General features: G+C 37.0%; 1 protein-coding gene, 2 long non-coding RNA genes, 1 other non-coding gene and 1 pseudogene across 10 annotated transcripts; 4 read left to right on the forward strand and 1 right to left on the reverse strand.

The window, feature by feature from the left end:
* Positions 1-3723: 3723 nt before the first annotated feature.
* On the forward strand, positions 3724-6259 carry LOC132641707 (uncharacterized). The gene is made up of 2 exons (XR_009582942.1): positions 3724-4083; positions 4222-6259. It is a non-coding gene; the product is annotated as an uncharacterized LOC132641707 (long non-coding RNA).
* A 6291-nt stretch (positions 6260-12550) lies between these two features.
* On the forward strand, positions 12551-80941 carry LOC132639861 (LEAF RUST 10 DISEASE-RESISTANCE LOCUS RECEPTOR-LIKE PROTEIN KINASE-like 1.1; annotated as a pseudogene).
* LOC132643099 (small nucleolar RNA R71) lies at positions 47695-47801 on the forward strand. Its single transcript, XR_009583544.1, has one exon. It is a non-coding gene; the product is annotated as a small nucleolar RNA R71 (small nucleolar RNA).
* Positions 73493-77874, reverse strand: LOC132641704 (uncharacterized). 7 transcript variants are annotated; one of them, XR_009582940.1, is made up of 4 exons: positions 77451-77874; positions 76409-76573; positions 74450-75351; positions 73493-74337 (listed from the first exon to the last, which is right to left on the reverse strand). It is a non-coding gene; the product is annotated as an uncharacterized LOC132641704 (long non-coding RNA). The 7 variants fall into 7 exon arrangements; XR_009582939.1 differs by having other exon boundaries at positions 74444-75351; XR_009582935.1 differs by having other exon boundaries at positions 73493-74056; positions 74163-75351.
* Positions 80942-84998: 4057 nt separating the features above from the next.
* LOC132641708 (LEAF RUST 10 DISEASE-RESISTANCE LOCUS RECEPTOR-LIKE PROTEIN KINASE-like 1.1) lies at positions 84999-87903 on the forward strand. The gene is made up of 4 exons (XM_060358782.1): positions 84999-86045; positions 86136-86180; positions 86417-86668; positions 86747-87903. Exons 1-4 carry the CDS (start codon positions 85265-85267, stop codon positions 87712-87714), a joined length of 2046 nt encoding a protein of 681 aa, XP_060214765.1. The 5' UTR covers positions 84999-85264; the 3' UTR covers positions 87715-87903.
* Positions 87904-121622: the final 33719 nt, after the last annotated feature.

The following is a 121622-nucleotide window of genomic DNA, read 5'->3' on the forward strand; positions in this document are numbered from 1 at the left end:
AATACAAATCGACCATACCAAATCAGAAATAAAGAGACGTATGATGATGCATAATAATATGTAATGATGTGTAATGCAATGCAATGCACTAGCCAAATACCTTAAACTTGTACACACATGCTAATGGTATTGGTTGCCCAATAGTCATGACCTGTAGGGGACCCATGGTGTCCATGCACCACTCGTTCCGGAACTAACCTCGGATCACGAGCCCATAACTAGGCCATATTCTCACCCCTCTCAAATGTGCCTATATATATATATATTGCAGTTTTCTTCTGTTCTTAATAACCGCATTCTCTTTCTCTTAACTTCTGTTCTTAATAATCCTCTTCTTTAACCACACCCCGGCCATGGCCAACAATTTGTCCTTTATCATTTTTGGACATTTTAATGGCTCCTCAACACCTAAGAATTTACAGGTTAATCCATCAAGTTTATTAAGAAATTAAGAGAATAACCATATACTAAGAGTAATAGATTCATAATAATAAAACATAGATTTATATAGCATAATAAACATTATAATAATGTTTTTTATTCCGTGGAGTTTCTGTAATACTACTTTTATCTTTAATTATTTTATCTAATTTCGAGTTAACTTCTAATAATAACCTTATTATAGCAATATTCTGTTTTACAATTAATTGATCCGATTTAAAGCTAGGAATATAGTTTTATAGTCTTGTGGAAAAGGAATAGATTTTTCTGTTAATTGTAAGGCTTCTATATGTATTAAACTTGATTCACTCATGAAAGAGAATTTTCTTTTAATTCTTCTATTGCCTTTGTTAGTTCAGTAATATCACTGGTTAAAACTTCTAGTTGTTGGGTTATTTGAGTTACTAATTGAGTTGTCTTTATTTCTAATTCCTTTGGTTTTTCTGCAATAGTTCTTACTAATCTCTCTATTTCGTTTCTTGTAGGTATTTTTTCTAAATTAAACTTATTATTTTAAAAAAAAATCTATCTATTTCTAATTCTTGTGATTTTAGGAAATCAAAATTTTGTTCTAATTTTTCTAAAACTTTCTTGTGTCTATTCTGTGAAGCTTCTATTACGTCTAGTATTCGACTTGTATTTTTATTGTTTTCTTGAGATTTTTCACTAAACTTTATGACTAAATCTATTAAAGTATTAAATTGCTTATCTTCATTATGTAATATATGTTCTCCGTTACTGAAATTACACTTGATAATAGTATGTTCTTTTAATACTCTATATTTCTTTTCTGGATATACTCTTAAGTCTAAATACTCTAAATTTTTTAATGTATCTATTATGACTGATTTATCTATTATCCTAGTGGAATCCACACTTTACGTTCTTTCTGAATTTTAATTCTTGTTGTAAATCTTTCTATATCGTCTCTTATATATACCTTGTAGTTCCCAACTTATAGCGGATATGGTATCTTCGTGTATAATACTTTGTAAGAATCTATTTTCTATTAATGATGATAATACTTCTGTATTTATTACTTCTAAAAATGCCTTCAGAGCTTTTTCTACTTTTCTTAGCTCTTGTCTTCGTTCTATATCTCTATATAAATTCCAGTAATTAATAGCTATCTGTCTTGCAAAAAATTGTGTTTTCATATAAAGATAATTAATATGGCTTAAAACGCCTTAATTCTTGTTTCTGAGATGATTTTCTAGATCTTATATATCCTAATAGTCTATATTCTAACTTTGATATTATATCTATTATCTCTTGTAGCTTTTGTTGATTGTCTTTAGAGTTACTTAATCTAATATATTATGGGTAGAATCTATTTAGTTCTTCTTTAACTTCTAGATAGTGATCTTGCATGTATTATCCTAATGGAATAAAATGCACCTTCCGTTCTATATATCTAATATATTCTTCTGCTCTAAATATTTCGTCGTTGGTAAAATGTATTTCCCAAAGAAGATTATTTTTAAGACTTAAAACGTTTGTATTAGTTTCTAAGGTTTCACGATGAACTGTTTCTAAATAATTAACATATTCAGTAAGAAATTTTCTAGTTTTTCTAACATTTATAAGTCATTGACGGGTTAGGTATATCATACGATAGTGGAAACTTATGTATTTAGTAAAGATATGTTGTCTCATATAAATGTGTCTTCTAGAAAATGATCATCTTTGTCTAGCAGAAAATGGTCTTCGCATAAAATATAGCTATAAGGTCCAAAAATCTTAAGGCTCTGATACCAAAAAGGGATTGGGGGGGGGGGGGGGGGGGGGGGGTTATAGGTTATTGAAATTGTTTCAAGATTTTAAATGCTTAAAGATAAGAGTAGTGTTGCAGTTTGTGGTTATCAAATTTTTAAACAATCCTACTCGGTACTTTCTCACTCCTTAATGTTTTCTTATCATGTAGTTATATCTCTAAGTTCCTGTTTATCTCCCTTTTTTTTTTAGTTAATCTGGACTCTGTCCAATCATGAATCTTGTTACACTGTTCATCTCTTTCTCTTAACTTCTGTTCTTAATAATCTTCTTTTTTAACCACACCCCGGCCATGGCCAACAATTCGTCCTTTATCATTTTTGGACATTTTAATGACTCCTCAACACCTAGGAATTTACAGGTTAATCCATTGAGTTTATTAAGAAATTAAGAGAAAAACTATATACTAAGAGTAACAGATTCATAATAACAAAATATAGATTTATAAAGCATAATAAACATTATAATAATGTACATAACTGGGAGAGTAACACAAAAACATAGTTATAAAACTTACATGACTTAAAGACGGAGAGAGGTTTTGCCGTTGGGGGAACCCTAAAAACTACTTCTCACACTAGGAGGATTATTGAAAAACTAGTACTATTTTACAGTAGAAGTTTATAATACAAAGGTTAAAGAGAGAGGGGAAGGGATTTGAGGCATTTGATAAAGAGAAGGGGAATATAGATTTCTTGGTGTTTTGTGCTTGTATGTGTTGTTGATGATGCTTCCCCTCTTCACTGATGGTCTCTATTTATAGGCATCTGGCGGGCTTAAACTTCGGATTTCAAAATATTAAAGAATCTTTTGAGTTTAGCCGGGTGCTCTTTGGGTCCCATCATCACGTAAAACTTTCAGAAGACTCTTTCTATTATTGTCCTTTGCTGATCATGTAGCTACTTTATTAACGCTACTTTAAAAATTGTCTCCATCCGTCTTTATTGCTTTCTTCAATCGAATCTGCTTTTTCTTTGTCTTAGTTGTAGTGATTATATCTGTTGACACCCAATTTTGTCCCTCCTTTATTCCAATTTATTTCCTTGGGCTTTTAAATTTATTAACGAGCTAAATACTTTGTTTTCACTATTATTTTTTATTTTCTACTACTATTAATATTCTCACTATTCTACTATAAACATTACTAGTATTACTTTATCACAAATTTCAAAAAGGTTTGTCATCCCTTTATTTTCGTTAAATTAATTATAACTTTATAAAGTCCTTTATTTTCTATATATTAATCATTAATTATCATGGTATATATTGTATTAGTTATTAAATTAGAAGCCCAAAAAATAATTAAATTGAAAGAGGAAAAGGGCCAAAGTTCGGATCCCCCACCAGCCCACACTTTAATTCATTACCAAATCAGCCCACAAATATTCCCCATTATCCATTTTACCCGACCAGCCCACATATTATTCAGCCCACTACCATTTTAATGCCTAGCCCAAAAACGATTAGCCCAAATCATCCAACCCGCCTTACCCGACCCGGCCCAACCTCTTCATTTTCATCTCCCAACCCTAAACAAAAAGAAAACGCCGCCTATCTCTTTCTCTTCAGCCTCCCTATTCTCTCTCTTCACGCCTCATCCCCCATTTTAGCAAAAACTTGACCATCTTTAGCCATGGCAGTTCTGTATACACCACTTCCATACAAAAAAAAACGGCAGCTTGTCTACGCGCCCTGTCGTGGACAGAGGAAAGCTTTCCCCTTTTTGCTTCAAGACGCGATAATCTCCGAAATCAAAGAAAGTTTAACCATTTTGAGTGAAGTCCGAATCAAAACACGTGAAAGGATTTCAACGGATCTATTTGACTCATTTCAAACAGCTATTCACTGAAAATCCCGCCCAAAAAACAGGTGAAAAAACCCTATCTTGATGCTATAAATAGAAACGGGCAAGACCAGTTTATGGAGGCCATTTTTTATTTTTACTGAGCATTTTGAGAGAGATCCAACTGTTTTTCAAAATTCATTTTCTTTTCCGATGAACTTTAGCCGCGACAAAGAGACAAGAATTTTTGGTTGGTTTCAATCCGAGATTCGGAATTGTTCGTGAGTAAGAGAGTAGATTCGACGCCGACGCCCTAGTTCATTGCACCCACAAGAGGTGAAATCCTCATTCATATTTCTATTTTTTTTGGTTGTTGTTCGTTACTGTTAAGACAAGTTCCCATGTAGTATAAAATGTGTTGTTTGCAGTTTTTGTCTCTTTCCTTTGCTTAACATGATTCTGTGAATATGAATGCATATGTTAAGTACAATGCACATTCGTCGAAGCTGATCTCCTTTTCCGAATTTGAAATGTTTGGATGAAACTTGATTTTAGAGTTTAGCGTTATCTTTTTGAATTCTATCCGAAACGATAGATGATAAGCTGAATAAAACAAGATGTCCTGTTAGTAGCTATTATAATATGGTAGATATCATTTTACAGCTTAATTGTCAACTGAATCTTAGCTGAATATGGTGTTTGAATGTGAAGGTATGTTGATGTCGTATTAATAAATATTGATACGAGTCTGGTCTTTTCTTTCGTTTTCATCTGATAAGAATTCTATTTTTAAGGAGTTGCAATGAACCTGTAATACTAACTTTTACCATTCCAAATAGAGATGAAATTATGTGTTCATTAAATACTAGAAATCCAGTTTCCATATTCGTTTAGATACAAGTTGAGTATGTCTTGTTCTTCCTTAAATACATGTCCCTGTTTAGTAGAATAAATGGCTCCATGAGTAAGATTATCCTACTCTAAAAAATCATGTTTGCGATGTTTGTTATGCGCACACAACACACTACGTGTTTGCTGCTTTAGTTTGCCTCTTGTGCTAAAATTGTTCAGCTCATTGTAGAAATATAAAGCCCCTTTAGTTGTTTTTTTTTCGATGAGTTCTGGAATGTTTGGCAGCATGTAAGTTTAAATTTTAAAAGTCATGTTTAGGTGTCAAAATGCTTCTTCTACGATTAAAAATTATTGAATAAGAAATGTATTCTCTCTTTGTGAAATATGACACTAACTACTCGTTGGAAATTTCATCTCACATATTCCAGATGTAATCCCTGAATTTAAGTGTAATGTAATAAACTAGAAAAGTGTTCTTGCTCATAAAAGTCTATAGGTATTTAAATAACTTCAAACATGTTGGCATTAGTATCAGGTTTAAAACATGTAATGGCTCTCTGCATCTCATGTAGATGCTCGTTTACAAGTTCCATAGGAGTCTTTTTTTTTGCACCCAGAAATCAGGCCATCAATTTTAAATTCTGGTTTGTAGTGTAAATGATGAGCCTGTGAAGCTAAAGCTGAAAATGCGCGTCTTGTGTTGAGGATATTATGATCTAGTTTCTTTTCGTTTGTGATATTAGAAGCGTGAACATATAATACGAAGCTCACTTTATTTTGGCTTATATATTCAAGAATGATAGCATAATTTATTTGAGTGTCGATACATATTTTTAATTCTTCATTCTTCAATACAAGACTTCTAATTTCTTTTCTTTTCCTTTGCATGAACACCGGAGCCGAAGAGTTTCATTTTGAGACTCAACGACACCTCTTACGGAGTCAGCGCGACACCAACGTCAACTCCCTCTTACATCGCCTAAGCGGCATCTTGCATAGCATTACACCCAAAACTCGTAGCTTGTCCTTCTGGATCATCGTATCCTCAAAGAGAACCAATGTTGACACGAAGTCATATGGCTTTACTTCTTCATAAATTTATTATCTGTGCAGTTCCTTTTTACATCTATGGACTTATTGAAAGCATGCATTTTTATTTTAGTTAGTGGAAATTTATAGGAAGTTGTGAGTATTACATCCCTTAGGGCATACAAGCTAACTGAGTAGCTGGTTGTGTTCCTTTCTACATTAAAAGTTGTTGGGTAGTTATGACTTAGGACCACCCAGTATTGCATCAGTGGCATTTGAGCCTTCGAGCGGAATGAATGGTCAATTTTTTCTACGTTTAAAAAGTTGTGTAGTGAGGGATATGTGGGTGCTTTCAACTGAATTTATTTTGGGTTTAAAACATATTACCAATTGCCTCTATGAATAATACTTATAAGAAAGAAAAACGAACCAGTTTTCATAAACAACCGTTCACTTTAGTTTTCTCCTAACATTTGAAACACATATTCCTTAAAACAACTTTTGTACAGTTTATATTGAACTAATAGTCTTTCTATGAAATTTTTTAAATTTTATTAATATTAATCTTATAATAACTCTTTTAATTATAGGTCGGTATAACTTATTTTTTTACAAATATTTATGAAATGTTGCACACTTTCTTCAGTTCGTAACTAAATTTTTTTATACAAATTATTATTTTTTACAAGTCTTATTTTTAATAACATTACTACATTTTCCTTTAAAACTTTAGTAATATTTATAAGTTATTTCCCAAACATTTAGAACACTATATTTACACTTAGCCTAATTAACTCTAAGTCCGGTCGGTTAATCATTATTAATGGAACTTAGAGGATGCATAATACCTTCCCTCTAAGTTAGTTGAATCCTTATCTAGAATTTTGGTTTCGTAGATTTAAAACGGAGTTAACTTTAGAAAATGATTTTAATAAACTTTAGGTGTCCTAATTCATCGTAAATAATTAGGTGGTGAGTCCCGTACTTTAAATAATCCCGAAATTATCGGGATGTTGTAAACTATTTTGATCCCGGTTAAAATAGAGTATAACAATATGTCTATCAGTTTTTTTTAATGTGTCTAAAATTATGTAGTGCAATAGAATCAAAACTCATCCCTGAGTTGACGTTGTTTGGATCTTGTGAATCTTGAAATGCACTATTCTGAAAATCTACCATATCTCTTTCAAGGTCTAAATATGTATTGGAGACATTTCTGGACTTGAAGATAGTTCTGGACTGGAATTTTTAATTATGTGCTTGTCTTGATCTTCTTTTTCTTGAAAAAACTTTTCTAATGTCTGTTTTATTATATCCTCTATTTTCTCACTTTTTTTCTTTTTTTGACAATAAATTTTTCTTTTTTGAATTTTCTCCTAGTGTTAATGTTTTGGGAGTCTTCGCCTTGTCTGAAGTGATGAACAACTTTCATCTTCACTTTTTGGCAAAGTGACAGCCATTAACGGATTTGATAAGTCTTTACCAGCTACCGTTTGAACCGGACTAGCGGTATCTTTATCCGATACAGTGAATTTTACTGCATTCATTGGGGAATGCACACCCGTCTCATCCATTTTGTCTTGAGATGGAAAACTTTGTGATTGAACCAATTTGAATTTGACCACTTGGAGTCTATGTTCTAGCATTCTCACTTGCTCCATGAGTCTTTCTTTTTCTTGGATCAATGTCTCATTTTTCTGGTTTAGTCTTTTGAATGCCTCAATCATAGAAGAATAATGTTCACAAAAAATCACTTTGTCTGTGTCATTTTGGATATTGTATTGAGGAACTTTGTCTAAGTGCTGGAGAAATATAATAATTTGGACCCAATATCCCTCTTGCATAGTCTAAAGTTTCAGTAAAATAATTAAATCCTTTGTTTGTTCTCGATGTCTTTAATTGAATCTATAACTTCTGGCCAAGTTTGAAAAATGTTGTTTGTCTTGCCGTGTATTACAACATAAAATTTAAACTTTTTGTCTTGATTTTTGTCTGTAAAATATTGGCAAAGAGCATTTAAAGTTGCTATAAAATGTTTTGTGTCTTTTTTATTGTATGATATCCATAGATTGTCTACCAAACATGTCTGTTGTTTATCTATTACACATTCTGGTAATTTTCTAAATGTCATGTTTGAGGTGGAAAAAATATTAAATTATGTTTTGGCCGGAACTGTATTCTTTCTAAAACATTACTTCCTAATGAAGCTTGTGGTCTGAAATGAAGATTACCTAATACTGTCTGTCTGTAAATATCTTGGGTGAGGCTTGAATGCCTTTTTCCTTGTCTGCAGTCTTTGGGATTGTTGGTCTCATGCTGTCAATAATGAAATAAAGTTATTAGTTGACAATAATTTTTAACCTACTTAATTGGTCTACTAAATTATTATCTTTTCCCTTAATATGTTCGAAAATTAAATTATATATTGAAATGGTATCTATAAAATTTAACCATCTTCTCCGACTACTATTTTTATCATTTATCTTTTGGTGAAATTTAACTATGACTTCACAATCTGTTCTAATTAATATTTCTGGTTTATTTAAAATATATAACCTGAAACTATTTAGTCTGTATATTATAGCTAAAATTTCTGCATCAATACTACTCATGTTGCCTTTTTCTTTGTACTTACCGCTTTGATAAGCACATATTTTTTCTTCGCTTTTATTATTATACTAGTTTCTGAACACGTGCGTTGCACGTGTATCCCATGCTAATAGTACAAACATTATAGAACTATACAATAAAATTAGAATATGTTTGTGATGAGTTACACTACATATGAAAGGAGAAAATACAAGCTACCGACTCATTAGTTATTGAACGAAAGATGATTATTAGATATTTGGATGCTTAAATTATTTTCATACCGAATATTCAACTTAACAACGTTCTTGCTTTTTTTAATTTTTGCAACGACGTCATATAATTTACAAATGAAATATGAGCAATGTCCGCTATGATTACAAATATTTTGTGTAGAAGTTTTTTCTTTGTCTTTAAGAAATTGTAGTCTTCTTCATTTTACGCGGCGAAAGTAATGTTTGGTCTAAGAAATTTCCAAGCATTTGACCTTCTCTCTCAAATATTTATTTGGACAATGGTGAACTCGGCATGCTCTTTCTTGGCGAGAGAAATCTTCTTGTGCATTGCTAAAATAGTGTTAAAACCTTATATCCTGCTATTGAAGTGCTTAATTACGAGGAGCCTTTTGCCCTTTCTCCTTAGCCGGTATTGTATATTTCTCTGCTACATTGATTATATGTTTATTATTGGAAAGAACTCCAAAATATTAATTAGGCATTTTAAAGGTTGAGTATTATTATTAGAATTTGAAAGCAATTTAGTACATTAAATACGCTGTAGTAAGTAGAACGCATGCGGGCAAGTATTGGTCTGTTTATCTTATTTCATTTTAATGGAACATTATTAATAATTGAAATGTCAATTTACTTTTTACTATAAAAAAATAAAACTTTTGATGGATGACATACATAATATTAGAATAATAATATTTCATGCTAATCAACACTATTAATATATATATTTTTTAAAGCGATATACACATAATATGAGAATAAGTGGATCACAAGACTTTGAAAGAGAAAAATGCAAGCCCAAAGTAATGAATATAATGAGCCTATATGATCAATATTTATGGTCATTGCAGTCAGAGGCAGATCAGGCGGATCCAGGATTTGAAGCTTATAGGTTCCCAACTAGGATTGCTTACTGGTCGGTTCGACTCGATTTTGTATGTTATCGGTTCGATTTATCCGTGTATAAACACGCTAAACCGATAACCGAACCAATATGATATTTGTTATCGGCTGTCATTTAATCGGTTATCGGCACTTAACATTTTAGTTATCAGTTTAACTGATAAGAAAATGTCTTCTAGGAGCTAACTGTTCGGTTTAACTGATAAATCAATACCGATATATCAATAACATTTTTCACGGTTCAATTCATTGATTAAACTAAAATTTGCACACTCCTATTTCCAACTATCTCAAATTAATACTACATTATAACCGGATAAAGAAATATTATTGATATTCTATATTTATTTAAAAAGTATCAAACCACTTAAATACAACATATATATCATGATAATAGTTAGAAAAATTAAGAGAAATTGTAGTCCAACATAAGAGGAAAACAAAAAACAAGAACGAGGAAGAAGAATGAACCGGGAAAAAAGAAAAAAAAAAGAAGAAGAAGAATAAACGACCTTATAGTGGCTAGCGGAACCGACAACATTTTTGAGAACCCTAAGCTTTTCTCTTTTTATTTATATTTGGTTTTAAAATTTATCTGAAATATTGAGATTTGCGGAAAAAAAAAAATACCTTCAGCAAGTTTAAATTGTTATGGTTTCATTTTTAGTTTGACTTTTTTGGATTTTAGAAAGAAAAAGAGACAAAAAAATAAGGCCTCCGTGTAGGCGTGCCTGGTGTTTTGTTGAAAACAAAAAATAGAGTGAAGTGAAGTTAATAAAAGGTGACCAGAGGGTATCGATCCCTGGTCCAAGATGTGAAATAAGAATACCTGGGACCCTTTTCACAATTGAACCAATGATGTTTTTTGATACTGGTTCCAGATCAAATATTCTTATATATTTAATGAATTTCACATTATAAATACAAGGTTCGGGAGAAAGTTATGGATTCTCGGGAACCCCCACCCTATACTGTGGGTCCGCCCCTGATTGCAGTGCATAGTCTAATCAAAAATTGCTACCTAATGAAGTTGAAAGGATATTTTTTATTTTCAAGGGAGAAATAATTTTTTTTTCTAGCACAATTGTTTTCTATTACTTCGGTCAGTATTATAATTTGTAGTTATACGCAATCTATGAATTGGTGTAATATTTTCTTATGCATTTTTTGACATTTCAACGATACATTGTTTAATTATGAACATGTGCAATGGTGGCTATGGTTACAAATGCTTCACGTTTTAAAGTTTTTGCCTTGTCGTTAAGAAACTATAATGTCCGCCTCTTTACAGCCACATACATATCAAGAAGTTGTTATCAGGTGAAAGTAGTATTTTTTTAGAAATTGTTCAGAAATTCGATTAATATATATATCTTCATTAGGATAACTACGGTATCACTGTCAATTTTAAGACATACACCTGCAAAAAAAGTAGTAGTTATTTGTTAAGAGATACTTAATAATTAGTGATCTAAAAATTCAATTGATGTTATAAATCTTAATAGCACGTACAAATATCCTTTGGCTTAATTAATCAAACTTATGAGTCCTATATCTGTGAAATTGACATTAGAATATCGATCAGGAAAAAAGGTAAAACCGGTAAAATGACTTGGATATGTCCCTGATCCCTTACACAAATTACCTAAAATAAACCACATATAGGAAACAGACACTCACGACTTCCGGTGTGAAGCACAGCCTACATGAGTCTCAAGCTGTGAAGGGCTGACCTGTAACTTGTAAGAACACGAGTACTTTAGCATAAGACAACTGATTTTAATAGTTAATTACGGAACACAGAAATTACGTACCTCAGTATTGTAAGAGTAGCAATAAATTCCATAACCTTTTCTTATAACCGTCGGGCAATTTATGCCAGGAGACAGCAAGCTGCAAACTAAAATTCCAAAGAATATAAGTAAGAAAAAACCTAGTGAACAATTATTTGACAAGTAATTAATTTTTATTCCACTAAAAGAGTACAAAGTGAATGACCTTTTGTTGCAGAATGTAGTGCCCAGAAATGGGAAAACATATTAGTCTTTTGGGAAATGAAATATGATATCGTGCTTTGATAATTGGTGTGCACTTTTATAGGGTAAACTAATGCATGTAAAAGGTTGTAAGGATATGATCTGTAACTGAAAACCATTATGTCTAATAATTAACAAATTCATAGCTGACTATTACTACATGGAAGATGTAAGGAAGAAAAACTGAAATGTAAATTAAAAGGCAAAATAATATCCCATTATTAGGATGTGGGAGATGGGGGAAAATAACTGCAATGTAAATTAAATCTAAAAAGTAATTCTTTTAACTATTAAGGATAAAATAGTCACTCAGTTTTTGAAGGATATTTTCGTAATCTAACTTTTAACTATGGGGTTTCCACTTTTAGTATAATAGTATAATATGATGATTCATTCATATGTAAAGGAATAAGTTGCTGAGACCTTTCTTGTTTATCTTCATTAGTTTTTACTTTTGTTCTTTGTTCACCGTTTTCTGAACACATTTTCTGATTTATAGTGTGTAATTATTGAATATGGACATGCTTTCTGTACTAAAAAGCATCATATTTTTCATGATATCCTTTATCTTAAATGAGTATCAGTCACTTTACTAGGGCATTTTTCTTTCTTTTGTATCAGAAAAGTCACTTATCTTTTGCAATTTCACTCAAAAGCTCATTTTTCTTTCTTCTATACCAGAAAATTCACTTTTCTTTTGCTATTTCACTCACAAGGTCACTCAAGCCGGAAGGTGATATATCCCACTACTTTTTAAGGTGGCTTTGTTCACGTATTTCCAAAAGAAAATTACCCATAACCAAAATACTTCTTGTTCTTACCACTTCCCTTTCTCTCCTGGAAATAAGATGTAAGCCAGAATACTTGCCTTTTGCTTAGGAAAGAAGGCACATGCTTATTAAGATTATGCATGAGATTTTGCTTAAAACAGATAAAAAAGGAGTAGAAATATCGTACCTTAAGAGGCAATGAGTCAAGTCTTTACATAGTACTTAGTCAATGAGGAAGGAGAGAGGAAAAGTCTTCCATCTTGGCCCTCTATTGAATCTTTTTCCCTTTCCTCAAAGTCTGTAACAAAATTCCAAGTCCACAGGTAGAATATTAAACCAGATAACAAGATTAATATTGCAGAAGAACTCACTTTTCCAATTTTCTTGATATGGCTTCTACTTTCTTGTTTTTGTGTTGTTTAATGATCTTTAACCTACTTCAAGTACAAGGTAACTTCGAATCCAACTGCACCGAGGAATTCGAGTGTCGAATACTCGGAGTTATGAAGTTTTCTTTCACAGATTCCAGCAACCCTGATCGCGGATTGTGCAATTTTAATTGTCAGGCTAAACCATATCCAAAGATTGACCTTGGTGGACACAAATATGATGCTTTAGTCAAGAAGCGTGATTTTTTCCTGATTTCAGATCCTAAGCTTCACAAGCACTTAGAAAACAAAAGTTGCAAGTCTTTTTATAAAAATTCTCATTTCCAAACTCCCCTTTGATTTCTTTCCAAATTGTTCCTAATTTAACCTTGTACAGATGCAAACATAGTCATGACAACAATATCCAAAAGACAACTGATTCCTTTTTCCAAGATTTTGATAGATACAATAAGTGTAAAGATTTTGATGTTTACTATCACCATCCCAAAAAAGCATTGGGAAATACTAGTGCTAAGATTAAGTGACAAACTTCCAAAGCTCTGTTCACTGGTACAATTGCCAATTCCATTGCCTACACCATCTAAATCATATTCCAGTGACTTGTTTGAACTGTTAACTTCTAGTATTCTTCTAGACTGGGAGTTGTCTAAAGATTGTCATGACTGTCTTGACAAAGGAAGGAAATGTCTGATCGGCGACGAACACAACTTTCACTGCTCCAAAGGTATAAGCAACTTAAATTTTGGTGAAAAAAAAAACTCTTGCTCTGCTTGTTCTATTCAGGTCAATCTAAAAAGCTTTATTTTTCTTTTACAGCAGGACAAAAAGGACAAGGTAAGTTGAGAATGATTATTCTGGCCTCAGGTAATTGTTTGTTATTACCAATATTTGTTGCCAGTAGCAACATTTTTACTTAAAAGTAGTTAGTGGCGGAGTCAGGATTTTCAATATGGATCATCTAAATATAAAAAAATAAACACAAGAAGCCAAGGGAATTCAATATATACTAAATATACATAAAAAATAATTTTGACCTTGTATATACAATGTATCGCTTAGCATACTGTTTTGTTGTGAGTATTGTTCTGTTTTCCTATTTGACCTGCTTTTTTGTTATTGCTTTATTCTGAGCCGAGGATCTATTGGAAACAACCTCTACCTACCTCCCAAGGTAGGGGCAAGGTCTGCATGCACTCTACCCTCCCCAGATCCACTTGTGGGATTACACTGGATATGTTGTTGTATATACAATGTAATTTATTCGGCGAACCCCCTGGCTCCGCCCCTTAGTAGTACACTTTCAAAGATTCAAACTTTGATTAATGTATCTTGTGTTTTTCTAGTTTTAAGTGGAGTCAGTTTGATCCTAGTATCTTCCATTGTGTCACACCCCTTTTTGGGCCCCTGCGATGAACGCACACAGGTTTTTATTGTTTAATGGTTTTTCCATTTGAAGTGACGGTTTTGAATAGGGATTATTTATTTACAGAGTCGTCACTTGGAATTGAGTTATGGTGTTCCAAGTCACCTTATTGAACCCTAATCAAAAGGAAATGACTCTTTATTTTTTGTCCACGAAAACAAAAGACTGGATAAGGAATTTTGTTTACCAGGGAGAAGGTGTTAGGCATTCCCCGAGTCCCGTGGTTCTAGCACGATCGCTTTTATCGGCTTATACTTAGTTATAATTAATTCTTGGATAAAACATGTTTTAATTGTTTAAGCTTAGGGGCGTGTATGCACACAAAGTCTTTCATTAATTATATTATTAGAGTGTCAAGGAGTGGGGTTGCCCACATGACTTTTATTTGATTATATGCATTTAACCAAGGAACGGGTCTGTCCACATGATCAACACAATTTAAAACGCGCCTAAAGAGTCTACCGTTAAAGCCAATTATTTGTTTCTAAAATGCGAGACTTATTATTGTTTTAGTCATTTTTCACTCTTTGACAACGGATTTTGAATAAATTCGCAACCCATCTCGCTCCCTTACAATTGATTTTTTCGTTCTTTTCTTTTATACTTGACAACGGGGTTCGAAATAATTCGCACCCCATCTCGCTCATCTCACAACCAATTATTTAATTAAATAGGCCTTTAAGGTTGATATAGGCCTCGAATTATACTTTTGAGATTGACGCATATGATTAAATAAATGAAAAGACCATATCATGGCAAATAACGCCTCACACTATTCTAAACAAACTTTTCAGAAGATAATGTATCACTGACGAATGAACATATCCACAGAACAAATGTCTCCTTATTTTCTATAAAAATTATTAATAGTGCAACATTTCAAATGAGTAAGCCAATCATTTCTCAAGAAAGCATTAAATTATTTCAAGTATACGTAGAATAAGATAAAGAGGAAAAGCAAAAGAATGGACCATTTAATAATAAAGACGCATTACATACGTAAAGCAATAATAGCAAAATAATTTGGAACCCATAATATAGAATTAATTCTTGAAGCCCTTTTGTTTTTATTACCCAAACTACAACTCAAATCATTTCATTAGTAATCAATATTCTAACATTAGTGAATCTTCAGATTTTAAGAAAAATGGAACCTACACTGAAACATAAAGAGAGCTTGATAAAAAATAAAAAAATAAAAAGGAAGAAAGCAATCAAAAACAAACAAAAACGTACATGATTTTCTTGAGACCCCAAACTTATCAATTTTATATCATTTCTTCCTAGCTCCTTTGACCCAAATAAAGCCTATTTTTCAATTTATTAAACATACTAACCGAAACACACTAACACGTAGATCTGTCTAAAACAATATGCTAAACAGTGATAATATAAGGAAATAATCTTATGTAATCATATTCTTATATAGAAAAAAAAAACTCTAACAAAAATAGAGACACTAATCAGTTACGAAACAAACGAGAATATGAACAAAAGATAAATATAAAAGAAAATAAAATAAGCACGCACGAACAAAGTCCACATGTATTAGGCTATGGATCAAAAATAACATCTAAAATAGCAAGAAAAACCCAAAAAAATGCATGAAAAGTAAAGAACCTCAAGCTAGTGGGAACTTTCTTCTTTGATTTATGTTATTTCTTAACTTGAACTGGAACCGCAAACGGACAAAGCAACCTCGACAACACCCAACTCTCGAAACCCCCAACCAAGCGTTGTTCTCTTGATTTCGAATGATCTCAAAGGTATTTTAATGGAGTAAAGAAAGTTGTTTTTGCTAGGATATTAAAGAAACTCGGAAGAATTAGCTATTGGTGACATTTTAGTTTTGAAATTACCATAGGTGACTCGTGAGGATCACTTAGAAGCAAAATCCAATTAAATTTGGGATTAAGAAGATTGAGGTCCAAAATGTATTTTTTCAAAAAAAATATTTTTTTTAAAAAGTTTTGATATTTTTATTTGCTTTTTCACCAGCCCCCCCCCCCCCCCCCCCCCAATTTTTTTTTTTTAAAAAAAGTTTTGATATTTTTTATTTGCTTTTTCACCAACCCCTCCTCTCCTCCTCCCACCCCTACCCCTGCCCCACACACCCCCACCCCAAAATTTTCTTTTTTAAAAAAAAAAAAATTTGATATTTTTTATTTGCTTTTTCACCCTCCTCTTCCTCCCCATCGCCCCCCCCCCCCCCCCTCCAAAAAAAGCCCCCAAACCCAATATTTTTTTATTAAAAAAAAAGTTTTAATTTTTTATTTGCTTTTTCATCAGCCAACCCCCTCCTCCTCCTCCCACCCCTCTCCCCAACTGTTTTTTTAAAAGTTTATGATTTTCTTTATTTAATTTTAGGGAAAATACATAAATACCCCCCTAACGTATACTCGGATTAATTATGACACACCCAACCTTTGCGGGCAACCTATTACCCCCCCTGGTCTTTTTTTTTAGTATTTTTGTGGCCTTTTAGGCTGACATGGCACCAAAAAAAATTATAATTTAAAAATGGCTAGTGAGGGCAGTAAAAATAGTTTTTATATTTTAATAAAAATTAATTTTTAAAAATTTATTTATATTTTATCCTCTCACCCACCCCCCACCCTCCCTTTCTTCCACATTTCAATTGTTAAAGCTACTAATTGCAATTTTTCAAACCCTAATTCTTTATGCCCAATTGTTAAAGATTCAATCTTTATTGATTTTGGAGAAGATTTAGCTTAGTTGGAGACCAACCCAAATGCTAAATGTGAGTCCTTTATCTCAGCAAAATGTGAGTCCTTTATCACCACCATTATCACCACCGCCACATCAGCACTACCGCCATCCACCACCACCTCTAAAATCTATGCATTTTGCTCCAAAAACGACAACCTTGGAGAGTAAAACTCTAACCACGATAAAAACAACGATAAAAAGCACGATAAATCTCATGGGAAATCGAAAAAAAAGGCAAATTGGGGGAAGAAACTAGAATGTTTGTTGGTGTTGCTGGGTCTTGCAGGTGTGTGTGTTGGGATTCTTGTTGATCAAGAGAAGATAATTAACTTTGAATATTTGGTTTTGTTTATTTGCTATATCCGTACAATCTCGATTTTTTTAGGGGGGGGGGGTGGCAGCCTGAAATGATGAAGAAGAAGAAGGGGGGTTTATGATAAAATTGAATGTGTGTGTTAATGGAGGAAGAAAATGGGTTGAATGTTTCTTAAAAATAAGCTCTTTATGATTGATGATTAAATTGAATGTGTGTGTTAATGTAGGAAGAAAATGAGTTGAATGTGTGTGTGTTAATGGAGTAAGAAAATGGGTTGAATGTGTGTGCATTAATGGAGGAAGAAAATGAGTTGAATGTGTGTGTTAATGGAGAAAGAAAATTGGTTGGTTAATTTCTTGAAAAAATATTTATGATTGATGAAAGGAATTGAATGTGTGTGTGTGGATGGAGGAAGAAAATGGGTTGATTGTGTGTGTGTGTGTTAATGGAGGAAGAAAATAGGTTGAATGTGTGTGTTAATGGAGGAAGAATATGGGTTGATTGATTTCTTGAAATGAAGAAGAAGAAGATGAAGAAGAAGGGTTTAGTGATGAAGAAGATAAAATTAGTGGAGGGTTTAATGGTTAATTAGAGGTTAATTAGTGTAAATATAATTAATAAAAGAAAAATAAAATTAAAAAAAGAAAGGAAAAGTAGCACCAATGTGGCATTGATGTGGCGCCGATGTGATGGAGAGTGTGCAACACTCTCCACTGTGCAACTGGGCGTTAAAATTTTTTGGTGCAACGTTAGCCTAAAAGGCCACAAAAATACTGAAAAAATAAGGCCGGGGGGGGGGGGGGGGGTAATAGGTCGCCCGCAAAGATTGGGAGCGTCATAATTAATCCGAGTATACGTTGGGGGGTATTTATGCATCAACCCCCCCTCCCCCAAAAAGAATTAAAAAGAATTAATTTTTTTAACTAGTCCCCACTCCTCCACCTCCCACCCCTCACCCCCTCTCCCCGCCCCCAAAAAATTTTTTAATTTTTTTTAATCACTCCCCACTCCTCCTCCTCCCACCCCCCTCCATCCCCCAAAAAAAAAATTTGAAAAGTTTTTCTTTTTGTATTTTTGCACCCCCCACCCTTCCAAAAAAAAATTGTTTAAAAAAAGAAGTTTTGAAAAGTTTTTATTTCTGTGCACCACCTCCCCCCCCCCCCCCCCCCCCCACACACACACACAAAAAAAAAAGTTTTTTCTTGAAAAGAAATTTTGAATTTTTTTTTTTGGTTTCTCACTTCCCCCCCCCCCCCCCCCCCAAAAAAAAATCTTGAAGGGAAGGTTTGAATTTTTTCTTTTTGGGTTTAGGAAAAGTTTTGATAAAATCCAGGTTGTTGTTGTTGTGTGTTTGTAGTGAAATAGATGATTTTTCTGCTGCTATCCTGGTATGGTTCAGGGTTTAGAAAAATATATCCAACAGATAGTTTTTTTGTTCTTGTCCTGGTATTTATCTGGTTCTGGTTGTAGAAGATAACCAACAGATTTGTAGTTATTGCAAAAAGTTCTACACTTTTTGCAATAAGTAGATAATCTGTTGCAGCGACTCACTAATCTGTTGGACATAGCTTCAGTTATTTGGTTCTGTTTATAGAAGATATCTAACAGATTTATAGTTGTTGTAACAAGTAGACAATCTGTTGCAACAACTACAAATCTGTTAGACATAGCTTCAGTTATTTGATTCTGTTTGTAGAAGGTATCCTACAGATTTGTAATTATTGCAACAAGTTCTACATTTGTTGCAACAAGTAGACAATCTGTTGCAACAACTACAAATCTGTTGGACATAGCGTCAGTTATTTGGTTCTGTTTGTAAAAGATAACCAACAGATTTGTAGTTATTGCAATAAGTTCTACACTTTTTGCAACAAGTAGATAATCTGTTGCAACGACTCACTAATCTGTTGGACATAGCTTCAGTTATTTGTTTCCTTTTGTAGAAGATATCTAACAGATTTGTAGTTGTTGCAACAAGTTCTACACTTGTTGTACCAAGTAGGCAATCTGTTGCAACAACTACAAATCTGTTGGACATAACTTCAGTTATTTGGTTTTATTTGTAGAAGGTATCCTACAGATTTGTAATTGTTGCAACAAGTAGACAATCTGTTGCAACAACTATAAATATGTTGGCTGTCCAATAGATTTGTAGTTGTTGCAACAAGATCTACACTTGTTGCAACAAGTAGACAAACTGTTGTAACAACTACAAATCTGTTGGACATAGCTTCAGTTATTTGGTTCTGTTTGTAGAAGATATCCAGCAGATTTGTAGTTGTTGCAACAAGATCTACACTTGTTGCAACAAGTAGACAATCTGTTGCAACAACTACAAATTTGTTGGACATAGATTCAGTTATTTGGTTCTGTTCGTAGAAGATATCTGATAGATTTGTAGTTGTTGCAATAAGTTCTACACTTGTTACAATAAGTAGACAATCTATTTATGAATCAGCAAATGTTGAGAAAAGATATAGCTAAATTGACAGCCAAACTGACAATCAATCATTAGAAAGAGATGAAGAACAGAGCCGAGAAGTAGTAGATACAAATGAAGAAAGTGAAGAAGAACTAGAAGATGAAGAAACTGATGATGGAGATGGATGAATAAAATAGTTCACATCAATTCACTCTAATGATCATTGAATTTAGTGCATACTGACTTAGTCGATCATCTTTCCTGACATAAAATACCATTAAATTGATTAAGATTTCCTTTGTTTATCACTAAATATCGTTGATTCCCTTTGTTGATCACTAAATATGAGCGGATCAAGTAGTATCTGCTGCAACAACTGTAATATCTGTTGCAACAAGTGTACTATCTGTTGCAACAACTGTAGTATCTGTTGCAGTAAATGACATAGTTGTTGAACAGGTCCTTACTCTTGTTGGATAAAACACAACAAGTTACCCAGTTTCTGCAACAAGTCACTCCACTTGTTGGAAAAACTCCAACATGTAACTTAGTTACTGCAACAAGGCCTGTCAGTTGTTGCAACAGATTGCTTACTTATTGAAAATCTTTTAGAAGTTGGATAAAACACAAGTTACTAGTTGTTGCAACAAGTCCTATTATTGGTTAGATAAAACCCAACAAGTTACAGAGCTGTTGCAACAGATTCACTACTTGTTGGAAATTGTTCAACAATTTATTAACAACAATACACACATTTATGATTGGACACGATCAACATATCATATAAACTAAGTTCACAAACACCAAGAACATAAATTACCATTCTAAAAAAGAACAACATTTAAATGCCATAAAGTTCCAACATATAACTATTATTACAACACGGTGCAATTAACAACTATGGAGCATTTTGGCTTGGACAACAACTACAAATCTGTTGGATATCTTCTACAAACAGAACCAAATAATTGAAACTATGTTCCACAGATGAATGAGTTGTTGCAATAGATGTCCAACAGATTTATAGTTGTTGCAACAAGTTATACATTTGTCGCAACGAGTATACAATATGTTGCAACAACTATAAATCTGTTGGACATTGCTTCAGTTATTTGGTTGTGTTTGTAGAAGATATCCAGCATCTTAATCACTTATTCAACAACTGAAGAATCTGTTGCAGCAACCTATTCACTTGTTGCAACAGTTACATCATTTGTTGCAACAAATTCTTCAGTTGTTGGGGAATTCTGTTACTTCTTGTATTTTGTTTGATCAAATGCTGCACTTCTTATTATATGTTTACTTTGAATGATGCACTAATCAGTTAAAGCTTTTTTTTCTCCTGTGTGTAGATAAAATGTCTCCAGCCAAAAGAAAAGTTGAGAAATCAACTGAGGGTCATAGAGATAATAAAAAAGCCAGAGTGCAATCATCATTAGAAAATCTTGTTGATTTAGCAAAATCTATTGTTGAATCAGCAAATATAGAGGAAAGAGACAACCAAACTGACAATCAATCCTCAGAAAGAGATGAAGTACAGAGCCAAGAAGTAGTAGATACAAATGAACAAAGTGAAGATGAATTAGAAGCTGAAGAAACTGCTGATGGAGTAGATGAAGGAGATGGATTGGATAAAGATGATGAAAAGGACAGTGCTTCCGAAAATACGGTTTACTTGTCGACGTTCATAGCTGAATTAAGAACAAAGAAGAGAAACAGTGTGAATGCCAATTTAATTACAGAATATTCTAGTAGATTGGACATAGATCATAACAGACCTTCCATTGACGGGGTCTTCAAGGTTTTCAGTATTGACAAGTATGTCGTTGAATGAAAATAATGATTTGACCGTTGATCTTACAGTCAAATCAGGCATGGGCAAGAACTTTGATATGTTTAGAATAATTCTTAAAAAGCAGGGGTTGGAGGATTTTTTAAGGAAAAGCTGTTTTGGGGTGTATTTGGATCTGTCTGAAGAGACCGGTGCATAGTTTCAAATGAAAATGGTATATGTGCTTATGAACCGTAGAATTCTTTCGGATGCAAAGGATGAGCTTTGGATTAATTACTGTGGCATGCCGGTGTGCTTTGTCTTGAAAGATTTTGCCATAGTTACTGGTCTTAGATGTCATCCTTGTGAACTTCCTACTGTTGTATTGAATAAGCCAGCCCGGACTAGCAAGACAGCCAAAGAAACCAAGAAAGTAGGAAAGGGTGGAAAAGATAAGAGTGAAACTAGTTTGGTGGAGTTAGTTGGAAAAAGCTACAAAGGAGATAAGCTGCTTGTAGATTTGCAGTCCAAAACCATGTTAAAAAAGCATAAGCAGTCCTTGTGTTTAGTTTGGTTTGTGCACTGTGTTCTTATGGCAAAAGATACAAGTATGAACATACCACTTGGTTTGCTTAAACTTGCGGAGGACTATGAGGCATTCAACAACCATGGATGGGGCCGGGAAAGCTTGAAGTTGACTGTTGGCTATTTATCGAAAGAACAGTGAAGACAGTCAATCTATATGGCTTCCCTTGGGCTTTCCTGGTAAAGCATTTGCAATGTCAATTTCTTGTACTTTTTGTATTTCTATCATCATTCTGATTTTACTGGTATCTTGTTTTCTAGGCTTGGGCATTTGAAGCCATTCCTCACCTTCGACAACAAGTGAAGGACTACCCTTCAGAAATGTCTTTTCCAAGAATGCTTGTATGGCTGATTGCAAAGAGCAACAAAAGATTGAGTGTTGATCTTTTTAACCCTCCTTTGGAAGAGGTAAGCCTTAAGATATGTATATAGAATAAACTTGGTCATCTGTTGGATAATGTCCAACAAGTATGACATCTGTTGCACCAAATTACTAATCCGTTGGACAATGTCCAACAAGTATGACACCTGTTGCAACAAGTTACTAATCTGTTGGACAATGTCCAACAAGTATGACACCTGTTGCAACAACCTAGTATCTGTTGCATTTCATGATTTAGGACCATTTTAATATATCTACTTTTTTATTGTAGGTTGTGTACCCGTGGCTTGTCCCGACAGTACGGGAGTTGGAGATGCCATTCCTTGTTTCCTTTGAGCCATTACAATCTGTTCCTGATAAAATGATTGAGGGGGTGAAATTAGAATTGGCTGGAGTGACAGCCATCAAAAGGGAATCAGTTGTGGTCGATGTTGGTGGTGGTAGTGTTATTGCTGGTGGTCAACCTGCTGTTGATGATGTTGCGGCAGAAATTTTCGGTGAAAAAATAATAGATGATAATGTTGATTTTGGTATACAAAATCCAATTGGTGGTGTTGTTAGTGGATAAACTCTAATTGGTGGTGATGTCGGTGGACAAACTCCAATTGATGGAGATGTTAGTTGTGGCGGATTTGGTGGTAGATTTTCCTTTGTTGGTGCCGACACATCGAAATGTGCTTGTGAATGCACCTATTGCAAGCGGCGAATGGATGATTTGATAAAAAACGTTAAGAAGTTGGTGAAGGCACAAAAAGACACAAATTTTTCTTTACAGATTTTGTTATCCAAGAGGGGTGTCAATCCATCCAAGAAGCTGACCTCACCCTATACTTCTATTCGTATTCGCAAGAAGGGAAATGCAATTTCCAAGGCACTTGTCGAGGTTAGGTCCAGGAAATCTTCTACACCCCACAAAGTAGCTGCTGTTGTTTATCTTAAAAAGGTAAATGTGTATAAGCTTGCAGATGCTCAAAAAATGAAAAAGCTTGAAAAATTCGTCAAAGCCAAGAAAAACAAGGGTACGATGTATTCATTGCATGAATTTAAGGCCGATGACTTCAGGATAATGACAAGCATGGAAGATTGGTGGCTGGCCAGTGTAAGTTTGAAAACAACAATTATTTTTGTTGAAACAAGTCTTATTTTGGTTGTATTAGTTGCAACAGGTTATATATTTTTTGCAACGAGTGGAACACTTGTTGCAACAAGTATTGGTCTTGTTTCAACAACTCACTTAGTTGTTGGAGATTGCTTTCAGCAGTTGGGTGAAATAGACCCAACTGATGTAAGCAATCTCCAACAACTACGAGAGTTGTTTGAACAAGTGGAATACTTGTTGCAACAGGTGATTGCAACAACTCACTTAGTTGTTCAGGTTACTGATCATTCCTTATACCTTTAATGCAGTATGTTGATGAAATTATGCTCTTAATGCGTGTGAGGCAAAGCACTTTCACTGAGCACTATGCTTCCACATATATAATCATGGATCTCAACTTCTACAATATCATGCTCAAGCGATACACAGAGTTGTCGGATGAAAGCACACAGCCGGAAGCTATTCCATTCAATCAAATGCTTGATGATTTTATATGGGATGATGATGTTATCACTTACTGTAGAGGTACTGTACTAGCCAAAGGTGGTCGGAGTGGGTTGGTGCCAAAAGGGTGCTTACTATCATGAACATAAATTTCAGACAGTTTGCCACTCTCGAATTCATAATTGAGGAGGGGGTGATAAATGTTTATGACTGCAACGTCCCAAAAATCCAAGAGAATGAGTTCTTCATCCACATCCAGCCAGTAATTGAATTATGGCCGAAACTACTGAAGCAGAGTGGAATGTTTGAACGCTTGCCTGAAAAGCTGCTCAACGAAGCTTGGAAATTTGTGCTAAAGGAGAATCTCCCCCGCAATGAAACTACAATGGCATGCGGATCGTATTCACTTGCTTTTATTGAGCATTTGCTTACCGGTACTAACATGACGAAGCCCGAGACTCTATTGTGCGACAACTCAGTGGCGAGGATGCAGTGGCGGTGGGCAGTGGGTGTGATAGTGTTACATCACGTATTTTCATGTGTTGGAAAGGGTCCGAGTTAAATGATATTAGTAACGAAAATGAGGTTATCCTCCCAAGTTTGTGGGTGGTTGTAGTAATGATACAGATGTGTTATAAATATTTGAAGTTAAACAAATCTAAGAAAATAAGTTTTGTCGAGGTTCGAAATTTATTTGATGAAATACGGTCCAAGCTATAATATCCCGTATTATTGGACTAAAAATTTAATCGTCCAATATTAGCAAAAATTACCCGAGCCCGTAAAATTCGATCATATTCAAGGATGGGAATCGAGAGCTCGGTGTACAAAGAGTTTGAGGTACCGAAATAATTTAGGACTTAACAAGTGTGACCACGGTGATTGAGAATAATATTTTATGTGTACCAAAAGGGACTATGGACTAGTGCTATGTCACATAATCATGACAATGAGTATATAAAATGTATTAAAAATAATTGTTATTTAAGTGAATTGAGATTAAGGAATTAATTATGGTATAATTTTTTTTACGTGGGTTAATTCTTTAATTAGCAAGGTCAACGTGAGTGGGGGATGAAGTGGCATCAATGGATATTGAATAAGTGTCATATATGTGGTCCAAGTAAACCTTACGTGTAAAACACAAGGGGCAAGCATGGAATGATCATTTGAAAATTGTGTAGTTCAAGAACAATTATACCACAAAGGTGATATGTCATCTGTTGAAAAAAAGTGATTACTAAATCATGGAATGGAAATCCACGTGGCTGGTCAAAAGAAGGAAGGGGTGACTCATGCACTGTGCTTTTATGCATGTGTTTCCGTTGAGGTGGAATGAAAGGTTATTAGTAAGTGGACCCCATAGTCCACTACAAGGGAGGATAAGTCATACTATTATATGTTTACATATTAGCATTCTTTCATATATATGGAACATATCATTGCACGTTTCCAGTAGGTAAGGATTTCATATGTTCATCTTTGTTCTTATATGGGAAAATTTCCCAAAAATAAAAATGGCAGCAACGTATAAGATATAGAGAAGTATCTATCTTTATATATTCCCTTCTCAACGTGAAGGAAGGGGAAGCAATGAGAATGGATGAGAATGGAGGCAACAAAAAAAAAAAAAAAAACAGCAACGTTGTTGTGTTTATTTTGAAGGTGATATCCGTAGCTGTAGCAGCAATGTAATACTCCCTATATACAACAACCTGTAGAGTTCAAGAAGATCAAAGTCTCATTATATTCGGGTTTTATTCACCATTTCGATCTCGTTATTCCGTTTTATCGCGTTGTTGAATTCGGGCTTTCTTCGAAGTGAAGTAAGATTGAAGAAGAGTATTTCTTGGAATATAAGGTAAGAATTCTCCTCTATTAGATATATTTAAATTCGTTCAGGTCATAGTTAAATTGTGAGACGGGAACTACGAAATTAATTGCGAGAAATCGGATAAATTGTTATTGTTATCATATGGATTGGTTAGTAAGGGATGTGGATAATCTAACTGTGGCCTATGTTATCTTAATTTTAGACCTGTAAGCTCGAGAAGTAGACGTTGGACATTAAATAGAGTTCAAGGTATGTGAGGCTAGTCCTTTCTTTCTATGGCATGAATCTTATAGCTTGACTCTCTTTTATCCATGAGTTTCCTTAAGTTCCGGAAAATATGAGTCTATGTCCATAATTAGCCACAAAAGGTAATGAGTAAAATATAGAAATCCCAATACTCATGTTGTGATGATCCTATGATGTTAATGATGCTATTTATTTCTTACACTCATCTTATGTATTAATTCCTTCAAGGTGAGGCAGAATGTAAATAATTGCTCCATAATGAAATCGGGGGATCACGACCTTACGCCACCCCGATAGAGTATAGTTGATCTTGAGTATTATGCATGTACTATGATAAGCATAATATTACAAGTATTTTTGATGAGCATGTCATGATCATATTACACCGTGCCTAGTTGGCCGGGCAGTCACCGCCAAGGCGGGCAGCTATACGGATACACCATGACCTTTTGGCATGGGCAGACACCACTAGTGGGCGGCATGAGATGGTACCCCGGACGCGGGAGGCCTGGACGCGGGCTAATGTTATTGATTATCACACCGTTCTGATATGGACGGGCAGCTTGCATATTATGCATATATGAGATTATGATGAGTATGAGTAAGACGGCATGCATTACTTCTTTTATGATTGTCATTCAGATTCAGATGTTTCATATTGATGTTCACATTATATTATCATTGTCTTTCTTCATTGTTTATGCCTCTCATACTCAGTACAATGTTCGTACTGACGTCCGTTTTGTTTGGACGCTGTGTTCATGCCCAAAGGTAGACAGGGAGGTGAGCTTGGTCCAGACCCTTAGTAGCTGTCAGCTGATTGAGAGCACTCCATTGTCCGGAGGTGCTTATGATTCTTCTTTTAGTATATATGCATATTTTTGGGCATGACGGAGTCTTGTTCCGTCTATATGTTTAGTATGTCAGTAGAGGCTCGTAGATACGCAGTGTGGGTCAGATGATCTCACAAGATGTTATTATTATGTATATATTATTTTGATGGCCGAGAGGCAAATGCATATAAGTATTTATGTTTCTATATAAAATATGATTTTCCTACAATTCGTGTATAAAATTAGTAAAAGAGCATTAAATGAGTAAGATGAGTATTAGAGCGAGTGTTGCTCGATGGATAGCCCCGGGTACCCGTCACGGTCCCTAGCTGGGTCGTGACAGATAGATAAAGTTTTGGAGCTCTGAGCTGGTTGTTTAACAAATTACTACTTGAATAATTTTTTTTTGTCCTTGTTATTATTTATGAATGTTGTTGCAACAAATGCAACAGATAGTACAGTTGTTGAAAAAGTTGCGAAAAATTACTAATCTACTAATCTGTTTAGAAAAGTTGCCTAGATGATTGCAACAGGTCATACAGTTGTTGAAGAAGTTACTAATCCGTTCCAAACAAGTAACTAATCTGTTTAAACAAGTTACTAATCTGTTGCATTAGATAATACATTTGTGAAAGAAGTTGCAATAAATTACTAATCTGTTTCAACAAGTTACTAATCTGTTCCAACAAGTAACTAATCTGCTGTAACAAGTTACTAATCTGTTGCAACAGATCATACAGTTGTGGAAAGAAGTTGCAACAAATTACTAGTCTGTTTGAAGAAGTTACTAATCCGTTCCAACAAGTAACTAATCTACTGAAACAAGTTACTAATCTGTTGCAACAGATCATACAGTTGTGGAAAGAAAATAAATTACTAATGATTGTAGTAGATATATATATTGATCAATAAATATGATTGATTTCCATTGTTTATCACTAAATGTGGGTGAATCAGGAAATTCACATCAATTCACTCCAATGATTACTCTATTTAGTGCGTATTGGACCTAGTTGATCATCTATCCTAATCCAAAACACCATAAATTGCTTAAATATATATATATATATATATATTGATCAATAAATATGATTGATTTCCATTGTTTATCCCTAAATGTGGGTGAATCAAGAAGTTCATTTACTCCAATGATTACTCCATTTAGTGCGTATTGGACCTAGTTGATCATCTATCTTGACTCAAAACACCATAAATTGCTTAAGTATATATATTAATTAGTAAATATGATTGATTTTCATTGTTTATCACTGAATGTGGGTGAATCAAGAAGTTCACATCAATTCACTCCAATAATCACTCCATTTAGTGTGTATTAAACTTAGTTGATCATCTATCCTGACCCAAAACACCATCAATTGCTTAAGTATATATATTGATCAATAAATATGATTGATTTTCATTATTTATCACTAAATGTGGGTGAATCAAGAAGTTCACATCAATTCACTCCAATGATCACTCCATTTAGTGCGTATTGGACTTAGTTGATCATCTATCTTGACTCAAAACACCATTAAATTGTTTAAGTATATATATTGATCAATAAAGATGATTGATTTCCACTGTTTATCACTAAATGTGGCTGATATCCATTGTTTATCACTAAATATGGCTGATTTCCTTTATTGATCACTAAATATGGGTGAATCAAATAGTATCTGTTGCAACAGATGTAGTATCTGTTGGAGCAAGTGTAGTATCTGTTGCAACAAGTGTAGTACCTGTTGCAGTAAACTGAGTAAGTTGTTGAACAAGTCCTGTTACTTGTTGGATAAAACACAATAAGTTACCCATTTTCTGCAACAAGTTAGTCCACTTGTTTGATTTTCATTGTTTATCACTAAATGTGGTTGATATCCATTTTTATCACTAAATATGGTTGATTCCCTTTATTGATCACTAAATATGAGTGAACCAAGTAGTATCTGTTGCAACAGCTGTAGTATCTGTTGCAGCAAGTGTAGTATCTGTTGCAGTAAACTGAGTAAGTTGTTGAGCAAGTCCTGTTACTTGTTGGATAAAACACAACAAGTTACCTATTTTCTGTAACAAATCACTCCACTTGTTTAATTTCCATTGTTTATCACTAAATATGGCTGATTCCCTTTATTGATCACTAAATATGGGTGAACCAAGTAGTATCTGTTGCAACAGATGTAGTATATGTTGCAGCATTTAGTATCTGTTGCAGCAAGTGTAGTATCTGTTGTAGCAAACTGAGCAAGTTGTTGAACAAATCTTTACTCTTGTTGGATAAAACACAACAAGTTACCCATTTTCTGTAACAAGTCACTCCACTTGTTTGATTTCCATTGTTTATCACTAAATGTGGCTAATTCCCTCTACTCAATAATTAAAACTTGAGTCACTCCACTTGTTAGAAAAAATCGAACATATAACTTAGTCGCATCTGCTTAAAAACTCCGATTTTTTGTAATATGTTCAACGACTTACTAGTTGCCACAACAAGTCCTGTTACTTGTTCCATAAAACCCAACTAGTTACCAATTTTCTATAACAAGTCACTCCACTTGTTTGATTTCCATTGTTTATCAGTAAATATGATTGATTTCTGATACGCTCAAATTACACCTATTAATGGCGTAAAGCGGACGTTATCAAATATAGTAACCCAACAAGGTTGGGGTCAAATCCCACAGGAAATATGGAGAGAAAAGAATACTAATCGTCTGCGATACTAGCCTTTAAAGGCTTTAATCCTATTCCTGATAGTTTGAAATAGTTGTTGAATAATGTAATTAAGTATTTTGACTGAAATTGTATTTAATGCGAAATAAAGACTAAGGTTGTGTTCCCCAATTTGATTAGATATTATGCTTCAGGTTTCAATGTGATATACTTCTAATAGTTGTTCTATGAATATGCACTTGATCTCTTAAGGACTTCCTAATGTTTCCCAACAATTAAGTCGCATTACCTCTTTATGATTCTTCCGAATATAAAAGAGTTGCAATCGAAGAATGACCAATAATGCCAATTTAGACTTGTTCTTTTCCCTAAGTTAGTCTAATGCTTGCAATCATCACCCAACACTAAATCACAAAGACAGAATAAATACCAACAACCATTATGCATATATCAATAATAGAAACCCATTCACATAATATCCATCATGGGACTCACAACCTTAGCTTTAAAATTAGCTACTCATAATTTTGGCTAACAAAGAAAGCTTAAAAGTTGACATAATGTACTTACAATGCGATTACAATGTGGAATGGAAGTGAAGTTGTTGCCTTAAATGCTTCAACCACTTCTAATATGAAAAACCTAGAATTAATGCTCTCAAAAGAAATCTGACTGCTGAATTAAAAACCCTACATTAAGTATTTATAGAGCCAAAAATCGCGCCAAGTTTCTGGACAAAAACACCCTTACGCGGCATCGTTACGGACCGTAATCCAGGTTAGGGTCCGTCCTTCAGTTCGTCATTTGTCAGCTTGTTGTTACGGCCACCATGCGAAGGACCGTAACCTGTGTTACGGACCGTCCTTCTGAGGCGTAACTTGTGACATTACTTGGAAACTCTCTGGAAATTTGGCTGATGTTACGGTAAGATGTTACGGACCGTAACACCACATCGTAACACCGATGGTTTCCAAGAAACTCTCTGGAAATTTAGGTCCTGTTACGGTTCAATATTACGGACCGTAACATGCGTTACAGACCGTAATTCATAGCGGCACGTATCATTTCTGGTACGGATCACGTTACGGTCCCTAACATGAGTTACGGATCCCGTTACGGACCGTCATTTAGCTCCATTTTGTCCGTTTTTCAGCATTTCTTCTCATTTCCGATCCTTAGTCAACCAATCCTATAAAACACAAAAATAAAATAAGAAACAATGTAAAAACACTTTAAAACAAGCAATACTTCTAGTTACAAAGACATAAAATGTGCCGAAATTCACGGCACATCAACACCCCCAACTTAAGCTTTTGCTTGTCCTCAAGCAACTACAATAAGACTCATTACTAACACACGACATCTTAGCAAAATAAGAATGACTACGGTGGTTTTGGCATATGTTTCTAGCACGGACTCTTCAATCCAAGAAAAATATTTAGGCTCTTATCCATCTCCTATTTGTGACACAAGACGCACATTTCAGAAAAATTGTAATTTACTATGCAACCTCAATTAATGACAAAATCATAGTACGAGAGTCTCTATGCACATAAATTTAAACTTCCGGAAGCCAGTTACTTTGCAATCTACCAACCCTATGCCCTTACATAGACCAAAGAATGTCCCAACACACATTTATAAAATAAATGGGACAGAGAACTAAAGAGACAGAAGGACACTCACACTCACAAAGAAATTTGCATACCATGCGTGCACATACCATTGGCTTGCCTTTATTTTCCATGCCTTCAACTTTGAACAGTTTGATTGTGATCACATTAGGACTTTTTAGGCTTGTAACATTGGCTTAGGGACGGGTAGGATGAATATTTGGATAGTGGTGACTCACCCTCCTTGACGCTTCTTTTTTACTTCATTTACCTCTCTTCCTCTTATTTCTGACCCTACAGCTTCAGCGTGGATTTATTCATAACTTATATATATATATATCCACAATGAATCATGCCCATCAATACTCACGATCACCCCCAACAGGCCTTTGGCCTTACTTTCAACATTTTTCACTTATCACCCCCATCTTAGGCTTTTAGCCTCATTTTCCGCATTTCTCACTTATCACCCCCAACTTAGGCTTTTAGCCTCATTTGTCATTCTTCAGTGTCAAGGAGGGACTTGGTACTAAATGGGTTCATTCACAGAAGGGAAGGTTAGTTCATGGCTAATCAAAGAAAAAGTCTATAGGCTCAAAATGGGAGACTAGGGATCATTTTCTGTACGAGCTAGGCTCATTTAAGATAAACAGGCTTTGGAGTCAATACAAAGAAAGCCTAGGATCACTTCACAATCAAACTCTCCTTAGAATTCACACACGACCAACCGGGCAAGTTCTAGATTACACGCATCATACACAAATGGAAACTAAGAACTCACAACACAATGGCATGAGGATTGTTTAAATATTCTGACTTCACTTCCATTTGAATATTTCACATACATGGACACCCTTTATTTGTAATGTCATTAAAAGAACCATGCATGTCAATATCAACAACTCATTATTGATGTATATCACAAATTATTTTTTTTGGAGGGATATCATTGACTTGTAAAAACCACTTTTATATATGCTAGGAACATGGACCACCACCACTTAAGTCATCATTACTTTACTCTTAATTAACCATCCTAAACATGCCAGGTTCAACATACACATAACATTCTTCGGGAATATAAAACATAGAAAAGAACAGCTGAAGAAGGTCCTAACACATACCTAATAATAAAAACAATACCAACAAAACAAAAACAATAACAATTGTCCTAAACACATGGTTACTTTCACAATTTGGGCTAAAATACCCACAAAAACAAAACCATAATAAATAATATCAAATATATCAAAGCAATACCAACAATACCAATAAAAACAGCAATTACCCACACCCCAACTTAGAAACATGCATTGCCCTCAATGCATCAATATAAAGCATCAAAAGAATGGAGGGCCTCCCTGGAGCGCACTAGGTACTCGGATTTGCAGCAGCATCATGAGGTGGAGCAATGGTGGTGTCAGGCTGGCCAACACGAGAAATCCCAGTCGCAGAGGGTGGGGGAGAAGGATGGTGAGCTGGCTCAATGGGATGGGCTGAGCTAGAAGTAGCACCAGTAGTGTCTGTACTCAGCCGAGACTCATGTCAGAGCTTCTTCAAGGTGCGCCTCTCCTCTTCCTCATTCAGTAGGCGCAAATCAACAAATGGATCAAGACTCTGGAGGATGGGCTCTAGGTTTTCATCATCTGACGTGGTTCTCCTGCGCTTCCCTTTGGCCAAAGAGTGGGTATCCTCTTCTAATTCCTCGTCGTGCTCCTCCTCAACCGTGTCCTCGATCTCATCATCCCCAAGTAGACTCTGAACCGGCTGGTATAAGCTCTGTACCAACTCTGTGTGTACTTTCGGAAGCTGGTTCGTCACAACAGCCACGTCTTGGGCCTTCAATTTCTGCACATCATCCTTGACAGACCGTAACTCACTCCGAATAGTGCTCAACTCCATAGCAGGATGTGTCCTAGTCAGCTCAGTCATTCTGTTCTCAATACCATCTATCTGAGAGTGGATCTGTAGGTGGTCATCAGCCATCTGTTCTTTTATTGGCCGCAACACTGCATCGATAGCTCTTTTCATGTACAATTTCAGCTCAGTCATGAGCTGCTTGACCTGCCTATCTGTTTGATCTGCTTGCAGGACCACTGCCCTAAAATTCTCTCGATTTAACATCATATTTCTCGCAAGCTCGGGTGGGACTCCCGGTATTGGCTGAGCTGGTGCTGGGCTTGCTCCAGTGGAAGAGGTAGGACCACCCGAAGTAGGTGCGGCTGGAGCTGGCATGGGCTGTGTAGTATAAGCAGCCGGTGGAGCCTCAGAATCTGTGGGCTGACCCATAGCAACTTCCTCATCACCCATGATAGCCAAGGGTATAACATCTGATCCCGTTGGCCCCTCCGACACATCAGAAGACGATGCATATGGCATTGAACCCTGTCTTAACACATCATCCTTCCCCTTTGTGATATTCATAAATACTCCTGGCGGTCACACTGTGATCGATAAGGGGTAGGGGTTCTGGTTCTTCACGCAATCATAATAACGTAAGCGGACATGGATGAATGAGGGAAGTGGCCGGCTGGGTGGCTCTCTCTAGGAGATCTACTGCTATCAGTCGTCCAAAGTTGATCTTATACCTCGACATAATGGCAGCCACAAGAACAGCCCTGTCCGGAGTCAAAACATTGTCTGACTGGGTAGGACGGATGCGGAACAGAACAATCTGCCACCAAAACTTTGCCTCTGGCGTGAGGGTGTTTTTCCAAATCCGTGTGGTGGCTGTCAACTTTGGCACTATGGCCCATTCAAATCTTCTGTTCGTGCAATAACTGAAGCCACCCATTTTCGGATGGAGATTGTATCCTTCTGTTCAATTTTGTATACAAACTCCCATTCTTCCACTACTGTAGGCTCTATATAATCCTCCCCGAATAGTATTCTATTGATGGCTATCGGAGAGATGTTTATCTTCTTTTTCCGCACTATTACCTCGGTCATGGCCGGCACTTGAGTTGCGCGCTGCCCCTTTTTTAGTGCTTTGAGTACAGCAACCCCGTAAGAAGCGTAGAATTCCCGAACAAGAATCATGATGTAGAACCCCACAGAGTTTTTCAGAAACTCTAACTTATGGAAGCGGATAGTGTCACGAATGCCTGAATAACCATCTAGACCGTCGAAACTAACGTTCCTCTCCTCGAAAATACTCCGCCTTGGGTCCTTCCCCTCATTATTTTCCATCTCACACCCCTTGTTGTACAAATATTCAGATCCCTCCATAGAAAAACTGGAGGTCCTGCTCATACATAGCCTGCATCCGAATGTCGATTTCTCTCCTTTCCTGCTCGCGCTCTTTTTTGCGTTCCTCCGCAGTGGGCTGTCTAATGGGTGGTTGAGGTCGGTGTGTTGGTGTGACAGCCCGCTGGGGTTCACTCTGGCTCAACGAACTAGACGAACTCTCCCCCTCAGCCAAGGAGGAACTTTCTGATGGCGGGTCTGGCCTACTAGGTGCGACTGGTGGGGCTGGCCTGCTAGGTGCGACTGGCCGCTTTGTAGCCCTGGCGTCTTTGATTAGATCGTCGTCGCGCAGCCGCGAGGTAACTTTGCTTGCAGCACGACCTTTTTCTTTTTCCGCAACCTTAGGTGAAACCTTCTTTGCTTGCCGTGGTTTACCCATACCTGTGGACGGTAAAGTTAGATATAATACACGAGAAGCTGTTCAATGCTACAGTTTATTGGTTCAAGTTATGACTTCAATTAGCTTCAGGCACCGTAACACAGTCGACGGACCGTCATTCGCGTTACGGTCCGTATCATTGAACCGTAACACAACCAAAATTTCCAGAAAGTTTACTGGAAATTTAAGAGGTGTTACGATATGATGTTACAGACTGTCACTCGTGTTACGGTCCGTAACACCTCACCGTAACGTCTCTCAAATTTCCAGAAATTTTTCATGGAAATCATTGGTGTTACGATGTGGTGTTACGGTCCGTAACATAGGTTACGGTCCGTAACACAGAACGACGGGCCACAAATTAACAAACAAATTGCTTGGCCAAATTTTATCGTTTTAAGCACGAGGCCAAGATTTTTGACTTTATGCTCCATGGGTATGGTGTAAAACAACATTTTATCCTCTCACATACCTCGGGTTACTCAGACTTCACCCGGTTTTGCCAAAGTTTTCATTGGGGACTTTTATCGAACAGTTGGTGGGCAAACCGATTTTGGAATTTCACGAATGAAACCTTCAATCGGGATACCCTCCGACTTAGTGGGAAATAATATGCTTGTGCCCACGAGTCTCTTAAACAACAAACATATCAATCCCAACCCCCAACCATTGTCAAATCCCGTGCAATTAATCAATGGGAATTTAAACTCATTCAACACAATCAACAAACTAATTTCAACGAATATCATACGAATTCACTCATGAAGATCATAGCAATCGTGTCAATAATAGAAGAAAGAGAGTTAAGACATGGTGATACCTAATCGTTGGTGATGATTTGACGAAACTTGAAATGTAAAGAAGGGATTTTGAACAATAATATAGCAACTATGTTGTAAGAAAGATAAGGGAGAGTGGGAGATGAAGAGAGAGGGATATGAAGAAGAGAAGAGGGAAAGTTTTGGGAGAGGGAGTTAAAAAGTTTGAAGGCACCGGTTATGTTTTTAAAATTTGTAACCGTCGATTCATGTATTTAAACATGCCCGATGGTTACGTTCCCTGTTATGGACCGTAACACGAGATACGCGACGTATCAAGTGTTACGGTCAACCAAACGAAACTATTTTCCTTTTTCATTAATGACCTGGCACCACAACCGACGGAACGTAACCCGTGTTACGATCCGTATTACCTGGCGTAACATGTGCAAAATTTCCAGTGAATGCCCAATTTTTTTGTCAATTTTACGATCATGCGTTACGGTCCGTAACCTGTACGAAGGTCCGTAACGCATACCGTAACACTCTTCCTCCATCCTTCAGTGATTTCTGATTTTCTTTTTCGCTTGTTACGCTCCATGATACGAACCATAACACGAGTTACGGGCCGTAACGTGGAGCGTCTCGTCTGGGAAAATCAGCAGTTATTTGGCCTCTTCAGTTCTCAAATCCTACCATATTAGCACATCAAAAACACAAAAGAAAATAAAAGAAAACAAAGGAAATACAAAATTTAGACTACTAACAAAGAGGTAAATGTGGGTTGCCTCCCACACAGCTCTTGGTTTAACGTCACAGCTCGACGGGATACCTCATTTTCGAGTTCAGGAATCGTATTTCAAACGATACCTATCAACGACCTTACCATCATCAACACACCAATGGTAATGCTTCACTCTTTGTGCATTCACCTTAAAAGTCCGAGTGCCATCCTCGGATTTCACCTCAATGACGCTTCCATTCGGGGAAACATTTGCGATTTCGAAAGGACCAGACCACCGAGACTTTAACTTGCCCGGAAATAACTTTAGGCGTGAATTGTACAACAAGACCAAGTCTTTTGGCTGAAAATCCCTTTTTAGGATTTTCGAGTCATGATAGTATTTCATCTTTTCCTTGTACAGTGTTGCACTTTCATAGGCATTGTGCCTAAATTCATCCATCTCGTTGATTTGAAACAACCTCAATTTTGTTGCTTCATGCCAGTCCATGTTCAGCTTTTTCAATGCCCAAAGGGCTTTATGCTTAAGCTCAATAGGCAAATGACATGCCTTCCCAAATACCAACTTATACGGTGAAGTCCTAATATGCGTTTTGAACGTCGTGCGATATGCCCATAAAGCATCATCCAACTTTTTGGACCAGTCAGTGCGATTCACATTGACCGTCTTCGCCAATATGCTTTTTATCTCTCTGTTTGAGACCTCAACCTGACCACTCGTCTGAGGATGATATGGAGTGGGAACCCTGTGGTGCACGCCATATTTTTCAAGAAGATCAGCAAATGGTTTGTTGCAGAAATGAGAGCCACCATCACTAATAATAGCTCTAGGAATGCCAAATCTAGTAAAGATGTTCTTTTTTAGAAAGGCATTAACTCTCCTACCATCATTGTTAGTCAAGGCCACCACCTCCACCCATTTAGAGACATAATCCACCGCAACAAGAATGTATTTCAGGACGTAGGAGCTCACAAAGGGCCCCATAAAATCAATTCCCCATACATCAAAGAGCTACACCTCAAGAACAAAATGCAGCGGAGTTTCATGCCTCCTACCTATCGTGCCCTGGCGTTGGAATTTATCACAAGAGCGTGCCAACATATTTGCGTCATGATAAATGGCTGGCAAGTAGTAGCCACATTCTAGCGCCTTGGCTGCGGTTCTGTCACACCCCGACATTTCGAGGGTGTGATGGGCACCCGACCCTTACTTAGGGCCGAGCGAACCCTCAGATTCCAGCTACACAGAAAATCACAACTAACTTTTTAAATCGGATAAGGTAAAATGCATAGTAATTTTTTTTTTCCAGAAATACTCTTCCAATCAAACAAATACGTATAATCATACAGAACCCATTACATAACTCAGACCTACATATCGGCTGATGGAGCCGCTTACATACGAACAACCAATACTCACGACACTGTCTGCAAAGTCTCTAACATAATCTAGAACCATAACATACGGACTCTGACTCGGCAGCACTCCAGAAGCAAATGGAGTTTGCTAAACCCACTGGATCATCTTCTGTAATAACTTTAGCTCATCTGGGAGTACCTGCGCGGCATGAAACGCAGCCCCCGAAGAACAGGGGGTCAGTACGAAAATGTACCGAGTATGTAAAGCGAAAATATCACAAGTATAATCATAGCCCGGACCAGAAGCACAGAAATATAACAGGCATAATCGAAACCAGATCCAAGGCAGACATACCGAGTTTGACTGACAGAATCATCGCACAACGCTGGGCACAGATGTAATTGATACCATCATAATCAGAGACAGAGGTACAGAATGGAACAGACTGAGTCGTGGTCCGGATCAGATTACCAGAAGTACAACATACAGAAACGTAATTTAGCCGGACAGACAGAAGGGTAGCGGACAAAACCATAATCTTATCAGACAGACCGAAATGTACGAATAGAATCATAATCATATCGGACAGATCGAGGCGTAACGGACAGAATCGAAATCCAGACGGACAGACAAAATCACACTCCAGACGGGCAGACAAAATCATATTGCAGACGAACAGATAGAATCAGATTCCTGACGGATAGACAGAATCACATTTCAGATGGACAGACAGAATCAGATTCCAGACGGATAGACAGAATCATAATTCAGAGTCATATAGAGTCATATGCCATATCAGAACGCTGTAGCGTATCGGATCAGATGTTGCCACCGGTAAATCATATGATGTTTACAAAGAGTGTGCCACCTCGAGCTCAGCCCAGTACAGTGGTCACACCATACACAAACATATCGTATCAGATCATAGCACATCATATCATATCAAAGTACGCGTCTACAAGGGGTATGCCTCCTCGAGCTCGGCCCAGTACAGTGGTCATCCCAGGCAGAGACTACCCATTTTTTCCCGCTCGAGCTCTGCCCAGTACACGGGTCACGGACCAGTCCCGGGAGCTTGAGCTCCGCGCAGTACACTTCCAACGCGTCTGCCTGGTATCAAATCACACAGCGCAGATACTATCCGCTTTGGGGATCGAGCTCAGCCCAGACCACCCCTCACGGTTTTATTTCAGAACATCATAGGCAACATAGGGAAATAGCGCACGACAGCATAGCTTGGTCCGGCCCAGTGAATGGACATACTAAGGCTTGCACGAATAGAGTAGTGGGAAACCAGATACACATATTTTCAGACTCGATAGATACAAATACTTATTGACATTTGAGGGTTATAGACGTATTCCAGAACGATCAGAATTGATGCGTGATATTTACGGATACTTTTACCACAAAATCGTTACGAACGTTTCAAAACGGATTTCGATCGACGGAGCAGTTCAAGGAATCAGACAGTAGTCATAAGGCACACACATAACTTTTTGGATGGCACGATGGAATGTATCAGCACAGAACGTCTGGAGTCATTTCACGTGTCCAAGCATTTTATAAGACTTGTGCAAGTGATTGAACATACTATCAAAATATTCGTAACGGATTACTCGAACGGATTACTCATATCCGAATACTTATCTCAAAATAATTCTAGCAGAGTACTTGTAGCGGAGCACCTATGCCCAGATACTTGTGTCAACGAAAGGGCATGCAATCGAATCGTAATAGTGCGCACGATCAATAACTCGGCCCGGAGGACCGGTGAACGATATCATAATAATGGGCACGAGCGGAGTCATGAACGACTGATGTAATTTACGAATCGGAATAGCCATAGGGCCCAATATAGTCATATGTCGGCCCGTTAATCCAACTAGTCTGAACAAGTGGTCAACACGGGGTTATTTCACAAAAGTTCTTCCAAAATTATGTTTATAGTTCAAAATGTAAGTTAGAATGTCGAAATACTTTTGTAAGCTTGATAAAATCATAAGTTGACCCAATGGTCAAAATAATTTGGATAATTAATCAAACGGGGTCCATTTCAAAAAAATTATTTCTAAAATGGTCGTTGTGGTTCAAATATAGTTAAAATGTCGTGGCGACCAAAACATTATTTTATAATGGTCAAATTCATAAACGAAAGTCCTTTACCGGCGTTATGCCAAAGTGAACCCTATAGGGCAAACAAAAAGGGTTTCGGACTTAGCGGGCCCACCTCGGGTCAAGTCGAGGTGACGGACATGATTTACGGACATTTGAGGTCTACGGCATCATACATAGAGGTTTCGAAGTGATATGACCATGTTTGCACAAGTTCCGAACGTTTGGTTACTTTCTAGCCAAGATAGGGTCCTTAAGCTTCAATTGAATTGAATGAATAGTAGTCATTTTCTAATTCGGATTTCGAGGAGCAGAATTGCTCCCGGGGTTCCGATATTAACCCGACATACTAAGACATGCCAAAAGAAGAAGTGGGGAGCCTTACATACCTTTCTTACTTCGTACGCTCGATCAAACTCGATTCCCGTTTCGTCCAAAATCTGCAATTGGTCATTGTTACCAATTAGAATTTTTAAGACTTACGAATGCACTTAACTTCATTTTGGCTACCGAAATTTCGGCAGCACCTCCCCTATAAATATGGCACCCCCGAGAATCATCTCGGCTCACATAATAGCAACAACAACCCAGCAACATCAACAAAGTCAACAATCATTACAATATAGCACAATATAAGGCCACTAACTCTATTTTCCGACATAATGCAATAACGTCCATTCCGACTTCACACTTCCAAACTAAGCTCAATATTTTCATATTCATCACTAATCAAGATCATCACCAAATAGTTTAGAAGCATTTCATATCGTTTTCACAGAATATTCATACGATATACAAAATATACAATTTTCCACCAAGGTCATAATTCATTCAAACTTCTAATCCTTAGCTTACTTATTCATAGCATGTTTCCATATCCCAAATTCATCAACGATCATCATAATTTGCACCTTAACGACTCCATTTCATAATGTCATAAAATCATCGTAAAACGATATAAACTTCTACTTTCCATTTCAATGCAAACTTATATCATTTCATCTTCATTTACATTACAAGCATCACATTAACACAATTAACATATTAAACAATCGTGATTCATTTCCATTCCAATTTCAACATCACACGGCCAACCTACACATTTCCAACTTCAACCAAATTCATTCCACTTTCATTCTCAATATGAATTCCATCCTATACACAACTAGAATACAACATAAATTTCCATTCATCACATGCACACATTAATACATACACGACCACACATGGGTATGCACTCCCACTTTGCAAACTTCTATATTTTCATGAATTCTACTCATTTCCATATACTACAACACAAACAAACCTTCATAACTTAATAATATGGAATGAATTCTTACCTTTTCTCTTCAACTTCTTCACTCAAATATGTTGTCCCATTGAAGAAACTAGTGCCCTTTCTTCCCAAATAATTGCACCATATTGTAGAGGGACCTTGAATTAGTGCAAATACCACAAGAAAAATATTTTGGAAGCAAGATTTCAAGGGGGTGAAAGTGAGAGCAAGGGGCCGAATGCCCCTCTCTCTTGCTCTTATCTTCTTTGCTTTGTTGTCTTATGATTTTGTCTTGAACCTTCTATAATGTAATGACATACTTATATCAATTAAGTCACATGGAAAATTTCATTAATTCTTTGGTGGATTTGGGCCTCATTGGCCGGCCACCCCCATCTTGTTGGGCCTAGTTTTCATCAATTTTGTTTTTAGCCCAATGTCTTATAAATCTCGTTTTTTGTAATTCCCGAAACTAATTTCCAAAATTCCAATTTTGCCCTTGGCCTTACTCCGTGTTTCTACACCAATATTTTTTGAACAACACACACATATACTAATTCAAATCAACATATGACCTTATTCCTTGCAAATCAAAATCATTTCGAATTTTCTCGAACATACGAAAGTACGGGATATAACATCCTCCCCCCTTTTAAAAACATTCGTCCTCGAATGTTAAATTAGCTTGGTGGGGTAGTACCGTGCTTCGGGGAGGCCTTCTTATTGCCTGTAACATCGATTCTGAAATTTGCAAAACATCCTTCCATCTTGTTCCTCATCCGATGCCCTGGTCACACTTCTCGGTTCCTTGCAACATTATCCTTATCCCACGTCATATCAAACAGATTCATAACTAGGGTCGGACACATAGGAGCATACCGGACAAACTCATAGTCGGAGTCAAATGTACGGGACTGTAGCAGACGGATTCGTAGTCAAAGTCAGACGCATGGGAGTATGTCAGACAGATTCGTGATCAAAGTCAGGCGTACAGAGGCGTATCAGACGGATTCGTAATCAGAGTCAGACATACAGAGGTGTGTCAGACAGATTCGTATCCAGAGTTAATCGTACAGAAGTATATCAGATAAGAACATAATCAGATTCAAAGGTACAGAGGCATAATAAATAGAGCCTCATCGGAATCAGAGGCGCGGAAGTACAACAGACAGAGTTTTGATTAGAACCAGACCACTTCTACTGAGGCTTCCGTGGTTTACGAAAATTTTCTTGTCAACATTTCATCACTCACCCTGATCATCGTACCATGAATTATTTCATCAAAACCTGTTCACTCATTCATAACTCGTTTGTCAAATTGCCACACAAATAGTTTTATGTGTCGTTTGTTGGCTCTTTCGAAGATCCTGCTCATTCACATTTTTTGTCCTTCATCTTTTCTGATACCTATACTCATTTTGTTTTCTAGATATCGTCACACTAGACTAACTCGTAATGTAATCAGGGTTTGTCTATTCTTTGACAGCATTCCTTGTCGTAGTCGCGATTCCCTTGGTCTCGCTTGTTTAAGTCAATTTTCAGACCTCACACACTTTTCCCTCGTTTCGTATAATCATACTTCATCCTTTTCCGGAGGTTCGACTCGGTCATATTTCCTACCTTTCGCTTCCTCCTAATGTTTGACCTTTCTGCTTTTGCTTCACTTACTCTCTTTCCTTTCCAATATCATTATACTGGAACCTTCCAAACTTAACAGATAGGGGGAATGACAACAGCCTACCTTATAACATACGTACCATTTACCTTTGTTATTGTTACTTGGGGCTCGGTACCCTCATTCAATTGGTGCCTTTCGCATTCTAGCACCGGTCGCGGGGGCATACGTATTCACTAGTACAATCACAGATAGGGCATCATACGCATTCATATGTACATGCATAATCATTTTCAACTAGGCCACACTTTACCCCCAAACATCAATCAAACCTATTCAAATTCCAAACTATAGCGCTCTTTCTGTTTCCTTTCTAATCTAACTGATTGCGCGTTGTGTGGCCTTTTTGGGATCTCCAACCATCTCGTATATTCTAGTCTCACTCAGGCCATTTTAGCTTTCCATTGTTCTCTTACATCAGAATACATAAAATTTTGGCATACTTCCCAGGGGGGTCACCCATCCTGAAATTGCTCCCACCTGAGCACGCTTAACCTCGAAACTGTGGTGAAATCCGGTGCCTTAAAGCAGATATAATCGCACCCGCTTTCTCATATGGCCCTTATTACATGATTTAGGGCTAGTCGAGGTCTCACCGCTTCCGAAACACTTTTCGTCACACGCCCTTCCTTTTACAATTACCGTTTTGCCCTTTTTATGACCCGTATCACCTTTACAATTTCTTATTATACGAAATCTGTACGCAACAGATACCCACAGTACTTTACAGAACATACGACTATATATCACATCCCAGTCGCTCAGAACTTCCGGTTTCAGGTAACAGAACGAATATTTCCAGACTTGCCCTTCTGGCTTTTCCATATCGTTATTTGCCTCTCACCGTCGTAGGTGAGGTTTACAGATAGAATCCCATTTTCCTATAACTTGGCTCTATCGCACGATCTGAGACAGAAAAAGGTCAACAATCCCTAAATGCCCCGTAGCCTCCTGTCTATAAGTGTGGCGCGCTACACACCCATAAACAAGACTCTACCGGACACGACTTTGCAGACAACCCCTAGGACAGACCTGCTCTGATACCACTCTGTCACACCCCGACATTTCCACTGTGATGCCCACCAATCGGAGAATCATGACACGCCTTCAAAATATCCGTCACCTCAGATTCAGCCACACATCTTCTGATCATATTGTCAGCACATGTCCTGAATAAGTAAGGCTCATCCCAATAATACTGTCGGCAATCTCTCAAGAACTTCTTCTTTTGATATGTCTTCAACTCTTCAGGAACGATGCCAGTTACCAAATAATTGACAATATCAACATACCATGGTGCCACATCATTGAAGATGACCAATACTCTTTCATCCGAAAAAGTGTCATTAATATCCAGCACATCAATCAGTTTCCCTGGTGCTTCAAGTCTGGAGAGATGGCCAGCTACTTGATTTTCTGACCCTTTTCGGTCTTTGACTTCAAAGTCAAATTCCTGTAGCAACAACACCCATCTTATCAACCGAGGCTTAGCATCCTTTTTAGCCATCAAGTAGCGTAAGGTAGCATGGTCAGTGTGAACCACTAGCTTAGCACCCAACAAATAAGCTCGAAACTTTTCAAAGGCATAAACAATAGCAAGTAGTTCTTGCTCCGTTACTGTATAGTTCAGTTGAGCTCCATTTAATATTTTGCTAGCATAATAAATTGGGTGCAGGATTTTGTTTAGCCGCTGACCAAGCACAGCGCCAATTGCAAGACCACTGGCGTCACACATTAATTCAAAGGGAAACGACCAATCTGGGGATACGACAATAGGTGCAGAGGTTAATTTCAGCTTCAACTCGTCGAAAGCCTTGATGCATTTCTCATCAAAATTGAATTTGGACTCTTTTTCTAAGAGTTTGCACATTGGGTTTGCAATTTTTGAGAAGTCTTTGATAAATCTCCTATAGAATCCAGCGTGCCCCAGGAAACTCCGAACTCCTTTTACTGAAATGGGTGGAGGGAGTTTTGAAATCACATCGATTTTGGCTTGATCAACCTCAATCCCTCTTTCGAAAATCTTATGGCCAAGGACAATTCCCTCATTTACCATAAAATGATATTTTTCCTAGTTGAGAACGAGGTTTGTCTCCTCACACCTTTGCAGTACCCGATCAAGATGGTCTAAACATTCATCGAATGAATCTCCCACCACAGAGAAGTCATCCATGAAGACTTTAAGAAAGTTTTCAACCATGTCAGAGAATATCGACATCATGCATCGTTGAAAAGTAGCAGGGGCATTGCAAAGACCAAATGGCATTCGGCTGAAAGCGAATGTCCCATAGGGACAAGTGAAAGCAGTCTTTTCTTGGTCTTCCAATGCAATGTTAATTTGGTTGTAACCTGAGTACCCATCCAAGAAACAATAATAAGACCTTCCAGCTAGCCGATCAAGCATTTGATCAATAAAAGGAATAGGGAAATGATCTTTGCAAGATGCCGTGTTCAGCTTCCGGTAGTCCATACACACTCTCCATCCGGTGACAGTTCTTGTCGGAATCAACTCATTTTTTGAGTTAGGGACAACTGTTATGCCCCCTTTCTTTGGCACACACTGGACTGGACTTACCCATGGACTGTTGGAAATCGGGTAAACCACCCCAGCATCTAGCCACTTAATTATCTCTTTCTTCACTACCTCTTGCATCGGTGGATTCAATCTTCGCTGATGCTCAATACTTGGTGAACTTTCCTCCTCCAACTGAATTCGGTGCTCACAAATTTCGGAGGGAATCCCCCGGATGTCTGCAATAGTCCAACCCAAAGCTCTTAAATGCTTCCTCAAGACTGCGATGAGTCTTTGAATTTGGCCCTCATTCAGAAGTGATGACACAATAACTGGAAAGGTAGCATTTGCTCTAAGAAACACATATTTAAGATGGGATGGAAGTTGCTTGAGTTCCAACTTCGGTGGCTCAATAATTGATGGTTTTGCTGGTGGAGTTGTTCGTTTCTCTAAATCAAGAGACAGTTTCTTAGGCTCATAAGAGTAAGACCCCAGACCGGTGAGTGAATTCACTGTCTCAATATATCCCTCCATTTGTTCGGCATCAAAATTCACCAAGATGGCCGATAATGCTTCACTCAAGCATTCTTCCTCCATTTTAAATTCCACCGCTTTATCCACCTCATCAACAGAATTGATGACTGAAATACTTTGATAAGGACTAGGTAATTTCATGCCTTTGCTTGCGTGAAAAGCCACCTCTTCATCGTTCACCCGGAACTTGATCTCGTGCTTCTCGGAATCCATAAGAGCCCTCCCTGTCGCAAGGAAAGGTCTTCCCAGAATAATAGAAATTTCTTGATCAATAGCACAATCAAGAATCACGAAATCTACCGGCAATAGAAATTCCCCGATTTGAACCAGGACATCATCAACTACCCCCACTGGTTTTTTTATTGATCTGTCAGCCATCTACAACCTCATGGTCGTTGGCCTTGGCATCGCTAGTCCCGATCTCTTGAAAATTTCCAGGGGCATAAGATTTATGCTAGCCCCGTTATCACACAAATCCCTGGCGAATCATGCTGCCCTATGGTGCATGAAATTGTGAACGCTCTAGGATCTTCCCTCTTTTGCACTGTGTTCTTGGAAAGAATAGCACTAACGTGTGAGTGATACCCATAGTGTCGTGTTTCAATGGCTTCTTCTTCTTTGTTAAGAGATCCTTCAAATACTTAGCAAAGCCAGGCATTTCTTGGACAACGTCCATGAAAGGAATATTCATCGTCAACTTCTTGGGTTGATCATAAAATTGCAAACACTTCTCATCTTCTGTTTTTCTCACTAGCCTTTGAGGAAAAGGCGGTGAAGATTTGAACAATTGGTTTAAAGGGCGAAGAGCGCCAGAAAGTTTTTCCTTCCTCTTTTCCTATTTTTCTCCTTGTTCCTTGAGATTATAAGGTTCTGCTCCTCTTCCGCTATAATAGGGACTTCCTCTTCTGCTTCTTCCTCTACAATATCATCAGATACATCAGGTTGCGCTTCTTCTTCAACAATTGGCTCAAGATCAATCACCTTTTTGTTAGCACTTTGAAGTGTTTTTCCACTTATAGTGCTAATAGCAGCTACATTCTCCACAGAGTTTACCCCACTACCTTTTGGATTTGGAACTGTATCACTTGGTAGTTGTCCTCGTTGAGGAGTATGCACTTATCGGAAAAGGTCTCTGAATTGTGCTTCAAGCTTCTGAATGGAAGCTGAATGAGATAGTTGGACTTGAGACATTCCCTTTGATTGTGCTCTCTGTTCTGTCTTGATTCATTAGCATTTTCTGCATCATACTTTTCAGTTCCGCAGAACCATTAGACGTGTTGCCAACAGAGTTTCTAGCTGAATTATCTCTCCACTGTTGGGAATAGGATGCTTTCCCCCTAGGTGGAATGTAGGGGTTCGAGCTCTTGTTGCCATAATTATTGTTGTTGTAATTCCCTTGATTTGGATTGCCCTGATCATTTCTGCCATAATTGTTCCCTTGAAATTGTTGTTGAGGCTTTTGCCATGGGTGATTACCGGGACCTTGATAATTTTGCCGTTGATAAACCTCTTGCGAGTTGTTGACATAATTCGCATCTTCATATTATGGCTGCCCCTCTAGATAAGCTTCTTCAGAGACTTGGTACATTCCGAGAGCATGAGGTGGCATCTCCTCGACAACATTCACACCTTTGGCTTCTTTCTCCGTAAGCCTCTTCGATAATAAATTCACGGTGGTTTGCAATTGAGCAAAAGCATGATCTCGCTCATGATTTTCTTTGGCCACCGCGGCAGCAGAGGTACTACCATATGACAGGATTTCACTATCACTAGAATGCCAAGCTTAGTTGTGGGTAGTAAGCTTGTCGAGCAACCTGGTGATGTTGACAAATGATTTGTCCATGAAGCATCCCCCAGCTGCAGTATTGACAACAATTTGATTCATGTTATCTAACCCCTTGTAGAACTTCTTGGTAAGGATAGCATCCGGAAATCCATAAGTCGGAGATTGAGCTAGATAGTATTTGAAACGCTCCCATGCTGCATATAATTGTTCCCCCAGAAGTTGTTTGAACTCAAAAATCTTGTCCCGAAGCTCAGCCTTTTTGCTTGGTGGGAACCACTTTTTCAAGAATATATTGGCTAACTCGTTCCAGGTATGAATAGTATTGCTGGGGAGCTTTTCATACCATTCCCTTGCTTGGCCAGCCAAGGAATATTTGAAGACCCGTAACCGCAGTGCATCAACAGGAACAACACCTTGGGATTGTTGAGAACATACAAGCAGGAAGTTCTTCAGGTGTCGGAGTGGACAATCCTCCGAAGAATTGCGGAAATAGCCTTCAAGTTTCAATAGCTGATAGATAGAACTATCAATTTTGAAATTAGCATTTCCCATTCTGGGAGGAACCACAACAGAAGCATAATAAGCTTCATTGATGAAATCTGCAAATACATTCTCATCCTCCTCCTCTTCTGGTACAGGTGGGTTCACTTGGAGTCCACCTTGGTTTCCCTGATTGTGATTCTGTCTCCCAGCCATGTTCACCTGGTTTACCACAACAGCAAACAAGGTGTGATGGAATAGAAATTTTTTTAAAGAAGAGTACACAACAATTAGTAATTTCTAAACCGTATTCCCCGGCAGCGGCGCCAAAATTTGATACACTCAAATTATACCTATTAATGGCGTAAAGTGGACATTGTCAAATATAGTAACCCAACAAGGTTGGGGTCAAATCCCACAGGGAATATGGAGAGAAAAGAATATTAATCGTCTGCGATACTAGTCTTTAAAGACTTTAATCCTATTCCTGATAGTTTGAAATAGTTATTGAATAATGTAATTAAGTATTTTGACTGAAATTGTATTTAATGAGAAATAGAGACTAAGGTTATGTTGCCCAATTTGATTAGATATTATGCTTCAGGTTTCAATGTGATATACTTCTAATGATTGTTCTATGAATATGCACTTGATCTCTTAAGGACTTCCTAATGTTTCCCAACAGTTAAGTCGCATTACCTCTTTATGATTCTTCCGAATATAAAAGAGTTGCAATCGAAGAATGACCAATAATGCCAATTTAGACTTGTTCTTATCCCTAAGTTAGTCTATTAAATAAGGGATAACGCCTCGAGTCATTGTTATTCAATCTTACCAATACTAACTCTCTTTCCCAAGAAAAGTCAATATAATAACTTAGGCTAATGCTTGCAATCATCATCCAATACTAAATCACAAAGACAGAATAAATACCAACAACCATTATGCATATATCAATAATAAAAACCCATTCACATAATATCCATCATGGGACTCACAACCTTAGCTTTAAAATTAGCTACTCATAATTTTGGCTAACAAAGAAAGCTTAAAAGTTGATATAATGTACTTACAATGCGATTACAATGTGGAATGGAAGTGAAGTTGTTGCCTTAAATGCTCCAACCACTTCTAATATGAAAAACCTAGAGTTAATGCTCTCAAAAGAAATCTGACTACTGAATTAAAAACCCTACATTAAGTATTTATAGAGCCAAAAATCGCGCCAAGTTTCTGGATAAAAACACCCTTACGCGGCATCGTTACGGACCGTAACCCAGGTTACGGTCCGTCCTTCAGTTCATCATTTGTCAGCTTGTTGTTATGGCCAGCATGCGACGGACCGTAACCTGTGTTACGGATCGTCCTTCTGAGGCGTAACTTGTGACATTACTTGGCAACTCTCTGAAAATTTGGCTGATGTTACGGTAAGATGTTACGGACTGTAACATGAGTTATAGACCGTAACACCACATCGTAACACCGATGGTTTCCAAGAAACTCTCTGGAAATTTAGGTCCTGTTACGGTTCAATGTTACGGACCGTAACATGCGTTACGGACCGTAACATGCGTTACGGACCGTAACATGCGTTACGGACCGTAATTCATAGCGGTATGTATCCTTTCTGGTACGGATCACGTTACGGATCCCGTTACGGTCCGTAACATGAGTTACGGACCATCATTTAGCTCCATTTTGTCCGTTTTTCAGCATTTCATCTCATTCCGATCCTTAGTCAACCAATCCTATAAAACACAAAAATAACATAAGAAACAATGTAAAAACACTTAAAAACAAGCAACACTTCTAGTTATACAGGCATAAAATGTGCCAAAATTCACGGCACATCAATTTCCATTGTTTATCACTGAATGTGGCTGATTCCCTCTACTCAATAATTAAAACTTGAGTCACTCCACTTATTAGAAAAAACCCAACATATAACATAGTTGCATCTACTTAAAAACTCTAATTTTTGGTAATATGTTCAACGACTTACTAGTTGCCGCAACAAGTCCTGTTACTTGTTCGATAAAACCCAATAAGTTACCCATTTTCTATAACAAGTCACTCCACTTGTTTGATTTCCATTGTTTATTACTAAATATGGTTGATTTTCATTGTTTATCACTAAATGTGGCTGAATCCCTCTACTCAATAATTAAAACTTGAGTCACTTCACTTGTTAAAAAAAACCCAACATATAACTTAGTTGCATCTGCTTAAAAATTCCGATTTTTTGTAATATGTTCAACGACTTACTAGTTGCTGCAACAAGTCTTGTTACTTGTTCGATAAAACCCAACAAGTTACAGAGCTGTTACAACAAATTCATTACTTGTTGGAAACTGTACAATAATTTATTAACAAGAATATACACATTAGTGATTTGAACACGAACAACATATCATATAAACCAAGTTTATAATCACCAAGAATATAAATTACCATGTTAAGAAAGAATAACATTAAAATGTCATAAAGATCTAACAAAAAACTATTATTACAACACAATGCAATCTACAACTATGGAGCATTTCGGCTTGGACATGTTATTTTTTTTGTGGCCAACTGTTCTGCATAAGGAGCATTTGTTTTTCCACATAGCCCTCTTTGTCCACCTTCTTCCGTGTTTGCTAGAACTTAAAAGCTTCACACCCCTTGGCCACCACTTGCACTTTAGATGTTCACATCTAAAGCAATACACACTTCGCGAATTGAATGACGTTCCTTTACAAAAACCTGTTTCATCATCTTGAACATGGCTGGACTGTGATGATTGTGCAACACACGGTGTATAACTCGCAAGTTCGGGTATAGGGATTGGCTCACCCCCACTTCCATGGAACTTCGCACTTCTATTATCTGGAATATCCATATCCACCCCTTCCAATTTATCATTTAACACATCTTGTTGGTATTGAGCTAAATTATGGTTCTCGACCGGGCTTTCAACCACGTATACCCTCAAAATGGGCCTAGCTACATCTTTCAAATAAGTACGCAAACGACTCTGATCGGTTATCTTAAAAGGCAAGACCTTCTGGTTTTCAAAAGAGCTATGCATGTAAGTGATGACGAGGTCTTTCGGTTCACAAGTTAATTCACAATAGTTAATGATTAAGTTCACAAAATCATCAAAATCAATATCTCTTGGGATAGTCATCGCTATCGTCTCTAAATTGTGACTACCCTTCCATCGCCAAATATATCGATTGTTCACCTCGATCCATTCGCCATGGCAATCAACACCGATTATTATTGAGTCCCCCATTAATGGTGCCTAAACATATTTTGTTTTAAGAAAATCAGTCATGACCAGCGCAAGTCAAAGGCCACTTAAATTTATGATTAAGTTAATTATTGAGTGGGCTTTTTCTGAAATTTTGGACCGAAAGTAGTTAACTTAATCACAATTTTGAGCGGCCTTTGAGCTTGGAAGTTCAAAGCTGTCATAACTAGTAATTACAATGCTTGAATGTCAAGTGTTGAAATTACTCTAGGTGACAGCTTTGACCACCCCATGCCCAAAGGCCACTTAAATTTATGATTAAGTTCATAATTGAGTGGGGTTTTCCTGTAATTTTGGACCCAAATTAGTTAACTTAATCACAACTTTAAATGACTTCTTGGAACAAATAACTCATTTGTTGCATCAAGTAGGTTACTAGTTGCAACAGTTCGCTTATTTGTTGGATACAACTTCATTTTTTGTCTCTGTCTCATATCAAAATGGAACAACTATCCAACTTGTTGGAACAACTAACGTACTTGTTGTAACAAGTATGTAACTTGTTCCAACTACTTGGTAACTTGTTGGAGACAACTTTAGTTTGTCTGTTTGATAACAAAATTCAACAACTAAGTGACTTGTTGGAACAAATAACTGACTTGTTGCAACAAGTAGGTTACTAGTTGCAACAACTCACTTATTTGTTAGAGACAGCTTTAGTCTCAGTCTCTGTTTCATAACAAAATGGAACAATTATATGAATTGTTGGAACAACTAACGTACTTGTTGCAACAAGTATGTAACCTGTTCCAACTACTTGATTACTTGTTCGAGACAGCTTCATTTTTTGTCTGTTTCATAACAAAATGCAACAACTAAGTGACTTATTGAAACAAATAACATACTTGTTGCAACAAGTAGGTTACTAGTTGCAACAACTCACTTATTTGTTGGAGCCAGCTTCAGTCTCTGTTTCATCCAACAACTATAAAATATGTCCAACAGTTACTGCACTTGATGCAGCAAGTATCATACTTGTTGCAACAAGTAACTCAGTTGTTGGAAAGAGTAGGAGCTCTCCAACAGATTTCACAGTTGTTGCATAAAGTACAATAGCTGTTGTAAATTATTTATTCACATTTTTTGTAATTGTTGCAACAGATTAGTAAATCTGTTGTAACAACTTCATAATTTATCAACAACTCTTGCAGAAACACTAGGACTAAAACAGCTGATGTAAAAAGTTCAGAAGCTTTTATAAAGCAGCTTTAGAACTTGTTGCAACAACTATACTGCTGTAACTACGAATTTGGGAAAATCAGCAAATAAGGCAACTATACCCAGATGAGCAATTGAAACAAACAATATTGTTTAACTTACCAATGGACCGGAAAACACTTATGAAGTAATGCCAGTGCTACACCAATGACATTCAATCAAAAAATTGTAAAATCGGATGATTTTTTTTCTTGAGCAATGGCGGATGAAGAAGAAGAAGAAGAAGAAGAAGAAGAAGAAGAAGAAGAAGAAGAAGAAGAAAGCAACACGAAGAAGAGATGGGAAGAACAAAAATGGAGAAAACGGTGCTGAAGAGGATTTTGTTTTTCCTGATTTTTGTATTTTAGGGTTTATAGTGGTTAGGTCAAAGTGTTAAAAATAAAACTTTGAGGAAAAATGTTAAAAGTAAAGTTTAGGGTCAAAGTGTTAAAAATAAAACTTGAGGGCAAAGTATTAAAAATAAAACAAAGGGCCAAAGTGTCAAAAATAAAACTATTGGGCAAGCTCAAAGCCCCTTAATCACTAATCAAATTTAGTCACCTCTACTCAATAATTAAAACTTGAATCACCTCCCTTCAATTTTAAAACTAAAAGATCACCTATAATTAAATGCCCCCAGAAGGGAGGATAAAGAGAGTGACGGACAGAGAGACAGAGACACACAGACCTAATGCCCTAAAAAAACCTAGCCGCAGCTAAGAAGAGAAATACTTCCATGGAGTTTCTTGGGGCTTTTAATTATAGTTGACTCCTAAATATTTTTTTTTAGTGGAAGTGACCCAAGTTTTAATTATTGAGTGGAGGTGATGATTTTTTATTAGTGATTAAGGGGTTTTGAACTTGTCTAAAAGTTTTCATTTTGACACTTTGACCCTCAACTTTATTTTTAACACTTTGGCCTCAAGTTTTATTTTTAACACTTTGACCCACTCCCACCCCCGTCCCCGCCCCCTCCCCCGCACCCCGACCCCCTGCCCCCCGCCCCCCTCCAAAAAAATTAAACTTTTTAATTTTCTTTACTTACCCCACCCCCCTGCAAAAAAAAAAAATTGATTGTTTTTTCACCCCACCTCTTCCTCCTCCCCCACCCCCGCAAAAAAAAATTTAAAAAAATTGATTTTTTTTTCACCTCACCTCTTACTCCTCCCCCAACTCCCCACCCCATGCCCACCCCTCCCCCCCTCCAAAAAAAATTAATTTTTTTTTTATTTTCTTTATTTATTTTTTCACCCCCTCCTCCTCCTCGCAGCCCTTCCCCCACAGCACCCCCACCCCACCCTCAACCAAAAAAAAATTGATTTTTTCTTACCAGCCTCTACTCCTCCCACCCCTCCCTGCCAAAAAAAATTTAAAACATTTTGATATATCCCCCTTACTTCCCCCCCCCCGACCAAAAAAAAAATTGAAAAGTTTTTCTTTTTGTTTTTTCGCACCTACCTACCCCCACTCTTCAAAAAAAAAATGTTTGAAAAAAAGTCTTGAAAAGTTTTTATTTTTGTATTTTTGCCCCCCCCCCCCCCCCCCACCTCCCCCCCACACTCCAAAAAAAATGTTGAAAAGAAGTTGGGGGTTTAGGAAAAGTTTGGATAAAATTCATGTTGTTGTTGTGTGTTTGTGTAGGGGTGGGCGTTCGGTTCTTCGGTTAGGTTTTTTCAAAGTTCGGTTCAGTTTTTTCAAAGTTCGGTTCAGTTTTTTGGTTTCGATTTTGTAACAACGCGTTTGGTCATTTAGCATTTTGAACTCGTTTCCGCTAAGATACCATTTTCGTAGTTTTAAAGGGTATTCTTGACTTGCGGGAATTAGTGGCACGGTGATTTAATTGGCGGATATTTTCTTTGAAATATATTTATTTAATATGTGTGAATAGTTTATTTATAGGAATATGAGTTTCACACATACAAGGTCTAAGTTGGTAAATAAAGTATTTGACGGGGTGACTATATTTTATACAAATGATTAAGTGAATAAGTAAATTGTAGAAACTATTGGGATAGGTCATTGGGCTTAGCCCACTTCTCATGACCCATATATCTTAGTGATATAGGGTATCAAATAATTCATTTACCTTTAGCAAGAAAAAGAAAAAGAAAAAAAAAGAAAGAGGCTTCTCACTTTGGAAGAATAGGTCGTGCGTTGAAACATCAATTTCTAAGCTTCAGCTTAGAGTGTTGAACTGCTTTCTTCATAGTATTATATCTATATTTATGTAGGACTGGGATGAAATTAAGGGTCAAGAAACCAACTTTTATGTTTGCTGTGTGCTGCTATGGTGTCTCTACATTGCATAATGTGCCATGTTGGCTCAATTCTGATGGGTGCTGCACCGAAAAACTCCTCCACTTTGTTTATGGGTTTTGCACGATTGTCGTTATTTTCTCACGTTTAAAAATATTAGTAACCCAAAGTCCCCTGAATTGTAAAGTGTTGAAAAAGGTGAGAAATTAATTTGTTAAACAAAATACCATATTCACGTGATGACTTGTGCATGCCAGGATTGGATATGATAAATGCTTAACTAGAATGAATCCTGGATATGATAAATGCTTAGCTAGAATGAAATGAAATTTAGTGGAAGCATAATGATAACTCAATGATTGAGGGTTAATAATAAAATAATGATAGAATTGTTGTTGGATAAAGGGTCCCTGTACGTTTTCTTGTTCAATTGGAAGCACTGTGTCCGTATTTTTCTTTTGGGTTTGTAATTCTCTTATGTTTATCATGTTCCACTTTAAGTCCAATATACAGGGTATATGTAATTGAATATTTTGGTATCAGATTATATGTACACCTTCAAATTCATGACAATTAAGATATTGGAGTAATTAAAGGTTTCGAGTCCTAGTCCTAAGAAAGGAGAATTAATGATTTGAGAGTCCATTTATGGATGAAATTGACCAATTTTAAAAATATATGATCCTTAGATAATGGGTGAAATTTTTTGTCAATAAAATTCCAATCTTGCCCTTATGGGCCCAAGGCCACTTTTTGGGATGCGTTTTTGAGTTTCGTATATAAATATAGCAATATGGGTGTCCGTAGATTCATATTCTAACGTAGATCGCATAATTTATAGATTTTGATCGTTCAGAGGCTCTACGCAAAGGGAAGACATTAGTTTGATTGTTCGTGGCACCCGTTCGGCATTGAGGTAGGTTACGGTCTACTTTAGTTAGACTCTGATTAGAGAATCGTATGTAGTTATAGAAAGTGACGACATAGCATGATAGGCCTTCGGGTATGAAGCGGAGGTGAATTTCAATTTGGCCGGTTCCATTAGTTGTTATGTGGGCTTGTCGCCAAATGTGTTATTTTATGTAATTGTCACCTATTGGTATCTCTATCATATACTAGTTCACTCATCACATGGAAGGGAAGTGTTATATTGATAATTGAACTGGGAACAATAACATGACTTGTATATTGGTGATATTTTTGAGACTGATATCATGCATGACGTGCTTTTCATATTATTCTTACGTTGTCTTGATGGTGAGGTAAGTGATTGAGAGACTCTGAGGTCTTTGCCGGAGATTGAGAGACTCTGAGGTCTGTTCCAGAGATTGAGAGTGATTGATAAACTCCGAGGTTTCTATCGGAGAGCACGAGTGGTACATGGACTTCGCGGGTCCCCCATAGGTCATGGCTTTGAGGCACTGCCCTTAGCATGTGTGTACGAGAGTGAAGTGAGAAAGGTGACTGTTGCATTGCATTGCATTCATCCACTCATATATTTTGACTGATCATTTGGTGTACTATATCCGTCTTAGTTGATTTCATGATTCTTTACACTTTACTTATATATGATACGTGAACGTGCATGTTTGCTCTATGTGCTACTTGTTAGTTTTCACTTCTTCATGCGTTATCTAATCATTGTCGGCCTATGATGCTTACCGGTACTAGTGTTGTACTGATACTACTCTTGCTGCACTTTTGTTGAGTGCAGAGTACGATCCAGGCTTCAGTTCTAAATCCCGTGGCTGATAAGCGAGGGTGACATCTTTTAGTCATTCAGGGTGAGCTACTTGGTCATCCGTGGCCCCTGAAGGACCTCATTTATTTATTTCTGTTTTTTTGTATTCGACAGACAATATGTAGCCTTTGGGTATTTTTAGACTTGTATTTGGTACTATGTTAGCGCTCTTGTACCCTTTGACCAGATTTTTGGGGGATGTCGTGACATTTCTAATGATGATAAGTATTTAAGACTTGATAGCTTCATTCTTCTTTAATTTTCCGCTTATTTAACTTGTTATTGGGAATGTGGTTCGCCTGCTCGGGGGGATAGTGTAGGTGCCACCATGACTCGTAAATTGGGTCGTGATAGATTTTTTGAAAGTGGACACCGAAAACTGCACCGAATTAGTTAAGTTAAGTTCAGTTCAGTTTTTTGAAGTTCAGTTCGGTTCGGTTTTGATTTTTCTAATCCGTTTTTTTTCAACACTGAACACCGCACCGAATTAGTAGACCATATTCTTGTATGCTTTATTTTATCTTCCTCTTAAAAGTATTATTTTCCTAAAATCATTTATATACATTCAACTAATTATTTTGATCAAGATGGTATAAAAACCAATCCCAGATTGAAAAAAATGATTTAATATAGGCCATGAGTATTATTGAAGACAAATTTATTTATCCAATTTAAACCTATAGAAGTTCTAAATAGTATGTCTCTCGTTCAAATTTTAATATGATGAACCAAACATCTGACAATAAACAAAACCTTTTTGTGATTATTATCAATTGTCTTCTATTTTGCATTATAATCTCTGAATAATTTGTTCCATTCTTGTAGGCCCATTTGATTTTTGAATGGAAAATTTTCCAGTAGAATCTTTGATGGCTTCTAGAACTTAGCAGCTTCTTTATTAATCATATACATTAATTTGGCCTGAGAGAGTGGACTGAGTGTTGTAAAAAAAATTATATTCATGTAGTAAATCTTCAAAAAAAAAAAAAAAAACTTCAGTTAAACCGAAATACCGAAGAACCGTTGAGCCGAAACCGAACACCGAACCGAAACACCGAATTTGTCATAAAAAAGATCGAAACCGAAACCGAACCGAAATACCGAATTAATTCAGTTCGGTCTGGTTTTTCGGATTTCGGTGTTTATGCCCACCCCTAGTTTGTAGTGAAATAGATAGTTCTTCTGTTATTTTCCTGGCATGGTTCAGGGTTTAGGAAAAGATATCCAACTGATGGTTTTTTTTTTGTTCTTGTCCTGGTATTTATCTAATTTTGTTTGTAGAAGATAACTAATAAATTTGTAGTTGTTGCAACAAGTTCTACACTTTTTTGCAACAAGTAGACAATCTGTTGCAACGACTCATTCATCTGTGGGACATAGTTTCAATTATTTGGTTCTGTTTGTAGAAGATATCCAACAGATTTGTAGTTGTTGTCCAAGCCAAAATGCTCCATAGTTGTTAATTGCACTGTGTTGTAATAATAGTTATCTGTTGGAACTTTATGACATTTTAATGTTGTTCTTTTTTAGAATGATAATTTATGTTCTTGGTGCTTGTGAACTTAGTTTATATGATATGTTGATCGTGTCCAATCATAAATGTGTGTATTGTTGTTAATAAATTGCTGAACAATTTCTAACAAGTAGTGAATCTGTTGCAACAGCTCTGTAACATGTTGTGTTTTATCCAACAAGTAACAAGATTTGTTGCAACAACTAGTAACTTGTGTTTTATCCAACTTCTAAAATATTTCCAATAAGTAAGCAATCTGTTGCAACAACTGACAAGCCTTGCTGCAGCAACTAAGTTACATGTTAGGGTTTTTCCAACAAGTGGAGTTACTTGTTGCAAAAACTGGGTAACGTTTTGTGTTTTATCCAACAACAGTAAGGACCTGTTCAACAACTATGTCATTTGCTGCAACAGATACTACAGTTGTTGCAACAGATAGTACAATTGTTGCAACAAATATTACAGTTGTTGCAGCAGATACTACTTGATCCACTCATATTTAGTGATCAACAAAGGGAATCAACAATATTTAGTGATAAACAAAGGAAATCTTAATCAATTTAATGGTATTTTATGTCAGAAAAGATGATCGACTAAGTCAGTATGCGCTAAATCCAATGATCATTAGAGTGAATTGATGTGAACTACTTTATTCACCCATATTTAGGGATAAACAAATGAAATCAACGATATTTAGCGATAAACAAATGAAATCAACTATATTTAGTGATCCATATATAATACTTAATCAATTTGATAGTAGTTTGAGTCAGGAAAGATGATCTACTAAGTCAGTAGGCACTAAATCGAGTGATCATTAGAGTGATTTGATGTGAACTACTTGAATCACCCATATTTAGTGATAAACAAAGGAAATCAACGATATTTAGTGATCAATGTATAATGCTTAATAAATTTGATATATTTTGAGTCAGGAAAGATGATCTACTACTCAGTATGGACTAAATCGACTGACCATTAGAGTTATTTGATGCGAACTACTTGATTCACCCAAATTTAGTGTTAAACAAAGGAAATCAACGATTTTTAGTGATGAATATATATATATATATATATATATATATATATATATATATATATATCTACTAACATCCTTAATGAATTAGATAGCAATTTCATGTAATTTCACGGATTAGATGGGCAATTCTGAGTGTATTCTTCCTAAATTGAGTGATCATTAGATTGATTTGATGTGAAGTACTTAATTCAACCATATTTAATGACAAACAATGAATTCAATGTTATTCAGTATAAACAAAGGAGTTCAATGTGATCAACATATGAGATACCTGCTGCAACATATGAGTAAGTTGTTGCAGCATATGAGACACTTGCTGCAACATATGAGTAAGTTGTTGCAATAATTCAAACAAGGTGATTAATCTGTTGCAACAACTATGCAACTTGCTTAAGTAGTTGATCCATCTGTTGAAACAGATTAGTAACTTGTTGCAACCTCTTCAACAAATGTATAATGTGTTGCAACAATTAACTCATCTGTTGCGACATATTTTTTAATTTTTGCAATAATTTAAGCAATTGTTTGATTTTTTTTTTTTCCAACAGGGTGAGTAATTTGTTACAACAACTAAGCAACTTGTTTAAAAAGATAAGTAACTTTTTAAAATAAATTAGTAACTTGTTGAAACAAATTAGTAACTTGTTGCAATTTCTTCAACAGTGTATGCATTTGTTGCATACAACCACCTTAGCTCCAAATACCACAACTAATCAAAATAAATAAGTTCATAAACATCATTCACTAATAACATAAAGTACAAAAGAAGAAAAAAAAACAGAAATTGTTCAACAGCAATTTTGGCTCCAAATACTACAACTTAAGTAATAATTTGTTCAGCAACTGCCTTCTGGGGTGTAGCAGATTTCCTTGATCTACTCCATCTCCATCATCAGATTTTTCATCTTCTAGTTCTTCTTCACTTTCTTCATTTGTATCTACTGCTTCTCGGCTCTGTTCTTCATCTCTTTTTGAGGATTGATTGTCAGATTGGCTATCAATTTAGCTATATCTTTCCTCAACATTTGCTGATTCATAAATAGATTGTCTACTTGTTGCAACAAGTGTAGAACTTATTGTAACAATTATAAATCTATCAGATATCTTCTACAAACAGAACCAAATAACTGAAGTTATGTCCAACAAATTTGTAGTTGTTGCAACAGATTATCTACTTGTTGCAACAAGTGTAGATCTTGTTGCAATAACTACAAATCTGTTGGATATCTTCTACAAACAGAACCAAACAACTGAAGCTATGTCCAACAGATTTGTAGTTGTTGCAACAGTTTGTCTACTTGTTGCAACAAGTGTAGATCTTGTTGCAACAACTACAAATCTGTTGAACATCCAACAGATTTGTAGTTGCTGCAACAAATTGTATACTTGTTGCAGCAAGTGTAAAACTTGTTGCAACAATTACAAATCTGTAGGATACGTTCTACAAACAAAACCAAATAACTAAAGCTTTGTCCAACAGATTTGTAATTGTTGCAATAGATTGCCTACTTGTTCCAACAAGTGTAGAACTTGTTGCAACAACTACAAATCTGTTAGATATCTTCTACAAACGGAAGCAAATAACTGAAGTTATGTCCAACAGATTAGTGAGTCGTTGCAACAGATTGTCTACTTGTTGCAAAAAGTGTAGAACTTGTTGCAATAACTACAAATATGTTGGTTATCTTCTATAAACAGAACCAAATAACTGACACTGTAACACCCCGCATCTTGGAGCTGAGTTTAAGCCTATATCATTAGAGTCCTAGTGGGTTGATAGGCCTATTTTGGGCAGCGATAACTCCTTGATCCGTTGCGAATCTGGAAGAAATTCCTTGATGAAAGTTGTAGCCCTATTAAGTTGCTTTCCAACGGTATATTATGGGTATTAAACAGACATCTGTGCAAAGAGTTATGCCCGTTCGACTGAAGCCTGTTCGCTGGAAAATTCGTCTGCGTTACGGTGACTTTACGGACCGTAACTCGTGTTACGGGCCGTAACAGTGAGCCGTAACACAGAAAAAATTTCCAGAACCTCACTGGAAATTTTCTCCAAGATACGGTCCGTCCTTCGTGTTACGGGCCATACTTCGTGTTACGGACGGTAACAGTGGACCGTAACACAGGGAAAATTTTCAGAAACTTACTGGAAATTTTCACCAAGGTACGACACCAAGTTACGGTCCGTCTCTTGTGTTACGGGACCGTAACATGGGCGTATCTTGGTCCGCAATTAAGGTTCGGGTCACCCGACTTCGGGAGGCCATAACCCTATCGTAACTTGAGAATTTGATAAAACTCAAAGAACAAAAGTTGTAGATAATTGAAATGCCTTTCCAACCATAGGTTGTGGGTTCACAGGCGACATCGGGATAGGGAGATATGGATGTTTTAAGACAGAAAAGTCTCAACCCATTTTCAAGTTGGGTCAAACCCATTTCCCCTTGGTATATAAGGGAAATGAAACCCTAGCAGCCCCATTTTTCTCTAAAATTCAGATTTTAGAGAGAGGAAGTGAGAGAGAAGGGAAACTAGAGAGAGAAAGTAGAGAATCAACCAAGTTTAAGGCCCTGAATCCCGAAGCTCGTGAAGGATAAAGTGTAGTACAAGTTGTTGCCGTCATTTTAAGCTAAAGATCGGACTTAGGGGTGTTGATTTCATGGTGACTACCCAAAAAGGTAATGTTTCTACTCCCTAATCACTTATAGTTGTGAATTGATGAATTCTTGGGAGAATAATAGTTGTGTATTGATGAAGAGAATTATATGAACTATGCTAGAGTTGTTGGATTGTTGACTTGGGATTGTTGTATTCATATGGGTGATGAAGAATGATGTTAATAATATCTAATTGAGATTGTAGAATTAGCTAGAAGTAAAAGAATGAGGATTGGGTGAAGAAAACACCATTAATGAGGGTTATAGAGCTTCATGCCCACTAAGTGTTTGATAAAATGCTTAGATGAACAAAACATGGATATTGTTGCTAATATAGAATCCCTATGACTTGTATTGCTATAGATTGAAGTTGAAGGGATTGAAGGACATTGTGATACGCTCAAAAGCGGGAAGTTAAGGTATGTAGAACTTCCATCCACATGTGGGAATCTCTACGTTCTTCCCCATGATCCGTTTCGTAAAATCTATGAAGTTCAAATCCTAAGGCATTAAACCCAACATATTGGTAGCCCGTAATTATGTATGTATGTACATGAATTTCGTATCTATGTTCGTTATTGTATTCTTAATCTTCCATTTCGGACATTAGGGATCCTAGCTTAATCCATGAATCATGAATCCTTCCTCATGTGTTCTCATTATGTTCATATAAAATTGTATGATTTTATTTTACAAATCACAAGCATGTTTTCAAGTCAATTACAAATATATGATTATGAACTATTGTATTACTCATAAATCAAGAACATGTTTACAAGCTATTTAATGAAACCATGTTTACAAGTTATTTCGTGAAATCATGATTTCAAGACAAGTACAAGTAAATTCACGAAAGTCATGGGCTTCTTAGCCAACTATATTATGTTCATGTTTTTGGGAGTTGCACGAATTACCGAGAAGGCTCAGATAGCCTGAAACTATGTAGCCACCATAGGACAAGGATCGCTCAGTCCAGTTAGAACGATACCTTAATTTCACACTGAATGGTTCCATCAGGTACGTTATTACCTTATACCCTGGCAAGGTATATGGGCTCTGCTGGTCCGGCGAGGTACCAGACTCCACGTATCCACGTGGTGATATCATGTGTCGGTTTATGAAATGCTCTCCCTACTTATCATGTTTTACTCATGTTATATATATATGTACTCATGCTCATGCTCATGTTCATGTCCAAGTTTTCAGTTTTAGTTCGTATCATGTTATTCCTTGTCCCATGTTATTTCTTCCGGTTGCTTTACATACCAGTACATTCAATGTGCTGACGTCCCCTTTTACTGCCCGGGGGCCTGCATTTCACGATGCAGGTACGGATTTACAGGACGACGCTTCTGATCATTAGAATTTGTTCGTACCAGCTTATTGGTGAGCCCCACCTCATTCGGGGTTTAAACATTGTATTTCTCTATTTAGTTTTGCATCTAAAGGTATGCTGGGGGCCTTGTCCCAGTAATTATGTTTTTCAGTCAGACTCATGATAGAGGTTTCATAGATTAGACAAGTCAGTTATGTTATGTCAGACATTTGGAGTCGTATAGCCATTTGGGCTCACTCATGTTTAAACAAGTACTTTATTAAGTATCATGACTTAATACGTTTTATAAAAGCTCATCATGCATTCACGTTATATTTCGCATATGTTATGCATCATAATGATTCAGCAAGTCATGTGGTTCGCTCGGTCACATGTAGTCAGGCACCGAGTGCCGTGTTACGTCCAGGCCATGGTTCGGGGCGTGACAAAGCCTGGTATCAGAGTCTAGGTTCAAGGATCTTTAGGGAGTCTATGAAACCGTGTCCAGTGGGGTCTCTTTTATATGTGTGAGGGCCCCACACATATAAATAGTTGACCACCAAGACATTCAGGATTGTCTCATTTCTTTCATATTCTAGATCGTGTAGTTGGAGCAGTATTTTTAGGATGGCTTCCTAATTCGTGTGTGTACGTGTTTTCAGAAAATGCCTTACAAAAGAACTTACAAGAAGAAAAATACAGCCACCAGCCAAAGGGCTGCCGCCGAAGTAGCTCACGAAGATACTGTTCCGACTCAGGCAACAGCTCCAACCGCCTCTACCATTACACCTCCTAGTGTTTCAGACAGGGATGTTAGGAGTGCTATCAACATGCTCACCCAGCTGGTAGCAGCTCAGGCCCAACGTCAGGAATCTGGGTCAAGTTCAGGAGGTAATGAAGAGTCTTCTAAGGCTAAGGATTTTCTCAGAATGAATCCCCCAGTATTCACGGGGACGAAGAAAGATGAAGACCCTCAGGACTACATTGATGCTCTCCAAAAGATCTTCAGGATTATGACAGTTACCGAAACCGAAGCAGCTACTTTTGGAGCTCCTCAACTACAGAGCATTGCTAACACGTGGTATGAATCTTGGGAAGTGTCCCGAGGTAAGAATGCGCCTGATGCTACATGGAATGAATTTGCTAGTGCATTCCTAGACCACTTTATGCCAGTTGAGCTCAGAGAGGATAAGGCTGAACAGTTCTTGAAGCTCAAGTAAAATGGCAGGCCAGTTCAAGAATACTATTTGGAGTTCGTTAGCCTGGCGAAGCATGCCCCACACATGGTACCTGATATGAGGGCAAGAGTGAGAAGATTCATTGGAGGTCTTGATTCCCATTTGTATGATGGAGCCAATATTATTGCATAGAATGGGACAATGACTATTTCCAAGATGGTTGCTTTTGTTCAGGGCAAGGAGACAAGGCTAAAAGAGGAAGAAGCCTTACAAAAAGAGAAGGACAATGAGTTCAACAAGAGGGTCAAGTTTACCGGACAGTTCAGCGGGAACCGAAATAGGAAATTCTTTAAGAACAGGTCAGCAGTAGCTGCTTCGTCCACAGCAAGTGCCCCACTTCCTAAGTTCCGCAATGATAAGAGGCAGAATTTCAGGCTATCAAGTTCGTACTCTTAAGCTAGTGGGGGTCAACCAACTTATACTTATCCGATGTGCGGCAAGTGTAATAAGAGACACTTAGGTAATTGTCGTGTGGGTACTGATGCCTGTTTTAGATGTGGTCAGAAGGGCCATTTTCAGAACGACTGTCCATCAGCCAGGCAGGGTACTGGAGGTAATGTGACGCAAACCATAAATTCAGCAGTCCCTCGTAATAATCAGGCCCAGCAAGGGAGCAATGCAGCTATGCCTGGAAACACAAGCGGGGGGCGAAACCGATTTTATGCATTGACAGGTCGTCAGAATGCAGAAGCTCGAGCAGATGTTGTTACACGTACTCTAACAGTTTTCACTTTCGATGTATATGCCTTTATTGACCCAGGATCCACCCTATCTTATGTAACCCCTTTTGTTGCTAAGAAATTTGGTATTGAACCTGAAAAATTGTATGAACCCTTTGAAGTGTCCACCCCCGTTGGGGAATCACTCAGAGTTAGACATATGTATAGGGGTTGCCCAGTTTTAGTCTATCACCGCAGAACCATAGCTAATTTAGCGGAATTAGAAATGGTAGACTTCGATGTGATCATGGGTATGGATTGGTTAGCTTCATGTTATGCCATAGTATGTTGTAGAACTAAGGTGGTAAGATTCGAGTTTCCTAATGAGCCAGTCATAGAATGGAAGGGTAATTCAGTAGTACCTAGGGGTAGATTCATTTCTTACCTAAAAGCCAAAAAAATGATTTCCAAGGGCTATATCTACCACCTAGTTCGAGTCAAGGATTCAGATGCTCAGACTCCAACTCTTCAATCTGTACCAGTTGTAAATGAATTTCCGGAAGTCTTCCCAGAAGATCTTCCAGGAGTCCCTCCTGACAGGGAGATTGAGTTCGGAATTGATTTACTTCCCGATACTCAGCCGATATCTATTCCGCCATACAGAATGGCTCCAGCAGAGTTAAAAGAGTTAAAAGCCCAGTTGAAAAATCTATTTGATAAGGAGTTTATTAGGCCTAGTGTTTCGCCTTGGGGTGCACCAGTTTTATTTGTCCGAAAGAAGGATGGTTCTTTACGTATATGTATAGATTACCGTCAGCTGAACAAGGTCACCATTAAGAACAGGTACCCTCTTCCTAGAATCGATGACTTATTTGATCAGCTGCAAGGCGCCCAATGTTATTCCAAGATTGACCTCAGAACAGGCTATCATCAGTTGAAGGTTAAGGAAGCTGATATTCCGAAGACAGCTTTCAGGACCCGTTATGGCCATTTTGAATTTCTTGTTATGTCATTTGGGTTGACAAATGCGCCAGCCGCTTTCATGGATCTTATGAACAGGGTCTTCAAACCTTATCTGGATTTATTCGTCATTGTCTTCATCGATGATATTTTGGTGTATTCCCGTAATGAGGCCGAACATGCAGAACATCTCAGAATAGTGTTGCAGACTCTTAAGGATCATGAGCGTTTTGCAAAATTCTCAAAGTGTGAGTTTTGGCTTAAATCAGTGGCATTCTTAGGCCATGTGATCTCGGGTGAAGGTGTTAAAGTTGACTCTCAAAAGATTGACGCCGTAAAGAGTTGGCCCAGACCCACCTCAGTTTCTGATATAAGAAGTTTCTTGGCTCTGGCAGGCTATTATCGATGCTTCGTAGAGGGATTTTCTTCTATCTCTGCTCCGTTGACAAAGTTGACTCGGAAGAAAGTTAAGTTCCAATGGTTAGATGCTTGTGAGCGAAGCTTTGAGGAGTTGAAGAAGAGATTGACTTCTGCTCCAGTTTTGACGTTTCCAGAGGGAACTAAAGGATTCGTGGTTTATTGTGACGCTTCGGGAGTTGGTCTCAGATGTGTCTTAATGCAGCATGGTAAGGTTGTAGCTTATGCATCCCGTCAGCTCAAGGTTCACGAAAGGAATTATCCGACTCATGACTTAGAGTTGGCAGCTGTAGTTTTTGCACTTAAGATATGGCGACATTATTTGTATGGGGTACACGTTGATATCTTCACGGATCATAAAAGCCTGCAGTATATCTTCAAGCAAAGGGAGCTAAATCTTAGACAGAGGAGATGGCTCGAATTGCTTAAGGATTATGATGTGGATATTCTTTATCATCCGGGAAAGGCGAATGTTGTAGCTGATGCTCTTAGTCGGCATTCCATGGGGAGTTTAGCCCACGTGGATGTGGATAAGAGAGTCATGACCAAGGAAGTTCACCGTTTGACCAATCTTGGAGTTCGACTTTTGGACTCCGAGGATGGTGGTGTGGTTGTTCAGAATAGTGCTCTTTCCTCTTTAGTAGTTGAAGTTAAGGAGAAACAATTTAGTGATCCCTATTTATTGCAGCTGAAAGAAGGGATTCACAAACATAAGACAACGGCTTTTGAACAAGGGGGAGATGATGGTACCTTGAGGTACCAAGGCAAATTATGTGTCCCAGATGTAGATGGACTCAGAGAGCGAATCATGTCAGAAGCTCACAATTCCAGGTATTCCATTCACCCAGGTTCCACTAAGATGTATCATGATCTCAAGGAGAATTACTGGTGGAACGATATGAAGAAAAATGTGGCAGATTTTGTAGCTAAGTGCCTGAACTGTCAGCAGGTGAAAGCCGAACACCAGAGGCCTGGTGGCTTGGCGCAGAATATTGATATTCCTGTTTGGAAATGGGAAATGATCAATATGGATTTTGTATCAGGTTTACCTCGTTCAGCTAGGAGGCATGACTCTATTTGGGTGATCGTTGACCGACTTACTAAGTCAGCACACTTTTTGCTAGTCAAGACCACATATTCAGCAGAAGATTATGCCAAGTTGTATGTTAATGAGATTGTCAGTTTGCATGGTACACCAGTGTCCATTATTTCAGATCGTGGTGCTCAGTTTACAGCGAACTTCTGGAAATCCTTTCAGAAAGGATTGGGTACCAAGGTGAACCTCAGTACAGCTTTTCATCCACAAACAGATGGCCAGGCAGAATGTACTATTCAGACTCTGGAGGATATGTTGAGAGCATGTGTCTTGGACTTCAAGGGTAATTGGGATGATCACTTACCACTCATTGAGTTTTCTTATAGTAACAGTTATCATGCTAGTATTGGGATGGCACCATTTGAAGCTCTGTATGGGCGAAGGTGCAGATCACCAATTGGTTGGTTCGAAGTAGGTGAACCAGAGTTGTTAGGATCAGATTTGGTTTATCAAGCTATGGAGAAAGTCAAGTTAATACAGGAGCATTTGAAAACAGCTCAGAGTCGCCAGAAGTCTTATACAGATATGAGACGAAGGGATTTAGAATTTTCAGTTGATGATTGGGTATTCCTTAAAGTCTCACCCATGAAAGGTGTTATGAGATTTGGCAATAAAGGGAAGCTAAGTCCCAGGTATATTGGACCTTACAGAATTTTACGAAAGGTCGGTCTAGTAGCTTATGAACTTGAGTTTCCACAAGATTTGGCTGCTTTACATCCCGTGTTTCATGTGTCCATGTTGAGAAAGTGTGTAGGAGACCCATCGTTGGTTGTTCCTACTGATACTATAACAGTTAAGGATGGGTTGACTTATGAGGAGATCCCTGTAGCCATTCTTGACCGTCAAGTTCGCAAGTTGAGAACTAAGGAAGTAGCCTCAGTAAAGGTCTTATGGAGGAGCCAGAAGGTTGAAGAGGCCACATGGGAAGTCAAAGAGGACATGAAATCCAGATATCCTCACTTGATTGAAGAGCAGGCAGATAGACTTCAAGGTAAATACCTTTAATTTTCATGTCATGTCCCTTATGTATTCATGCCTCACGTTTCACGTTCAAGTTCATGTATTCACGTTTCCATGTAACCAAGTCATGTTAGTTCAGTCTCCATGTTTCATGTCATGTTTCCTTCATGTTCATGTAGTCAAGCTATGTCCAGCCATATTCTTAACCATTATCCATCATTCGAGGACGAATGATCCCAAGGGGGAGATATTGTAACACCCCGCATCTTGGAGCTGAGTTTAAGCCTATATCATTAGAGTCCTAGTGGGTTGATAGGCCTATTTCGGGCAGCGATAACTCCTTAATCCGTTGCGAATCTGGAAGAACTTCCTTGATGAAAGTTGTAGCCCTATTAAGTATCTTTCCAACGGTATATTATCAGGATTAAACAGACATCTGTGCAAAGAGTTATGTCCGTTCGACTGAAGCCTGTTAGCTGGAAAATTCGTCTGCGTTACGGTGACGTTACGGACCGTAACTCGTGTTACGGGCCGTAACAGTGAGCCGTAACACAGAGAAAATTTCCAGAACCTCACTGAAAATTTTCTCCAAGATATGGTCCGTCCTTCGTGTTACGGGCCGTACTTCGTGTTACGGACCGTAACAGTGGACCGTAACACAGGGAAAATTTCTAGAAACTTACTGGAAATTTTCACCAAGGTACGACACCAAGTTACGGTCCGTCCCTTGTGTTACGGGACCGTAACATGGGCGTATCTTGGTCCGCAATTAAGTTTCGGGTCACCTGACTTCGGGAGGCCATAACCCTATCGTAAATTGAGAATTTGGGAAAACTCAAAGAACGAAAGTTGCAGATAATTGAAATACCTTGCCAACCATAGGTTGTGGGTTCACAGGAGACATCGGGATAGGGAGATATGGACGTTTTAAGACAGAAAAGTCTCAAACCGTTTTCAAGTTGGGTCAAACCCATTTCCCCTTGGTATATAAGGGAAATGAAACCCTAGCAGCCCCATTTTTCTCCAAAATTCAGATTTTAGAGAGAGGAAGTGAGAGAGAAGGGAAACTAGAGAGAGAAGGGAAACTAGAGAGAGAAAGTAGAGAATCAACCAAGTTTATGGCCCCGAATCCCGAAGCTCGTGAAGGATAAAGTGTAGTACAAGTTGTTGCCGTCAGTTTAAGCTAAAGATCGGACTTGGGGGTGTTGATTTCGTGGTGACTACCCAAAAAGGTAATGTTTCTACTCCCTAATCACTTATAGTTGTGAATTGATGAATTCTTGAGAGAATAATAGTTGTGAATTGATGAAGAGAATTATATGAACTATGCTAGAGTTGTTGGATTGTTGACTTGGGATTGTTGTATTCATATGGGTGATGAAGAATGATGTTAATTACATCTAATTGAGATTGTAGAATTAGCTAGAAGTAAAAGAATGAGGATTGGGTGAAGAAAACATCATTAATGAGGGTTATAGAGCTTCATGCCCACTAAGTGTTTGATAAAATGCTTAGATGAACAAAACATGGATATTGTTACTAATATAGAATCCCTATGACTTGTATTGCTATAGATTGAAATTGAAAGGATTGAAGGACATTGTGATACGCTCAAAAGCGGGAAGTTAAGGTATGTAGAACTTTCATCCACATGTGGGAATCTCTACGTTCTTCCCCATGATCCGTTTCGTAAAATCTATAAAGTTCAAATCCTAGGGCATTAAACTCAACATATTGGTAGCCCGTAATTATGTATGTATGTACATGAATTTCGTATCTATGTTCGTTATTGTATTCCTAATCTTTCATTTCGGACATTAGGGATCCTAGCTTAATCCATGAATCATGAATTCTTCCTCATGTGTTCTCATTATGTTCATATAAAATTGTATGATTTTATTTTACAAATCACAAGCATGTTTTCAAGTCAATTACAAATATATGATTATGAACTATTGTATTACTCATAAATCAAGAACATGTTTACAAGCTATTTCATGAAACCATGTTTACAAGTTATTTCGTGAAATCATGATTTCAAGACAAATACAAGTAAATTCACGAAAGTCATGGGCTTCTTAGCCAACTATATTATGTTTATGTTTTTGGGAGTTGCACGAATTACCGAGAAGGCTCAGATAGCCTGAAACTATATAGCCACCATAGGACAAGGATCACTCCGCCCAGTTTGGACGATACCTTAATTTCACACTGAATGGTTCCATCAGGTACGTTATTACCTTATACCCTGGCAAGGTATAGGGGCTATGCTGGTCCGGCGAGGTACCAGACTCCACGTATCCACGTGGTGATATCATGTGTCGGTTTATGAAATGCTCTCCCTACTTATCATGTTTTACTCATGTTATATATATATGTACTCATGCTCATGCTCATGTTCATGTCCAAGTTTTCAGTTTTAGTTCTTATCATGTTATTCCTTGTCCCATGTTGTTTCTTCCGGTTGCTTTACATACCTGTACATTCAATGTGCTGACGTCCCTTTTTACTGCCCGGGGGCCTGTATTTCACGATGCTGGTACGGATTTACAGGACGACGCTTCTGATCATTAGAATTTGTTCGTACCAGCTTATTGGTGAGCCCCACCTCATTCGGGGTTTAAACATTGTATTTCTCTATTTAGTTTTGCATCTAAAGGTATGCTGGGGGCCTTGTCCCAGTAATTATGTTTTTCAGTCAGACTCATGATAGAGGTTTCATAGAATAGACAAGTCAGTTATGTTATATCAGACATTTGGAGTCGTATAACCATTTGGGCTCACTCATGTTTAAACAAGTACTTTATTAAGTATCATGACTTAATACGTTTTATAAAAGCTCATCATGCATTCACGTTATATTCCGCATATGTTATGCATCATAATGATTCAGCAAGTCATGTGGTTCGCTCGGTCACATGCAGTCAGGCACCGAGTGTCGTGTTACGTCCAGGCCATGGTTCCAGACACTATGTCCAAAAAATTTGGATTAAATTGGGATCTTTTTGTATTTTGTAAAAAATTAAAAAGTTTAAAAAAAATCATTTTGGACCTCAATCTTCTTAATCCCAAGTGTAATCCCACGAGTCATCTATGATAATTTCAAAACTAAAATGTCACCAATAGCTAATTCTTCCTCCCTTCTGTGTAATGATATATATATATATATATATATATATATATATATATATATATATATATATATATATATATATTCCTTCCCCATGCAAATTGATGGAGCCCACTTTTACTTTTTTTTCTTTTTAGTGTGGGCCCCCCTATTTCCCTATCTGTGTCTCTTTCCTCTTTTCATAAAAATTATCCCCACTTTTTGTTGTGGGTCCTATATTTTCTTGTGGAAAAGTTGACTCCCTCTTTTTCTGTTATGCTGATGTGTGTGTATATTTATCAAATTATGGGACCACCAAAAATAATATTTCCCTCCAATGTCACGTGTTCTACCCTTCTTGTTAAAAATCTGTTTTTCTTTCTTGTCTTTTTATCATGTATTTTTTCATTTACCTTTTACTTAAATACAAAAAATAAGGCATATTTAATAACTATTCCTAGATAAAGAAAAATATACTATTTACAAAAAAATGACTAGCTACACAAAATTAAATCCTAAAAAAAAAACATATTTTTGTAATTTTCATTCTTTTGAACACAAAACTTATACTCTAAAAATAGTAAATATTTTTTTCTTTTTTATTTTCGCAAAATAAGCCTACTAAATAAAGATAGAATAAAATCGCCCCATCAAAATTAAAATTAAAAGAAATATTTAGACTCTAGAAGGTGAAACACCCCGGGGAGGGTCAAAAAACACGTGTCTACACATTGTCATTTTTTCTGTCTGGCGTCGCAAGAGAGGGAAGAACGGTTCTACGCAATTTCGTCAGCATCTTGAGGTAGAGAGCAGATATTTTGGTTTTCAGGTTCCCGTTTTCACCTATGCTGAACTTAAGGAAGCCACCAACAATTTTGATCCATCTAATGAACTTGGAGATGGAGGTTTTGGAACTGTATATTATGGTAAGTTTATCTTTGAACATAAGAATTATGTTAAAAAGGCACCAAATTCCAAAAGGTAAAAGTAGCATGTGTCCATGCTCACCGTGGCGAAACCAAGAATTTCGCTACGGGTGTTCAAGATTTAATATATATGTATAAAATGCAAATTTTGATGTTTATACTTGGTATAATTTTCAATATACGCTGTATATTTTTTGACGAAAAGTGTTCAACTAATCACTTTTCACTATATATGTTGGAAAACTCAGTATCTCATTGTTCTTGCACATTATGAATTAGGAAAACTATATGATGGAAGAGAAGTTGCAGTAAAATGCCTCTATGAGCACAACTGCAAGAGAATGCAACAGTTCATAAATGAAATCGAGATTCTTACTCGTTTGAGGCACCAAAATCACTACTAAAAAATCCTGATTTACCTACGGAATTTATCGAGGGACGTCCATCGATAACCAGGATTTACCGAGGGACGCCATCGGTACTAGGCTTGTGGGTAATTTGACCCTTGGTAAATAATATCGAGGGACACTCTCGGCAAATACCGATGGAGACCCTCACACATCCCTCGGTACTTCCCTTCCCTCACATTCATGCAAAATTAAATATACCGAGGGATGACCCTCGATACTTAAGAAATATATATAATATTGATATATTATTTACTGAGGGACATACATCGGTATATTAATGTTAATTAAATTAAAATTTTAAATACACCGAGGGACAACCCTCGATAAATAAAATATTTAACAATTATATTTTTCATTTTACTGAGGAATGTCCATCGGTAAGCTAAATGAAAAGTACTTTGATATTTGAAAATAATGAGGGACGTCCCTCGGCAACCTGAAAATCTGAGATTTGCAATTACACTTATTACCGAGGGACTCTATCGGCAAGTCCCTCATTATTTCTAGTATTATTTTGGCAAGCAATGCCTATTCTTTCTACAGTACCTGCTATATTCTTATATTTCAATAGCCGATTCAATAGAAACTGAAACACAACCAATAATAGCCATCAAAACAATAATAAAAATACTCCGAAATAATTCATACATTAAAATTAAGCCAACAAACATCGTACGAATCTAACCAACTTCGACGTTATGCAAAAATATATCACAAGCATCCCACTAGACTTCAAACAAGCCAAAGTAACATAAGTTGGAACAAAAATAACAAAAAAAAATTTTGGTGAACTAAGTTGTTATATTCATATTCAAAAGCATCAAGCAAATGCAAACTTTACAAAGAAAAGGCTAAAAACTCCAGACACTGCAAAATAAAACTAGTAAGAGCTGGGAGTTTAAAACCATGAGCAAAAGACTCAAGGCTACTAAGCCACTGAGTGGGAGCCAATGAAATCTAAAAGGGGGATAATATCATTCACAGGGGATAGATTTCTCCAACTAAAAAGGTTAACTAAACACTTTGATTTTAGAGAACAATTAGGAGTTGAAGTCCCATCAAAGATCTGTTGTTCCTTCTCTGTCCATAAACACCAAAAAACACATGCAGGTATCATTTACCAGATCTTGTTGATGGTTTTGTTCACTTTCCATAAGCTCCAACTTTCAACTGCTCCTTTTAAGCTATATGGGATTGTCCAACTGATTCCAAAATTTTTTGTAAACATGTGCTAGAGATCTGCTGCAACAGGGCAATGCAAAAAAAATATGTCGACTGACTCTTGACTCTTTTTGGCACACATAGCATCTGTTCACCAAATGGTCAAACAAAAATAACAACTGACCTCTAATACTCCATTTCAGTCTCTCCATACTCTCTATTCTCCTGATCCTCATCATCTCCATGCTCCTGATCCTCCTCATCCTCTCCATCATCATGATCGGGGCTCGGGGGTAGAGAACAGGGCAACTTGATGAGGTTACACACTTGGGCTTTGAGTTCCACGTCTGACTCAAGCACTATGAAAAAACCAGTTCATTATGAAAAAACCAAACCAATTCAATCATAGATTTCAAAAGAAAAATAAATAGAATTATGTGGAAAAAGAGAGATAAAGAAGGGAACCACAACTGGCGACGACAAAACTGTTCTGGTCTTTGTTTTTCAGCAACAACACAACAACAATAGCAGTAGTGAAGGCAAGAACTCTAGCGGATGCTGAAAATTAAGCAACCACAATTTGCAAATTAAGTAACTACAAGTTGCAACAAAATTTATACTTCATGGACTAATTAATAACACAGTTAGATATCTTAACTATTATGCTGACTATGTTTAGTTGTAGAGTGAATTCCTAAAATTCCAATTCTTAGAAGAGTAATATTCATATAGCATCACTGTGATTAGCTAATTACTGCATAATGAGATTGAAGTTTATTACTAAACAACTTTTACTAAAAAAAAGTCAAAGACTACCTGAATAATTTTTATGGCCAAACGGCACCTAAAGTTTCACACCTTGAAATGAAATCAACAAAAATATTCAGCAAAAAAGAAACACAACTGTCTTCACCTGTACATACATCCTAGATTACTTTCAGTAGATACAATATTTAACATTTTTGAATCCCATTAGTAAGACTTTGGTCTTCATTTTCATTCCTTCTCTGCCCATAGGTCTGTCTTTTACAGTTACATTCGGCCCTCTAGAGCATATGTAGTATTCATGTAGTAGTCCTCAAAGCTTTTCTCTGATGCGGAAGGAATGTAAACAGTAAGCTTTACGTAGACTTCATCTAATTCATAACTTGTTTTGTATGGTGAAAAGACTAGTTGAAGATTGTATTCTCTAAAACCATTGAACCCTTTCGAGTCTTTCTTGAAGAGAGTAAAAGAATTTCTTAGTGTTGAGTTTTTCAATATGACCAGACATCATGACCAGATAACTTACCTGCTAGAACAACAAAATACAATTGACAGCAACATCACACATAAATCCGAGAGAGAAGAGCCGTAGAAAGCATACAAAAATCCTGAAAGTACATGCAAACACAGAGCAAACACGTAAGTCGGCTTCTCAAAATACAGGTGCTAATATCTAATATAAATACAATAAGGGAACTGCTATTAGCAAACTTTCTAACGACATGGGTTGTTTATGAAAAACATTCCTGACTCCACTAACGAATAAAGGAGAAGACATAAAAACTTAACTAACTTAAGCATTTGTAATTCGTTTCCATCCCAGAGTTCAAGCACGTATTTGACAAAAAAGAATACAGAAACTTCACCAAAATATTTAGAGATCTTCAAAGAGGCAGGAATAACAAGAACGTAAGAGTTGTTGCTATCATCAGCTATGTTGCTCGGATTCTCCAAAATTAATGCCGCACATGTGTCGGATCCTCCAAAAAATGCACTACTTTTAGAAGATCCGACATGCATTCAATGACATTTTTAAAGAGTCCGACAAGTATAGATCATCAGCATTGGTGATAGTTTACAGCTTACCTGCACTGCATTATTAGCATTGCCAGATTCTGATAGTGCCATTAAAATGAACTCCTACCTCCATCATCTCTTCCACCCTAAGTACTAAACTGCTACTACTATTAGTTTGTTGTATAAATTATAGGGCCAAGTATTACTGTAAGATTAGAATTTTGTGTTTTTAGTTTAAACATAGTTACAGTCTCCTAGCCATTAAAAAGATACAATTACTGTCTCTTGTTTCATTACAATGGTACTTATTGCTTCTCTTAAATCTGTACTGCTTTTAAGCAAATGATATTTCTGAAAAATGCCACTTTGGTTAATGTGTCACAAGGACTTTTATCTTTCTATTTTAACGGTCTTGAGCATTCAAATCATTAGCAAGTTGTCTGGGCTTGTTGAGGCTATAAATAAAATCCTTCTGCTTTATTATTCTACTCTTCCTCTTTTATATCTATTTAGCACCAGGCACAAGTAATACAAACCTAAGGAGTTAGGGAAGTTACCAAAACCAGTATTAACTTGGGGAAATGTGTGACTCTTTAATCAAAGAGAAACATTAACATTTGCTATCTCAATAGACGAATAGGACTTTACCTAATTTCGCATCGCACCTTTGCGTGTTGCCAGGAACCAAGCAGAGTATGAAAGTATGCCCACTATCCACAAAATTTGCATAATTACTGACTGGACTGTAAATTCTGAGAAGGAAGGGTAACGTTAAAAAAGACGTCGTCAAGCTCCACATAAAAGCTTTTTAATCTGCATGTTAATAACAAATAAGGTTAACCAATGCGCATCATTTAACAACTTAAAACATCTTTAATGTTTCCATATAAGATAAAATTCAACTTTCTTATTCCACCCATGATCTCCTAGTAATGCAACTTCAACATAGATAAAATTTGTTTTGATAACAAACATCTATTCCTTGTAGTTCTTTAGAGAGAAAAATCAATGCAGTAACACATAGTAGAGAATTAATATACACAATAAATCTCAATATAATCGGACAACTTACAACTAAGAACTAAAGAATTAAGTACCACTTCAAAACCCAAAAAACTAAAATAACAAATAGTTAAGAAATTGTATTATCCTAATTATTTACGTTGCCCCTTAATGCTTTTTCTACTTAAAAAGAAAAAAGTGGTTGAGATGTCGAAGAACTTTTCTATCGGCATAGCAAGCATTGGTATCTAAAATCTTGTACAGAGTGCATTTTTACCTAATAAGCAACCACAATTTGCCTAATAAGCAACCACAAACCCCAAATGAATTCTGATTTGGGGTTTTTTTGTGAGAGTATTTTCATTTTTACGTAATAAGCAACCACATAGCAGTGTTGTTTTCACCAGCACTACATCAGGAACCAAACCACCATTTAGCATTAAGTAAAAAAGATCCAGCAAACCTGAAAATACTCTCACAAAAAAACCCAAATCAGAATTCATTTAGCATAAGCCTAAAATGTTTAAAAATTATATCTTTGCACATAAAAAACAGGAAATTTAAGCAACAGATGCAATCAAGATTCTTCCTATTAAAATCTAGAAAGATGACAAATTTTGAGCTGAGAATACTTCAAATTCCTTCAAAATAATTGCAGTAATTAATGACTTCAAATAATAAACCTTACCTCTTCAAGAATATAGAAAAAACCCTAACTTTGTCTCCACTTTGAAATTGCAAAGTCAATTTTTTTGCTTTGTGTTCACTGTTGCTTCCAATTCCACAAATTGGGTATCTTCTGCCCTGTATTCTCAAACTAATTCATGTCTCTTAGCTTTCCTCTGTTCGTGATTGAAGTGGCGCCGTTGAGAATTTTGCCTGTGATTGAAGTGGCGCCGTTGAGAAGAGAGCAGCACATAATATAAGAATTTTGCCTGTGATTCTTATTGTTATTCTCTGTTCGTAGTCCTCATTCTCTGTCCTCCGAATGAATGAGCATTCCATTTGGCTAGGTTAAAAGTGCTCTATTATTCTTTTGGCTAAAATAAATGGCGCCTAAGTCTCCCGGTTGTTTTTCTTTCCCAACTTTTTTCAGCTCCACTTAGGTTCTAGCGCCTAAGTTTCTTTTATTCTAGCCTTAGTTTTTTAATTTTTTTTTAACACAAATGGGGATGGGTAATGGAATGTATATACTCTCTCCGTTTCAATTTATGTGAACTCATTTGACTTTATATGAAATTTTAAAAAATAGAGAAAACTTTTAAACTTGTGATGTTAAATGAGTCACATATATTTTGTGTGGCTATAAATCATTGCATAAAGGTAAATTGTTTCCAATTATACAAAGAGATCATTCTTTTTGGCACGGACTAATAAAAAAATAAGTTCACATAAATTGAAACGGAGGGGGTATAAAACTATTTATAATCTTTGAGATAATAAGTAAATAAAAATATTAAATTTAGATAATAACCATCAAATTTTGTAAAAAACTTGCAAAACAATTTACTTTAAAAAAATTGATAACTCAAATTAGCCTATTTTAGATAGAATCACCAGTTGAATAAAATTTTAACTTAACAAAAGATATATTATATATTTGTGAAGACAAAATTGAGATTGTTTTAATAAAATATGAATTTATTATCAAAGAGTGAAAATAAAATTTTGTTTAGGAATGCAAACCAAATTATCTCCAAACAAATCTAAACGCATAACTTAATATTTAAGATATGCATTAAGAATTATATGTCTGAATCTAAAAACACATATGAATACTAAGATATTGTGTTAAGGTCTGAATACTACATTATTAAGAGTTAAGACAGTTTGCTTTACAATATCTGAATGTGTAAAATATGTCTTTATTTTAAAAAAATTAGTATGAAATTTAATACAATACAAAATGAATTCAATATGTTATCAATAAAATATTTTTTAAAATATTATATGAAGGCTGGTGTGGTGGCAATACTAGAGGTGGTCTTGTAGGTGTCAACTGAAGATGGTGTCGACTAATGGTGGTATTGTAGGTAGTAGCTAGTGGTAATGAATGCTGGTAGTAGTTGGTGGTGGTGATTGATAGTGATAGCTAATAATGTTTGTAAATGACGACGGTGATTGACGATACATAGTAGTGAACGATGACGGTGATAGACGATATATAATGGTGACTGATTGTGGTGATTGCAGGTAGTCATGAACGATGGTGTGTTGTAAAAATGGTGGTTGGTGGTGATGATTGTAAATAGTGACTAGTGGCATTGTACGTTGATTATAGTAATTGATAATGGCAGTGGTTGTGAGTAGTGACAGTTAATAATGGTAGGCAGTGACAATAATTGATAATGATGGGAGATGTCGTAATGGTAGCGATAATTAAATGGAGGAAACGATGAGCTGCCATCTTTGTAGAATTTTTTTAATCGACATTTTAATGATATTAAGACTTTGTTACAGATCTTTAATAATCATTCGGACTCATTAAGTAGTTGTAACATAATAGATTAATATCACAAATACAATTTCACATACTGTAATTATTGACGTATACGCTAATCAATCAATAATATTTCTTAAAGATACCACTCATGCACTATATACTACTTAGTGTAATTATCGATTTATAAGTTAATCAATCAGTATTACTTAGAATACCACTAATATACTTCTACTTACTAGAATTATTATATAATGGACTTATCAATCACTAACATTACTAAACAATACTTCTAATACAATGCACTTTAACCATTGTCAATTTATAAGCTAAACAATCATTAACTGTTATTAAGGATGCCAATAAGAACACTTCTATTTATACTATCACTTTTTAAACTTATCACTTATAACATTCTTTAGAGTGCTATCACTATACACTTTTACTCGGTACAATAAATAAGTGGTACTAGTTAATTTTCTTATGATAAGTCTAGAAATGTAATATAACTGAAAAAAGAAAAAAAAAACTTTAAACAATTACCGAGGGACTTACCAATTGACACCATCGCTATTTTTTATTTAAAAAATATAAAATAATTATTTATTAAATACTCAATTTTACATATTTAATTTACCAAGAGACGTCCCTCGGTAATTTCAAAAAGAAAACTCAAAATAATTATATCTACTCTATCGAGAGACTCCCTCGGTACATTTTATTTAATTTTCATTTATTTTTTATTAACATACTGATGGTGTCCCTTGGTACAGGAAAAAAGAAATTCAAAATATTTATATTTATATTACCGAGGGTCTCTCTCGGAAATTTTAATTTATTTTTTATTATGTACCGATAGAGTCCCTCGGTATAGTCAATTAAATGTTGACTTTAAAAAAGTCAAATAATTTACCGAGGGATGTCCCTCGGTATCTTTAAAAAATAATTAAAAATTAAAATATTTGACTTTTCCGAGGGACGCCGTGGCAAAGTACCTCGGAATAGTGACATCTAATTTGTCCCTCGGTAACCCGCGTAGGTAAATAGCTTGTTTTTAGTTAATCTTGTGTCCCTTTATGGCTGCACATCAAGACAAAGCCGTGAACTTCTCCTTGTTTATGAATATATTCCTAATGCAACAGTTTCTGATCATCTCCATGGCGAAAGAGCAGCAGAGGGAATGCTCACGTGGCCCATCCGCATGAACATTGCAGTAGCAACAGCCAGTGCATTGGCTTATCTCCATGCTTTTGATGTAATTGATTGCGACGTCAAGACTAATAACATCCTTCTTGACAACAACTATCGTGTCAAAGTTGCAGATTTTGGGCTCTCGAGGCTTTTCGCTAATGACGTTTCTCACATATCAACCGCTCCTCAAGGGACACCTGGATATGTTGATCCTGAGTATCACCAATGTTAGTTATCAGCTGACTGACAAAAGTGATGTTTATAGTTTTGGCATTGTCCTAATCGAGCTCGTATCATCAATGCAAGCAGTGGATATAAGTAGGCATAAGCACGAGATCAATTTGGCTAACTTTGCGATAAACAGGATACAAAGATGTGCATTTGATGAACTGATAAATCCATCTCTCGGGTCTACGTCAGATACGCTTGTTAAGAGAATGACCAGCTCTGCCGTGAAGCCATATTACCATTCTATTACTTCAAAAGAAACAGTTAAAAAGGAGCATTGGACCTTCTGGCCCTACATCACGCTGCCTATTCATATGTAGTGGCAGTGAAGCCCTATTCGGTGGTCAGGAGGACACAAAACCCGGCTACCATTAACAGGTGGTGCCATATTACAAAAAATGGAAGTAGAAAGCACAAGTGAAAGATAAAACTAGACAGTCAGACAGGTTTTGTTCACATGAGTAAAACAGTGAGAATTACTATATCCTGTCCTTTTCTAAGACCAAGTCAATCATAAGATAAGTGGCAAATTTGTCCAATATCTACTCTAGAAGGCCCCCTTTTTTATGTTTGTTTCTTCAAGACTTTGATAATAAGTTCCAAGTCAAGATGAGAGTGTTGGAAAATTTTGGAAGATCAATCATTTTCTTTGAATACAAGTGGAGAAAAATCCCTTTTTTTTTTTTTTTTACTTATTTTAACTTTGCTTAAATAAATTAATTATAGTACCTAGTTAGTTATAGTTCTTTCTTACCTTCTCTAGTACTATATATCTCATAATTTAAATCCAAACATTTTCCCTTCTGAAATATATGTACGCTATCTTAATTTGGCACCGATCTTGTTGTTTTTAACCTTAATTGATCGAATTGTTGAGGTGCTTATTTGATGAAATCAGAATTCACAAAACAAGCTTAGATTCTGAAATTAGTTTGATACTTGTAATTCTTAACTTTACCAGCTTTTTAAATAAACATCTCAACTTATGTTTTAGCAATTATGATCATTGACTAAACTTATGTGCCGTGAACGAATCATCATCATATATCATATATTATTATAAAAGTGGGAAGCTTCTAAGTCCAAAATTGAATTACCAAAATGTCCACAAAAAGTTAAACTAACTTTTACCTTCAACCAAATGTAAATACACATTAAAATAACGGAAAGACATAATACATAAATAGGCCCTCAAACTTGGCCTCATTTTTTAAGTAGGCCCTCCAACTTTGGATATGCACAAGTAGGCACCTCCAACTTTGGATATGCATAAGTAGGCACCTCAACTTGTAAAAAGTTGAACATATAAACACAAATATTGGAATGGCACTGACGTGGTACATAATTTGGAGGTGTCTACATGATCATTTTGTAAATTTAAGTGTTTAACTAACAAAGTGGAGACAAGTTGAGGTGCCTACTTGTGCAAACCCAAAGTTGGAGGGCATACTTAAAAAAATGAGGCCAAGTTTGAGGCCTATTTATGTATTATGCCCAACGGAAAAAGATCAAATATGCCATCGAACTATCGGAAATGGTTCATCTATGCTACTCGTCAATAATTTGGCTCATTTATGCCATCGCCGTTACCAAAATGGCTCATTCATGCCCTTTTTCATCAATTAGGGTCAGATTTTTTATTTATTAATTTGGGATTTAAAATTGGGCTGGTTTGATTAAACACCGTGGATATCTAATTGGAGGCCACGTGTCATAGCTGGTATTGTAAAACCAGTGTTGATGAAAAATGGCATGAATGAGCCATTTTGGCAACGATGATGGCATAGATGAGCCATTTTGGTAATGTCGATGGCATAAATGAGTCATTTTGGTAATGTCGATGGCATAAATGAGCCAAATTATTGACAAGTGGCATAGATGAATCATTTCCGATAGTTCAATGACATATTTGAGCCTTTTACTTTAAAATAAATACCTTTTCTGCCATATTATATTAATGAATCATTAATATGTAATTAAGTCTGTGCACTGTGCACTTTTCAAGAACTTGCATATTTTATCATGTCATATCTAAATTCTCTTCACCTTTTAAAGTTTAACTTTTTGTGCTTCCTACATGTATCAACGTAAGTAACACATATTAATGAATCATTAATTCATCAGTTGGTGCACTAAATAGAGTACTAAAGAGCAATGAAAATTTCTGGCAAATATTGCATCATTAATTTGCACTCTCCCTTTAGCCGTCTAAATTCATTTGCCTTGAATTCATAATGACTTAATATTTATCAAAAATAGTACTGTCTTTATAAAAAAAAAATATATGTGTGTGTTATTACTTTTATGTCTATTAATTATTATTGAACGTTTTGGATCGAAATTATTTCTTTTTCATTACACACATTAAATTGTAATAAAGAAACTCAAAAGTCATTACTTTAACTCTCTGAATTATGTATGTATCTATCTATATCCATCTTTTTCTCTCCCGTTCAATACTCCATATTTCAAAAATCATTATACCACATCAGTTACAAAAAAACCTTTCACCTATTTGGAGCTTTTTGATTTTACAGTAAAAGGTTTCATGAATTGAATAATTTTATTCATTTAGGTTATGCATCCTTATTGTTCTCATCAATTTGTTGTGATTTCTACGCTTTGCTGTAAAAAAAAAAAGTTTTAATTAATTAATTTTTTTTCAATGTTTTGAATATCTTTTGAAATGTATGAATTTTTGTACTATGTCTTAAGGTAGTTGGACGTCTCAATTTCTCTATAGTTGTTTTCAAGTTGAAATGGTATTTGGAAATTGGAGTTGTGTTTGGACATGGATACAAATTGGAGTTGTTTTTGAATTTCGAAACTTTTTGGAATTCCGGAAAATTGTAACAATTATATGTCAAAACAGTTTTCACGAATATTAGTGAAAACTATCCATGGACAAATGCGCACTTAATTTTTACAAGTTGAGGTATCTATTTTGGGTCTTCAACAATAGTTATTTCAATCTTATAGCCTGTTTGGCTAAGCTTATTTTTCTCCAAAAGTATTTTTTTTTTTCAAAAAATGCTTATTTTTAAAAAAGTGAGGTGTTTGGTCAAGCTTTTGGGAGAAAATAAATGCTTTTGGAGAGTAGCAGAAGTAATTTTTCAAAAGCTAAAAAAATAGTTTTTCCGCAGAAGCACTTTTTGAAAAGTACACCTCGAATCACTTTTTAAAAGCTTTGCCAAACACTAATTGCTGCTCAAAATTGCTTTTAAAATTAATTGGCCAAGCACAAACTGCTTCTCCCAAAAACACTTTTTTAAATAAGCTGATTTTAAAAGTTTGATAAAATATGCTATTAATCATAGACATAGTGTATTGGATTCTGGGGCTGAGTCTTCTATAAGCTAGGGATGACAGTTAGTGATTGATTCTTTTTGAAAATGATGGCTTTGGAACATGGCAAATATTTCTAGCTGATACCGTGTATATTCTGCCAACTTTTGAACACTTAATAAGTAGTTTCTAGTGGGAAAAGGAGCAAATGGAAAGTTGGATCTTTTATGCAATGTTGTATTTACATTTTCATACTATCTTTACCCGTCTTTTACACCTTGTTTGGATCGTTGTTACCCATTAGATCATTACCACAATTACAATATTTGTTTTAATTGTTATTTAAAATGCATTTTATTGATTGTTAACTTTCTGTTGTTACGTAATAATGAAAAACCTCATTTTATGTAATAACCGATTCGGTGTTATCTCATCGTTACCTAATTTCTCTTACCAATTATGTCCTTATATAATATTTCATAATCCTATTTTACCCCTTACCGTTATATTATTTAACGCCACCCAAATATACTTACCTACATCTTCTTCGTTCTTCTGTCTCCTAGGTTTAGATGTGTGGCTGCTCTCCTTTTCTTTCATCATCTTTCTCCTTCTGCGTGTTGGTTAAAAAATCTTTACTAATTTCAATTAATTATTAATTGTCAAATTTTGTTCTCAAGAGCTATTTTGTTCGTATGCTACGAGAAAATGGAAAAATTCTTGAATTGCAATGTTTGATTGGAGAAGTGCACTGTTGCTTCTACATTGGATATATAAGGAACTTATAATGAAAAAAAAAAGTGTACTTATTATTGTTTTTAATATTCATAACATGTTTGTCATTAATTTTGGTAGAATTTGCATGAATTTAGCAGCTTACATGAGGCATAATTTGTGACAAATTAGCAGAAAGAAGTCATCTTAAATTATTTTTATTAGTAATTGTTGATAGATTTAATATTTACAATGATTAGAACATTTTAGTAAACTTACCAATTGCAGTACAGTACGATACAATCAAACCAAACAATAATTTTTTTTATTAAATAGCATGATCCAAACAGAGTGTTAGTATGCAGGGTCAAGAAGTCAAGTCTTTGTACTGGTGTCAATGTGAAAACTTCATTTTTTTTTCTTCTTTGCCTTATCTTTCTTTTTCCCAATAATTCCGACCCCTCTTATACGTTTGGTTCCACATAGTCTTTTTTTTTTTTTTTGACAAATATGTCCAATAAATTTGGCTCCCTTTCTTATAATAGAAGTACCTTGATCTTATAAGATAAGTCTTGTGAGCTAGCTACAGTTACAATTCACAAAGCCTCAGCAAGAATTCCTCTTCTTGTAGTAGGATTCAAAGTATGGCTTTGGCTTCTTCTTTTGTTTGCTTTTTTCTATCTCTTCTTCTGATCTTAGTTCAGACAAAGGGAAAAAATGATTCAACTTGTCCCAAGTCCTTTTCATGTGGAAATCTTACTAGTTTGAGCTTTCCTATCTCTCTATCCACACAACCTGAATGTGGAATAATGCCCATTTCTGGTTGTGACGCTAAACCAAGAATCCAATTGCTTCCTGGAGGAGATTCATTCTATGCATTCTGCAATCCGTATAACTATACAGTTGGTCTAATTGACCTGGAGTTTCAAACAATATTGAGCAAAAACAAGTGCCAGGCTTTTAACAAAAATTTCCCCCTAAATCTAATGTCAAATCTAAGCTCTCCTTCTATTTCTTTCGAACTCATCACATTGAATATTGGCAACTTCTTCAAATGCAACATTACCAGTAGTACCCAGAAGAAGATCAACCATTTTGCTGGTTATAAAACGTACAATGGCTGTAAAGGCTTTAGCATATACTACCAGCTTCCCGGAGATTATGATAAAGACCATCGAGCAGGAAATCTTCCTGCCAACTGTTCACTTATCAGATTGCCAGTTAACTGGACGTCATATAATGGTGGTTTGTTCCACTTTTTAAGTCCCCTTTTTTACTTACAATGGAAACTCTCTGATGACTGTAATAAATGTCACTATGACGGAGGTCAATGCCAGACTGATAAAACCAACAAAATATTTCGTTGTACACATCCAAATAATCCATATGCTCAAGGTCATCAAAAAAATACTCCACATGCTCAAGGTCTAGTGCATATTTCTTAGAGTCCTTTCTTGTTTCCATATCACATATCTGTATTTCTTAAGTACTACTTTTTCTCTTTCGTTTTTTCAGATGCAAAAACGACTAGAAGAAAGTTCAGACTGACTGTGGGAGCAGGTAGTTAAATATCCATTGACTGCAGTATTCTTTCCTATTACAGAATTTCCATGCATATCATCTGAATTTCTTCTTCATTGTGGTAAAGTCACAAAACATTTCCATAACGATAAAGGATGATACATTTACTTTAGCTTACACAAATGTATAGATAGTGGAGTTGAGAGGACACTTTCTTTCGCTTTGCGATGTTTTTCATTTGTCTGAAAACCTCTGATTACTGGTTTCTTTTCCAGTTTTTGGTGGATCAGGATTGGTGATGATTTGTTTAGTTGTTTACTTTATCTGGTGTTACAAGAAGAGGAAATTTAGTCCATCCCGCTTCCTCTCAACAAAGAAACTCTCGGATATTTTTAAACATGATGTTGAGAGAGGCAGTATATACTTTGGTGTCCTAGTTTTCTCTTATTCAGAACTTGAAGAAGCCACAAATGATTTCAATTCCTCTAGAGTCCTTGGAAATGGAGGTTTTGGAACTGTTTACTATGGTGAGCAACTTCCTAATCCAACTGAGCTATGCTTCAACTATTTCTTCATGTGCCTTATTCTTGTTCATTAATGACTAGGGAAACTTAAGGATGGAAGAGAAGTTGCTGTAAAGCGCCTCTATGAGCACAACTGCAAACGAATGCAGCAGTTTGTAAATGAAATTGAGATACTTACTAGATTGAGAGACACCAATCTTGTCACCCTCTATGGCTGCACTTCATGGCGAAGCCGTGAACTACTCCTTGTCTATGAATATATTCCTAACGGAACTCTTGCTGATCACCTCCATGGTGACAAAGAGAAGGACAAATCACTCGCGTGGCCAGTACGCATGAACATTGCCATAGAAACTGCTGGTGCATTGGCTTACCTTCATTCTTCTGATGTAATACACTGCGATGTGAAGACTAATAACATACTCCTTGATCACAACTTTAGTGTTAAAGTTGCAGATTTTGGAATTTCAAGGTTCTTCCCAAATGATGTCTCTCATATTTCAACTGCACCCCGCGGGACCCCTGGCTATATTGATCCAAAGTATCACGAATGTTACCAACTAACTAGTAAAAGTGATGTCTATAGTTTCGGGGTGGTCCTTGTTGAACTTATTTCATCAATGCTAGCTGTGGATATGAATAGGCATAGCCAAGAGATCAATTTGGCTAACTTTGCAATAAACAAGATTGTAAAATGTGCATTTCACGAGTTGATCGATCCATCTTTGGGTTTCGATTTAGATACCAAGATTTGGGAAATGACTACTTCAGTGGCAGAGCTGGCTTTTCTGTGCTTGCAGACAGATAGGGACACAAGGCCTACCATGGTTGAAGTTTTGGATACTCTAAAGGAGATTCAGACTAGTGAATTTGACAATGAGAAAAAAGCTGAGTCTAATCTCAATGGCAATGAAGCTAAAGTAGTAGCAACTCCTCCTTTCCCTGAATCACAAGATATTTTATTGTTGAAGCAAGTTAAATCACTACCTTCACCAAATTCTGTGACTGATAAATGGATTACTTGCTCTGATATAACTAGTACAAAGTAGTTAAAAGTATATACCCTTTCTTTGTTAATTTATGTAAATTTTGAGAGACTGCAAATGTACAACTGTGAGAAGTCTCCTTGAGAGCTATGTATCTATGACTGGGAGTGATTCAATTTGATATCCATATCAGCACCAATAAGAAAACAATGGGTTAGAAATGTCCAAAATTTCTTACTTTTTACCGTTATCTAATCCCTCCGGTCCACTTTACTTGTCTTCCTTACTAAAAATAAATGGTCCAAAATAGTTGTCATTTTAGAAAATCAAGATATAATTAAATTAAGATTAATGATAATTTAGTCAATTAACTGTTTTAGTTAATGTTTTTTTTAGGGCGTGCGAAAAAAAACATGATAAGTAAAATGGATTTAAGGGAGGATATGATAACTCGTGAAATCAGGTATCTTTGCAAGTGCAGTTGTCAATTTGGGTGTTAAACTACAACTATTTCAATCTTAATCATAGGTTCATATTGTATTGCATTTGGGGGCTGAGTGTTCTATAAGCTAGGGATGAGAGTCAGCTACTACTCCCTCTGTCCCAATTTATGTGATACTTTTCACTTTCTGAGATTCAAACTGTGTAAACTTTGACCATCATTTTAAGATGTATTTTTTCATCAAATTGATATGAAAAAAATTGCAATTCATCGTAGTAGAAACAGCAGTGCATTGGCTTATCTCCATCCTTCTGATGTAATTCATCGCGATGTCAAGACTAATAACATCCTTCTTGACAACAACTATCATGTCAAAGTTGCAGATTTTGGGCTCTAGAGGCTTTTCCCTCGCGACGTTTCTCACATATCAACAGCTCATCAAGGGACGCCTGGATATGTTGATCTTGAGAATGGGTGGAGCCACCTTAGGCGAAGGGTGGTCAGGGGCACACCGTTCACTGGAAAATTAGGCGGTGTATATAATTTAAATGTTAGCTATTATGAGTATATATTTAATTTTGCACACCCTTAACACAATTGATAAGAAAATTTGCACACATTTCGCTAAATTCCTAGCTCCACCACTGATCCTGAGTATCACGAATGTTATCAGCTGACTGACAAAAGTGATGTTTATAGTTTTGGCGTTATCCTAATTTTGCTTGTATCATCAATGCAAGCAGTGGATATAAGTAGGCATAAGCACGAGATCAATTTGGCTAACTTTGCGATAAACATGATACAAAGATGTGCATTTGACGAACTGATCGATCCATCGCTCGGGTTTAAGTTAGATACGCTTGTTAAGAGGATTACTATCTCTGCCGCGAAGCTAGCATTTCGGTGCTTGTAACTCGAGAAGGATATTCAGCCAACAATGGATGAAGTCTTGGATAATCTAAGAAAGATTCAACGTGGAGATTTTCATCAAATTGAGAAGACCTTATATGGTACTTTCAGTTTTAACTTAATCAAGTCTAAGAGTGTTAATATCCCTCCTTTTTCCCCTGAATCAGATGAAGTTGCATTGCTCAAGAAAGTTAAGTTCCTAAGTTCTTCAGATGCTAACAGTGAGATATGGATTAGCGGCTCTACCACAACAAGCACTAGTGAGTGAATATCTATGTTGCTCTGACCCTGCACCGGTGTTGGATCCTTAAAAATGCATGAACTTTGGAGGATCCAACTGTTACACCCCGTACTTTCAAAGCATGCGCATGCCACGTGCTTAACCATAATGGAGTATCGGAGACATCCCATGAAGTTTCGGAAGGTACAAGCCATGGGAAGTACGTAACAATGAAGTAAAGAATGAATTACGATCTCGTAAGTCATAACCGGGAAGGACAACCTTGAAACACAAGAACATGACCATTATCAAGTATAATAAATGATAAATATCATGTAGGGGGCGTTTTGGAAGATTTCGGGACCAAGCAAATCAAAGAAAATAAGTTTGTCAAAAATTTGAAAAAAATTGGCAGAATTAAGGACAGAATTTTGGATCAATATTGGAGGGGTATATCTCCAGGTATATTAGGAGTTTTAAGGTGTTTTAAAAGCCTAAAATGAAGTTCATAGAGTCTAGTTTCTAACGCAACAAACCACTCATCGATACGACGTCGGAGCAGAGAATTATGGATGTTACAAGTTAGGCGGGCAGAGCAGGACGCGCTGCTACAGTGCCACCGATTTTGGCACACTAAAACCCCTCTTTTTGTCATAATTGTTGACACCCAATTTTGTCCCGCCTCTCTGCCAAAATACCTATTTTTAAGCTTCTAATATTTTTTGAAAAAAATAAAAATATATATATTATGTTTGCTATAATTATTAGCCTCTTATCAATACCGACATTTTATTATTCTATTATAATAATTATTATTATTATTATTATTATTATTATTGTTATTATTATTTATTAATATTATTATAATTCACAATTCTTATCATTTCGGCATTTTACCAGCTTACGCGCACGCATCGCATTTATCTTTGCATAATTAAATAAAAAGTATTTATTTTAGTGCGGATTTTCGAAGAAAAAATAATATATATTATTACACGGCTATCATAACACCATATGATCTTATTACCCGAGTCTAATAATCACACATTTTTTGGTATTAAGTAATATTTTGTCACCCTCGGTATATTCATTAATTAAATGGGTCTTTTATTCAAATTTAAAGCCAAACTATTTCTTGCACTCGGTCCGCATTTTGACTTACCGGACTCCAAATTAAAGCCCGATTGACTCTTGGTAATTTTAGGACTAGTCCGTATCCCTTGTCTCAATTTTTTAGAATAATCCATGTTTAATTTACTAGTCCGTTCTTTTAATACCCAGTCTAAAATTTGACCCGGTCCACAAATGGACCGGGTCCAATTCATTTTTCAGCTGAATAAGGAAACCCTTTTAGGGTTTCCCCATCACTTTCCTCCATACCACCGCCGCAACTCCCTCGTCTCCCTCCCCATTTTCATCGTCATCTCCACCATCGCACCTCCTTTTCGCCATCCTCTCATCTTCCTCCCCTTTACCCCTAAACCCTAGCCGCCACCCCATCCTCTTTTGTTCCCACGTTACCCGCACACCCCCACCTCTGCCAACTCCACCACCTGACACACCCATACACTGACACCCCACTACGACTACCATCCCTCACTCCCACTATCACGCCCGACACCTCCACTAACTCCACCACGCCTCCATTGATATGACATTCCCATTACACCACGTTACCCCTGCTACTCTCCACTCCCCTCTGTTCCCTTTATCAGTTCCTTCAACCCCAAAAACCTATAAAAATGGAGGTTGAATCGCTGGAAAAGGAGGGATTTTGGATCGGTGAAACCCCCCCCAAAAACCGAGAGGAGACTTTTTTTTTCAATTCATGAAATTCCCCAAGTTTGAAACCCTTGGAATCGCAGAAATCCCCCCAAGAATCAATGTTCCTGAATCGCTAAATTTCCCTTGAAAATACAAGTCTTTAATTGCTCCAGTTCTCCTTTAAAACATCGGCTTTCAATTTTCTCGATATCATCACAAAATATTAAATCTTGTTCTGTTTTACTTTGGGTGTTCGTTTAAATCTGAATACACGCGAGTTCGAATTTTGAAGTGTTTCGAGGTATATCGGAAGCTCGAGCCTCACTTCGCTGCACCCGAAGAAGGTAATCTTTCATCCTTTCCTCCTTTTAGTTTTCTGTATTTTATTTCACTGTTATGTGATTGATATTGGTAGTTTGGTGTTAGTGTAGTTTAGTTCATATTCATGTTTGGTGTTTGTGTATGCTTAGTATAGTTTGTTTAATTATGCAGTCTTTTGCTTGGTAAATTTTTAATTGAAGGCATTATTGATATTCAGATTAAGTGTGTCTATTTTAATGTCTTATATAGTCTAGTTTAGTGTCATTGTAATCAATCTGTTTAAAGTCTGTCTAAATTTATGCTATCTTGTATTTTCTGCTCGTTTTGATTTCCCTCTGACACAGTTGTGTTAATATTGGAGTAGCTTAGGCCTTGATCCCACACTGCTATATATTGTCGTTTATTCTGTATTAGGTCACCCTCTAGTCCAACATTATTGTATGATGTCTTGCTTGTGATTAGTTGAGTTTACTCGATTTTAGACTTGTATTTGGCTTATTAAGTCGCCTGTTTTAGCTAAAGCTGTGCTATGTGATTTTGATGTTGAGCTTAATTCCTAAGATAGACAAGATATATAAAACCTTAGGGTTGGATGCTTGATGGTTCATAACGTTGGTAAAATCCTAAATGATTAATATGACTTGGTTAAGTATTAAACTAGTCAAAAAAGGGGGTTACCTGAGCAAGCTGATATGGTCTGTGTAAATATATGATTCCTATAACTCATTTCCTATAATCTAGATCTGGCTTGTGGTATCAGTAATTAGTAAAGTATGACATCCAATCAATAGAACTGAATGATTGCAAAGCTTAAGATCAGAAACTATCTTTATTAACTGATTAGGCAGAGAATAGGACTTCAGAGGGTTAATCTTATACTCTCACCAAGGATAACTGTTTTTTTTTGGAATTTGATATAGAAGTTAGAAGTCAAAAGGGAAAGAGTAGTCTCCAGTTAATTCCTTACTGTAGCTGTATTCTTTAAAACTTATGCGAAAGGGTGTTTTGAGTCCCGTTTGGTTTCTGTTCTGTTTTGTCTGCAGCTTTTAACTCTTTTGTCTGAAAATTGGTTTAAAATCTCATATGCATTCCTGATAAATGGCTACTCATTTAGTTAGCGGAATTTAATCTTTCATGCCCGTTGTCTGATTGGTTATATTGATGCTCCCGACACTCGTTGACTTATCTTCATCTGTTCCTCATCTAGTTTCGTTTATGGTATGATATACCTCGAAGTATACATAGTATGTGAGCCTTAGTATACATCGAGTGTATACAAGGGTTGTACATTAGTGTATACCTTTCAGGTATATCAAGTGTACTCTGAATATTAAGTGTATATCACCCTTTGCAGATGTCCAAATTCTATAAACGTCTAAGAACAATGAATGCCACACCATTTGATTTTGCCCATGTTTGAGTATTGCTTGTTTATATGTATGTAGTGGCTATTTTGCGTATGCATGGATTATACTTGAGTATATGTAATATATACATATGATCTATAGAGGTGCTTGAATTTATATTTCTACATGTTTAACCTTATTGATCATATGCTAATCCTTTTCCTTCATTTTCTTTTATGCATGAAACTCGTGTACGAGTCCGAGGACTCGTTCCTCTTCCGCATTCGATGATGGGCCAAGGCCCAAAGGACAGAATATACAGCAGCATATATTCAAAAGAAATAAATGAATTTTGGGCCAAAGCCCAATAGCGTGAACGGATCACAACAGCCTGTCTTAAAAATGGGCTGAGCCCCATTTAAATTATCTCTTCTTCTATTTTTTCTTGTGCACTTAATTTATATCATGTAACTAACTCCCCTTTTTTTTATTAGTTTGGATAAATCGTGATTAATTAGTAGGTTTAGTTTTAGTCGCGGGTAGTTAAATTTAAGTGAGGTATTAACATTAGTTTCATAAGTACCACTCCTTCCTTTTCACGTAAAATCCCTTACAATGTCTAATATTTATTATATTTAAAAAATCAATTTACAAAATAGGATGGTTATATATATATATATATATATATATATATATATATATATATACATATATATATATATGTATATATGTATGTATGTATATCAAGTAAAGAGAATCATTTTATTCTTATTACCTAAACATTTCAAAACGTCGTCGATATATAAATATTAATCCAAGTATATTTTATAAACATTTTAGATTAATTTGATTATGCATATCTTGAGCTGAACATAGTGAAATAAAGTCCAAAAGAGAGAGAGAAAACCCATGACCTTTTGCAATTCTATATATAAAATAGTTTTGATTAAGTAAGCATATCTAATCAATTGAATTTTAAAGCTTTATTTACATTATTTTGAAATCTTTTTGCATTCCATTCATAACAAGTCTAGATTTTCTATATCACTATACTCATATACTGTCATTTTATTCTAAGTTAAATTGGCTAGATTTTCTCTTAAAAGTCTATTTATATACAAATCATTATATTTTGCAAGTTTCACTTTAAAATAAAAATTATTATTTAAAGCTTAACAAAACATTTATGAGTCTCATTTTTGGTGGATTACTATATATTTCTTCAAGTTAGTTTAAATAACATCATTATGTTTTCTTTTCTTTCTTTAAAACCTTAATAACATTAACGACCTGTTTTTCTTACGATTTAAGCATTATATTTAATCTAAATTAATTAACCTAAATTTGGTCGGATAACCGTAAGTTAACGGATCCTAAAGGATGCCTAATCCCTTCCCTTTAGGATAATATAGAGCCCTTACCTAGAATCACACTGGTTAGCAGACCATTAACGGAGGTTTAGTTTTAACTTTACCTTAGTTAATATTTAGGTGTCCTAATTCACCATTAAATTAATTAGGTGGCGACTCCTTAAAACAATAATTTAGGAATCCCCAATATGTCATACCCTAAATCGACCCGGTTAAAATGGGGTGCGACAGCTTGGCGACTCTGCTGGGGATTTTAGGCTCTTAACCATAACAACTTAGGTTAATAAATCATTTGTTGGATGCTTTGTTTATTTTGCTTTATTTTGTCTATATTGTTGCTTTATATGCTTTTAAGTATTTTTATTCCTTATATGTATTTTCTGTGTAATATGTTATTACTGCTTTCCTTAAACTGGCATTCCGTTCATATTTCCTCCACTTTTGGAAAATTCACACTATCACACGTACACGCGAGGTGTGCTTAGCGCACCCGCAAATTTCTTCATAGAATCCAAATTTTAAGGGAGTTGGCGCGTGCGCGGGGGTGCCCGAATAACGGGGACCGCGTAGCCTTCTCACTCGAGCAGTCCGCTCGGGAACCTTGTGTCTAGCAAACCCATTCTTAGTCTACTTAGGGTAGAGCGAAGCCAAAACCTTGTAAGAACATGCATCATTTTAAACCTAGGAGGCTTAATACCCTTGGTGTATTAAGTTCATTAGTCAACCTTACCAAATGTCCAAAAGAGTCCATGACTCTAAGTGACACTACTCACTATCTATGTGCATTATTTGAAGGATAAATATGTGGAATATGTAGACCTAGTACTCTATAGATAAGTATTTCAAGAAAAACTGACCTTTTGTTGCAGGTTGACGTGGAGCATCTAAAATTAATGTCGGAGGTTGAAGACAATTAAAAGAAATTAGTGGAGATAAAGCGTTAGATATCCTAGATCAACTTTAAATTGTATTATTAAACTGGCATGTAATAAATTTTATTTTCTTGTAAATTAGTTGTAAGAAGAGTTATGGAATGATACATAAAAGACATGTTTGTCCTTCAATGTTCGTTAGGCCTACCTCTGGCATAAAGAGGTCCCTTGCATTATAAAACGCGATGTATTATGTGCAATAATGTGTTTATATGCAATAATATTATCCTTACCGTATACTGACTCATTTTCCTTTTCTTTTTCTTGTTTTTATCTTTTTTCTTTTTAAACTTATTTTCAAAACGAAGAAGGTTGACTTGTGCTAAAAGGGAACTGGCGGAGCATCCATATTTCACACGGTCTAAAGCCAAGAAATCAGATTCTGACTCATCACTAATCACCTGGTTAACTAAAAGGACTCGTTCTAAAATGGAGCAAAGTTTGATCAATGCAACCACTTCATCTGAGCCATCTCTTAGTTTACCAATCACGAGTGATCCCACATCCTCTAATGAACCAGAAACACATTTGGAGACCATTGCTCGTCTGGAGCGACGAGTTGCCGAACTAAGTCATATGGTACTTCATAACCGGTCATTTTCTCAAACACCGCCACATATGACTCCGTCCCAGGGAGTTCGTCAAACTTTGCCTGTGCCACATCCATTCCCAAATTTGGACGAATTTAACCAAGCAAATTATTTCACCACTTCTCAGCCAGTTCGTTCCGAACACCTCACTCAAAATGCTCCCTTTTTATTTACAACCACCTCTTCAAAAGCTCAATTCATACCGCCAGCACATGACACACATCAAGTTCCGCCGGTGTATACTTATACCACAGCTCCACCCATGACACAGATTCAAGGACAATGTCGCACAGATGTTGATCATTATGTCGAAGTTGAAAATGAGGCACGGTCAGTTAATGATGAAATGATAAATAGAAAGCTCAAAAGTTTGGAAGATGCCATGAGAAGTTTGCGTGGACTTGGTAGTAACCAAAGCGTGAGATATGAAGAATTATGTGCATTTCCTGAGGTAGAATTGCCACCAGGTTACAAGATTCCAAAATTTGAGAAGTTTGATGGGTCGGGGAACCCTTTCTTCCATTTGAAGGTCTATTGTGAAAAGTTGATTGGTGTGGGGAAGAATGAAGGGATAAGAGTCAAACTATTCAATCAGAGTTTGAGTGGAAAAGCCTTGGAGTGGTATTCTAAGCAAGATACAACCAAATGGCGTACTTGGGATGATTTGGCAAATGCTTTTGTGGATCACTACAAGTTTCATGTTGAGATCGCTCCTGACAGAATCTCAATTACAAAGTTGAAGAAGAAGTTCACCGAATCATTTCGAGAATATGCTATACGGTGGAGGGAAGAAGCATCTAGGGTACACCCACCCATGGAGGAGACAGAAATGGTTACTTTCTTCATTCAAGCACTAGAACCGGAATACTATGAACGTTTGGTGACAATGAGTGGAAAAACTTTTGCAGAAGTGATCAAAGCTGGGGACATGATCGAAGATGTCATTAAGACAGGGAGAATAACAAGTCTAGCAGCTTTGCAGTCTACCAGTAGGGCTATACAAACTGGTACTCTCGGAAATGGAAAGAAAAAAGAGAAAGAAGCAGCATCGGTGATGGCCTTGGGAAACACATCATACCGCCATCAACGACCACCACGATACCAGCCTAACGCTCCTCACTCACAATATTTCCAATATTCTCCACATCCCTACGACCAAGCTTTGTCATCTTACCAACCTCAATCAGCACAAATATCCTACCCTGTTTACAACACACAACCAGCATATCGAGCTCCACGACCACCAACATATCCAGCTCCACCATCACAAACTCATCATCCAAACAATGCATCCGCACCTCGCCCAAATAAACCGTTCCGCAATTTCACACCATTGGGAGAACCACTGAGCGTTGTTTTCGAAAGACTGCAAGCTTCAGGCTTAGTATATCCCGTGGAAGGTAGAATTCCAGATCCATTACCCAGAAGCTTTGATCCCACTAAAACATGTGCATATCATTCGGGGGTAAAAGGCCATTCCACTGATCGTTGTTACGCATTGAAGCATAAGGTTGAGGATCTTATTGAAGCAAAACAGATCACGGTCAAACCACCAACACCAAATGTGGTTAACAATCCACTCCCGACCCATGATGGGGCCACGATAAATATGATTGGAATAGATGAAAATGTTGACGACCCAGCCGAATTTATAGTGCCTGTGGATCGTGTGGAGGATCATGATTTTGTAGCCGTTGCTTCTCCGGCTGTAGTGATAAGGGGTTGTGTGCCTGTCGAGATATTAGGAGCTTCATCAACGCCTGTGGAAGTAGTTCAAGCACCAAATCAGTTACCAGTGCTCGATACAAAAGCCGTACCATGGAATTATCAACAAACTGTGATGGAATGTCGAGGAAAGGACACGATCACTGACAAGGTTAAGACGTCAGGAATGACAAGGTCTGGAAGATGCTATTCTCCAGAAGAGCTAGTTAGATTGGGGCAAGTTAAGGAAGCCAATGTACCTCCCAAAAGGGTCGTGACTGAAACCGAAGCAGAAGAATTTTTGAGGAAGATCAAGGCTAGTGAGTACTCAGTTGTGGATCAGTTGAAAAAGACCAATGCTCAAATTCCTATTCTCTCTTTGCTTTTGAGTTCAGATATGCACAGGAATGCATTGTTGAAGATCTTGAATGAAGCGTATGTTCCCAGCGAAACAACTAGTGAGGCGTTAGCTGGGATGATTGAGCGCGTACTTGACAGCCATCGAATCAGCTTCGATAATGAAGAACTGCCGCGAGAAGGATGTATGCATAACAAAGCACTCTATATAACCGTCAAGTGTCGTAACATGTTTGTGGCTAAAGTATTGATTGATGGGGGTTCTGGACTCAACATCTGTCCATTAGCAAGTCTGAAGAAGATCGGATATAATGTTAGTGAGCTCAAGACCAGTGATATGAATATTCGAGCATTTGATGGGGCTCAAAGGCGCCCTATTGGGGAAATAGAGTTGAAAGTGTTGATTGGCCCTGTTGAATTCATTATGGACTTTCAAGTACTTGATATTTCTACATCATACAATATGCTGTTAGGTAGGCCGTGGATTCACCTGGCTGGGGCCGTACCATCTACTTTGCACCAAACTGTCAAATTCGAGTGGGATCAGCAACAAATATGTATACACGGAGAAGGAGATACGTCTTTCTATCTAGAGCAATCCACCCCATTCGTCGAGGCAGAAGGAGGGTTCGACGGAGCAGCTTACCACGCTTGGGAGGTTGTGAATGTCACTAAGGAGAGTGAAGTATGTCAAACTCAAGAGTTCAAAAGATCATGTGCCGCAATTATGGTTGCAAAAGAAATGGTGAGAAATGGGTACCAACCTGGATTTGGGCTAGGGAAAACACTAAATGGGCGAGTTGAGCCAGTCGTTCTCTCTACGCAACAATTTACATTCGGTTTGGGATATGAGCCAACTGAGGAAGAAGTGAAGAAAGCACGAAAGAATAAAAGGAAGGAGATTGCATTGCCAAAACCCATTCCTACCATTGATCAAACTTTCTTAAAACCTTCAAATCTTATTGTTGAAGTTGCCTATGACGATATCGGGGAAGGAGTCAAGAACCTGTTCGTGGAAGATGAAGATGATCATGCTATGATAATCAAAGACTTTGCTGAAATATTGATTTTATAGGCTGGTGAGCCGGGACCTGAGTTGCAAAATTGAACTTCTATCTTAGCCCCGGTTCGTCGGGAGTTTCAGTATTTTCAGTTTAAATTTCCTTTTGTAGTAGGCCGGAGGTATCAACTAGAACATTTAGCTCCTTTTGTCATGTTGCCTCTATGTTTTGTTACGGCCTTTTTTTTAAATTAAGATTCTGTCATTTTGTTTGTAACGAACTACGTTTGGCCTGACTTCCTGTTGGATACGTAGGCAGCCCATATCGGGTTCGGCCACTCTTTTCAAATCATTTCAGTATCTTTGTTTGTGGTTGGAACTACGTTTGGCCTGACTTCCTGTTGGATACGTAGGCAGCCCACATCGGGTTCGGCCACTTTTTCAAAATATTTCAGTGTTTTGTTGTATGGGTGGAACTACGTGTGGCCTGATTTCCTTTTGGATACGTAGGCAACCCATATCGGGTTCGGCCCCCCCTTTAGTAAAAAACAAAACAAACTCAAAAATCTTTATGTTCATCACGAACTACGTAGGCAACCCGAGGCGGGTTCGGCCCTTCTATCTTAAAATTTTTATCTTCAGTTTGTCCAAACATTTTGGTTCCTATAAAATACATAAGGATTTTTATACAAGACTTGGTCTTCCCACCGCTTAAATTCATGTGTCTTAGTATCTTGAAACTGGGACAAATTTTTGAAATCGGTCAAATCACTTTCAAAATTTTTTCATTACAACTTTCTCACTTTTCGATCGTTTAGAACCAAGCGTTTCCAAGACTTGAAACTGGGACAAATTTCGAAGTCGGTCAAATCACTTTCGAAAACTTTCATTATAAGTTCTTATTTTTCAATTGTCCAGAATCAAGCATCTCTAAGACTGAAACTGGGACAAATTTTTAGAAGTAGCATAAAAGTGGTCTTAAACAAAAGTCCATCCATATTTCTAAAATGTGAGTAAATTCAAAAATCGAGTCTTCTTAATCATGTTACATATTAGAGCCACTAAGTATTTCCTTTCAAAGTCATCTAAATCTCATTACTTTTATTTTCAAAATACATTTTTTTTATAACTGAAACTCCCCGGCAAAGCAAGATATATGGTGAGACATCGAAGAACGTGGACGCGACCGAGACAAAAGTCAATTCAAGGGCCAAGTTCCCCGACATGCACAAGTCAACCAATTTTCTTTTAAACTCACAATTTTTCTTTGTTGAGACAGGTCCAATTAACATGAACACGGTGCATGTATTAAATTATGGGCGTGATCAAAAAGTTAACTTTCTTCAAAATGCAAATACTCTTCAGCGTGGATGCAAAGGTAGCTTATGCCGAACGGTGGGCGTCGTTCCACTCATCACGAAATTTCAATTGCAACAGTGGACACAAGTTCATCTTCTCAACCAAGGGCTGTAAGTATAATTCTTTTAGACCCAGCTATTGATTCTTATCACTAACAGTTGTTTTAGCTCGTGACATTCATCGATGGATCGAATACATATAATCATGGACACTGACCTTGATCACCTGTTATTGGTTAGAATTCCTCAATTTCGTCATCACTTCATACATGTTCAAATCATTATCAAATTCTTTTAGAATGAAGTATGTTAATAAGATAACAAGATCGAAATATTGCATCGTATATCAAATTGTGGGGGTTAATTATAGATTTAACTTCCGTCACAACAGGACATGGATTAAGATGTGGATATCTTTTTACAATACTATTTCTAAAGTGGACGTGGATTTACATTCACATTGTGGATGCGAGCATGGAAGTGGAAATAGAATTATATTACAAAAAAAAAAATATACATATAATTGTAGAAAGTGGATACAGATTTATGTTTTCGAAAGTAAAAGTGAATTTATTTTTGCGCCGTATAATGCAGACGTGAAAGTAGATGTAAATTTACTGTTGTACCGTATAATACGGACGTCAAAGTCGACGTAGATTTATATTTTGTACCGGGAAATGCGGACGTAGATTTATATTCTGAACTGTGAAAGTGGACTTGGATTTATTTTTCTGCACGCTGAAAGTGGATGTGGATTTACATTTTTGCACCATGGGAAGTGGACATGATATAGGCACCCACCTTAAAATGCGGGTATTTCAAAATTCAAATTAGGCACCCACCTTAGAATGCGGGTATGTCAATTTTCAATTTTAGGCACCCACCTTAGAATGCGGGTATTTCAATGTTCAATTCAGGCACCCACCTTAGAATGCGGGTATTTCAATGTTCAATTTAGGCACCCACCTTAGAATGCGGGTATTTCAATGTTCAATTCAGGCACCCACCTTAGAATGCGGGTATTTCAATGTTCAAATTAGGCACCCACCTTAGAATGCGGGTATGTCAATTTCAATCCAGGCACCCACCTTAGAATGCGGGTATTTCAATGTTCAATTCAGGCACCCACCTTAGAATGCGGGTATTGCAATGTTCAAATTAGGCACCCACCTTAGAATGCGGGTATGTCAATTTCAATCCAGGCACCCACCTTAGAATGCGGGTATGTCAATTTCAATTCAGGCACCCACCTTAGAATGCGGGTATTTCAATGTTCAATTCAGGCACCCACCTTAGAATGCGGGTATTGCAATGTTCAAATTAGGCACCCACCTTAGAATGCGGGTATGTCAATTTCAATCCAGGCACCCACCTTAGAATGCGGGTATCTTATATTTCAGTTCAGGCGCCCACCTCCGAATGCGGGTATCTTATATTTCAAGTTCAGGCACCCACCTCCGAATGCGGGTATCTTATATTTCAAGTTCAGGCGCCCACCTCCGAATGCGGGTATCTTATATTTCAAGTTCAGGCACCCACCTCCGAATGCGGGTATCTTATATTTCAAGTTCAGGCACCCACCTCCGAATGCGGGTATCTTATATTTCAGTTCAGGCACCCACCTCCGAATGCGGGTATCCTATATTTCAAGTTCAGGCACCCACCTCCGAATGCGGGTATTTTATATATCAGTGCAGGCACCCACCTCCGAATGCGGGTATTTTATATTTAAAGTTCAGGCACCCACCTCCGAATGCTGGTATTTTATATTTCAGTTCAGGCACCCACCTCCGAATGCGGGTATCTTATATTTCAGTTCAGGCACCCACCTCCGAATGCGGGTATTTTATATTCAAGTTCAGGCACCCACCTCCGAATGCGGGAATCTTATATTTCAGTTCCGGCATCCACCTCCGAATGTGGATTCAACTTTCGAAGCAGGGGTTGCAAGTGTAACTTCTCCAACCCTGCCTTATTTACATATATTTCTTTATTGCTAACACTTGTTTTTAGCTGATGGCTTTTGACAATATCAAAGTTGGCATCACACATCAAATCGTGGAACTTTTTCTTCGGCAGCGAACTGGGGCAATTTGTCGGGAAGGATAATCAGACTTCCGACACGGGTCAAAGATCTACCTCGAACACTCGTCTCTAATTGCAAGTATTCTCTTGCGTTCCAGCAATTCAATTTTCAGAATTCTAAAGTTTCTATCACAATACCCAGTGTTATCATAATTCAGCATTGGGACAATATTTTGCAAGTTTTGCGCCAATTGGGGTTCAAGTGTCGTAATTGTCCCAGAACTACACTCGACCTGATTCTCGTATAGCCCGAGATATGTAGGCAACTCAGAGACCGGAGTCCGGTCATAATCCTCTCAAGTTTCCTTTAGCCGGGACAAAATAGGCTACTGAGTCAACGTCTTTGCCCGACAACTCTTTCATCATTATCGGGCAAAGAGGGACAAGTTGTTGACACCCAATTTTGTCCCGCCTCTCTGCCAAAATACCTATTTTTAAGCTTCTAATATTTTTTGAAAAAAATAAAAATATATATATTATGTTTGCTATAATTATTAGCCTCTTATCAATACCGACATTTTATTATTCTATTATAATAATAATAATTATTATTATTATTATTATTATTGTTATTATTATTTATTAATATTATTATAATTCACAATTCTTATCATTTCGGCATTTTACCAGCTTACGCGCACGCATCGCATTTATCTTTGCATAATTAAATAAAAAGTATTTATTTTAGTGCGGATTTTCGAAGAAAAAATAATATATATTATTACACGGCTATCATAACACCATATGATCTTATTACCCGAGTCTAATAATCACACATTTTTTGGTATTAAGTAATATTTTGTCACCCTCGGTATATTCATTAATTAAATGGGTCTTTTATTCAAATTTAAAGCCAAACTATTTCTTGCACTCGGTCCGCATTTTGACTTACCGGACTCCAAATTAAAGCCCGATTGACTCTTGGTAATTTTAGGACTAGTCCGTATCCCTTGTCTCAATTTTTTAGAATAATCCATGTTTAATTTACTAGTCCGTTCTTTTAATACCCAGTCTAAAATTTGACCCGGTCCACAAATGGACCGGGTCCAATTCATTTTTCAGCTGAATAAGGAAACCCTTTTAGGGTTTCCCCATCACTTTCCTCCATACCACCGCCGCAACTCCCTCGTCTCCCTCCCCATTTTCATCGTCATCTCCACCATCGCACCTCCTTTTCGCCATCCTCTCATCTTCCTCCCCTTTACCCCTAAACCCTAGCCGCCACCCCATCCTCTTTTGTTCCCACGTTACCCGCACACCCCCACCTCTGCCAACTCCACCACCTGACACACCCATACACTGACACCCCACTACGACTACCATCCCTCACTCCCACTATCACGCCCGACACCTCCACTAACTCCACCACGCCTCCATTGATATGACATTCCCATTACACCACGTTACCCCTGCTACTCTCCACTCCCCTCTGTTCCCTTTATCAGTTCCTTCAACCCCAAAAACCTATAAAAATGGAGGTTGAATCGCTGGAAAAGGAGGGATTTTGGATCGGTGAAACCCCCCCCAAAAACCGAGAGGAGACTTTTTTTTTCAATTCATGAAATTCCCCAAGTTTGAAACCCTTGGAATCGCAGAAATCCCCCCAAGAATCAATGTTCCTGAATCGCTAAATTTCCCTTGAAAATACAAGTCTTTAATTGCTCCAGTTCTCCTTTAAAACATCGGCTTTCAATTTTCTCGATATCATCACAAAATATTAAATCTTGTTCTGTTTTACTTTGGGTGTTCGTTTAAATCTGAATACACGCGAGTTCGAATTTTGAAGTGTTTCGAGGTATATCGGAAGCTCGAGCCTCACTTCGCTGCACCCGAAGAAGGTAATCTTTCATCCTTTCCTCCTTTTAGTTTTCTGTATTTTATTTCACTGTTATGTGATTGATATTGGTAGTTTGGTGTTAGTGTAGTTTAGTTCATATTCATGTTTGGTGTTTGTGTATGCTTAGTATAGTTTGTTTAATTATGCAGTCTTTTGCTTGGTAAATTTTTAATTGAAGGCATTATTGATATTCAGATTAAGTGTGTCTATTTTAATGTCTTATATAGTCTAGTTTAGTGTCATTGTAATCAATCTGTTTAAAGTCTGTCTAAATTTATGCTATCTTGTATTTTCTGCTCGTTTTGATTTCCCTCTGACACAGTTGTGTTAATATTGGAGTAGCTTAGGCCTTGATCCCACACTGCTATATATTGTCGTTTATTCTGTATTAGGTCACCCTCTAGTCCAACATTATTGTATGATGTCTTGCTTGTGATTAGTTGAGTTTACTCGATTTTAGACTTGTATTTGGCTTATTAAGTCGCCTGTTTTAGCTAAAGCTGTGCTATGTGATTTTGATGTTGAGCTTAATTCCTAAGATAGACAAGATATATAAAACCTTAGGGTTGGATGCTTGATGGTTCATAACGTTGGTAAAATCCTAAATGATTAATATGACTTGGTTAAGTATTAAACTAGTCAAAAAAGGGGGTTACCTGAGCAAGCTGATATGGTCTGTGTAAATATATGATTCCTATAACTCATTTCCTATAATCTAGATCTGGCTTGTGGTATCAGTAATTAGTAAAGTATGACATCCAATCAATAGAACTGAATGATTGCAAAGCTTAAGATCAGAAACTATCTTTATTAACTGATTAGGCAGAGAATAGGACTTCAGAGGGTTAATCTTATACTCTCACCAAGGATAACTGTTTTTTTTTTGGAATTTGATATAGAAGTTAGAAGTCAAAAGGGAAAGAGTAGTCTCCAGTTAATTCCTTACTGTAGCTGTATTCTTTAAAACTTATGCGAAAGGGTGTTTTGAGTCCCGTTTGGTTTCTGTTCTGTTTTGTCTGCAGCTTTTAACTCTTTTGTCTGAAAATTGGTTTAAAATCTCATATGCATTCCTGATAAATGGCTACTCATTTAGTTAGCGGAATTTAATCTTTCATGCCCGTTGTCTGATTGGTTATATTGATGCTCCCGACACTCGTTGACTTATCTTCATCTGTTCCTCATCTAGTTTCGTTTATGGTATGATATACCTCGAAGTATACATAGTATGTGAGCCTTAGTATACATCGAGTGTATACAAGGGTTGTACATTAGTGTATACCTTTCAGGTATATCAAGTGTACTCTGAATATTAAGTGTATATCACCCTTTGCAGATGTCCAAATTCTATAAACGTCTAAGAACAATGAATGCCACACCATTTGATTTTGCCCATGTTTGAGTATTGCTTGTTTATATGTATGTAGTGGCTATTTTGCGTATGCATGGATTATACTTGAGTATATGTAATATATACATATGATCTATAGAGGTGCTTGAATTTATATTTCTACATGTTTAACCTTATTGATCATATGCTAATCCTTTTCCTTCATTTTCTTTTATGCATGAAACTCGTGTACGAGTCCGAGGACTCGTTCCTCTTCCGCATTCGATGATGGGCCAAGGCCCAAAGGACAGAATATACAGCAGCATATATTCAAAAGAAATAAATGAATTTTGGGCCAAAGCCCAATAGCGTGAACGGATCACAACAGCCTGTCTTAAAAATGGGCTGAGCCCCATTTAAATTATCTCTTCTTCTATTTTTTCTTGTGCACTTAATTTATATCATGTAACTAACTCCCCTTTTTTTTATTAGTTTGGATAAATCGTGATTAATTAGTAGGTTTAGTTTTAGTCGCGGGTAGTTAAATTTAAGTGAGGTATTAACATTAGTTTCATAAGTACCACTCCTTCCTTTTCACGTAAAATCCCTTACAATGTCTAATATTTATTATATTTAAAAAATCAATTTACAAAATAGGATGGTTATATATATATATATATATATATATATATATATATATATATATATATATATATATATACATATATATATATATGTATATATGTATGTATGTATATCAAGTAAAGAGAATCATTTTATTCTTATTACCTAAACATTTCAAAACGTCGTCGATATATAAATATTAATCCAAGTATATTTTATAAACATTTTAGATTAATTTGATTATGCATATCTTGAGCTGAACATAGTGAAATAAAGTCCATAAGAGAGAGAGAAAACCCATGACCTTTTGCAATTCTATATATAAAATAGTTTTGATTAAGTAAGCATATCTAATCAATTGAATTTTAAAGCTTTATTTACATTATTTTGAAATCTTTTTGCATTCCATTCATAACAAGTCTAGATTTTCTATATCACTATACTCATATACTGTCATTTTATTCTAAGTTAAATTGGCTAGATTTTCTCTTAAAAGTCTATTTATATACAAATCATTATATTTTGCAAGTTTCACTTTAAAATAAAAATTATTATTTAAAGCTTAACAAAACATTTATGAGTCTCATTTTTGGTGGATTACTATATATTTCTTCAAGTTAGTTTAAATAACATCATTATGTTTTCTTTTCTTTCTTTAAAACCTTAATAACATTAACGACCTGTTTTTCTTACGATTTAAGCATTATATTTAATCTAAATTAATTAACCTAAATTTGGTCGGATAACCGTAAGTTAACGGATCCTAAAGGATGCCTAATCCCTTCCCTTTAGGATAATATAGAGCCCTTACCTAGAATCACACTGGTTAGCAGACCATTAACGGAGGTTTAGTTTTAACTTTACCTTAGTTAATATTTAGGTGTCCTAATTCACCATTAAATTAATTAGGTGGCGACTCCTTAAAACAATAATTTAGGAATCCCCAATATGTCATACCCTAAATCGACCCGGTTAAAATGGGGTGCGACAATAATAATTCCCCAAAAAAATTCATCAACATATGAGAGCTTACACATAACATAAAAGTGAGGATTTTGAGAGATTTCAAGTTATGGAGTATTAATCGAGGTCCGGACAACGTGTAGTCGCGCTTATAGTTTTGTCTTGCATTGAAGTTGGCTTGGATTAAGGGAGATAATTGGAGATATTGCGGCTCTAGCCGGTCAAAGGTATGAATCTTCCATTATTTTTATTTATTTAGGTTTATTTACGGAGGAAAAGTTATTAAATGATCGTATAATGAATTTGTTGGTTTGAAAATTGGAGAAACATCATGTGGGATGTTTTATGGAATATATTGGTATTGACAGTGTTGTTGTTGATGTTGGCATCGTTATTATTGTTGTTGGTTGCTGGATTATAATTTCGGGCTAGGCATATAAATAGGGGAGATGTTGTCCGAATTTCGACAGATTCTAAAGGGATTTTATTCAAATGCTTAAGACAAGTGTATGATGGCGAGCCTAATAATAGTATGCATGGTTTTACATGTAGAGTTACGAGCTTGGAAGGATAACCACTGAGTAACTAAGAAAACCGAAAGGTATGTTAAGGCTAAACCCTTTCTTTCTAAAGGCATGATTCTTTTGTTATAAAACTTTGCGCCATATCCATAATGTCATTGTTAGAATCTATCAGCCTTATGACCCATATAATATTGTTGAGCTATTCATGACCTTCGAGATTATTCATTGCTGTTGATCTCGCCTTATGATTTGTTCCTTCAAGGTGAGATGTGTTCATGATGGCGGTTCCATAAGAATAATCCAATGAGATGAGAAATGTGTACTTAGGTAATGTCTAGTGGGACATGAACAGTGTGCTAGCGGAGGATTCCTAAGAAGTCCTAATGGCCAGAGATGTGCTTATAAGGCTTATATGATTATGTAGACACTACAAGTTAAGTGAAGACCATGAGAAGTGCATACAGATTACTTGTAGAAGTTTGATTATGATGTTGATCATAGTTACCACTGGTCTACGACCAGTCGGGTAGATGTTACCACCGGGCTATGGCCAGTTGCGCAGATATGTATTTACCACTGGTCTACGACCAATTGGGCAGGTATGAATTACCACCATGCTACAACTGGTTGGGCAGTTATTACCACCGAGCTACGGCCGGTTGGGCAGTTCCCACTGATCAGTCGGGCAGTTATGCTCTCCCATCGGGCGATAATCGGATGGGCGATTACCACTGGGCTATGGCCGGTGGGACAGTTACCACTTGTCACGACCCAGCTAGGGGCCGTGACGGGTACCCGGGGCTAGCCACCGAGCACCACTCGTTCTAATACTCATCTTACTCATTTAATTCCCTTTTACCAATTTTATACACGAATTGTAGGAAAATCATATTTTATATAGAAACATAAATACTTATATACATTTGCCTCTCGGCCATCAAAATAATATATACATAATAATAACATCTTGTGAGACCATCTGACCCACACTGCGTATCTACGAGCCTCTACTGATATACTAAACATATAGACGGAACAAGACTCCGTCGTGCCTAAAATATGCATATATACCAAAAGAAGAATCATAAGCACCTCCGGACAATGGAGTGCTCTCAATCAGCTGACAGCTACTAAGGGTCTGGACTAAGCTCACCTCCCTGTCTACCTGTGGGCATGAACACAGCGTCCAAAGAAAACGGACGTCAGTACTAACATTGTACTGAGTATGAGAGGCATAAATAATAATGAAAGACAGTGTTAATATAATGTGAACATCAATATGAAATATCTGAATCTGAATGACAATCATAAAAGAAGTAATGCATGTTGTCTTACTCATACTCATCATAATTTCATATATGCATAATATGCAAGCTGCCCGTCCATATCGGAACAGTGTAATAATCAATAACATTAGCCGGCGTCCAGGCCTCCTGCGTCCGGGGTACCATCTCATGCCGCCCACTAGTCGTGTCTGCCCATGCCAAAAGGTCATGGTGTATCCGTATAGTTGCCCGCCTTGGCGGTGACTACCCGGCCAACTAGGCGCGGTGTAATATGATTATGACATGCTCATCAAAAATACTTGTAATAATATGCTTAGCATAGTACATGCATAAGACTCAAGATCAACTATACTCTGTCGGGGTGGCGTAAGGTCGTGATCCCCCGATTTCATTATGGAGCAATTATTGACATTCTGCCTCACCTTGAAGGAATTAGTACATAAGGTGAGTGTAAGAAATAAATAGCATCATTATCAATATGGCATCATCATATCATATCTCTTATCTCTTATCTTATATAGACATTTATGGACTTAGGCTTCTAGCTTTCCGGAAAATAGGAACTCATGAAGAGGAAAAGAACTTATGCTATAAGATTCATGCCATTAGAAAGGAAGGACTAGCCTCACATACCTTTATCGTTTAGCTATGTTATCGTTCACTTGCCCTCCCCCAATGTCACGTTGTTACCTTCACGGGAGAATTTGTATTAACATTAGTTAATCGATTATAAGAACGCGTCGTAAATTCTAGAGAAAATTGGGCAGTATTTCCCCTGTAAACTTAACAATCCTCGAAATTCCAACTTAGCCAAACATCAATCAAAATACCAACAACAACAATACCAACAATTTCATATCAAACTAGGATTAAATCCATTCTTAAATTACTCCCAAAACAGCCCAATACACATTCGGATGCCAATGCTTGTATACACTTCTTTATTTCCGTATATCCATAATATAACAACAACTACTACAGCCAATCCCCCGATATTCCAGTCCACAAAACAGTCCATAACGACCATAAAACAGTCCCCAAAATATCATCGCAAAACAGCCACAGATATTATACCAAACAGCTCCAAAATATAGTCACAAAATAGCCACGAAAATTACATGAAACAGCCTCAAAATATAGTCACAAAACAGCAACGAAAATTACATAAAACAGCCCCAAATATCGGCATAAAACAGCCCGGTATACGCTTTGTATACAATATCTTTATACACTTTATTCTCCCAAATTCAAGAACAACAACTTATCAACAACATCAACAACAATATCAACAACCTCATATAGCAATATAAGCACCTAGAAATCTCTCAAAGTTCCAATAAAAAAAAGACAACCCTCAAGGCAACAATATCAACCAACTAATCTATGACTTCATAACATAATTCCCTTCACTTTAAACTAGGGAATTCTCCCATGAATAACTTAATTAACAAGAATGGAGTATATTACATACCTTATTGCCCAGAAAACTCAACTAAAATCCTAGCTTCAAGCTTCAATAATCAGCCACACATCAAGCACCAAATACTATAATCCTTTCCTAACTAGTTTCCAATTTCCTAAGATGAAATCTTGGTTTGATTTGGAGGAATTCAACTTGAAAGATTTAGAGAGCTTTTAGGAGATTTTGGGAGGGTTTAGAGAGAGTTTATGTTGCTCAAGTTCGGAATGAAGGTTGTGTTATAAGAAGGTAATGATAGAATATATATGACATTTGGAGACCATATGGTGTAAATTAGTTCATATGTTAATTGACGAAAAGCCCTCGTGGCTGCAAGCTAAGTAGGGCCCACACGTTAGAATTTTAAAAAGGACATATGAAGATACATACGCGTAGTATATGGAAAGTTGAGCAAGTCATAAGAAGGACCCATAAGCCAAAAATGGGCATAAGCCCTCCAAAAGGACAATTTAAGGAAACATTTTCGGATGATCTGACTTCTAGGGGCAAAAACGGCATTATAAGTTTGGAATTTGGGAAAACACCCAGAAATAAAAGTTGTAGATAATTGAATTAGATTTCCAACCATAGGTCGTGGGTCCTCATACGATATCGGGATCAAAAGTTATGACCATTTTACTGAAAGAACATCCAGTCAGAAAATTAGACCTGCGCGAACGCGCCCACAGGGGGCACGAACGCGCAGAAGGAATTTTATGTCGGTTCCAGCAGAATTTGGAACGTTATAAGAAGGGGGTTATCCCCCATTTTTCATATCAACACACACAAAAAACACTCCAATACTCCAGAAAATTCCCCAACTCCTCACCACAAAATATTAGCCCAAACCAGGTATAATTTCCCAATTCCAGTCCGGATAGCGTATAGTTTTCACTGCAGAATCATATGGCAGGCGTGTGGTGGCCAAAAAAATTAGTGAAAAGGTGAAGATACAGCAATATTAAAAGGATAAAGGTATGAATCTCTTCTTATTTGTGTTAATTCTAGTTTATTTACGAAGAAGACGCGATTAAATAATTATATACTGAGTTAATTAGTTGTGGAAAGTTGGAGAACAACATGTGGGCTGTTTTATGGAATATGTTGATATGGAAAGGATATTATTGATGTTGGTATTGTTATTGTGTTGTTGGCTGCTGAATTAAAAATTCGGGCTAGGCATATAAACAGGGGAGATGCTGCCCAAATTTCTGTAGAAAGGTGTTAACTTAAGATTCAATTCCTAAGGACTTATAATTAATATTTGGTAATTGTGACCAATTGTAGATTTTGAAGGAAATGAGATTTGAGTTTGGGCAAGCGTAAGAAGCGCGAAAGGTATGTAAGGCTTCACCTTTCCTTCTTTTGGCATGTCTTAGATGTATTAGGCTTGGTTATGAGTCCCGGGGACGATTCTACTCCTCGCAATCCGAATCTGAAATTACCCCGTTTTCATTCAATGGAATTGAATCCAATTCTTCATGCTTTGTTCGAATAAGTGTTGAAGCATCTATAATTTTCCAAATGTAACCAAATGACACTAAGATGGTTGTGAGAGACTCCATAAGGCTTAATATATGTAATTTGCGTATGCCACCTCGACTTGACCCGGGGTGGGCCCACAGTCCCCGAGACCTAATTGTGTTGCCCTATTTGGTTCATTTCCGTACAATAGTTAAGGAAAACCTTTGGCTACCGTTCCGGGTTTGTTCTGATTCGTATGCACCCTCCGAGATAAGTATCTAGAAACTCCGATACGAATATACTGATTTGACTATCACGATATAAACAGTCCGATAAGTGATTTGAAATAAGTGTTTCCCACTTTGATATAAGTATCCTAATATGAACATTTTGATACGAGTATTTCAATATGAGTATTTGATGTAAGTATCTTGATATAAATGCTCTAATATGAATATTCTGATATGGGTGTGTAATCTGACATAAATGGTCTGTTACGAGTATTCTGATAAGTGTTTGATATAAGTAAGAGAATTGTGTTTCTAAAAGAATTCGGTAAGTCTTAATGTCCCTAACCTTCGTGGAAAATGTTCTAAAAGGAGTCCGTAAGTATGATAACACGTTTGAAGGTATAATATGATATGATAAGATATGATATGAGATGATATGACGGTATGTGTATGATATGTATGGATCGGGCTGCACGTTCCGCAGCAATATGTTATATTATTTATGGATCGGCCCGAACGTTCCTCGGCAGTATATAAGATATTAAGGATCGGGCCGTATGTTCCACGGCAGTATATGTTTATATGGATCGGGCCGTACGTTCCACGACAGTATATGTTATATTACGGATCGGGCCGAACGTACCTCGGCAGTGTATTCTATATTATGGACCGGGCCGTACGTTCCACGGCAATATGATATGTATATATGGATCGGGCCGTACGTTCCACGGCAGTATATGATATGTATATATATATGGATTGGTTATACGAATATGTATATGGAGACATATAACGCCAGCACGTAGGATCTGTGTTTGGGAAGTAATCATTGCGGCACTCTAGGTGATTTATTCGTTTTTGGTACTTTTGCAACATATGGCACCGGTAAGTATGATGTACGTTCGGAAAATAAGCATCTTGGTATTCTGACTATTGCACCTACTTTCTTGCACCGTTGTTTTGGTTACGTTCCTATTTTCTGTATTTTATGCCTTACATACTCAGTACATATTCCGTACTGACCCCCTCTCTTCGGGGGCTGCGTTTCATGCCCGCAGGTACAGACGCTCGTGTAAGAGATCCGGCGGTCTAGGTTACCTGTTCTGCTATTCCGGAGTGCTCCCTTGTCCCGGAGCCCATCTTTTGGTACATACCTTTCTGCCATGTACATGTATATGTATATTCAGGGGTACGGCGGGGCCCTTTCCCGTCATATGATTATGTTATGTCTGTTAGAGGCCTGTAGACATATATGTGGTTCGTGGGTCGCTGTTGTCCGGTTACGTATACGGTTTGCTCTGACAGCCTCAACGGCTTGTGTGTATTTATATGATGGTTTGATATGTATGATATACGCGACCGTCTCAGAAAGAAAAAAAAATCGGTGTTAATTGTTATATGTTAAACAAGAATGAGATATGACTATGTTGATTGGTAAACAGGTAAGTACGGGTGCCCAGCTCGGGCACCAGTCACGGCCCACGGGGTTTGGGTCGTGACAGAAGTGGTATCAGAGCAGTTTGTCCTCGGAATGTCTACAGGCCGTGTCTGGTAGAGTCTTGTTTATCGGTGTGTTGTGCACCACATCTATAAACAGGAGGCTGCAGGACATTTAGGGTGTTACCTTTCTTTGAATCTTAGATCGGGCGATAGAGCCAGTTGTAGGAAATGAATTCCTTTTTACTGACCTCTGATTTCAGCCAAAGAACGGCATCGACAGAAGACAATGATTGATGATATTGGAAGCTATACAGTACTCAGGTAAGTAATGGTATGAAAGATGTATGTTGGGGAAGTTATTTGAAGTATGATTGAAATATAAAGTTGAAGATTGAACAGAAAAGTAAACAGGAAAGTGCCTCTGATGCCGTTTGAGTTAGGCATGTGAGGTAAGTTTCGACATTTTCATACTTTTATTTGAAATTGTTAGCCCTGTGTGGCTATGACACGATATGATACGATATATATAAACGTATATGTGTTGGCCCTGTGAGGCATGGTTGGTATTTCCTGCGTGCAGGTTTTGGGATAGTAAGAAATACAGAGAAGCCTCTGCTAAAAATTTTCTAGAAATACGAAGAGGAAAATGAGATACAAATTCCTAACATGTCTTGAAGGTCGATACCGATAGGGTAAATCTATTATGTTGGATTAAGGTTTAAGAGATACCCTCCATGTCATTCGTAAGAAGCATTATCCTTATTTGGGAAAATTTTATCTCGAGAAAGCAGATATGAGTAGCAAATTCGCAATTTATTTAAACGGACCAGAATATGTTCCAACCCCATTTTGCTTTGGAACAGCCTATGTTGAAGGGCAAAAATATGTGAAAGGACAAAAATGTCCAACGATTAAGTTTCATCTTATTGGAAGAATACAAAGTGTATGACAGGCAGTTGGGAATTAAATGGTTCGCTCACGACTCAAAAAAAATATATAAATATGGGGGTAATTATATGAATTAAGCACAAAAAAATTTCGCGATGTTCGTTGGACTCTAGTTTTCTTCTGCCGGTGGTTAGAGAATGCCTTACAGTAATATTTTATCAGTTCTCATCGACTAATTGGAGATGGAATTTGTGGGATAAAGATTTAAACTTGTGGGTTGTCTAGAATTATACATATAGATGAAGGTAAATATTGAGAATTTAAAGGGGCGACACGGCAATTATATTAAAGTAAATGAACGACCCTCCCTAGATCAGAGTGGGACCCGCTACGAAAACCTTCCAAAAATTGTGAAGACCCCCGACTTGTCCTAAATGATGTGGAAAAGGTCGTGCGGGGCAGTCGACGCAATTATATCAACATTAACATGTCAAGGTGTGTAAAAGTTACGAGGTTAAGCGTGCTAGGGCTAGAGCAATTTTGGGATGGGTGACCCCCTGGGAAGTGTACCAAAATTTTTATGAATGTAAAAAAATAAAAGACAGATGGGAAATCTGGGGTAACCCAAAGAAAATTTGAATGTACCGAATGGTCAAAAACCCTGAATAGGTCGGGTAGGCCAAGGCAGACTCGGCAGGTGAAAAAGGAGAGAAACGCAATACAGTTCTGGAACCAGAATAAGTTTGAATAAGCGTTTGGAAATGTTTTATGAGGAAATGATAGTAAAAGCATAAGTATACATATGATATCCTGTTTATGACTGTACCGATCCGCGGTGGGCCCCAGTGGCCAGTGTCGCGACGTGTGAAAGATGTTAGCTAAATAAAAATTCAGGAGACAAGTAATAAGCGTGATATAGAGATGTTATGAAATAAACGAGTACTGACCTCACTACAACAAGGGTAGAAGCTTCTAATACAATAATAGTAGGAAAGAAGAGAAAAGTAAGTAAAGGGATAGCAACTGTAACGTTTGAAAATTTTCGAAGGAAAGACGGGGACCTCCCTGGATGTATCAAAAGACCCCATAAGGCCAGTTGAACATTCGAAGACGAATGTTCCTAAGGGGGGGAAGATGTTACGCCCTGGAAAATTTTTGCGTTACCAAAGCTGTAGATGGCCTAGTATGGGCCAAATGAAGAGTGAAGTTACACCAGGATCAAGGAGGTTAAGCTTCCGAGGCTTTGGAAGAAAGTTAGGCAAGGTCTGATACAAAAATTTGAAAATCAAGTTCGGAATGAAGGTTGTGTTATAAGAAGGTAATGATAGAATATATATGACATTTGGAGACCATATGGTGTAAATTAGTTCATATGTTAATTGACGAAAAGCCCTCGTGGCTGCAAGCTAAGTGGGGCCCACACGTCAGAATTTTAAAAAGGACATATGAAGATACATACGCGTAGTATATGGAAAGTTGAACAAGTCATAAGAAGGACCCATAAGCCAAAAATGGGCATAAGCCCTCCAAAAGGACAATTTAAAGAAACATTTTCGGATAATCTGACTTCTAGGGGAAAAAACGGCATTATAAGTTTGAAATTTGGGAAAATAAAAATAAAAGTTGTAGATAATTGAATTAGCTTTCCAACCATAGATCGTGGGCCCTCATACGATATCGGGATCAAAAGTTATGACCGTTTTACTGAAAGAACATCCAGTCAGAAAATTAGACCTGCGCGAACGCGCCCACAGGGGGCGCGGACGCGCAGAAGGAATTTTATGTCGGTTCCAGCAGAATCTGGAACGTTATAAGAAGGGGGTTATCCCCCATTTTTCAGATCAACACACACAAAAAACACTCCAATACTCCAGAAAGTTCCCCAACTCCTCACCACAAAATATTAGCCCAAACCAGGTATAATTTCCCAATTCCAGTCCGGATAGCGTATAGTTTTCACTGCAGAATCATATGGCAGGCGTGTGGTGGCAAAAAAAAATTAGCGAAAAGGTGAAGATACAGCAATATTAAAAGGATAAAGGTATGAATCTCTTCTTATTTGTGTTAATACTAGTTTATTTACGAAGAAGACGCGATTAAATAATTATATACTGAGTTAATTAGTTGTGGAAAGTTGGAGAACAACATGTGGGCTGTTTTATGGAATATGTTGATATGGAAAGGATATTATTGATGTTGGTATTGTTGTTGTGTTGTTGGCTGCTGAATTAAAAATTCGGGCTAGGCATATAAACAGGGGAGATGCTGCCCAAATTTCTGTAGAAAGGTGTTAACTTAAGATTCAATTCCTAAGGACTTATAATTAATATTTGGTAATTGTGACCAATTGTAGATTTTGAAGGAAATGGGATTTGAGTTTGGGCAAGCGTAAGAAGCGCGAAAGGTATGTAAGGCTTCACCTTTCCTTCTTTTGGCATGTCTTAGATGTATTAGGCTTGGTTATGAGTCCCGGGGACGATTCTACTCCTCGCAATCCGAATATGAAATTGCCCCGTTTTCATTCAATGGAATTGAATCCAATTCTTCATGCTTTGTTCGAATAAGTGTTGAAGCATCTATAATTTTCCAAATGTAACCAAATGACACTAAGATGGTTGTGAGAGACTCCATAAGGCTTAATATATGTAATTTGCGTATGCCACCTCGACTTGACCCGGGGTGGGCCCACAGTCCCCGAGACCTAATTGTGTTGCCCTATTTGGTTCATTTCCGTACAATAGTTAAGGAAAACCTTTGGCTACCGTTCCGGGTTTGTTCTGATTCGTATGCACCCTCCGAGATAAGTATCTAGAAACTCCGATACGAATATACTGATTTGACTATCACGATATAAACAGTCCGATAAGTGATTTGATATAAGTGTTTCCCACTTTGATATAAGTATCCTAATATGAACATTTTGATACGAGTATTTCAATATGAGTATTTGATGTAAGTATCTTGATATAAATGCTCTAATATGAATATTCTGATATGGATGTGTAATCTGACATAAATGGTCCGTTACGAGTATTCTGATAAGTGTTTGATATAAGTAAGAGAATTGTGTTTCTAAAAGAATTCGGTAAGTCTTAATGTCCCTAACCTTCGTGGAAAATGTTCTAAAAGGAGTCCGTAAGTATGATAACACGTTTGAAGGTATAATATGATATGATAAGATATGATATGAGATGATATGACGGTATGTGTATGATGTGTATGGATCGGGCTGCACGTTCCGCAGCAATATGTTATATTATTTATGGATCGGGCCGAACGTTCCTCGGCAGTATATAAGATATTAAGGATCGGGCCGTACGTTCCACGGCAGTATATGTTTATATGGATCGGGCCGTACGTTCCACTGCAGTATATGTTATATTACGGATCGGGCCGGACGTACCTCGGCAGTGTATTCTATATTATGGACCGGGCCGTACGTTCCACGACAATATGATATGTATATATGGATCGGGCCGTACGTTCCACGGCAGTATATGATATGTATATATATATGGATTGGTTATACGAATATGTATATGGAGACATATAACGCCAACACGTAGGATCTGTGTTTGGGAAGTAATCATTGCGGCACTCTAGGTGATTTATTCGTTTTTGGTACTTTTCCAACATATGGCACCGGTAAGTATGATGTACGTTCGGAAAATAAGCATCTTGGTATTCTGACTATTGCACCTACTTTCTTGCACCGTTGTTCTGGTTACGTTCCTATTTTCTGTATTTTATGCCTTACATACTCAGTACATATTCCGTACTGACCCCCTCTCTTCGGGGGCTGCGTTTCATGCCCGCAGGTACAGACGCTCATGTAAGAGATCCGGCGGTCTAGGTGTGAGGACCCCACAGCATCTGCACTGTGGACCCCCTGTGCCAGCTGGGCGCTAACCATACTGGACACACATGCTGTTGCCAACCTGACGGGCCGTGACATGACATACTGAGGTATTGTATGAGCTGGTGCCAACAGACAGTTCGCTACGCCCTGCAGAGCTTCGAACCCGTGACCTCCCCCCTTTTGTTCTCCCAAAGGAGACGACTTTCACCTTTGGGAGAACAAAAGGGGGGAGGTCACGGGTTCGAAGCTCTGCAGGGCGTAGCGAACTGTCTGTTGGCACCTGCTCATACAATACCTCAGTATGTCATGTCACGGCCCGTCAGGTTGGCAATAGCATGTGTGTCCAGTATGGTTAGCGCCCAGTTGGCACAGGGAGTCCACAGTGCAGATGCTGTGGGGTCCTTACAAAAAAGGTGACTTTTTGTCGAGGATCCACAGTGCCATTAACCATGGCTTGACCGTGGGTTGCCCCCTCATACATGACATGCCCTTACGCATGGACTACTTGGCTATTGTAGGCAGTGAAATCACACCAGTTCGCTGCGCCCTGCAGAGCTTCGAACCCGTGACCTCAGGCCCTTTGTCCCCCGAAGGAGCGCCTCTTACCAATTGAGCTGCACACAGCAGGTGTAACCCATGCATGCAACTGTGAACCCTTGTGCCAGCCCCTTACGACTGGACACCATGACTTGTCATGACATACTCAGGTATTGTATGGACAGGAAATCACACCAGTTCGCTACGCCCTGCAGAGCTTCGAACCCGTGACCTCAAGCCTTTTGTCCTCCCGAAGGAGACGACTCTCACCAATTGAGCTGCAGCTCAATTGGTGAGAGTCGCTTCCCTCTGTGGAAGACAAAGGGCAAGAGGTCACGGGTTCGATACCCGTAGCACTGCAGTGTGAAGATGGTTTATTGTGCGAACTGTCTGTGATCCTTGATACAATACCTAAGTATGTCATGTCATGTCATGTACGCATGTATGTTTATGGTGTCCAGTATGGTTAGCGCCCAGCTGGCACAGGGGGTCCACAGTGCAGATACTGTGGGGTCCTCACACTAGGTTACCTGTTCTGCTATTCCGGAGTGCTCCCTTGTCCCAGAGCCTATCTTTTGGTACATACCTTTCTGCCATGTACATGTATGTGTATATTCAGGGGTACGGCGGGGCCCTGTCCCGTCATATGATTATGTTATGTCTGTTAGAGGCCTGTAGACATATATGTGGGTCGTGGGTCGCTGTTGTCCGGTTACGTATACGGTTTGCTCCGACAGCCTCAACGGCTTGTGTGTATTTATATGATGGTTTGATATGTATGATATACGCGACCGTCTCAGAAAGAAAAAAAAATCGGTGTTAATTGTTATATGTTAAACAAGAATGAGATATGACTATGTTGATTGGTAAACAGGTAAGTACGGGTGCCCAGCTCGGGCACCAGTCACGGCCCACGGGGTTGGGTCGTGACAGTTTAGGGTGAGAGAGAGGGGTAAAAATGATGAAAAAAATCAGATTTTTCGATTTTTACTTTCCAGATTTTTACTGTTCACCGAGCACTGTTCATCCGCGTCTACTGTTCCCGTGTTACTGTTCATCCGCGTCTACTATTCGCCGTGTTACTGTTCACCCGCAAAATTATTTCATGGACTCAATTTTTTTTCCCATTGTTTTTCACGGATAGTCTCATTCCCGAGCGTACATTCATTAATTTATGATATGAACGACGAAATTTGTTTTTTCTTTTCTGAGGTGTAACACCACTGGTCAGCTGGGCAGATAGAGATAGCACCAAAGGACATGTTAGCTAGGATCACAGTATAATACACAGATATAGTGAAGGATATGAGAGCATAAAGAGACATGTGTACCAGATTCTCATTAGTAAGTCAGAAGTGCCAAGTTGATGCTTATCTTTCCTTCCTGCAGTTTACATATATTTATTATGTTACATTTCTGCCTTACAAACTCGGTACATTATTCGTACTGACGTCCTTTCTTGTGGACGCTGCGTTCATGCCCGCAGGTGTAGATAGACGGGACGAGGATCTTCCGCAGTAGGCTGCTTTCAGGTACTAGTTTTGATTAGTGGGCTCCACTTCTTCCTAGAGCATTGCCGAGTCTGGGTCTCTCTCTCTCTCTCTCTCTCTCTCTCTATATATATATATATATATATATATATATATATATATATACACACACACACACATAACTTGTGTTAAGGGTATGTCGGGGGCCCTGTCGACTTGTATATTTCAGTCATGTTCATAGAGGCTTTGCAGACAGTCCCTGTGTATAGCTTAGTTATGTTGTGTCTGTAGTTATGTTGACATCATGGGTCCATTGTACATATATTTATGCATGATATTATGTTCATACTTAGCCCTTAGCCTTATTTTACCATTCGAGACATGAAGGATGCGAGTTATAAGTTGGTTCGCTCGGTTTTCGTAGGGTGCCAGGTGCCAGTCACGCCTTACCAAGGGTGGGGTGTGGCATCGACACACACCACACGATATTTTAAATAGTAGCACCATAGGTGAATATCTTAGGAATGTATAGAATAACTCAAAATCTACTAACTCTTGGCTAAAGCTTTGGATGAGCTCAAGATACAGGGAATGTACATATCATAAATTATGTTCTTGATATTAAGCTTCTTTTTGCTTTTGAACTGTCAATGTTCTTGAAATTAACTACTTTTCTGATTTTCTTTGTTCCCAAGCTATGTTGCTAGGATCCTTAAAGAATGTTGTGGCACATTTCGGATCCTTAAAAAATGCATAGCTTTTGAAGGATCCGACACACACCCGACTATATTTTACACCCTGGGTATGCTCAAGATTGAATATTTGGAGTGTGGAATATAATATAAGGCTCTAATATTGGATAAATCATAAGCAAAGAGGAGCCTCATTCTAATACCATGTTGTATAAAATGAATGTTGGAGCTAACTCAATCCCAAAACTAACTCACGAGACGAGAACTGCCTAAAATCATATAAAAAGACAACAGTCCATTCCATCAATCAATATGGGACACATAACATAATTCATTTGTGTGTTTACCGGTTTATTCTCATTGAAGCATCATTAGTTTGTGGACAGAAGAACTGACGAGACAAGCTCGCATATAGCATTCAAGTCACTAGGAACTTGAAAGGATGGAATATTTTGATGTATATTATGCTTCTAGAAAAGTCCATAGAAATATCTTCGTTCAAATTTATGTGACGTAGTTTGACTTGCCACGTAATATAAGAGAGAAAAGATTGCTTTTAAAATTCATGATTTTAAATATGCCATAACATTTATCTGGACTCTGGCTATAGGACTAGCATGAACCAAGTGGAAGCACAAGTGAAAGATTTTTTTTTTTTTTGGGTCACCAAAGATTACCATTCTATTACTTCAAAAGAAACAGTTAAAAAGTAGCATTGGGCCTTCCGGCCCTACATCACACTGACTATTTATATGTAGCGCTAGTGAAGGCCTATTCGGTGGATTGGAAGGACACAAAACCTGGCTACCATTAACATGTGGTGCCATGTCACAAAAAGTTGAAGTAGAAAGTACAAGTGAAAGATATAACTAGACTACGGGGGAAAAAAAAAAGAAGAAGATAAAACGAGACAGTCGACAGGTTTTGTTCACGTGAGTGAAGCAGTGAGAATT

This window comes from Lycium barbarum, chromosome 5, assembly GCF_019175385.1.
Source record: "Lycium barbarum isolate Lr01 chromosome 5, ASM1917538v2, whole genome shotgun sequence".
In the NCBI taxonomy this organism is placed as follows: Eukaryota; Viridiplantae; Streptophyta; class Magnoliopsida; order Solanales; family Solanaceae; genus Lycium; species Lycium barbarum.

Coding starts and splice junctions, on each gene's coding strand:
- LOC132641708 (XM_060358782.1), top strand. CDS start 85,265: ATGGCTTTGGCTTCTTCTTTTGTTTGCTTTTTTCTATCTCTTCTTCTG. Junction 86,181..86,416: donor CAGACTGACTGTGGGAGCAG/GTAGTTAAATAT, acceptor TTTCTTTTCCAG/TTTTTGGTGGATCAGGATTG. Junction 86,669..86,746: donor TTTTGGAACTGTTTACTATG/GTGAGCAACTTC, acceptor ATTAATGACTAG/GGAAACTTAAGGATGGAAGA.